The following is a 144,179-nucleotide window of genomic DNA, read 5'->3' on the forward strand; positions in this document are numbered from 1 at the left end:
TGGGGAGGCCCATGGTACAGTGAGTGGTCCAAGAGGGTTCCAGCCAAGGGGGTGTGTGGACTGGGATGGGTGTGAAGAGGCATGGCCAGAAAGTCTCGAAGTCACACTGAGGGGCCCTGAATGCCCCGCTGAGGCACTGACACTCAAGGGAAGTCAGGGGAAGGTGCTTTCCTGGTGGGGAGGAGGCAGTTTGGTTCTGGAGAGATCAACAGGCCGTTCAGGTTGCACGTCAGATTATCGGAAAATAGTGCCTGAGTCCTCTCCTGAGAGCACAGAGACAGCAGAAGGTTCTGGTCATCATCTCTGAGGTTAGGGAATTAGGAAGAACGAGAGGAAAAGGCTGGCCAAAGAGAACACAGCCATAAGGAAAAGACACAGACAACAGCCACCTGAGGAAGAGGTTTCAGTAAATTATAGCTATGGTTGAGAAACCCAGTCTTGGAGTAGGGAGTGCGTGAGTTTGGATCCCAGTGGTCTGACTGGTCGTGATTAGCAAAGGGACTGCAGAGTTTTTGAGTCCGTTTCCTCATCTGTGATGTGGAGTGATTTCTAATTCAAACGGTTGAGAGCATTCGCTGAGATAAAGTCCTAAGCATGGGGTTTGCACACACTAGGAGCCAAGCAGTGAGAAGCGGCCAGCTAGAGAAGGAACTGGAAAGATTACGGGTATTCCCTACGAGTGTCCCGAAATGGAGGCAGGGACCCTCAGGGGAGCCCAAAGCCTTTGCTTTAGCCGTTTGCACACTGCCCAGTGAGGCGAATGAGCGAGCGGGTCACGGCAAGCTCAGCCTAGTCTCCGCCCCAAGGTACTGCCCTTTCGCCCAAGCCTCCTCCCCGCGGTGCCTTCCAACCTCCTCCAACTCCAGCTGCCCGCCCCGCTCCCGCTCCGGCCGCGCCGCTGAGCCAGACGCGCATGCGCCCTGCTACGCCCCTACCCGGCTTTCCACGTTTCGCTTCCCTCGCTTTCCCCTCCGCAGCTCCCTCTCCGCCGCCACGATTGGCCAGCCGACCTCCTCTCCTCAGCCAATAAACGCCGGCCTCAAGCCCCCGTGTTACTGGGTAGAACAAAACAAAAACAAACAGAGCGAGAGGGGCCAGAGACGCTCGGCGCCAGCGGTAGAGGCGGAGGAGGGGGCTCAGACCGGCGGACCAGGGATCTGGGCAGGTGGCGGCGGCGGCAGTGGCCGGAGGGGTCAGTACCTGCGGCGCGGCTCGCACGCTCGGGAGAACCGCGCCGTCTCCCCCAGCCCAGGTCTCCTCGGAGGCAGCCGCACGTTGGGAGGGGGAGGGGGCGTGGAGGCCGCGGCCGAGCCCGGTCCGCGTGGGTGGGACAGGGGTCTGGCCGCCTCGTCCGAGCCCCGCAGGCCTGGCCGCGCCCGCCCCAACGCCCGGGCTGCGGAGAGCCGGCCCCGCTTCTCCCCTTCTGGGCCCGGAGCGCGGCGGCGCCGGCCCACACCCCCGTTCCCCTTCCCCTCCCAGCCGGGCGCGCGGCGCGAGCTTCGGCGAGGGGCCCCTGCTCGTCCCCGCGGAGGCCGAGGTTTCATTTTAATTTGGGCGAGGAGGCGTTGGGAGGCGCGTTTCTGGCCTAACCGAGGTTTGCACCCTCCCCGCCCCCCCGGCCTCCTTGGAGGCCCTCTGAACAGGCGACCCCCGGCCCGGCCCACCCAGACTCGGGCCCTGGCCCTTGGCGCCCCGGAGCCCCGGCCCGGCCCAGCACCCCCGGGGGCCGGCGGGGCCTGCGCCCGCCGCAGGGAAGCGGGCCCCGCTGCTGAGGAAGGGGCCGCGCGCGCCGGGGTTGGGGGTGGGGGCGGCGCTGGGAAGTGCACGCGCGCCCGCCGCCCAGCCCTGCGCCAACTTCGCCGCGCCGCTCCTCGGGCAGAGGCTTGGGGTTTTTCCCCCCAGTTTAAATGAAATCTTCCAGAGAAAACAAAGACAGGAAGTGAGCCCCCTTTCTGTGAAAAGCATGGTGGGTCTGTTGCATTTGTCAATTTGGTGCTGCAACGTACACGAGGAGGGTTGTTTTTTTTTTTTTTTTTTTTTTTGCGAGAGCTTCAGAACGGTCTGCAGACGTCAATATCGCCCTTCTCCTCGTGTCCTTGTGAGAACTGGCTACGTAGCCAGCAACGGTGTACTATCTACAGATGATCGAAACGATTAAAAATGCAGCTTCCCGAGGAAAAGAAAAGCCACCGCGTGTTTTGACGCGTGTTTTTACTGTTGAGTTTTAGAATTTTGGCCTCCTTGCTCATGTAACGCTTTTTAGGAAACCGCCACGTAACTTTTTAAAAAAGGAACCACTGCAGATGTGCTCTAAATTTAATTATCGATGTTTATGCTCTAGTCTTCCTTAATAATGTTTATTAAATTCCTTAATATCTCAGCAGGCACCTTTGAATTTTATTTTGATTAGTTTTTCTGTTGTAGTAAAAATAGTTGCTAGGAGTGCAAAAAAAATGACACGGATATTTTCTGTACTCAACTTTGCATCATTCTGGTTAAGTAATTTTAGCTGGTTTTAAGTTGCTGACTAGCTGTGATTGTAGTCCTGGAATGAATACAAATAATTTTCTAGTTAACATGGACTAAACTTGACTCCCAAAACTGTCGGAATGGTTAATCAGGTATAGTTTCAGGAAATAGATTTTTGGGGCAGTGGGATGGGTGGGTCAGTCTCTCTTTAGGGAATGTCTTGGCAATTGAATACTTAAGATTGTATGTTTTTTTGAAACACGTTGGAGAAATGAAAACGGTTTCATTTCAGCCTTAATTTTGTCTAACTTACATTCATAGTTTTGTATTCTTATTGGAAATTAGTTCTGTAACAGTATACAGGATGTGGGATTTAGATTTTTTGCTTTATATTTTCTTAAATTTGGGGCAAAAATCTTAAGGATTGGGCAAAAATTTTCAGGGTTGTTAAACTTTAAAAACCCTACTACTTTGAGGACTAAAGACATGGAACATATCTTTATCCTCTAAACTCTTAAAAAACGTGTTTGCTATCAAGTGTGACTGAGTTCTTGATTGCATTATCATTGCCTGAGGACACAGTTGGCATTTTTTTTTTTAATGATTACTTGATAAAAACAAACTTGGTAAATAATAGGTGATAGTCATTACCTGATCATTTTCTTTGCGCAACTGAATGTCTTCTGTATAATAGTTTAAAATAAATACTATTTTAATGTTTGAAAAGCAGTATTTCAAAATTTGATACAAAAACAGTAGTCTGTTTTAACCCTAAAAAGAATCTTCCTGTGGGATACTAAAATCTTGTATTGAACTTGTGCAAATTGGACTGGATTTAAAAGGTCTAGATTTTAATCCTGATTTTTCCACAGAGCAACTCTCTGTGGACAGATCACCTACCTTCTCAGATCTGTTTAATTGTGTGCAGAGTGGAGTACCTACCTCAAGACTGTTCTGAGAGGTATATGAAATAATGCATGTGAAATTCTTTTTGAAATATAAAGGACTTTGTAAACATCAGTTATAATCACTTTATTTCCTCTATTAGCTAGGTTCTGCAGAAAAATTTTCTCCATTATAACAAGTATGAAAGACTTTAATGTAACAAGTGTACAAAACTGCATACATGTAACATTTTCAGTTTACTATAACAGAAATGAAACATAAGCATTTTCAGCCATGGAGGACACTAAATGTTTAGGTTTGCAAACTATATTTATTCCTATATGTATCTTTACGTATACATTTTTAGGTTTTTTTTCCCCCTTAAATCCAGAGTTGGTGGGAATCACGATATTAAAAGGTATTTATAGCGAATCACATATCTTTATTCTAAGTAGAATTAGTGGTGTCACCATTTTGTTAATTTCTGAAGCAACATATTAACATTTTAGTAGCCTAAGGATTATGCCATATTAAGAAGTTTCTAATTTTAACATGAGGTGTGTTTAGTTTTACGAAATAATACCCTTTTCTGGAGAAAAGGGCTATAAACTTTTAAGATGTTAAAATAGTATATATTGAAGAATTTAAAAGTCAATTTTACTTTTGAGTCCCAGGAAGCATCATAGATCATTTTAAAATGACATTGAATAGTTATATGAGAAAGATATGTTTTTCTGTAGTTCATTAATTTGTATATTCATAAGAGCACACTGCTAGTGAAATGATTGTAAATAACTGTAATTTTTTATATCTAACCTTTATGACTTAAACAGATTAATACTGTAAACCACAGTTTGAAAAATATTTCCAGAGAGATTCTGAAATCATACTTGGTTATAGTTTCTGGAGAATAGTTCTCATGAAAATATATTTTGATAGCCTTTCTTTCAAATAACATTGGGTTAATATCACTGTTAAGTGTCTAAATAAAAGATAACCAATCTCATCAAAATCTTACATCCAGCATTAGTAAATTTTAAGCCATTTTGAAACTGAAGTCTAAAATACTGAGATGCTAATGTCATGGTACTTATTCCTTTCTAAAGTAGGTAAGATTTTTAAAAATCCATTTTTCAAGCTATAACAATAATACTCTTGTGTTGGAAAACACCAGTTAAAAACTTTCTCCCAATCTCAAAGTCTTAGAACAATAATTATAGATACCTACATGACGAAATGTCAGAAATATCTGTCATCAGATATGTTGTAGTTTGAAAAGTAACACAAACATGATATTTTCGATCAAACAAAAGTATGTTGTTTATATTTTGTAGTACTCATAATTCATTGGTAGCAAATTATTTAATATGTATATCAGATTAATTATGAAGCCTGTTATTGCTAAAAATTTCAAGTGTGCGTATACTGCTCTAACTTGAAGTAAACATGTATAGCAATATCTTTTAATTCTAAGTTAAAGGGGTGATTTGCACATCCAGAAATACAGGCTTTTTTTTGGACACAGATACACCTGTCAAGAAGATTGAAACTAAATGTTATTTAGGCTAAGATGTCTCCGAAAGTAAATTGAACTCTTTAAAAAAAAAAATGGAATTATGTGGTAATTTTTTTTACAGTGTAATTAAATTGAATTGACCTTATTTATATCAGCTTGGAATGTATGAAACTTTTTTTTCTTTTTAAAGAAAGATTCCAAAGGAAGATTTCCGTTTGGTAATTTAATTAGTGCAAGTGAGATTAAAGGAACAATGGATGTAGAAAATGAACAGATACTGAATGTAAACACCACAGGTAAGTATTACTATCTTGAACCTTCACTGTATTATGAGCTAGTTTCAGGCAATATGAAATTTTATGAAAACAGGATCTTAAGACTACCTTTACTTTAAAAACCATCTTGTTTATGCTATAAGAAAATAGGTCATGTTATTTTTAAACTTAAATTTGTGATTCTTATTTTTATAGAAATCCATCACATCCTTATTTTTCTGCCTGTCTTTTCACATTTCATAATTCTGTTGTCCACTATTTGTAATAAACTATTACGCAGAATGTATAATAGTGAACCTGCTCATTAATATTTTCACATGAGCTAGTCAGTGATTTCTGCAACATCAGCTATTATTGCTATCTTTTGATATCTTTACTAATAATTTATATTTTAGAAATTACCTATGAGTATTTTCCCTTGTTATGATATTTCAATAGCAGTTATAAAGATTTTTTTTTTAAATAGATGTCTAAATGCTGAGTAACTCAGACAACTTTAAAGGTATTTTTAGCTTTCAGAATCTTTGTAGAGGGTTAATTATGATTTTGAAATATTCTGAATAGTGAGCACTTTTCATCTTAGTATATTTTAGAAAATTCTTTGTTTTATAATTTTATTAATATTGAAAAAATCTCTCATTTCACTTTTTAATACAGCTTCATATTTCAGTTACTAATTCACCGCACTGTTGTGTACAAGTTGTATAGCTTGCTTTGATCTGTAAAAAAGTTTAGCACTAATGTTTTTGCTTTTTTTAATCTTTGAAGTTGAAACTTTTTTACCATTTTGTGTTGACAAATCTGTTTAAAGTACTAGAAAACTATAGTTGAAAAAAATTGCTACAATAATTATTTTGAAGCTGCTATGTACAATAGCTACATGAGTATTGTACCTTTTTTTTAGGATTATAAATGGGTATCATGCTCATTCTTCATTGAGGTGAGGAAGGTAATAATACAGTTTAAGAATATATTTCACATGTAGGTGGTAATTTTTAAAAAATAATTTATATTTTTAAAAAATGTATTGGAGTAACATTGGTTAATAACAGATTTCAGGTATATGAGATTATAGTTGAACATCTGTGTACTTTATTGCATGCTTCTCACCCAAAGTTTATAGTTTCCTTCCTTTACCATATGTTTGACACCCATACCCATTTCTCCTTCCCTAACCCTCTTTTCCCTCTGGAGCCACCATTTTATTGTCTGTATCTATGAGTTTGTATTTGTTAGTTTACTTTTTTTTTTATATTCCACATCTGAGTGAAGTTGTTGAGTTTTTTACCTTTTCTGTCTTTCTTACTTCACATAGCATAATACACATAAGTTTATCTGTGTCGTCATAAATGGCAATATTTCATTTTTTATGGATGAATAATATTCCATTGTACACACACACGCAGACACACATTATATCTGGTAATTGCTGCTTTTCTACACATAGCCATTAGCTATGTGTGCTTATCAAGCACTTGAAATGTGAATTATCTGAATTGAGATGTACTGCAGGTACAAAATACCAAATTTCAAGAGACTAAGTATGGAAGAAAGAAGGTAAAATACTTTAGTAACTTTTTGTATTGACTAACCACATGTTGAAATGATCTAACAGATCTATTAGATTAAATTAAGTATGTTAAAATTAATTTTACCTGTTTTTTTTAATATGGCTACTAGGAAATTTAAAATTACATATTTGGCCTGCATTTTATTTCTGTTAGGTAGCACAGTTCTAAGTTTTATACTTTTTTTGTTTTCTGACTAAAGCAAGTTCTAGTTGTTTGTTCTTGATGCCTCAATAAGTAATACCATAAAATAAAAGACTCACAGTTCTTCAATACTTGCAGTAAATTCTTCCTGTAGCAAATAGTTAAGTTAGACAGACTAGTGTACTAATTTCAACTTCTACTTTTACCAACCTTGTTAATTTGGGGAAGTAGATTATTTGCTATGACCTTCAGTGTCCTCATGTGTAAAACTGAGGTATAAATACCCTCTCCCAAGGTTTGTTATTAAGATATAGTGTCATTCCCATAACACATATTATGTTTGTAACAAAGGAAAATGTGCTAATATTGTTAATTCTTATTATGCCACTCAGTGACCAGTAATTGAAAATGTGATTGGCGCAGTGGTAATACGGGTAGAATTGGTGACCATTGAGATGTCAGAGAATTCAGAAAAATGAGTTAGTACACAGAAAATTTTGAATTCACTGCATTCCATACTCAAGTTTTTAAAAATCTTTAATTTTGGTTTTCTCAAAGAGCATAGTGGTTCTGGAACCCTAAAGCTTAGGTGAGTAGCGAAATATAAAAGAGCAATTGCTATAAACATGGATTAAAAAATGTAAAGTCTAATAGATAAAATATACCTAGATCTGTCTACTGCTTCAGACTCACATACATATTTGAAAAGATACTAAAGTTTTTGAAAAAAAGAAACTCAAGTATGGGAAATGTTTAAATTGAATACTTTAGTACTCCAAAGGACAGTTTAAGTATTTTAGTATCCCTGGCCCAGGGATAACTAAATTAGTAGCTTTGATTTACAGAGTTTAAGAGCAAAGCCTAATTTAATGTCTGTCAATTGATTTCCACAAATATGATTTGATAGTATGGAGGATATTCTCCTAGGTGCTAAGCAGACAAGTACAGCTCCTCTTTTGAGCTTATTTGGAAAAGCAGGACTGCCATATAAAAAGAAAAGTGATTTCTGTGATGTGGTGAATGAGCAGTGTGTGAGCATATTATTGTGGCTAGAATTGCTAGGAAAGTTTTAATGGAGGAGGTAAGACTTGAGCTATATTCTAAAGGATTTTGGTAACTGAAAGGAGCTGTGAGGATGACATTCTCAACGGGAGACCATTGGGAACTTCAGATACGTTGCTGTCTTTCAGGGAGTAATGCACAAATCTTAGTTAGGCTGGAAGATTTTCAGAGGATGATTAATATGAGTCAAGTTTGGAGAGATGAATTAGGACTTTGAGATGATGACTTTGAAAGCAATGAACATTTCAACAGTAGTCATGTGATCACTTTATTTGCCAAATCCCTTTCATGTTCTTCAGATTAGTAATGTTTACTAAATATCTAATTAATCATAAGATGTTTAAGAAGTTATCTAAACATTTTTAGCCAGTTTCCTTATCTGTATAAATGATGTAATAAATAGCTCTCACACTTGTGGATAAATGACAAAGTGCCAACACAACACCTGATAAATAATAGGCATTCTGTAAATATTTGTTTATCTTCCTCTCTTTCAAGTTTTCTTACTATCTCCAATTGCTTAACTCTCAGCTCACAAAAGCCTAAAGGTTTTATATTTAGTGTTTATATTAATATATATTTTATATTTTATGATCTAAGTACGTGAGATAACATGCTGTCATTAAACTTTGTTCATTAAGAGTCAATGCCTTAGTTTACGTTCCACGATAATGTGAAAAGTAATCCTATTTACTTGTCATTTATTAGATTGAACCATATAAAATTGCCAATTTGTGACCATCATTGACCTACAAAAATAGTAATTTCATGTGATTCAACCTGATATAACTAGTATAACATTAAATAGTTAAAATACTTACTTAGGATTTTCTTTCTTCATTTTCCTCTTTAAGATCCTGATAACTTAAGTGACTCTCTCTTTTCTGGTGATGAAGAAAATGCTGGGACTGAAGACATAAAGAATGAGATAAATGGAAATTGGATTTCGGCATCCTCCATTAGTGAAGCTAGAATTAACGCCAAGGCAAAAAGGCGACTACGGAAAAACTCATCCCGGGACTCTGGCAGAGGCGATTCAGTCAGTGATAACGGAAGCGAAGCCCTTAGAAGTGGAGTAACTGTACCAACCAGTCCGAAGGGAAGGTTACTAGATAGGCGATCCAGGTCTGGGAAAGGAAGAGGACTACCAAAGAAAGGTTGGTATATACCATACCTAAAGAACAAATGGGAAAAAAGATTGTCTGGTTTCTTGTAATACAGTTTTCTTCTTCTAGGAATGAGAGAAATTTAAACAATAATGAGATTTATGGTTTGTATTTATTTTTACATGGTAATCTGAGGATCATCCCACTTTTTCTTTACGTTGAGCCTTTCTTTGTGTTTCAAAAGATTTAATTTTCTTGAGCAGAATTTTTTTATTTCCAGCAAAGTACACAGTGATGTTTTTCAGTTATGAATTGTGCATGTACTCTCTAACTTTGCTAGAAAGAAATAGGGTTAGGAATTCATTATATCAGTTGTCTAATGAATCTAATTATGTCCATTGCAAAGTATACATGATAAATTTGATTGGTAATATCTGTATAAGAATTGTAATGATTATATAGTTCTCATACCGAATTTCCTTTAGCTCTATTTATTTTGCGTACTGGAGTTGAATGCTTTGTTTCACTGCCTGATCTCCAGTGCCTGGAGTGGTAACTGGCAAATTAGGTACTTAAATTTTTTGCTGAATGAGGCATTTCTCAGCTTTTGTCTGTAATAGATTTTGATAAAAATTTAGAGATTTCACCAGCTTTTGAATGATAGGAGTTTCAATTTGTAACCTAGAATTCTCGCAAAATGTTTTTTCTGCTGTGTCCAAAATTGTTATTCTTGTCGAATGGCTCTACAATCACTGGCTGGATCAAAATGGAACCTGGTTCTCAGATTCTGTTTTGCTCTGGTGGGACAGACTATACTCTAGGTATAAAATAAATACCTCCAAAAAATATTGGCGATACTGCAAATTTCTTTTAACATAATTCAATATATTGAGACAGAAAAATATTTCAGTAAGTTTATCTAGAAAAGCAGCTTTGAAAGTTGAAATTGTTAAACTTCTGGTCGGCTTGCATGTAGGAGTAGAGAGAAATAATGATTAGTGCTGTTAATACTTAAATAGCAATTAGATATTTTTAACATAGCTAGTTGCAAAGTATAGTTTGAAATGTACTTTTATATTTAAAAAGTATTTGACTTTAAAACATCATGGTCATGGTTCTTCTTCATTAATTTCTTGTTGAGTTTTCTATGCCATCTCTTACTGGCTCAACATACTTTTTTGGTCTCAAGAAATGTCAAAATTTAGAGCTAAACTGTAATATCATCTCTCTTGAGTTCCCTGGTACAGCTGTTTTTCTGATCTTTGTTTTGTTTTTGCTTTTATTTTAAAGTAGCTGCCTTTTTAGTTTGAACTTTATAAGCTATAACTTGATGTTTATGAAATATACAGTATCTAACCATTACTGAAAAAACAGTGATCTGAATAAATAAGGGATTTAAAGTATAACTCTCAACTGGAAAAAAAACTAACAGAAATTAGTTTTTTAGCTGTTATTTTAGTTGACATCTGAACATCTAGAATTATTTCAGATTGCTCTTAAATTTAATTTATGAACTTTGAACTTTCTGCTCTCTCAATTCTAAACTTTTTCAGGCGGTGCAGGAGGCAAAGGTGTTTGGGGTACACCTGGACAGGTATATGATGTGGAAGAGGTGGATGTGAAAGATCCTAACTATGATGATGACCAGGTATTAGTGTTTTTATTTTTTAAACATATATTTAAATTCTTAAAAGTTTTTTGATTTCGTGTTTATAATTTGTTCATACGTTTGTCAAATCAGATACTCTATAACTGTCAAGTCATATATATGACTATAGGTAGTGTGTGTAATGTATATGTACATAGATCAGTATGTGTATGTCACATATATACTTAGTACCATTGGGCTTTTAGGCCAATTTTAGATTAGGAAACCAAGTTAACAGTAGTAACATATGTATAATTTTCATTTGGTTTCTGAAGCGAGTCAAAAGTAGATCTTTATAGTTTACCTAGATTATCAAGTTGAGTATTTTTCAGTAAATTCTTTTGGGTTAATGTAGTTTCTGTAGTAATGAGACTTGAATATATATTTTTTTGAACATCATAAAAGACTTGTAGTTATTAAACTTTTAAATATTACTGTTTAGGATGGTAACTAATTTGAAATGTGAATCTTTTTTCTAGAGCATGCTGAGAATGTAAATTTTTAATAGACTATACATTTTTTAGTTGGAAAATTTCTAACTTATACAGTGGTAGAATGGCATAATGAATCTATTTGTACTCATCTTCCAGCTTCACCAACTTTAATAATTAATGTAACTTGTTTTGTCCTGTACCTGCATTTACTCTTCCTCCTCCCCATTCCCCACAATTCTGCATAAAGTATTATCTGTACAAGATGCGGAGATGAAAATTTTAGACAAATTATCAGGGTATATATTAGATTGTTTTTGTGTATTGTTTGTATGTATGTACTTATCTGTATTAGCTAAGTTGGACTTGGAAATATTTCTAAGAGAGCATGAAAAATATATTTTAAAACTGGTAGGATTTAAATACTATAGAATCTTGGCTAAATATTCTAATTTTAGTATATAGTCTTCAAGTATATCTGTTTAGACTGAAGCCAGCCACTAGTTGCATATGAACATTTCAGTGATTTCACAGAGGAGAAGAGATAGAAGATTAATGGACATTAATCTTTCTTCTTTTTGAAGTTTCAGTTTAATAGTGCTTTTCCTTAGAGCATTTTTAGTCACTGTAACATAGATTTTTGTTATAGGGATTTTTATTATGGTAATAATCATCATGAAGGCTTTGGTTCCTAATTCGTATTTTTAAAACATGAAGTTTTGATGAAAGTACTAGGTAAGATAGGAAGCCGTCTTAAAGCTTTTTGGTCACTCAAAGATTGATTTATGAGAGATAAAGAATTAGGATATGAGGGATGAGGAGCAAGTCATATTATATATATTTGTTGTGGTTAGTGGTTTTAATCTATCTATTGATTTATTGTGTTCACATTTTGTAAAAGAACAGAGACAGGTTCCATTTTTATATAAGTGATCAAAGCATGTAGTATGTCCTCTATCCCTGAATTGGGATTACTAACTAGTTAGAATATAAAATTATAAAACAATTTCAGTTTATCTGAAGGTTTTTTCTTTATTCCCTTCCAGGAGAACTGTGTTTATGAAACTGTAGTCTTGCCTTTGGATGAAACGGCATTTGAGAAGACTTTAACACCAATCATACAGGAATATTTTGAGCATGGAGATACTAATGAAGTTGCAGTAGGTTTAAAGTTGCATATAAATTTATTTCATACAGGAGAGAAAGCACTATTAATAGCAAAACATATCTGAATGATCTTGGATCATTGAATAAGTTTAAGCATTTTCTTTTACATAAATGAATTTCTAACTAAGAAATGGAGTAAAATTTCATGAATTTATACCAGTTCTTAACCTATGTAGGATCTGATGAGGGCTATGTACCATTGTTTCACTGAATAATAACACAACACAATATTTTAATCACTTTTATAATTAATAGTTTATAAAATATAATTTTAACAACTTCAAGGCATTTATGGACTTTCCGAAGTCTCTTGAGGGATCTCTGTTCAAAATGCTTAACTTAGTTCCATTTTTTTGACACTTAGTTTAATGCTTAGGAGTAGGATAAAATTTTTACTCTGTCCAAAAAAGAATACAGATAAAGGTTTGAAAAGGAATGTGTACGGAAACTAAGACTGCAAATGTGATCATTTGTTATGGGAACATTTACTGTGTTATAAATTGTTCATAAAGTAAATCTAAAAGGGTAAAATAAAATTACTGGTTTGGTTATTAGGATTACTAACATAAAATTGCAACTCTCTAGAAGATTTTTATAATTTAGATCCTTTTAATTCAGACTGGGCTTTCTTGGTTTGTCTGATACCATGAGGTACGATATCTTTCGATTTGTAGGATTTGAATATAAAACATTTGTTCAGTGCATACCACGTGGAGAAATTTGTAATAGGTGGCTCTTGCCCTTTTGAAGCTCAGTGAAGTGAGGAAAATTATATATAAACATTATTAAAATGTAACATATTCTATTGTAGAGGAAGAATTTAAGTCTTATGAGAGCAAGACTGTTGGAATCATCTTATCTACCTAGCATGGAACCAATAGTATGCTGTGTTTTTATTAACTGAGTAGTATAGTACTGTGAGCAGAGTGTTCTGGAACATAAAATGGAGAGTAATAGAAGAGATGATTCTGAGCCATCTAAGTATGGTTAGGCGTTTGCCAGGGTAAGACGGCTGGAGAGGGTTTTCCAGGAAGGAGGATTATCGTGTTTAAAGGCAGTGAATTAGCTGTTCAGGCGCAGTCCAGGAGATGAAATGGAGTGGGAAGAGACTACTAATAAGGACACTAGTTAGGTGCCTGTGAAAATAGTTCTGGCACTTCTTTAGTAGTATACCATGATTTAAGTATTCTGAGAAAACTAAATAAAAAGGAAGGCACTTTAAGTAACTGAGTTAGAAATTAATCTCTAGGGTCAAACTGCCTCTGTTCCACTTCCAGCTTGGCTGCTCCGGCTGTGTGCCTTCAGCAAACACTTAAGTTTTTTCGTGTTTTGTTTATGTTGAGTTTGGTGATAATAACTCCTTCAAAGAGTTGTTTTGAGTAAATAAGGTAAAGTAGCTGTTACAATACCTGCCTGATACATTATCAGTGGTTAATAAATATTAGCCACTGCTGTTATATTTTTAATAGGAAATTTTAACTTTATCTCAGCATTTAAAACAATACCACTTAATAATAATGATTTAAGATCTTGTATTAAGCTCTATGTGAAACTATGAAGTAACTTTTGTGTGAAGAGAAAGCTTTAATGAAAAGTAGAATATAAACAGCTTATGATAATGTAAAATGAATCTCTCTATAAATGCTCATAAAACAATATTCCTAGAAATAATATCAACAATTTATAAGGCAGAGGGTTAACTCCTAACACCAAACTTAGTAATAAAACTAGGTGTAATTCACGTTCTTGAGTTTACTTATGTTCAGACAGTTAAAGCTTGGCAAAGTGGGTTAATATTTAATTATATGCGCAGAGTAAGATGTATTTATCCTATTTCTCAAAATGTAACTGCTTCTCTAATTATTTCCAAAGAGGAATAGGTAAGGAGATATAGATCCAATTTTGACTTTTCAAAAATAGAATTATATTGACTAGAGGCAGTGACATAACCTTTTTTTTTTTTTTTTGACTAGGAAATGCTAAGAGATTTAAATCTTGGTGAAATGAAAAGTGGAGTACCAGTGTTGGCAGTGTCTTTAGCATTGGAGGGAAAGGCTAGTCACAGAGAAATGACATCTAAGCTTCTTTCTGACCTTTGTGGGACAGTAATGAGCACAAATGATGTAGAAAAATCATTTGATAAATTATTGAAAGATCTGCCTGAATTAGCATTGGATACTCCTAGAGCACCACAGGTTTGTATAATTCTTTTTGTTCGTTCTCTTCCCCCACTACCCTGCCACTTACAGAAATTATACATACTCCTAGGAAATTTTAGTAGATGAAATAGGAAAATATGGCTCGTATTTCCTACCATACAAAAATAGCCCTAGAACATTGTAGTGTATTTTTTACCAGCTGTTTTTTTTTCCCCAAACATTTTCATCATACTATAATTTTAAATCTAACTCCCCTCCCCCCCCCCGCCTCCATGCTTTGTATAGTTTTTAGGTCACTTTTTGCTGTCTGTATATTCTCTATTCTATATAGTTAATCTCTTTTATGAAATAGGATTTTTAAAATGTAGATTGTTAACTAATGTTTATTATAAAGATAATCATAAAACTATTCCCTTTTGTAGCTTTGTGAGGAAATAATTAGAAAATTCACAATTTATGCTTCTGTTTAAATTCTGTCCTCAAAGCTTTATACTTTTATTAGATTTAATATGTGCTGCCACCATAAATATGACTTTCTGGTTTGAAATTGAAAATGTGTGAAATTGTCGCTGTTTTATTTGACCAAAATTTTAAATCAAGGTAGGAGCACTTAAGCATTAATTTAGGAATAGAGTATAGGTTGGGTAATTCCTAAATGCTGTTTGTATTACTTTCTTATGAAAGACGGTAGTCTCTGTCAGGTATTGAGCTATGATTTAAACCTGGATTTTTTTTTTCCTTTTATGCTAATACTACCTTTAATAAAATGATTACATAAGTTCATATTCATTATAGAATTTTGGACAGATAAAAGCCAAAACAGGCCAGCAAAAATAATCACTATTAACATTTTGGTGTTAAATCTCCCATTCTACTTTCTGTGGGTATATATCAATGTATGGTTTTTATAAATTAGTACACTTTTTGTTCTAATAAAAAATGGAATCATACTGAAAGTGCAGTTTTGTAAACTTGATTTTTCTTACACCAAAAAATATGGTAAATATGTGGTAAATACATTTCCCTGTGGCCATATAGTATACCATGTAACTACCTTTATTTGGACGCTGAAGTTGTTTCTGATTTTTATAAAAAATGCTTTAAACATACTTTAAGATAAATATTTCTACACAATTTTTTATCAATAAGATAAACTTTAATCGAATAGTTTTTTGAGAAAACCTAGTCCATTTTTTTTTTTTTTCAGAAGAGAGGTTTCCCTTGACACTGTCTTTGACTTAACAGGTATTTTTGATCAAGTACTCTGTTTTAGGCAGTGTGCAAGGTGTTGAGGATTCATTCAGTAGTGAACAAAGCAGATGTGGACCTCTCTCCGATGGCACGTAATTTCAAGGTTAAGATACGGGAGTGTATGCCAAGTATAACTAGTAGGTGCTAAGTAGATATTTTTTGAGTATTCCAACATGTCTTAGGTATCGACTGTGTAGCTTAACCAGTTTTAATCATTTATGTATTTAGATATTGTGCCCTATAAAGATTTATGTTAGATTTTTATATATAGCTTTTTTTTTCTTATTATAGTTGGTGGGCCAGTTTATTGCTAGAGCTGTTGGAGATGGAATTTTATGTAATACCTATATTGATAGTTACAAAGGAACTGTAGATTGCGTACAGGCTAGGTAAGTAAATTGCCTACTTCGAATTTCAAAACAATGTAAACTTCTACAGGATTCTGTTGAAATGACACTTGAATTAATCAGACATAATGGACATCTATTTGTCATCTGTGTGTATTCTCCATTGTTAAAACAAAATTAAGAGGTTATTGGCATGACATAATAGGAAGAAGACAGTACTGTGATGCAGAAGTTCTGGGGTTTTCTATTTTCATGTCAAGCCACTCTTCTCTGGGCCTCAGTTTCCTTATTTATAAAATGAAAGGATTGGACTTCAGAGTGTTCTTTAAGGTCCCTTCAGGTTTTAGCATTTTGTAATTATTTAATATTCTAATAAGATGGACAGTTATTAACAAAGGAGCCAGCCCCATTTTCAATTTTGTATTTATCTGCTGTAGAAATCTTAAGAAATAATGTTTTTCATGCTTGTTCTTTGGCATAATTATAAACCAAATGTGATATCTGGGAGTTATGCTATATGATTTTTTATAACTCCTAGAAACTTAGAATTGGACTTAGCCATGTCTAAGGTTTTCTGAGGTGTTGTTAATTTAATTTTCTAGGACCACTTCAGGTCATAGTGGAATGGTCACCTTGGTAGGAAAGCATGGATCTAAGTAAAGTTTTATGTGAAATGTTTTTTCTCAGTATAGACCACTTAATTTCCGATGCCATTAGATTTTTATTGACTGAGGAATGGAAATAATGGAGTATGAGAATATTTAATATGAGAAGCAACTTTTTTTGCCAACTTTTTATTTTGAAATAGTTTATTAAGAATTGTGAATTTTAGATTGCTTTTATGTTATGTGAAAGCTTTTTGTGGATATGTTGTTCTCAATTTTATTCATAATTTGGTCAACCTGAAGCATGTCCAAGTGTCAAAATTACATTTATCTATTAATTTATTTGTAGAGCTGCTCTGGACAAGGCTACTGTGCTCCTGAGTATGTCTAAAGGTGGAAAACGCAAAGACAGTGTGTGGGGTTCTGGAGGTGGGCAGCAGTCGGTTAATCGCCTTGTTAAAGAGGTAGCTATTGGGTATTATTTTTAAGTTAATTTACATGTATTTGTCTAGCTGGTATTTTTGTGGATAGAAATTAGGTTCAGTTTTACAGCTATAAATGGAAAATTGAATAATGTTTGTATGTGTGGCTTTACATTATATATTTTCTGCTATGAATTAAGTAATAATTATATAATTGTTACGAAATTTGTATGGTTTTTCTGACTTAAAAATGAGACTGTTAAAAGGACTTTCTTGAATAATTAGAAGCTGTGTATGAACCTCAAAGGAATGCATGTAGTCTTTTTTCTTATGTTGCTATTTAAAACTTTTCAAATACTATTAAAATAAGACTTTCTATTTTGTAGTTATACAGTAAACATCTCTTTTTATATGAGCAATTCGAAACCAGGTCATCTCAGGTTATAAACTAATGAATTACAAACACTATAGTAGGTCAGGGTGGTAGACTTTTATAAGGAGGTTCACTACAGGTGTGCATACTTTAAAAGAAAAAGTAATTGATTTATTCATTAAAATGCCATTTTTCTCTGGGGTTTTCTTTTCTTTTTTTTTTTTTTGGCAGTAAAATGATATTCTGTAGAAAGAAACCAGAAAAACGAATCTTATTTGCAGATTTTTAGGAAAATTAGATTTATAGTTTATGTGCTTCTGATTTTAGAGTATAATCTTTACTTAATATATTAATAATATGTATACTTAGAGTGTTAAGAACTTAAAATATAGTTAATGCATTGATTATTTTTGCTTTTATGTGTGTTTAGGTAAGTTGGCATTTGTAATATTATGATTTTAATAACTTTTTAAAAAATTAAAAAATTATTAGAAAAATTGAGGTATAAAAACAGTCAAGATACCAGGGCACTTTGGCAGAAAAATGAAATAAAAGTCACCAAGATTGGAAAGGAAGTAAACTATCTTTATTCCCAGCTGACATGATCTGTATACGGAAAGCCAGATGAATCTACACAAAAAAAGCAAAAAACCAAACGATTAACTAATAAATGAATTCATCAAGATAGCAGAATAAAAAATCAACATGTAGAATTCAAGTTCTATATGTTAGCAGTGAATGATTTGACATAAAATTAAGAAAACAATTACATTTACAATAGCATAAAAATTAAGATGCTTAGGAATAAGTATAACAAAAGAAATGAGAATCTTGTACGCTTAAAACCACACATTGAGAAAAATTAAAGACCTAAATGAATAGATATTCTATGTTTATGGATGAGAATACAGTATTAAGATGGTAATACAAATGACCCCAATTTTATGATGGTTTAACTTAATGATTTTTGAATTTATGATGGCACAAAAGCTATATGCATTCAGTAGAAACGGTACTTTGAATTTTGAATTTTTATCTTGAGCTAGTGATATATGTGGTATGATATAATTTCTCGTGATGCTGGGCAGTGGCAGTCAGATGATTTTGCCTAACTAAGCTAATGTAAGTTCTGAGCACATTTAAGGTAGGCTTAGCTAAACTATGATGCCTATAGGTTAGGTGTATTAAACGCATTTTTGACTGAGGACATTTTTAATTGATGATGGATTTATTGGAACGTAACCCTATAATAAGTCAAGGAGCATCTGTACTCCTCCAAATTAATATTTTGAGAAACTGCCAAACTATTTTCTGTTATGTAAATTATCTCAACAAAAAATGGTCCAGATGGGGACTTAGCAAGATGGCGTAGAAGGTAGTAGCTTTGTACATCGCCTCTTGTGACCACACCAGAGTTCAGGTGAAAACCACAGAGCAAGCAGAGTCGCCTGAGGTCTGAATGAAAAGAGGCACTACAACTAGGGAGAGAAATAAGAAATCACCCTGTAACAGTGAGAGGGCGCAGAGATGCAAGGCTTCCCCGTTTCACAGCACTGAGACAGAAGCTGTGACAGGTGCAGCCAGCAGGTGCAGACATTCCTCTTAAAAGGGCCCAGACTGTGAGCAAATTTTTGCAGTGATGGATTTGCACACTGAGCTTCAGTGCTGGGTCGGCTGCTCCGGCGTGGGGGTGGGGGGGGGTGCTAGGGACACATGGGGGAACTTGAGTTGTCAGACTTTGAGGCAAGGGCTAGAGGTGAGGCTTTCTCCCAGGCAGAATGCTGGCAGCATCCATTGTTCCTCTGTTAAGCCCTCCCTGCTCTCAGTATGCAGTCACAGGTGCCCACCATAGCTGAGATGTCATCAAACTGGATAACAGATGGCCCTACCCAGAGGATTTCCTGAAACTCTGCCCTTTCTAACATGCGGCCCTACCCAAGCCACATCCAGTGGTGTCCTCAGTGTGCCCTGTGCCCCTTGCTCTAAGTGTCATATTACTGGCACCCAGCCTTAGTTTCTGGTGTGACTTCTTGAGTCAACTGTAAGCACAGCACGGGTATCAGCCATTTGGAGATTGCTTGCCGAATATGATTAGGTAGCCCTGGAGGGGCACAGGCTGGAATTAAACTTGTACTCCAGCTGGACCCCTCTTCAGGGCTGTACCACTGGATACCTGTCATGGAACATCATGGTAATAAGACCAGGAGACTTAGGAGCTTTGCTTAGTACATAGAAACAGACACAGAAAGGCAGCCAGAATGAGGAGACAAAGAAGCATGTCCTACATGAAGGAACAGAACAGAGCTCCAGGAATAATGGAGTCAAGCAGTCTAACAGATGCAGAATTCAAAACACTGGTTGTAAGATGCTCAATGAATTTAGAAGAATAGATGAACTCATAGCTTTATCAAAGAATTTAACCCATAAAAATGGGGATGGAAATTATAAAAGTGAACCAGAAATGCAGAATATGGTGTCTGAGATGAAGAGTACATTAGAGGGCATCAGTAGAGTGGATGAAGCAGAGGTTCGAATCACTGATACAGAGGATGGGGTAGTGGAGGACAGCCAATCAGAACAGCAACAATAAGAAATCCAAAAAAAATGAAGTTAATTTAAGGAGATTATGTGACACCGTCAGGCTAACAACATTCACATCATAGGGGTACCAGAAGGAGAAGAGAGCAAGAAGTTGAAAACCTATTTGAAGAAATAGATGAAGGAACTAGACATACAACTCCAGGAAGCTCAGAGAGTCCCAAAAAAGATGAATTCAAAGAGGCCCACAGCGAGACAACATGATAATTAAAATACCAAAGGTTAAGTACAAAGAGGATCTTAAAAGTAGCAAGAGAAAAGCAGTTAGTTACCTACAAGGGAGCTCCCATAAGACTGGCAGCTGATTTCTCAAAGAAATTTTGCAGGACAGAAGGGCTTGGCACAAACTATACAAAGTGATAAAAACCCAGGATCTATAACCAAGACTCTCCAGTGAAGCTATCATTTAAGAGTCAAAGAAACAAATAAGGAGTTTCTCAGGTAAGAAAAAGCTCTAGAGTTCATCACCACCAAGTCAGCATTACAGGTAATGTTGGAGAGAGTTCTTTAAGAGGAAAAAATATGTAGCAAAGACATGACTAAAGAATGGCAGCAACAACATATTTATCAACAAGTACTTAAGATGGAAAAGAATTAAGTGCTCCAAGCAATAGATAGGGTGGCCAAATGGATAAGAAAACAAGATTTTACATATACTGCCTACAAGAGACTCACTTCAAATTAAAAGACACAGACTAAAAGGGGTTGGAAAAGGATTGTATGATAGACCTAGATGGTATTGTGCTGAGTGGAGTAAGTCAGATAGACATACCACATGAGTTCATATACATGTGTAATCTAAACAAAAATAGAAACAAATTCATAGATACAGAGAATGTTTTGAGAGTTACTAGATGGGTGGGGAGTCGGGGAGTCGGTGAGAAAGGGCAAAGAGATTGAGGAATACAAATAGATAGTTAGAAAATAGTCATAGAGACATAAAGTATAGCAGAAGGAATATAGTCAATATAATAATATGTTAGAGGCAGAGGGGTACTAGATTTATCAGGGTGATCAATGGGAATTATGTACATGTCTAATCCCTGTGCTGTATAACTGAAACTAATATTGTATACCAACTGTAATGGAAAAAACTTACTGAATTGAACAATGTAAATATGAGCAACTAATTGTCTATTATATTTCAATAAAGCTGTAAAAAAAATGGTCAGGATAAAAATTGAAACAAAACTACCAGTATTTGAGTTTGAGATTGATACTATTTGGATATTCATTTACTTTTATATGGAAGGACTAGTTGGACAAAGAGGACTTTTAGAGATGTATACACGTATTTATAAATCTTGGGGAAGATTCAAATACTTGTTACATAACAAAGTTTGAAAACTGATAGAATTTAATGTATAATTTTAAAGTGAAAATTTTATTCAGATGACATGCTTTAAATATTTATTTTCTGAATCATAATAGGATGTATTCTGTCGGTCAAATTTTACTTTACATTTTATGAAATACATTGTAGAAGTATGAAATATGAAGTAGAAGATAAATGAGATTATTTTTTTTAGTCAACATAGAGCATCCACTAGGTGAAAAGGTGGTTTTAACAGGCACTGTATAGAGAAGAACATTCCTAGTTGAAGTTCTTTTGCTGAAAGTCTTTTCCCTCCTTTCTCTGGAGCCATAGAGATGATACTGTACAAATTTCAACAAGAAAGACAAGACTTGCCTCTTGAGCTGTAACTGGAAGTTGAATTACTGACATATGTTTTATATAATGGGTTTCAAGTCTTCAGTTGTAGAGGAAAGAGAAACTTTATGGAAATCTTCACCCTGTTTAGTAAAGCCTTGATATATCATTTTGGGGGGGGATCCCAGTGCACTTTAAAGTCATCCTGATGGAAGTGTGAGAGTTTGTGCCACTCTAAAAGTTCATTTTGAGACTTTCAGTTAGTGCCCTCTAGTGGTTCCTTGTTTTACAGGGAACATTGAATTATGGTCCCAACTCAGGCTGTGTACACCTTAAGTCTACACGTAGATTTCAGTGATTAAGGCATGTGAACAGTGTATTGTCTTTATAATTATGAACCATTTAAAAATTGGGGATTTACTTTTTAATTATGGAAAAATTGTTATGATAGTATCATGTCAAGTTTGTTCTTAGATAGCTGTTTATATATAAACTATTTTATCATGTAATGAGATGAGGGTAAGTATATCCTTTAGGAAAAGCACATGTTTTTTAAAAAATCAGGAATTCTAACACATCTCCATTTTTAAATGTAATAGATTGATATGCTGCTGAAAGAGTATTTACTCTCTGGAGACATATCTGAAGCTGAACATTGCCTTAAGGAACTGGAAGTACCTCATTTTCACCATGAGCTTGTATATGAAGTAAGATTACTTTGACACTCCCAAGAGAATTATTAAATGTTCCTTTTTGTACCATAGTACTTAATGCTTCTTTAATAATGTATATGTTTTTATTTTTAAAAATTAACATTAAGGGAGAAAGTTTTTAAATTTTTATGACTATAGTTACATATTAGAGAAAAGGAATCTGATAACTCTTTTAGGAGTGGTCTCATAAATTAATGACCAAAATTAATTCATTCAATTTTTAGGCCATTGTAATGGTTTTGGAGGCAACTGGAGAGAGTACATTTAAGATGATTTTGGATTTATTTAAATCCCTTTGGAAATCATCTACCATTACTCTAGACCAAATGAAAAGAGTAAGTATAACATTATTTTGAACAATTTTTAGGCTTATACCTTAAGTATATAATGAATTGTTAATGAAATTATTTTTTATATGTGTTCAGTAGTATCATGCCTATAGTTTTGCTTTAATGGCAGTGTTTATGTTTGAACTTTTTGCAGCCATTTCTTGGAAAGTAATACTTCGATGCTTTTTTTAACCTATATTTTTAGAAGTGTGATATGTTTTCTTACTCAAGAGTTCTATTTCTAAGATATAATGTCTATTTTATATCTAGAAACATGAATTTTTAACAAATTACACTTTAAAGTACTTAATTTACTCCTGTTTAACATTTTATGCATTGTTATTAAAATGTTGGTGAAGTTCTTAGTTGCCTTTTATTTTTTAAAAATGTAGTAAATGTATATAGAGAATTAGATGGGAAAGCCTGATGTGTGCCTGAAGGTATTTTGAGAGAACAGTTTTAAATAAAACATTCTGTAACATATGTACCTATTAGCTGTACTTTTCAAGGTTCAGGTGTGTCTTCAGTCTTACATAAACATTTGGCCTTAATAAAGCTTGATGACAGTGATGAATTGTATGGCATTAGGTATTGTATATGAACTAACAATCCTGTATATAATTTCATTGTTTCAGGGTTATGAGAGAATTTATAATGAAATTCCTGACATTAATCTGGATGTCCCACATTCATACTCTGTGCTTGAGCGGTTTGTAGAAGAATGTTTTCAGGCTGGAATAATTTCCAGACAACTCAGAGATCTTTGTCCTTCAAGGTACTTAGTTATTACTTTCTCAACATAAAATACTGCCTGGGATGCTTGGGAAGGCTAAGCTTATTTTTTATTATTCCAGCTGAGTCAGAAAAATAATGGTATCTTCCTTGAAGGCACTCAAGAGTAAAAATCATCTTTTTTGAGTTTATGGAGAAACAAGGGCAGAGTTTTTTCCTACCCTCTTGTAAGTCTATACTGGACTACCTTGTGAAGCCACTCTAAGGAAACTAGTTCAAAATAGTTTAAATATTATTTCAGTGTAGATGGTATATATTATCACCAATAAGATGAGAAAATTGAGCCATAAGGAGCTGTAATGTACCTTTTCTAAGGTCACACATGCTTGAGGCCCAGAATGAATCCAGACCTTTTCTCGCTTCAGAGATCTAGGCTCATTCATCCCTGTACTCTCTGTTGCTTCCTTTTGCTCCTTCATAGAATGGAGAATTGGGGCTAATTGTATCTTATCTCACTAGAAAGTGTGTGTGTGTGTGTGTGTGTGTGAGATTTTTTGGTGGTATTATATTTGTGCTACTAGGATCTCTCACTTTTTGGCCTTTTGGCTAAGATCAAGTGTAGGACCTAACTCTTTAGTAGTACGATGAATTTTTTTGTTGTGGTTAAAGCTTATAGTGAAGCTTATAATGTAACCAGTATAAAAGTTTCATAATAGCTAAACTTTTTTATGTACATTTTAAGTTTTGTAATTTTTATCAAAAAATTTCTTAAGCTTTGCATATTTCTATTTAAGTGCATTTTGTTAAATCTCAGAAGAATACTTCCTGGTAGTCACCTTTGCTCCAGAAAGTAGGGGCCATTAAGAAAAGAAAAAGAATGGTGGAAGATACAGTTTAATGGCATTGATAAAAATGTTTGAAAATGTAGGTCTGTAATTGCTGATGGCACCCTGTACTGATGTCCCAAGTATACTTATCAGTAAAAACTGCCAATTTTGGCAGGACTTCTTGCCAGTTACTGCTTTGTTCCCCAGTTTGATCTCCTAATACCATAGTCTGTATCTTTATGTTCACGAAAATATAGCTGGTTCTCAGTGTGAAAAGTGGTCAACACCTCAGCACTGGCTTTTTAAAAGTTTTTCAGCCTCTGTTTAGAGGTCTAACTGGTTGTCTAGATTGCTTTACTCTCAAGTATCATTTGAGGAGTTTCCTAAACTTTCTATGTATACCATAGAACTTTAACTTTCTACTCTCTCTCCTTTTGCTTATTTGGGTGCAGTGCACATTTGTGTGTGGTCTTAAATGTTTGTGTGTGTTGGCCTAGGGTCAGAGAGCAAGGGCCAATTCTGCCCAAGCTGTTTTCCACCTACTGCTTTAGGTTGCTGGTCACCTGTTCCTCCTGGGCTGTTGTTACTACATATAGCTAGTGTGGTTACAGTACAGAGCAAGGCTGCTTGAGTTTGAAATAGCTGGAATCTCAAAACGAAGCATAGACTGGAATTAATTGGATTCTGATTTATTTTTTTCATATTCAGATTATGGCTTTTCTACATCTGAAAAATAATTTTTAAAATAACTTAAACATGGATATTTTGATAGGTTCCATAGCTCTCGTTTGCATAATTCCAAATCATGCTGTTTCTACTTGACTCCCTGTTTAGCTTTCAAATATTAATAGCATAGTAAAAATAAATCTTAAATTTCAAAATAGCAAATGATGATTGCCCTATTTATATTTTAATTTTTTTACATGACTCCATTTGGACAGTGAACTTATTTCAGTAAGCTTTTGTTCAACTAAAAAACTGCTCAAATTAGCAGTTCAGTTGATATGCTGACTATATCCTAGGATTATGCAGCAGGGAAAGTCTTTTTCAAAAGATTTATAGGCATAGATTTCTTTTTAAACAAAATCCTTGAAAACAATGAGTAAGCTAGGAAATACTACATTTTTAATTTTTTAAATTGACAATAGTCAGAATTTATGTCTGTTTCATGTTTATGTTCTTTGCATTACAGGGGCAGAAAACGTTTTGTAAGTGAAGGAGATGGAGGTCGTCTTAAACCAGAGAGCTACTGAATATAAGAACTCTTGCAGTCTTAGATGTTATAAAAATATGTATACCAGTTGTAAGAGTTGTTAGCACAGATTTTTTTCTTTTCTTTTTTTTAAGCACTTGTTTTGGGTACAAGGCATTTCTGAAATTTTATAGACTTACATTTAAGGGGAATTGTTAAAGGAAGTTTTTTGTTTGTTTTTTTTGTTTTGGTTTTTTTTTTTTTTTTTGGTATAAAGTAGGGACAGAAAACGTAACCACTTCTTAAGTGGAATATTCTCATAAGCTACCTTTTATAAGTGCCATGTTTATGACCTAATCATTCCAAGTTTTGCATTGATGTCTGACTGCCACTCCTTTCTTTCAAGGACAGTGTTTTTGTAGTAAAATCACTGGTTTATACAAAGCTTTATTTAGGGGGTAAAGTTAAGCTGCTAAAACCCCACGTTGGCTGCTGCTGTTGAAATACTGTGCTTTGGGAGTAAAAAAAAAAAAAAATATTTCTTTGTCTTAAAGAATTTTAAGAAAATGAGTTAGTCATGAGACTTATTCACCTTTCCAGGGAACATATTGATTGGTCTTAAAGACTAGACAGTTAAGTAAATGGTGGCTGGAACATCTATTTTTCTACAAAACTGGAAAAATGAACCCGGTTTTAGAAGAATGTATGACAAAATAAAACATGTGAAGCAGTGTTGATTCTTTATTGGGAGTACATTTATTTTAGGGTTTTTAAAAAACATTTCACACAGCAAAATTTAAATCATGTAAGGGAGCATATTTAAACCTAGTAAATTTAAAACTTTGTTCCTTACAAACTTTTAAATCAAAAGTACAATAATAATTTCTTTTAATATTATACTTGGGAAATGCATGCATGCTTATTTGCTTTTTGATTTTTTATAGTTTTAATGAAATTTCTAAATACATATTACCTTTCATCATTCTTAAATTTATTATGGAATAATGTTTGTGTTATAAAAAATTATTCTTCAAAGACTCAAAATTTTACACTTAGAAAATGGGAGCTACCAAGAACAATTATCTAATGAATGATCACATTTTTAACCTCTTTTGCAAAGATCCTTAATTACTCAGCAAGGCCTTAAGGTCTTTACTAATTTGTCTATTATTGACTGCAGCAAACCAACCAAGAATTATATTCAAAATTTACAAAGGTATTCTTAGGAATATACTTACTACAGGTTTAGGTAGTCTTTCAGAATTAGAACCACAAATTGAATGTTCATATTTACCTCCTGGGCGCTTTCAAGCCCATATAACTTTCCATTTTTAGGATTTTAATTGTGTTTGATAACCTGGATGATAAAGGTAACCAGTAATTCATTAAGTCCTTAAAATCAGCATAATTAAAAGCTCAGGTGAGCGTTTCTTAAAAAATAATTTTAATAGTTTGTCATTACCGGTAGGATTAGTTGGTCGTGCAAGATAAACATGACAGAAAATTCGTTTAAGAAGTTTTAACAATTCCACAATGCAAGATTAGAATGTACCTTAAGGTTCAGTTTTTAATTAATGTGTAAATAGTCTCTGAATATCAAAGTTACATTTAGTCATTTGTGCATAAGAATATTACCGATAAAACTAATAGGAATGATGAACAGTAATTTGCAGTTCAAACAAATTGGGTAAAACCCATAAAATTTGGGTTCAGAGCTTTAAAATTATCTTCAAACCAGAATGTTTAAATTCACAAGTTTCATTAGTCTTGGGTAGTTTTATATTGTTTACATAAATACTATCAGTTTTATTAACATATACTACTTTCAGCATACAGATAATTTTCTTGCTATTGTTAAAAGGTAGAGAGTGTTCTGTAGAAGTGCTAAGTTATCACTCAGTTATTTGCTGCTGTTCCTTTTCTGCCATTTCTTGTTGGCGAATTGTATCCTGTGCTGCTTGCTGCATTTTCTCCAGTTTTTCCAGAGTCAGAGATTTTAAGGGTAAAAGTTTGGGTTTACACAGCACCAGTGTGGTTATATCTTCCACAGACAACTGCCCTAAGTTTAAAAAGAAATAATTAGTTTGAGATAACCCAGTTTGGTGGTTTGGATCTGCAGGTAGAATGAAGGTCTAAAAACTTAATCTACTGTTAATGAAAACCTATTGTTCTCATAGCCCCTGTAACATTACTTCAATATAAAAGCAGCAGTTAGTACTAGGTAGTTATGAGAAAGACAGGTTTTGAACTTTCTACCTATTATTCTAAACTACCACAAGACATAACTTTTTGTGTCAGATGTTTAATTCGAAAAAAGATTTGGGAGAAACACATAGTCCCTAAATATATAGTAAAATATAGTATTAATTTAACATGAATATTCAGATTACTGAATGTTTAACAAACTTTCAGCTTTTCTTACTGTTGCTTGATTTGAGTTTCTTTTTCTCTACTTTCAGATCTTAAGGTGAATTACAATGCTCTCCTTTTATTTCAAAATTTCATATAATCTGCAATCTTGAATATAACAGGATTTCTAGGTTTAAAAAAAAATGCTTTTGTCATCCTTTTACTGGGTAAAAAAGCTATGGATCACTCCTTTACAACCTACTTGTAAAAGAAGCATAGTAGAAATGGAGAGTAAATGTGAGATACAGAAGAGAAAATAGTTTCTGATTTTTAGCTATTGAGCCTACTATGTGACACTGCTTGCCTGTTTATTTTTAGGTATCTAAAATTTTCTATAAGTATTTGAGATTTAAATACCTTGTTTTGGAAGAACTTCGTGGAACATGGACTTCATTTCTGCCATATCTGAATTGTTGAATATAGTTTTTTCCTTCAAATAAAAAAATCAGTTATTAGTATTCTTCACAGATAAATTTCCAAAGCGCATTGCTTGAGATATTTCCATTAATTTAAGAAGTAAAATCACAATTCCTATAAAAAAAGGACTACCTATCCTTGTGTAATTTTCCCCTTAATTTCATGTAGGTTTTTACATTGAAACAAGGTCGAGAGAGTTCATAGGTCTTACATACTTTAATCAGTGGTGGTATTAATTGGAAGGCTGCATTTTGTAAAATTTCCCCTATCCTATCAAAAAATTGGTAGGCTTGTTTTTTAGACAAAGATAATTAGTAGATAACAGCTGAAGAAAACAAAGGCATTTATTGGCAGCCACCTTGGTTCACACTGATAGCATCTCCCTTGAATGGTGGGTGACGTAAATAACATGACCATTTGGGAGGTGGTGGTGTAAGGCAGGTAGTTAGGGAAAGATGAGGTAGTAGGTAAATATTTCCTAACATTCTCACTTCTTTCAATAGCTAACAGCTGGTTTCTACTTTTAACTCTTTTGCTATAACAACAAAAGCGCCCTAAGGATCAGTTACTGGCTGCAGAGCTGCAAGTTATAATGAAGTAACACAAACAGGTGAAACTGGCTCTTGAACAGAAGTGAGGTATGCTTTCAGTTTACTATTTTCCTTAACAGATGCTATATATTAAAAGTGCCAGCGAATACCCTCACAAGTGTTCTGTTACTATCCCAGCATATGTGCCATCTCTGGCTGATGACATTTTTGTTCCCAGTGTTAAATCTCACATCAGTGCTGTGCCATAATATTCAAGGTGGTCTGGACTGTAATTTGTAGCGTGATCCGTTTCCAAACAGATGTTCTCCAAACAGTCCTACCCATTAGTGATATTTCGCCATACTGACGTAACCTTACCGTGTGTCTTTCACAACATCCCCACCACAGAAGATTTATTATTTATAAAGTGGTGATGCTGGCTTGGTGCCTACCTTTACCACCCACTGCAAATGAGTTGTAATCAAGTGAAGCTGCTTCTAGTCTTAGTTATTCCCACTCCACTACTACTTTGACATTCCTAAAAGCTTCCTACTCTTCACCAAGCCCCTTCCTCTTATTCAAATTCCTTTCAGAACATGTAAAGGTCTTGAACCTCTATTAGCTTACAGAACTTTGTCATCAGAATTTACCCCTAAGCTGCTGTGTCTATCACTAACTGGAATCTGAGATAAATGCAATATAAGCAATTTCCTTAGAATATACAGCACCACCTGCCACATTCTCTCGTTACTTAGGCCTGCCAGTGGTACCTAGTGATCATTTCTTCATTCTTCCCTTCCCCTATTTTATGTTGAAAGCTAATAACATTGCAGATTCCTGATTAGCTTGAGTATAATAACACAAAGTCTCTCCATTAAAGATACCATAATGAAAATATTCATTAGACCTTTATTTGGGCCTAATCTGACATATGCTATTGAAAAAGAGGATATGCATTATAGATGTTGATAAATGTGAAGGAAACACAATAACTAAGCATTTTTATGTTACATTTTTTATCACCAAAGTGCTAAAATTGTGGGTGAACATACACTTAACTCAGATGTTTTACAGACTAGCTATGCCAGCTACCCAGAATTCAATCACTATCCTTTTGCTTCTCTGGTCTATACATCTTTCACATCCAGCATCTGGACTGAGGAAAACAATGAAACTTGGTGCAGTACCAAACCTTAGTTTTCTGTTTGACTAAGCTGCCATTGTTACTGGAAAGGGCGTGGGGGGCCAAAGGCCTGGTAAGGAGTGGGTTGGGCCTGGCGTAGGGAAGATTAGGGCCATCACATGCCTGGGTGGAGTGTCTGCTTTAGTAGGGTTGGTTCTTGTTCCTATCCCCCCACCCAGGAACTGTCTGGAGAGAAACAGGAAGGGAAAGGCTAAAATAAGCACGGTGGTGGTTGGATGGTTGCACTGACAAGGGTATATTGTCTTGATAATTAACTGCCCAGGTATTCCAGAGTAGAAAGGGGCATTTATTTCCTTCCCCAGGTGGCCTGCTAGTAGCCAGACATGGATGTTTTGTCTGGTGTAACATGGTCTAGCAGGAGTCCCCAATCCCAGGCCGCAGACGAGTACTGGTCTGTGGCGTGTTGTAGGTACCAGGCCGTACAGCATGAGGTGAGAGGCAGGAGAGCGAGTGAAACTTAGGTTCTTATAGCACCGGTCCCTGGTGCCAGAAAGGTTAAGGAACCACTGCTCTAAAGAGTTGTGGCTCCTTCTAAGGATACTTTCTTATTGGTAAGGTGTGTAACACTGGGGACAGGTGGGCCAAAGAAGCAACATACCAGTTATGGCCAAAATTCATTTATCATACAACTGCTGTATCATTCAGTTCAATAAATATGTGTCTACCATGTGCCAGGCACTCACTGTTCATTTGTGAACAAAGCAGACAAAAAACAAATTTTGCCTTTTTGAAGCATACACTCTAAGTGGAAAAAATAATAAAATGCTAGAAGGTAGTAAGTGCTGCAGAAAATAAAATAAGGGGATTTAGGAGTGCTGGAGATGGTGGTGGGTATTGCAATATAAATAGGAAAATCATGGTCTCATTACGAAGGTAAAAATCATTGTAATCTCATTTTGGTGTGTGTTATGTCTTAAAATTACAAAACAAAAGTCAAAAGCCTGATGATATCTATGGTTATGGAAGGTACAGGAAAATGGATACTCTTGTTGGTGGATGGGTTTGTTGGTACAGCTCTTTTAGATGGACATTTTATAATAGCTATTAATATTTTATAGTATTTACTAAAACTGCGTATTTTTTCTGATGCAAACATTCTACTTTTAGTAATGAGCCCTAAAGACAGAAAGCATGAATGTCTAAAGATAATAAGAATATTCACTAAAGCATTTCATTGAACAGCAAAATGTTCATAAATGGGCAAATCTAAATGTTCAACAATATGTCAAAAATTAAATTATTGAACAGCCATACAGTGGAATACTGTGCCAGATTTTAAAATGATACAGATTGTCAAGGCATTTTAAGAGAAACACGTTAAACTGCAGAAATAAAATTACACTAATAGAACTCAAACTTTTATTGCTTAGAGAATGAGTGTTCATTAATCATTTTTTGAAACTCTTGGTCTAGGTAATTGGAAAATAATCTATTGCTTCCTTTACTCCCATAGTTTTAGTTTGTAATTTCTCCTAGAGATAATGGTTTTAGATAGATGGTGCATTTCAAAGTCATGACTAAGTAAGCAAATCTGTCATAGCCACTTGAGCTAGATGTCCAATATTAATCCAGAAGAACTTGGAAGGAAACCAAATTTTTTGTCATGAAATATTTTACTAAGCTTTCGGAGTGAGACTTAAAAGAGGTATAAGTCTAGGAAGGATTACTATAAACCAGTCATACATACTCTGATAACATAAGTTAATCTTATAACTTGGACACGTTAAAAATCTCTAGAAGGATTTAGTTCAGTAATAAAACTAAATTTTGGGTGTAGGACTGGACAAGAGCACAAAGCATGCTTCTGAACCTTGAGAATATCAGAGGTCCTCAAATTTTATGCTTGCACAACCCCCCAGAGATTTTGAAAACCTAGGTAGAAAAACTAGGTACCCCTTTACACATTTTTAAAGTGACATGTAAACTGGTTATGTTTCAAGTTATAAAGGATATAATTTCCAGCATGTTTAAAAATAACATATCAGTCTGTCTAAAAGTATATCCAATATAATCTAAATACCATAGCAATTTGATAGCTAACATCCGTTAATTTAAAAAATGTATTTTTTAGTCAGACAATTTACATTTTTTTTCTCCCTAGTCTTCTATTTCCATTCTACTTAATTTTACTTTAAGGTAATATATTTTCATGCTTGAACATATTTTAGTGATCATTCTACTACTCTGCGGCAAAAAGTTACAAATTTAAGTGAAATAATTTTAAATATTCTGGATTGAGTTATTACAATTAGTGAAAAATTGGTCAAAACAAATTATACATTAATATTGAACATAAAGTTAATGGCTATATATCTATTAATAAGGATAGCATTTTGGATGTAAACGCTGGACAGTAAAGGCTGGAGTAGAAAAAAGATGCATTTTTAGTGACAAAGGAATTTTTCAGAGTGGACAGTAAATGTAATATAAGAAGAGGAATTTGGGATTATATGTACCTATGTAACCATAATTTTTCTTTCAACAAACAAAGAGTCCAACCTGCCAGCCACAGCTAAATGAGGGAGATACAGTGGATAAGAACCACTTTCTCTTCTTGAAGAATTTGGGGGAGGTGAGGTGGGGATAGAGACATAAATAAATAGTTACAATTTAATACAACTTTAAGAAAAGTATAACTGTTGTGCCTTAAGAAACCAAAACCATGAATGACTTGGTTCAGGATAGGTGACTGGCTGGTCTCTGAAGAATTATTAAAATTAGAACCAGTCCCAGAAGGAAGAATGGGGGTTTACTACCAAGATATATTAAGGGAAGGGTGCTATAGACAAAGGGGAAAATACACTCAAAGAAAGAAGCATTGAAAAATAAAAAAGCCTGAGGGAATGGCCATGAATACAGTGTATATACTGTGGTGGAACTACCTAGGTGGAGGCCAGTTCCTGCTCTCAGCCTTGAATGCCATGCCTTAGAGTTTGAATTTTATCTCCTAGAGACAGGAGGGAGCTAATTGGATGGCTCTGAGTGGTTGTGTGACATAAGATTCAGTTTTTAGAAACATTTTAGACCAAAAAAAAAAAAAAAGGTAAGGAGATTAGTAAGAAAGCTGTAATTGTTTAGGTAAGATGATCAGAGTATGAACAAAAGGAGTGATAATGGGTATTAAGAGAAGATATGAGAGGTACTGAAGGATATACGAAGTTGAATTCAAACCACCACCACCATTCCCCCCAGTCTCTCCTATGCCAGGCACCCTCTGGTTGACAAGGAAATGATCAAGGATGACTGAGATTTCAAGCTGACGTGTTCGAGTGGATGGTGCAAGTATTCAAGTTGGGAACACAGAAGGAACAGGTTAGAAGGGAAGGGTGAAGACCATGATTTATGTTCAGACCTACTGAGTGTGGGAGTCCAATAGGAAAGTAAAAAATACGGAAGACCTTGAAAGTCAATGGTACAGTAGTATAAACTATAGAAATGTATATAATCTCAACTGAGAAGTATGTGGAAAGATGGTACATGGTAGGGTTAGTGGTAAAATGAGATAACAGTATAGTGTAGTGGTTGAGAAGGTTCTGGAGTCAGATTACTTAATTTTCTAAGCCTCGGTTTCATCTATAAGGCTTATAATGACACTGAATTTAGATGGTATATTAAATAACAATTCATGTAAAGCCATTAGACCAGTATCTATCTAGCACATGGTAAGAGCTCAGGGAATTTCCGTGATTCTTACTGTGTTGTACCATTACAATGTCATAAAATTAGATTCTTAGGAAAAATAAGTATTGACATGTTATAGTTACAGGCAAGCAGGTACACTTCAGAATTATCTACTCATCCCCTTTACACTCATATTTTTAAAAAAGTTATCTTAAAGGAAGAATAGTTTCAATGTCCACAAATCTTTAGCTTCTTTCCTGTCTAGCAAAGTGGCTCTTAAACTTTAGTTTGCTTGAATAACAGTACAGTTTTAGTACAAAATCATATTTTAACTGTAGAGATAGTCTGAGGAATTTGTACAGTAATTTTGAAAATAACTTTTGCCCTAAGTGAATTACCCATTTACCAACCTCCCATTGCATCACCTAATATATATATATGTGTGTATATATGTATATATGTGTATATATATGTACATATATATAAAATTAAATTGTACAGACTAAAACCAGGTCTAGGAAAAGGTATCTTGTCCAACATCACATAGGTGGTACGTGGAAAAACAAGATTTGAACTCATGTCTGCCTGACTCCAAAGCCTGGTCTCTGGTTTTCTCTATGCTGCATCTGTAGGGATGGTCTGAAGACCCCAAATGGATTTAGTCTGGTGCCCCATTGTGGAAACATATTCAAGAAGATGTTAGGTAAGAGGAGAGTAGTACGGTGTGTAGAAACTAATGAAGATTAAAGTAACATATGATCTTCAGTTTCTTTTGAAAGGGGCAGTTTCGAAGCCCCTTTGCAAAGGAGGATGAACATAAAATATGAGTCAAACAGTAAATCCTACAAAAGTAAATGCAGCATACTGACTAAAGCACTATTTTTTTTTCTCTTTAGTTTGAGAATTGTGTCACAATCAGACTAATGTATGGCTCTAACCAACGTGTGTTTTTTCTTTCTTACACTTACCTTAATTTGAGGATTCACCATTCCAGTTGTCATGTTTGATACCACCCTGAAAGAAATCCCTTTGCAGGAAAAAATGCTTCTTTTTGTTCATGGATTTCCTTTACAGCATTAATATTATTTTTAAAAGAAGATGCCCTGGAACTTTCAAATCTCAAGCTTAATTAGAAATACATAATTGTTTAAAAGCTTATAAGTTTTGTATTTTTTCTCTCAGATTAGCTTATATGAGAACATGATGAGACCAAGATAATAGGTTAAATAGCTGAACAGGACTATTAGCTTTTCATCTAGCCATTTGGAAAATGTAGGCTATAGTCATATAGGGGGAAGACAGAGAAAGGGAATAGATTACTAAAATCTAAATTTAATTCCTTTTAATTCAGGGCATATACATATGGATCAGCAATATCAAAATGAAAACATACTGTGCATGCTAAAGCCAACTCTTGGTTTCTAAAAATGCTCAGGACAGGATTTGGATATTTTTAAAGCTATCCCAGGTCATACTAAAGTCTCCTCAGTCCATTTTGCTAGGTGCCCCAAGAAGCCATTCTGTGGATCAAAATAGTTATCCTCCATGTGTGCCTACCACTCATTAGCTCTTCATAATTCTTTTTTATCCCTTCATTAATTTATCTACAGCTTATCCTAATTGTATAAAACCTCATTTTTAAAGTCTGAAATTAAATGCTTTAGGGGTCCAAGTATTTTAAATAAGCGGCGACAGTAAAATCCAATGCATGATTTAAAACAAGCTTGTACTGGAGTTTATTTTCCTCTTTTTCTAATCAATCTGCTTCATGGTTATACTTTAAATGGAGTATAGGGCTGTATCCTGCCTCTCCTGCTGTGTGACTTTGAATGCGTTTCTTAACTAATTGGAGGTTTGATTTTCTGATAAAAGATGTTTAGTATCTATCCTGGGTTGCAAAATTTAAGTGAAAGGTGGATGTGAAAGTGCTTAGAAATGTAGTGTGACACTTATTATTCCAGGTTTAATTTTCATATTGCTAAAATAAAGAACTTGTTCTAAATTTCCCGTTAAGTACCTCCTAACTCTAAAAAAACCTTTGAATCCTCATCAATACCAAGGTACCTATAAGATAGTATGACATATTTAAAGGTGTTTTATTTTAAAAACCTGTTTTATTTATTTTTCAAGAGCATCTGCTGCCAAATGGTATTCTTAAATATATTTTTAAAAATATAATAAAGCAAACCTATGTCATAATATAATTCAAGATTGAAAAAATATGGATAAGTTTTTAAGTTGGTGGCAAAGAGTGAAAACCTTTAAAATTGTAACTAAGGGAATAGAAGCTTGATGTACCTAAGAATCTTGTATTTCTGATGGAGGTGACAAGTGACATGTTGCCTAACTACACCAGTAAATGAACCTGAAATATGGCAAAAAGAAAACATTGCTAAAGCATTTTGAGATTCTCAGCCAAAGTACAAATCATGTTTTCATGTGAGAGAGACAGACATAAATTGGTAGCCCTTGGCTCTCTATCCAGTTAAATGTTTTGCTGGCTTGCTAAATGTTTATAAAGTATTTGAACCAATGTTCAAAAGCCAGGAGATTTCATATAAAGTCCAAATTTCAGCTTCTCTTGACAAATGTGGCAGTGTCAAGCTTTTAATCCCACATGGCAAAATTTGGCTGGGAAGTGAGGCCCCTTTTAGATGAGCACAGGGAGTACTCCAGGTTTCATTACTGCTGTTGTTTCCCTTTACCTGCCCAGCTACCAACAGGCACCTGACTTTGCAACTTCAGTAAAATACAGAGCCAATGCAACATATTACATGTCAGACAGTTCTATTTTATCATTGATAGGCATTAAGAAGCAAAATTACAATCTCCCGGAACGAAGGGAGACACTAGAAGCAATCTCATTTATGTACAGGACAGGATATTTTTCTTTTGTGAATATTTAATAAGTTAGTTCCTTTTAAATAAATTCAATCTGCCTACTGCAGATTGTGGGGGTACAGCAAAGATTGTAGGAAAAATATTTTTAAAAATTTATTTTTTATCCAAGACTTGTGGTTGACTAATAGATGAATTTTAAAATGCGTATTAGATTTTTGAATGTAAACTAACATGAGAAAAAGGTAAAAGAGTTTTTCGGCTACAGTTTTACAATGTAATAATACTCCCTCTCATTTAAGTAGCTCCCCACATGCTAAGCAGAGTGCCTAATTTGGGTTGATAATGTTCATGCGGAGATGCTAAATAACGTCATGTGTCATGTATTTGGAAACCATAGTAGATTCTATTCTGTTTGCTATCTAGCATCTGCTAGTAGAAAAATGTTACAACATGTTCAATTTGGCTAATTAATCCAGACTCATGTGAATAAAATGTGTGGTGTCTAGCTTCTGGAATGTGCCTAGGCCTAAGAACAGGAACTGTTCTTGGGTGAACCTGGATGATGCCATTGGTTTTGGTATACTTAAGTAGCAGAAACTACTATTAAGTTTTAAATGACACATCCTACTCATGCAGAATGCCTCTTTCTAATAATTTTTGCTATTTTAAAATTCAATACTAGAAAGTGGTCCTAAAAATGTTAGCCATTAACCTTTAAAAAGTATTTGAAGACCTTTTTACATTCTCAGCATGAGATATATAGCTATCTTAACAGTATGCAAGGAAAGGGAAAGAAATGTTACTTTCCACAGTGTTTCTTAAAGCCTGATCCTCAGATCACCTGCACCAAAATCCTCTGGACAGTTATTTAAAATATAAATTTTTCTGGAAGTTTCCCCAGACCTCTGAATCAGAATCTTTAATTTTTAATTACGTTCTTCATATTAAACTTGAAGAATCGTTGTCTTAGATTCATTTACTTACTCAACAAATATTTAATGCCTACTGTGTGCTCAAATTGGACTGTTTTAGAAGTTATTAATAACTACTATACACTGACTACATACCATGTGCAATACACCAAGCTAAAGCACTTTATACATATTTGATTCAGTCTCTTCAACAATCAAATGGTTTTATGGCTCCATTTAATAGATGATAAATAGAATGAGTAAACTGTCCAAAGTCACCAGCTAGTAAATGGCCCTGTTTTTAAAATTCAGCTCTGATTCTAAAATCTGGTCTTAAGTGGTATATTATTTTGCCTTACTTGAATCTGAAGTCAACATAAAATTGTTTCAGTCTCACATGAGCACATTTCCTTCTACACAAAAGAAGTGACTGATGGAATGCTTTACTTAACTTTCAGTAATGATGGCTAAAAACAATCTATACCAATCTAAGTTTCTGCCCTCCCAGAGCATTTTCTTCCTTTCACTTATCTTTCAAATATAAGTTTAGGATAGGAAGAGTACATGAGCTTGGCAGTTTTAGGGTTTTTCCTTTGTGATTATAAAGTAAATTCTGTTCATAATGTATTAAGTGTTAAGTATAATCTTGATTTTGCAATTTTTAATAGGCTCTGATGAATGTTACCTAACAGCTATCATAAGAACACCAGGACCAATTAGGACTTGCAAGAGAATTTCAGGGAGAAAAATAACATTGCCTAAATTGGAGTGTGGCCAGATGGCCAGCAGTTTTCTTGGTATCTTCTTTGATAACATCAAGATTCATCTGTATATGAATTGCAGGGCCCACACATCTTTCATTAACAGTCCTTAGGGCACCATGAGTTGAAACTCATGAAACTATGCTGACATCAGTACACTTTGCTGCAGATTACATTGCATCAGCTCCAAGTGTAGGAAAAGCAGCAGTAACATTTTATTAAAAGGTAGGCAGTCTATGTCGCCAGTCCAGGGTAATAACACATACTCTACACAGACAGGCGGATTATATGCTAAACTCTTATTTGTAGGACACCACAGAAAGATACATGTGCTGAGAAGTGAGACGGATTCAACTAACTACTCATAGCATGGATAGATGTAGTTGGCATCTGAGAAGGCTTAATCATGATTGGAAAAGTATGAATACTTTGAATTATTCTTGCAAAAAAATGTTAAACAAGCCTCTAGACCAACTTCTGAATTCAGAAAATAAAAAAGGTGGCAAAGACCTGGCCTGAATACTTCAAAATGCCAATGTCAAAGTGAAAAAAAAAAAAAAAAAAAAAAAAGGATTGGGGTGGGGGCACTGTTCCAGATTAAGGCTAAAGAGTTACAATACCCACATAGAATATATAAAACTTTACTGGATCCTGATGATTTTTGCAAGGGGAGTGGGGGAGGAGAAGCTATAAAAGATATTCTTGGGTCAAATGGAAAAATGCACATACTAGATTTTAAATATTACAGAATTATTAATTTCCTTAGTTGTGATGATATTGTGTTTTCCAGGAGAACTTTATAATTCTTAGGAGATACATGTTCGAAATTTTAGGGGTGTCTGCCTATAACAATAGGTGTCTGCAACCTATTTTCAGGTGGTTCAATGACAATGAAAAAGTGTGTGAGAAGGACGAAATACGGCAAAATGTTAACAACTTAGATTTAGGTGAAGGGCATGCGAATGTTTATTGTATTATTTTAACTTTTTAATGTATGAATATTTTTTAAATAAAAAAATTGGAGGAAATACCATATTGGAAAGTCTTCAAAGGGGAAGCCAAAGAAAAGACTGAGTAGTAGGGACTACGCTGAGTTTCTGATAAACCTTAAGTTTCATAAGACTGCTGGCAATGTCTTGGGCATCCAGGAGACAACTCAAAATTCAGTCTTTCAGTAAGTAACAAAATAATACCATGTGCAGGGTAAATGATAGGCAGATTAATCTGATACAAACCATTTCTATTTAGGCATAAACATGGTGAAGCTAAGAACATAAGCAGCTGTTATAATAGTGGCTGTCATATAAGGTACAAAAAGTGCTAGGTAAGCAGAGGGGAAATTACTTCCTGCTGGGGAGAATCTGGATCCACATCTCCAAGAACAAGGAAGACATGGATACAGAATCACGAAAGGTTGGTGCTTCAGTGATTAACTTTGGAAGAAAAAAGAGTAGTTCATTTTGGTTGGAGTATGACTGCTAAGGAAGTAGAAATTAAAAAGGTTGGCTTGCACCCTTGTTGTTGTTTGGCTGTGTGTAAACAATTTTCAATTTACCTTAAAGTTCTCCTGGTCTCTCTCTGCCTCCCCCCCACCCCCGCCCGTCTCCCACAGCTTTAGGCATCCCACTGACAGGTTTTGAGTGAAGCCTACAGAAGGAACTACATGAGTTAATGTGTGACAGGTCTTGTAAAGAGCCATATGTAATACTATATTTTAAGGAATATTCACAAGCATTAAATTGTTTAATAAATCGTAGACTTTCAGGATTCGGACAGTCTACCTTTATCTAGAACTGCAAGTATGCTTACAAACCCCCCAGAAGAGGAGAGAGAATGAAAAGGGAGAAAATTCACAATGTGAAAACATGAGGCAGGGAATTAAGAGGTGTTGCTGCGGTGATGGGGGACCATCCTTTTCCTTTATAGCTGGGAATGGAAAATGATTTCCTTAAGCTCTGGAATTCTCTCTCCTCCGAAGGTCAGGGGGTGAAAGTACTTAATCGGAACTTGCGGAGGCGTGGTCAGGAGCTCCTTGCCCGAGTTAGGGCCCCCGCCCGGCGGACCGCACCCAAGCCCCTCCTGAACCGTCTGGCTGCAGCTGGGAAAGGAGGAGCCAATCGAGCGTCCTCGCCCCAACAGGCAGCCTCAGAGGGGCGGAAGGAGGGCGGGCCGCCGGCGGGCCACTGCCTGGCCGGCCCGGAAAGAAAACCTTCTTCCAGCGGAAGCAGCTCTGAGCCCCGCTCGCCTCCTCAGCGCTGTCTCTCAGGGGCCGTCCGACCCAGGCCTGCACCACGGGTCAAGGCCAAGAGACACTTACCTTACTTCGCGACTCCAGTGGGAATGTGCACTCCCTGGGGAGCGGGGGGCTCAGGCTATTCCTACCCTTCCGCCGTGACCCCATTCAGAAGTGCCAAATGCAACTTCCGGGCAGGACAGGGATTTTCGGAGCCCTAAACTCTTGTCCACCTAGGTAAGTGACCAGACGTCCCAGCACACTAAGGGCCAGGAAATCTGCTTCCTCCTCTCCCCTAACCCAGGCAGGTAGTCCCGACTATTAAATAACTTGTTAAACATGGGATGTCTGGTCACCCCTGGCCCCTTTTTGGGCCTACTTACCGATGCTTCTCTTCCCTGCGGCTCAACTGTTGCCCAGGGCAACGGAGCGATTTGGGTGTAGTGCAATCTACGTCACACTGTAGACGGGAAGCCAGAAGACTCCGTTGCCATTATCAGTTATGGCTGCCTTAGCTTCAGCGACAATTTCCGATTGAGTTGTCACTCTACCCTCCTGGAGGCTTACTCGATGGCCCGCCTAGCCAGCGGCACCCAGTGGGCGGTGGAGAAGGCGTGGAGCAGCGGAGCAAAGAAAAAGGGTTGCTCACTCTGATTGGGTAGCGTCACTGGCGCCAGTGCCTCGCTCTGATTGGGCAGCGTCGGTGTCCACGGCTCCGCCTGTTTTTCTTCCCCAGCTAGTGACCGGCCTGCGCCGGAGGGGTGGGGCGGGGCCGGAGGAGCCGGAGTGTGTGGAGGGGCGGGCGGGGCTGGGCGGGGCGAGTGGGGGAGGGGCGGGCGGGGGGCGGCGGTTGGGCAGCGTCGCCTCTCCGGAGGAGGAGGAAGGAGGGCGAGAGAGGAGGATGGCGGAGTCGGGGCTCCTGACGGTAACCAGGGACCGCTGAGGCGGGAGGGTGCCTGTGGGCCGGTTCTTCCTGCCTTCCTTCCTGCCCGTCGAGCGGTCCGGCTGGCTGTCGGTAGGGGGAGGCCCCGCGCGCCCTGACAGGCGCGAGCCGGCGGGGCCGGGGCGAGGCCCGAGGGGCCGGGGCCCTGGGAGGCGCCGCCGCCGCCGCCGCTTTCCTGGGTGCTGTCGCCAGGAGGGCTGGGCCCTGGGCGCCCGTTTTCGTGTGGGGCCCGGAGTCGAGCTCCAGGAGCAAGCCGGCCGGCTCTGACAGCGACCCGGGCCAGGCCTGCGGTGGCGGGCGGGCGGCCGGGACAGCGCCTGGGCGAGGGCGAGCCGGCGCGAGGGCGAGGGCCGGGGGCGTCTGGGGGGGACGGTCTTGTTGCACTTTGCTCCCTGAGCCCTCTGGCCCAGGCTGCTGGGCGACCCGTGGGCGTCCGGGAGCGCGTGTAAATCGTTAGCGGGGTCCCTGGCGCAGTGGTCGTGGTACGGGGTGGGGTCTTTCCTCGCCCCAAAGCCCACCATGCTCTCCTCGTCTCCTCTCCCTTCGGTGAAGAGTGGTGAGTAGGTTTTGGGTGTGTTGCCTGGTGAAGCGAGTTGTAGACATCCAAGACTGCCCTGTTGGACATGCCTGATGGCATCCTATTTCGCGGTAGCTTTTAGGGATAGAGGAAAAGTACTCTAACCTCCCGCCCCCCCCCCCCCAACCCCAGCTCTACGCTAGAGGCTTCAGGACAAAACGATTTTACTCTAGCCCCTCAGTATCCATTGTTTTGTACCATCCTCCTCCCCCGCCCCTTGCCTAGGTAAAAGAATAATGACTCCAGACCACTAATTGCCCTTCTCGCTGGAAATCAGAGGGTTTGTGTTACTGTGTTAGTATGGATTTACAAACAGGTGAAATGAATACCGATTTGGGAGCTGGAAAGAAGATGCTTTTGTGTGTTTTTAAGCTTTCAGCCCTTACAGTTGCTGATTCGATTTTCTTGTCTGTTGCTTTGTAGCATAATGGGGGTGATGAGAATAAAAGAGGAAGCGACGTTTTGCAACCTACCCAAAGAAATGTTTTCTAAGTCTCTGGGGATGCTGAAGCAAAATTGGGTTGCAGATGTGGACTGTATACTATTTGCCTCCATCATAACTATCAACAGTCTATATCTAAGCTTACACACCTGTGCAGTTTTGTACACTTCTTAAATGTCTGCAGCTTCTAGTATCAACTTAGATTACTGTATCAAAAACTTAATACGTGTTATGTTTTTCAGAATCCTAGAGTACATTCGTGTAACCAGATATTTTTGTATCTAAATGTAGCATCAACACTGAAAAAATTGTCTTAATTTTAAAGGCCTCATTTTATTAGTGTCCTAATCTCTGCCCTCACCCTTCCATGTCATAGCCTTTAAAATGGTTCGTTACTTTGTATTTGAAGAGATTTAGCTATTGGGTACAATTAGTAACATTCGGTAAGCTTATATTTATAGTTTGACTATATCACGTGTTGACGTTTTTCTGTGTGACACTGACAAGAAATTTTAGGAATGAAGAATGTAAATGACCATTTCCTACATGCAGAACTTAGACTGAATCTGATAAATTTTTTATATACTTGTTTGGACATAAGGTACACTGTAAAACTTTAATTATGAACATATATTTGAAATATAGACCACAGACATGAATAAAAGCTTTGTGTAAGGTTTGTAACTTTTAGATGGCTTAAATGTAATATAAAGCTAACATGTACAACAATTTCTTTTTTTTTTCCAGTTATTGAGAATTAATGGACATACATCACTATATAAGTTTAAAGTGCACAGTATGGTAGTTTAATTTACAGATATTGTTAAATAATTACCGCAATAGGTTCAGTTAATCTATCTTCTCATATAGATACAATAAAAAAAAAAAGGGAAAAAAATTCTCTTTGTGATGAGAACTCTTAGGATTTACTCTAACAACTTTCCTATATATCATATAGCAGTGTTAGCTATAGTCATCATGTTGTACATTACATCCCCTACTACTTATTGTGTGACTGGAAGTTTGTATCTTTTTATCACCTTCCTCTAATTCCTGCCCCCAACCTCCCAACCTCCACCTCTGGTAACCACAAGTCTGATCTCTTTTTCTATGAGGTTTTGTTTGTTTAGATTCCACATCTAAGTGAGATCTTACAGTATTTGTCTTTCTCCGTCTGACTTATTTCACTTAGCATAGTGCCTTCAAGGCCCATCTGTGTTGTCGCAAATAGTAGGATTTCCTCTAAAACTATATTCTTGAAATGCCAGTTTCGAGACATGGACCTGGCCTGTCTCTAAGGTTACTACTTTTTCCCAAGGTGTATTTTCAGTTTTTGAAGAAACTACATTTACGTCAGGTTGGCATTGTTTTCTGATTTCTCATCATTAATATAATTTTAAAGTGCTTAAATTTTTCTCTTATATTTATAAATTGTTATGAATTAAAGAGTAATATTAAGAGATACCTTAATAGCTTGCAGCAGGATTGTTTTTTAGTTTTTGAACTACCATATTCAGAAAGTCTATCAGGGCTGTGTTTTGATAATTGTAGCAAGAGCCACACACAACTTGTGAACTACAAACCAGTCAAAAATTTGAAACGTTGCTCTTTTTGAAAAGAACAACAAAATGATAAATTCTTTTGTTAGACTTGCTATAATTATGCTTTTAAAATATTGCCGTTTCTTCAGTGTCTTGGGACAGGGCTTGTTCCATGTTCAGAGAGACATAAACTGGAATTCTCTGTAGAATACTCCCAAAGATGGTTTCTGAATAACTGTTAGTATATTTTTTGCCTTGACTTACCCATGTGGATTGTGGGGGAAGAGTGAATAAATTTGGAATTCTTTATTTTCCAGGCAGTTAAATTGCAGTTATATTTGTTTTGAAGATATGTTGGATTATCAATGTCTGTTGTGTAATTTAATATTTCTGTAGGACTTGTGTTCTTTAAACAATTTAATTTTCAGATTTTTTTAGTAAGATGATATTTAAATATAAAAATAACCTGTTGCGTTTTTTAACTAAAAAATATGCTCTTACCTGTATCTGCAGATACAAAGATTAATATTTTTTGGAGGTTGAAGGTTAAATTTAAATGAAAGAATATATCTTTAGAATTCAGTTTACTATATTATTCATGTATCATTCATATATGAAAAAGCATAAAATCTATGCTTATAACAAAAAGGAATCCCAAAAGAAAACTAGACCCCTCCACCCCCCAAAAAAACAATGAAAGACCGAACAAATTGACCCACAAGTTCTTCATGAGTTCTGAGGTTTATAATTTGGTCTTACCAGAAGTGTTCTTGAACTAGTTTATAAAATATCAATTAGGAGAGGAAACTTAGATATAAAATGAACACTTTGACATTTCTCAATAAGACTAGTAGGAAACTGATAAATATTTTGTTATTGATTAGTTAGAAATTGACTGCAATTATCAGCAGACTGATACATGAAGTACTTTTATGTGGTACTTGAGAAATGAGTACTGCAAATATTAAATTGGTTGCTAGTTTAGTTTATTGTTACATTATATACATTATATATTATCCATTAGGCATATTATAATTTAAGGCTAAATCTTTCATATACATATTTGTATATATGAAATTTGTTATCTTGTTATACCTGTCTTCTGAATTTTGTCTACTTATACTGCATCAAAGATCTTTCTGGAAATATTTTCTCTGTTCATATAGTAGTTAAAATTTTTTATTTTCCTACCTTTCTGTCCACACGTTTAAAATCTGAAAAATGTATACATTACAAGGTGACCTGTGGTGTGCTTGAACTTGATATAGTGTTCGGAAATATCATTGTTAATCAGTGTAGGTTGAGAGGAACACACATAAGTCTAAGAGACTGATTTGTGCTCTAAAATATGTAGTCACATTATTGTAAGGTAAACTGTGTTTTCTCTCTTTGTTGGGTATTTTCCCCAGTTCAAAACCTTTTAGCAAATCGAAGTTCTAACACTTGAAAAAAATATTCTAATAACAAAAGGGCTCTTCAGCTATTGAGATCTTGGTACATGTGTGCTTTTTGAGAAAGTATGAAGTTCCCATTACGAAGATTTGAAAGAACTAATTAGATTTCACACCATATATCTCACTGCAGCTTCTCTAAAGATCAGAACTGGTTGCAAAAAGTAGTGCATACAAAAGGGAAGGGATCTTTTATCAGGAAGGATGAACCTATTGCTTTAAGCTAAAACATGATGAAACCTTTAAAGGGTATAGTTGGTCCCTATGTGAAATGAACCTGAAGGACATTATTTGGCATGTCTGTCTTCTCATGTCTACAGCAGTGTAAACACTCACAATTTAAACTCTTAATTTGCCCTCAAATACCGTTTATAAATTCTGCAATTTTAATTAAGTTTACAATTAACAAAGATAACTTTTTCCTTTTAGTTTTTCTAATGCCTTGGAGATAAAGTGGAAATGACTGGTTTGACACTGATAATGTCTAGAATTTGGAATGAATTTCCTCAGTTAAATTTGGGCTTTCTCAGTATTCAGTTTTGTGTTGTACAACACTCCTTTCTGTTTTCAAGATTTTCAGTTTTGCAAAACTGTCTTTATGTTAATGTTTAAATTTTGTTCTGTAACTATTTTTTTACTAAGTACAGTCTCATATCCATTATCACAGACCTTCTACTGATTGCCATGTATGTCCCAGACCCCGGGTATGCCGAGATAAATATGCTATGTTTCCTGCTCTCAGTAAGTTCATTTTGTTGCATGAGCTGGACAAATCAGTAGTTAATTGTTTTAGTGTGACAAGTGCTTCGATAGCAGTATACACTGGAGAACTCAGATGAATTAAGACTCAAAACTACATGTATAATGAGCATTACTTACTGGAAGATTGAGTCTGAACTAACTCTTGAAGAATAAGTAGGCTAGGTAGAGGTTAGAAAAAGCATGGACGTTAGAGATGTTAAAGTCCATTTGGAGACTTGCAGGTGAACGACAGCTTAGATTCCATGCATGACCTAATATTTTAGGTGATATCATAGGCTTTTATTAAAGCTCATATTTTTAGAAATTGTTATTTCAAAAAATTGTTATTTCTTGTGTGCCTAATTTAATTTGGACCTTGAACCCATAGATCTGCATTAATGTTGGGGAGCTGTTCCAAATTATTCTTTAAAACTTAACAAAGTATATATTTCATTAATATTTTAGTTAAATTCAAGAATATATCAGCCCGATGTGAATTAATTCCCAGGCTTAGATAATGATAATGTGTTTCAAAATTGTATTTAGAATTTATGTTTATTTTTCTCAGCATTTATGCATCATTCTAAGAGTAACATTTATGATTTTCTTAGAACTCATGATAGGTTTTCTATCATACAGTCATTTAAAATTCACTCTTCTGCGAATATTCAAAACAACCTCTTTCTAAACTTATTTTAAAATGCCATTCTTTTTTTAGGTAAGTCAGACTATATTATCAACAGTTTTATCCTGTAGAAGTCTTTGCATGTTATATAATTTAAAAGTTTTCTGAACTTGAATATAAAGTGATTTTTTATACAATATAATTTAATACTTTTTCAAGGGCACAGTGAGGCCTTCTTTGCCATCCCAAACTCCATTCTCCACAAAGTGTACAGTAGTGCCATAGTTTCCCATGTTAAAACATTCTCAATATTGCTTTCCTTTTTTTGAGGGGGTGGGGGGAGGAGGGGTTTTGATCCTTCTAGTTATTTTCATTATTTCATTATAGAAAGTAAAGAAATTTCTTTAAAAAAATTTTCACATTTTATCAATTAGCTTATAAATGTTCTAATATCTAATTTATTTCATGGTTATTTATTAGGAAACTAAAACTTTCTGTTATGATCGCCTTAGATACAACCCCATGTAATCTTCACCTAGCTAACCTCCTGATCCCCCTTCAGCTTTCATTATCTCTTCTCTGGGAGACTTTCCTTGATCACTTTCTTTGATCACTCAGATTCTCCTGTTTAAAGGTCCGTTAGCACCTTTACTCCTTTTTATACTAATCGTTTTTGTAATGACGTGTTTAATGTTTGTTTGTTTTTGCTAGACTGTAAGCTTCATGACAAGCATTGAGTACGTCTGTCTTTACTGTTTCTCCAATATACAATGTCTAGACCCCTAATAGAAAATTATTATTAATAGTCTAGGACTCCAAAACAAGAGGCCACTAAAAAAGACAGACAGATGTCATAGTGCTTTTGCTCTTAAACACATTTTATCCTTTAGAACCCCTTGGACCTTAATTCAGTGGTTTTTTACTCTCTCATAATGTACAATTTTAAAAAAAGTTTGGTAACCATATGTAAAAAGGACTGGGATACTCCTAGAGGCCATAAGAGAGTCGAAAATAAGAGCAGAGGGAAAACAAAAAGCAGCCACAAGACTTTTTAAAAATACCAGTTTACGGCAACTTAATGTTGTGGTACACCTATTTAGAATCGGGACACGATTTGTTTTATATATATAGAACAGTATAGCAATAATGAAGATGTTGAAGAAGAGAGTAGTTACTGTTAGTAAATTTTGTTAAAGATGACACAAAACCATGTATTGTATTTCAGAAAGGTTTGCATCTAAAATGATACGATTAAAAAATTTTAATGTGTTATGCTCTTGTTATTGGAAAGATTTGTTTAATGAAGTATAGTAGGCAACATAAGTATTTATTAAGTAAAATTAAGTAGAAGCAAATAATCTGCTGTACAGAATCAGTGCAGTATACTATTATGACCTTACAATTTGGAGAAGTAGATTTTATACCTGTCATGTGTTTCTTTGTTTACTTTCTGTGAAATATGTAAAATTGAGTAACAACTTGTTTTTCTTCATCCTTGTTGAATGAAAACATAATTGTTGCAATGCTATGACAAAATGGCATATTTCTGCAACTCTTACTTTTTCTGTTAAAGAGAGTAAGCTTTATTCTCTTGGCATTTCCTGGTAACCTGGACTGGTAAAATTAGATTGGAGGTCATAATTACTTCTTTGCTAGACGTATGTACTAACAGATTGAGTGACCTGAAATAGATTATATTTAAATCAATTTCGTATTATATATCTTCTGAAATAAATTTTTGCTTTAGTTCTGGTTCAAATAAATTGCATTTTATCTTAATATTGTAATCTATTGAATTCTATGAATATATAAGGATAGGTAGAAGAGTTAATTATTTTGTTGCTAAAACAAATATTATTTTTTCTGCCATGTATTAATTACAGTTATAAACTCAGAAATGAGGTGCTTACATACTAGGCAGCTTAAAATAGTAAGGTTTTATGATTTAATCTCAAAGACAGTTATTTCTGTACTTTGGAAGTAGTGATTTGAAATTCTTAATACTAGAAATATGGCCTAGTTTCAGAACACCCACTGAACAACTGTGGGAACTCAGCATGCTAAATGGCTTGTAGTGCTGCAGTATTTTTTAATTTTCCCCACCTCCTGTTATGTAATAGCTTATAGTAGTACACTTAGAACATGAGTATCTGGGACAGGAGCAAAGTTTAGTGACGCCCCAAAATATATGAGACTGTGTCAGGCTACGCATTGGGCTTTAAGGACCTAAAGATGATCAAATATAATTATGGTCAGTGAGTGAATGACATAAATCAGGTGGTAATGTTTTAGGATATAAGTAAGGCATGAAAAGCAAGAATTATTTTAGGGCTTGAGAAAAACGACTTTAAAAATGGAGTCACTTTTTTGGAAACACAAAATTTTAATTTTTCTTAAAATTTAGTAAATTTTTATTTAACAACTGTTATATAAACATTTCCATGATGCTTGTATATATGGCTTAAAAACTTTAGTGGAAATAATTTTAAACATTTCCCCCAGGATATTGTGCAACCCAAACTTTGCAGCATTATGTCTATCAACCCAAACTTTGCAGCATTATGTCTATGAGAACCAGATACCAAAAGTGATTAGAAACTAACTGTAAAGATTGAAATCTACTAGTTTATATACATTGTTCAGGAAAGTTCGGTTGTAAAGGTGTTTGATAAAACATACTTTTGCCAGCTTATTTTGTTAATTAAAAAAAGGACTGAGTTGATCTGCACTAATTGTAATATCTGTAAATGGATATTAAAGTTAAATGTTTCAGTTTAAAGATTTTTATGGTACAAAAAAGGAAGGACTTAAAAAAAAGTCAGCTATATAATTCTTGTGGAGTTAGCTCTGAGAGTAATGCCTTAATGCATGTCTAATTATTCATGCACAAAAATGTAAAAAATTTCTCTGGCCTTTTCTCAACTGGAACTGTTAGCCCTGACCTTTTCATATATATAGTAATAATCAATATAATAATAAGAGTCCTGTGTCAAGATCTTGGAAGATTTTTGTTTCATCAAAGAAAATTGAAATTTAATATAATTGGAGTTTTGCTATATTTTATTCATATTCTTTGGAAATCGATAATCCACAAATGGTAGATTCATGTGCTAAAAGTAAAAACAATTTATTAATTTGTCCATCTCTTTCTAGACTTTACCATTATCCAGTTTTTATAACTAATAATTTGATAATATTTGAGTTGCTTCCGAGAGTAATTAAAATTAAATATTGCCAAATCATGTTTTTTTCCCATTCTGGCACAATTTAAATAATACATCACTTGCTACTACCTACAAATTACTAACTGATTTACATCTGTGGTATAGGAAATTTGACATCACAGCTTTTGTAAACTTTGTGGGAATCATATTTTGTGATAATAGTCATAAGGTAGTAGATAGTACATACAGTTGGGAACTGTTGGGGTTTAAAGTGATAAATTACAAAAATAAAAAAATATCTTTTTATGTATATTCAAAAATACAAGCAAGAGCTGCCTTTCTTTGAATAGCTTCTGATGGGAGAAATTCTTTATTGACAGTAAGTTAAATTGGGCCTGGCTGCTCTGTTTCTTTTGATCTTTTATGGGAAAGACTTTTTGCTCTGGGATATTTAAATTTAATACAGAAATAAGTGAGATTACATTTTTCAAGCCCCAAGTGCATTATGTAAATCCTATTTTAACAACTGTCAGGATAAGTAGATAAATAAAATAATTAGTTGAGCATATGGTCTTCATCTAAATAGTCTCAAAATGCACTATATAAATGTGAGAAAGGTTATTTGTTTTATCATCATGGCAACTTTCTAAATACTGATTCTTAAATGTATAAGATACCTACCTTGAGACCACACACTCCTCTAATCTTGTTACGTATATAGTACATTTATTTTTGTTTATATTTTTTCTGACAGTTACTGATAAATAGTTTATAGAGTGAGTAATGGAAAAGATATATAATCAGATAACACCTAGTGAAGGAATGTGTGAATTTATACACAAAAACACAGCACTTAAATGTAATTAACTTTAATTTTTAGATTAAAAGTACTGAAAATCATTTGTCTTTTAAGTTGAAAATATTTTATTGAACACTATAGTCATCTTAGTGCGATTAACCTAAGATGGAAATTACATTTTCTGTCTTTTGCTTTATACTCATAATTAAATAACCAACTATTTGATTTATTGCCAATTTGCCTATGGTAAATGAAGAGTAAAGTGTATTTTGGAAATACTTATGTCGTGTGTGAAATGTTTCGAGTTCCTTGGCAAGAAAGGCAGTTTGAGCAATATTTAGAGGTAAATCTTTTTTAGAGAGTGTTTGTGGCATAAGAACATTTCAGATACAGTTTGGTCAGTTTATTTGATGTTTACTATTATATCATAAGTTATATTGAGGCATTTAAGTCTCCCCTACCCCACTCCTGCCTTTTAATTTGAGAATTTGCTGGAGAGTCTTGTAATTTATAAAAATGGTGAGTTGAAGTGTTGTACAAGAGAGCTGTAATCTCAATTATAGCTTATATTGTGGGTTGGGTAAACAGGAATTTTCAGTTCTTTGCTCAAAATTTTTGTTTGCCCAGAATCAAAATTACAAAGTAAGTCTTATGCTTTCTTATAAGAAGGAACACAGAATTCCTGAAAAGCTCTCATATATTTGCTAATATTTGCAACTGCATAAATTCAATTAGCCCTTTCTTTATCCATGTCAGGCCAAACTATTTCATCTTGCCTCCTCATCAAAGAGAAAAAAAGTTGAGCAAATGAATTTGAAGGTATTGTGAGTTATATAGACTCATGTCATAGTTCCAATAAATGTGAATTAGTATAGAGGCTCCCCCCCCAACCCTCACCCCCCTTCCCCCCCCCCACACACACAGCTATTTCTTTAGCCTCCATGAAAACTACTCTTACCTCAGGTTACTCATGCTGCTAAGGATGTGTTTTTTATTTCTCTGAGAACATGACTTGTCCTTGAGCATGTTGAGTTGGGGTGCTTTCTTGATCTTGGGTCTTCCAATATTGAGGATTCCTTTTTTCTTTTTTTAACTCCTAAACTGCAAAAATATATAGCTTTATGTGCTTTGGAGGGGAGAGCAGTTTATTTTTGTAATTTAAGTTACTTAAAAGAATGAGTATTTGTTCAGAAACAAAGGAAAATATAAATGAAATCTTGCCTTTAGGTATTCATATCAAAATTAGAATGAGAGTTATTTTTAAGTGAAATATAGGAAAACTATGCATGAGATAAGGTTTATTGTTCAACTGTCTTCAACCAATGTTTATTGAGTACTTACTGTGCGCTTAATTAAAAGTTCATAGTATTTTTAAGTTGTAGAGCAGTTTATATAGAGTAAAAATTGCTTCTTTGTAAGGAGCCTGCTATCTAATAAGGTAGGTAAAACCAAGTTAAATATTTATAATTCTTTCAATAAATATAACTACCGTATGTGCTAGGCATTATTTCTGAGTACTAAGATGCAATAGGATACAACTGAAAAAGAAGGGTCCCTATTTTCTCATTACTTTAAATGAGGGAATCAGACAACTAATCTGACAAGTGTAATACAGTGTGATACATATTCTGATAGGGGAAGTTTTAAGTGGGAGCATGGAGGAGTGGGTATTCAGAAAGGCTTTTGAGTAATCAGGAAAGGATTCTCAGACTTCTGAGCTGAGGACTGAAGAGTACATGGGAGTTAACTCAGTTAAGAACTGTAAACTTGTGTTTCTGGCAGAAGTAAATAGCTTCTCCAAAGTCCTAGGGGCAAGAAATAGCACAACCTGCTGTGGGATCTCACCAGAGGGTGCTAGTTGGTTAATATCAGTTGTAGCAGAAGCAAGCAGGGGCCAAATCTTGAAAGGCTTGGTAATTACTGCTAAGAATTTTGGGTTTTATCCTGAGGGCTATTTTTGTGGGAGTCACCCACTCTCTCCACCAAGTGTTTTAAGTTGGACAGTAACCCGATTAAATTTGAGTATTTGAAAGATCACTCTAATTAGTGTAGTGATTAAGTTAGGAATAAGACAGGGGAGTGGATGTTATAAGTCCAGTTACAAAGCTATTAGAGGAGGGAATTCAGTGTATCCTGGGGCAGGGGAGTGCCAGTGAGAATGAAGAGAAGTTGAAGAGTCAGGAGAGATTTGGGGAGAAGAATGAATGGGATTTGGTGAAATCTGTGTTCTTTCTTAGGTACTGAGTTGAAAGAGAGAGGAGTCAGGATGACTTCAGGATTCCTGACCCCCTCCTACCCTCTAAGTTGGTTTCTGCTTAGCTGTTATCTCTTTTAAGAAGCCTTTACTGATTCTCCCAACCTCCAAGGCTGCTTTAAGTGCCGCCTTTTTGTGCTTCAACAGCTCTTACCACACTATATTCTTGCCTTTTCCACTTGTTTGTAAGCTGACAGGCAAGGACTGTGCCTTGTTATCATTGCATACTTAGCATCTTGAACAGTGCATGGCACTTAGTATGTATTAAAGTTGACCGAATGAAAATACAGTTTTTATGTTTATAAAAGTTTAAATATTTTAATTGGGGAAAAAACTGGTTTTCTGAACTGCCAATATCCAAAATCTTGGTTTATAACTTCAGTGAATCTCATCATTCCATGCACTTTTGAATATCTCTTGTGATAACAATGTATATTATAATTCACATCTGAAGTGCTGGATATATTTAGTTCTTTGTGGACTATCATGGACTGATTTTTTTTTTTTTTTTTTTTTGCAGTCCACACAGTTTATTCATCACTATGACAAGAGAGAACTTCCATCACAGTAGACATAATATCATGGACGGATTTAAATGGGTTTTGATATTATGTTGACCTCGTATTATACATTCAGGTTTTCTTTATAAATAAATTTTTAATTAACTTTATCCTTTCTCAGTTTAAAAATCATCATAACCAAGCTATCACTGTTAGAATTTTTTTCTGTTTCAAAATGGAAATGGCTTCCCCCCCCTCCCTGATTATGAAGGAAGTGAATACTTATTGTATACATTTTAAAAGTAATACAGAGGTAAAAGTCAACTATCCTGAAACCCAAAGATAAACATTGCTATCATTTAATGGCTAGTCTTCTAGACTTTTAATATTTTATATGTATAATTATGAATGATATGATTAAGTTACAAGAAAAACCATCAACAGGAAATATTTGTGACATATATTAATATCCTCACAGTACACAGAAGGTATTAATATCTTTAATATGAAGAATCTGTATAACTAGTATATAACCAAATTTGAGAAATCTCATATATTCACAAAGTACTCTATTATATTAAAAGCACTGATAATTTCTGCTATAAAGATGCAATATAATTTTGTTTGAAACATACCTTATCCTAAATCTGTTTGACCATGGAACTAGATGTTGTAGAAATAGATTTTGGGAAATGCTGAGAATTTTTTACTGAACATTTTCAGTACCCCAAAACATGTGTTTCCATGACAGTCATGATTATGTGTAACCATGGGGACCCAATAAGCTTTTTAATATACATAAATGGTAACTGCTGTCCTAGTATGTAGATATACTCAGAATATAATTAGTTATGGTAGTATCTTGTCTATAATCTGAAGGGTTTGTGTTTTGACCTGGATAGTTTATTAGAATTGATCTTCCATTGTGAAAGTAATTTTTGAGTACCTACTATGTATTGGAACACCCAAATTGGTCTTTGGAACTACTTTCTGTTAAGATTTAGCAAGAGTTTTAGAGCTTGAAGGTACCTATGAGACCATCTAGCCCCCAAACTTGTTTTTTAGATTAAAAGAGACAGGTTTAGAAATAGCATTTGCTCAAGGTTATATTAGAATTTATCAAGGGATTTGGAACCCAGATCTACAGCTCCAGGTCTTTTAGTCTTTTTTTTTTTTTTTTTTTTACTGTATTTTCTTTTCTATATATTACTCTTAATCACTTCCTTTTGAGATAGCAATAACTAGGTAATAGCGCTATATGACATGAGAATTGAATTTAGAGATTGAATTAGATTTAAGATGGGTCAAATTTGAAATAGATGAAACTCCCCAAATAATTCTCTGGACATCCAGTACCCCCCATACCCACTAATCTGAATTATTCTCCTAGGCAAGAGAAAAATAGTTTTAAAATATGCATGTATTCTTAATATTACTACTAAGGAATAATCATTGCTAGTTTTTAAAAACGTGTGTGGACCAAGGATGCATGAGTCAGGTTCTTTTCTAAATTGAGTTACATCATCACTTCCCTAGTGGTCAGTTATGGAAACATTTATGTATATATTCCACTCTTAATGGAAGAGTGGACCTAAATGACTACAGAGTTAAACTCTATGGTGCTGCGTTTAAACCAATTTATGAAATATATTCTTTTTATCATAGTTTCGGAGAGATACCACTCAGTAAAAATAATTGAACTCAAGGTTATATGGATTAGGCATTGAGACATATAATAATATATTATTGGAAGAAATTTCTCTTTTAAATGCCAGAATGATCAGTAAACAACTAGTATGGCCTATTGGATTAGGTCTTAGATGGGGAGGGGGATAATTTTTTTAAGATATTTAAGATTTTCTTTAGTATTTTATTGGCTCTTTTTAGCTAGTGTTTCCTCAGGCTGTAGAAAGCAATCTTACCTTTCCAAATCCTGTTCTGTCAAAACATTTCCTTGCTTTATGGATCTAATCCTGATTACTTATATGATTTTTTTAATATCTAATATATTCTGAAATAGTATAGTGGTTAAGACATGGATTTGGAGTTAGAACTGTGTTAGTCCTGTGATTTTGCCAGTTCTAGTCGTGTGTTCTTTGACAAATCATTTGATTCCTTTTGAGCCTCAGTTTCATTATCTGTAAATGGGGATTACCCTGCCTCAGAATTATTGCAAGGACTTAATGAGATAACAGCTAAAAGCACTTAGCACGGTGCCTGTCGTGTACTAAGTACTCAAATATCTGCTGTTACTAGTTGGTGGTGGTGTGAGATTCATGCCAGGTTATTGGGCAAATAATTTGACTTCCATAAATCTTGGCTAACTCGTCTGTTAATGGGAATAACACTACTTGAGGATCTAATTTGTAGATATGGGTATTTTCAAATTAATTTGTTATTTGCCAAATTGCTTTCCAAAGTATTTTTAATACTTGATACTTTTACCAGCAGAGTGAGAGTTTTTTCAGCTCCATATTCTCTAACAGCAGTTGGTTTTATCAGAGTTTATACTTACCAACCTGATGGCAGTACTGTCTCTTCATATTTCCCTAATTACTAGTGGTATTGAATAGCTTTGAAACAATACTTATTGGGCATTTAAGTATTTCCTTCTGTGAATTGTCTGCCCACTTTTTAGCACAGTATTTGTCTTCATGGATGCCCTCTTTACCTTACTCGTATTCTTAATTCTCCCTGCCGTGCCACTTAACCATCCAGCCCTTTCTCACTGACCCCTCTTACATTCCAGTATCTCCCACTGGTCCGTCACTATCTGTGGATGTTCTCAGCCCATTCAGGCAGGGTCTCATTCTCCATTCTGAACCATCCCCTGTGAGAACACCATCCCCACCTCACTTGGCCTCTGATACCTCTTGTAAATTGCCAACATATGTCGATGGCCACTTTGTCCTGCTTGGGCTCTCATATCCCCCAAATGAGCTGCCCCTTTATGGGATTATCTTTCTCATCTCACCTAGGCTCAGAAATTTCTGATGGGGTAGGTTTTCTGTACTTCTAACTTCTTTAGTCTGCCTGGGCTCTGACTTTCTTCTGTGGGGCGTTTCTACTTTTCACCTTGTGCTCTCGCTGGGGTGGATGCCCACCTTGTTCTGTAATACTCAGTTGCTTTAGAACTGATGTGTTCAGGATGGGGAATGGGCGTGTTTAACTTTTTGACACTCAAAAATGTTATTACATTTTTATTTAATAAAAATATAGATCCTAACAGAAAAATAATAGTATATATGAAAAATATACTCATTATTTATATCAAAATATATTGCTTTTGTGAAAGTTAATAAAAATTTGAGGTGTGTAAATTTTACCCACATCTACCTGCGTTAGAATCACCTGGAGAGTTTATTTAAGTGTACATTCTTAATACCCCTTTTCCTGCACTAATTGTTGTTCTCCACACACATATGTTTTTCACTTTGCTCATTTTGTTCTTTCAACAGACTGCTCTCCATTCTGTCATCATCACCTTTGAAATCCTTTCTGTTACTTAAAGCTGTCTGGTAATTAGTCGCAGATAGAGCAGTTTCAGTTGTAGTGGTCAGGAACATAAGCAGTGGAATCTACCTCCATTGGAATCTCAGCTCTGTCACTTTTTCAGGATCACAAAACTAGTTACTTAAAAATATTTTTGTACTTCAATGTCCCTATTTATACAATGAAAATAACAGTTTATCTCATAGAGCTGTAAAAATGTATTAAATGAGTTAATATCTGTAAATTCCTTATAATAGTGCTTGCTTGTAAATAGAGAATACTCAATAATCAGCTGCAGTTGTGACTTCTCCCCCTTTTCAGCTGTTACAAAGTTTTTTACTACAGCAACTTGAATTTTTATCGTCTTTCTGTTAGGTTGTAAATACTTTGAAGATAGGGCCCACCTTATTTAGTTTTTCAATGAATTTTGCATAATAGGTGTTTGATAAATACTATATCAGATCATAGGAAAATGGCAAATTTATCAGTATGATTGTTTTTCAGAGTCTATTTGCTTAATATAAATTAGAGTCTAAAGTATTAATACTCTCTCTCTATTATATTTCAGGAATTCTGATGAATCAGTGATTGACTGGCACCATTTTACCAATTGGAATGAGTTATCAGAAATGGGCATAGTGCTTTTAGATCCACCATGTAACAGGTGGCTGTTACTCCATGGCGATTACTTCTTCAAGCCAACACCTCTTTTGATTCTGTAGTGTCTCAGTCTCTTCATCTTTGAATTTCAGGTTTTGTTGGCAAATAAAATAAAAGGATTTCATGTAGTTTTTGCCTAAGCTTGAGTCACCATGAGTAGTAGTTTAGGAAAAGAAAAAGACTCTAAAGAGAAAGATCCCAAAGTACCATCAGCCAAGGAAAGAGAAAAGGAGGCAAAAGCCTCTGGAGGTTTTGGGAAAGAGAGCAAAGAAAAAGAACCTAAAACCAAAGGGAAAGATGCCAAAGATGGAAAGAAGGACTCCAGTGCTGCCCAGCCAGGGGTGGCTTTTTCTGTTGATAATACTATCAAACGGCCAAATCCAGCACCTGGGACTAGAAAAAAATCTAGCAATGCAGAGGTGATTAAAGAGCTCAACAAATGTCGGGAAGAGAATTCAATGCGTTTGGACTTATCCAAGAGGTCTATACACATATTGCCATCATCAATCAAAGAGTTGACTCAATTAACAGAACTTTATTTGTATAGCAACAAATTGCAGTCCCTCCCAGCAGAAGTGGGCTGTCTAGTAAATCTCATGACACTGGCTCTTAGTGAAAATTCACTTACCAGTTTGCCTGACTCCCTTGATAACTTGAAGAAGCTGCGGATGCTTGATTTACGGCATAATAAACTGAGAGAAATTCCTTCAGTGGTATATAGGCTAGATTCTCTTACCACTCTTTACCTTCGCTTTAATCGTATAACTACTGTGGAAAAGGACATCAAAAACCTGTCAAAACTCAGCATGCTTAGCATTCGAGAGAACAAAATCAAACAACTACCTGCTGAAATTGGTAAGAGGCCTTGGTTTACTATTATTTGTAGTATTTATTATGCTAAATAATTTAGTTGAGTGCTTTTCCTTGTTAGAAAATACCTGATAATTGCCTAAATTTCATCTTCTTTATGGTTTAATTTATTCAGTTTTAGCAATTTTAATAGTACAGGATTTGAGATGTTTTATAGACTTAAGAAAGTGAGTTAGAATATAGATGTGATTATACTTTTTTCATACAGACCTAATCTTTTTTTTCCATTGAAGAAAAAGTGAATTTGAAGAAGAAAAAAGATGTTTGCCAGTTTTTAAATTGTTGCCGCCTATTTTTACACACATAATTTTATTAGATGCATTAAAGCTACATTTTCCCATTCTCTGACTTTCTTTTCTTTACCCGAAAAATGTTTGTTTTGATTCACATCACTGTTCTACCTAAGTTACTACAAAAAATTGCCATATCAGAGTCTTTTGAAAAAGCAGTGTCGTGAAAATTGAATAACGTTTTTTTTCATTTTGGAAGTACTCACATGTTCTTCAAAAACAATCCAAGAATACAGAAAAGTATAATACAGTAAATGTTGTTAGCATCTTGGTAGATTTCACTCCAGTTTTTGTTATAAAGCTAAATTGTAATGAAACAATGAAATATTTTTAAAAGAATGGTAGTAGGATAAAAAAATAGGAAATATACATGTGTAAACAAGTCAGTAAAAAAATTATTGTTTTAATATTTTTAATTATGGAAAATTTTAGAAACATTTAGAATATAGTAAGTCACCGACTTATCAATTTTGGGAAATTGACAAAGGTATTGTCTGTGGGTCCTTTTTGTAAGATTTTTAAAAATTGACACATATTGATTATGCAACATTTTAAGGAAAGTTTTTCTTGTTTTATGAAAGACAGATTTATTCTGAATAAAACAGGTGAATTAAAATTTATTGTTGCTTTGAGCATTGGTCTTATACAGGGTGATAAAGGAAACTTTCTGTTTTTAGGCTCTACAACATGGTAGAGAGAGAATCTGTGGGTATTTTTTAAATTTTATCCAACTTTGAAAAAGATGCAGTTTAAATTTTACATTATGGTGTTCTACTACATTTAACTCTAACTAGACACTTAAAATCTTAGTTTAATTTTGGTTTAATTAAATGTACTTAGAAAATCCATGATAGATTTTCTCAAGCAGTGCACTGAACTCACAGAATATGACTCATTCATGAGATATTAAAATATTCCCAGGAATTTGAGTGGACATGCTCCTTTCCATGTCTTCACATAGGGATGTGGTTGTTGAAAGACTTTAGATTTCATACCAGATTCAGTCAAAATTTGACCTGTATGTATGGTTCATTGTGGAATAGAATTAGAGGCTGTTAGAGAAAGAAGAAGCGCTGACTTTTTATATGGAAATAAAAAATGTTATTTCCTGTCTTGTTGTTTTGTGTATGTATTGTACTAGGCTTTAGGTCATAAGAAGTCTCTCTTTAAGGATTCTTCCCCCCCCCCCCCCCGTAGAGATGTTATCAGATTACCTGGGAATTAACACATATTTCTTAAGCAAGAAATTATTTCATAGGATTTTAAATTTACTTTGGTTGTTCTTGACCATATAAGATATTTAAGCATTTTTACTATAAAGCGAATATATTTTTTAAAATTGGCAAATTTTATTTAAATTGTTGATATTCATGGCTGCCTATTTTTGACCTTTATTCCTAAATTTGTAATTTTAAAAGCTAACCATAGAATTTGTTTTTAATGAGCATCCTCCCGCCATTAGTGACATTGTTAAAGTTTGGTAATTTCTGTATTTCTGTAAAATACTAACTTAAATGTTAGTTATTTTATTCCAAGCAGGGCATCAGGTAGAAAGTAAACTACTTTTAAATATAAAACTTAATATTTTTTAAGGAGTTAAGATTTGTAAGGTTTAACTTAGATGCGTGGATTTGGGGCAAACACTGCAAAAGTATATTACTTACAGGGAACAATAAAATAAAGGTCCATAAAAATAACATAATCGTAATAATAAGAATAGCTGTTGTTTGAACACACTGTGTCACGTACCATACACTGTTCTTACATGTATACTTTACGTATATTATCTCATTAAATTCTTAAAGTAACCCAATGAAATGGGTTCTTTTTTTTTTTTTGAAGGGGGAGGATGTTAACAACTTAAGACATAACTCATATGCCATATAATTCATGCATTTAAATTCAGTGGTTTTTAGCATGTTCAGAGTTGTGCCACCATCACAAACAATTTTAGAACATTTTTATCACTCTAAAAAGAAACTCTGTACCCTTTAACAGTCACCCAACTCCTATTTTCTCCCAATCCCTTAGTGCTGGTCAAACACGAATCTACTTTCTGTTTCTGTAGATTTTCCTATTCTGGACATTACACATAAATGAAATCATACAAAATGTGGTCTCGGTGATTGGCTTCTTTCATTTAGCATGTTTTCAGAATTCTTCCAGGTCATAGCATGTATCAGTACTTCATTTCTTTTTATTGCTGAATATATTCCATTGTGTGAATATACCACATTTTGTTTATCTGTTCATAGGTTTTGTTTAACATCTGGGTTATTTTCACTTTCTGGCTATTATCAGTAAAATTACTATGAATATTTTTGTACAAGTTTTTGTGTGGACATTTGTTTTCATTTCTCATGAGTATGTATCTAGAAGTGGAATTACTGCGTCATGTGGCAACTTTATGTTTAACATTTTGAGGAACTACTAGATTGTTTTTCTAAGCGGCGGAACCATTTAACATTTCTACCAGCAGTGTATGAGAGTTCCATTTTCTCTGCATCCTCAACATCCTTGTTATCTTTTTATTATAGCCATTCCATGAGTGTGAAGTGGTATTTTATTGTGGTTTTGATTTGCAGTTCTCCGATGACTATAGATTTGTTCTTAAATCTTGAGAGCTGTCTTTTATTATAAAGGAAAGACAGAAATAGTTATTTTCTGTGGTGCAGATCTTTATTGCTTTTAAAATAAAATCCCTAAAACCCTTAGCTCCTTTGAGAATGTTTACAAAATAAGAGCCAGGCACAAAGATCAAGTAAACTGGAAATTTGATATTTTTAAAGTGTTAACCAAACCACCTGTAGTATAATTTGACTTACTGCTGAAACCCGTAAGAGAATTTACAGTCCAAAATGTATACAAATTATCATTTTGTTAAACTTCCACGTGTACATATTAGATCCACATTATTGTAGATGTATATTAGATTTATATTATTCATGTTAAATGCTTATTCTATTTTATGAGTACCATTTTCAATTATGCCTTTCAATTTGTGCTCAGTGTATTTGAAGAATGTAAGAAATTAGAAGGTTTTGATATATAGTGTAGTTTAATATATTTGGAATTTAACTATTACGCAAGGATGTGCTATGCTTCTGCCATTATAGGGAAGTTATAATCAACATCTATCTGTTTAAGCATTAATGGCATCTCTATTAATGCCATGTGATTCGATACCAGTGATATATTCATGTGGGTGAAAACAGTAAAAAGGTACTGAACAGACAATAAATGTAAGTATATGAAGAACCAGAGGCAATATATCAGAGAGTAGCCCCGAAAACTCTACATTTGGTAATGTTCATTTACTTTTCTTCTTTTGTATAAGGCATGTCTTTTTGTGTTAAGTAGATGATGAAAACCTTAGTTATTGCTTTCTTTTATAGATCAGTGTTCATTCATTCTGCCCATACCACTTTTAAGATTTGTAATCTTTAAAGAGACTTCACTGTATACCAAAAGAGTCAAGAAATCGTGTTTTCAGAGGGAAAACAGGAAATAACCACTCCCTCCCCATCAAACTGGTCCTTTTGAGTTTCATATTAGAGACATGCTTTTGTAAATATTTTTTTAGCCTGGGTGGATTAGAGTAAAGGCCATTAGGTAGTCAGTTTGAATAATTAATTTAGTTTGGGAAACTCTGGACAATGAAATTTAAAAAATTTTTATTCTTCTAGGAAGGAAACGATTACTCTTTGAAACCAGAAATCAACTCCATCTTTGTCTCTTACTAATATTCCTACAATTTATTTTCCTTCATTGAATTATGGCCTGGTTTAGGATTTTTCTTTAAGACTTTCCCCTTATTTATTCTTTACAAGACAGCTAAGTTAGAGGGATTTTTTAAAAAATCTATTCTTTCTACATTGTATAAACAACGAAATGCTACATTTGAATAGTATACAATTTCATGTGAATTTGCCATAATAACCCTTTTTGCTTAGGAGAATGATCTGATATGTTAAAGTATGTTTTTTGAGACTCCAGATCATTTTTACTAATTTAAAGAATAACTCACTGTATTTAGATATATGAGAAAGTAGAATTAACAAATTTTTTAACCCATTTGACTCAGTAACATTTATTGAAATAAAAAATCGATTTTCTATGATTCTGCAGTATAGCAGTTATTACATTTTATAAGTCAAGTTATATAGAATCAGTATATAATAAAATATATAATCAATAGTTATATAAATACAAAGAACAGAATGAGTGGGTTTTTTTTTTTATTTTGAAGAGTCTTAGAGATTTTAACTCCCAATTATGTAATTTTCTGTGAACTATTAAGACAATAAATGGTAGGTTTTCAATAAATGGGGCTTGAAGTGATTTTAATGAAGCCCAATACTATATTACCCATTTTTCAATATTATCTCAAATTGTAACCCTTAGTCCCTGAAATCCTCCCAGGATTTCCAGGGGTGATACAATGCTTTCATGGTCCAGGTAACATTTAATGATCTCATTTGGGTATTTTGTACAAGTGTTAATGAGTAACTTAGTTTGGTAGGAAAAGAAATCAGGAAAGGGAATTCAGAGTTGTTAATCTATAACTCCTTTTGACTGGGATTCAGTAGGAAACCTACAGACCTAGAAATGAGTTGTTAAATTAGCTTATTGTCAAATTGTCTAGTCTTTCATTAAAAACAAAAAACTGGAAAAGTTATGATTGTTAAAGGAGGCAGTAGGAGAACAGAGAAAATAGCACTTTGTCTCCTGAGAAGGATTTGATTACCATACTCTTGACTTTCCATACTGCTGAGGTGTGGAGAAGAGGGAGGGCAGTTACCGTACTGCACACCACTCATTCAAAAGAATATAGACACTGTTGTCCATGTAGTTTAGGTGCAGACGCAGTTGCTTAGAAGAGCTACTGAAGTCTTTGCAATGGAAGAGAGAATTAAGCCTACAGGACAAATTTAAATAATGTATAAATTCTGACATAAGTCCCTGAATCTATTCAAGCTTATGATAGGTATTTCGAGCCCTTTTTAATTATGTAGTTTTATAAATAAATGTATTTTAGTAAAATTTGATGTGATTTTTATAGAGCTAAGCTTTGAGTGTTTGAAAAATATCCCCGTAAGTTTAGGAACAAGAGTTATTTTAAAAATGTAAGCATCCTTCATGCAAGTCAATGTTAGTATAGGGAAGGCCACAACTTACAAAACAAACAAATGGGATTAGGGTTTTATTTGTAGGAAGGGTTTTAATTACTAATTTAAAGCATTTGTCTGTTTTATATAATTTGTTGAATTTTTTGGAATTTTGTTCATGATAGTCTTTCATTATTCTTTTAATGTCTGTAATATATGTGATCATATCCCTCTTTCATTCCTGATATTGGTAATTTGGGTCATCTCTCTTTCCTTGATTAGGCTGGCTAGAGGTGTGTCGATCTTATTGGTCTTTTCAAAAAAACTGATTTGAGTGTTTTTTTCCCCTTAATATCTTTTTTGTTGTTTTGTTTTCCGCTCTTCAGTATTTAGTTTCTTATTTCTTTAAATTTAATATGATCTTCTTTGTCTATTTTCTTATTGTTAGATTGATTTCAGACCTTTCTTTTCATTATACAGTTGACCCTTGAACAACATGGATTTGAACTGCTTGGGTCCATTTACATGTGGATTTTTTCAATATGTAAACAGTTGGCCCCTCTTATCCCTGGGTTTTGAATTCAGGGATTCAACAACTACTGAGGGCGAACAGTATTTTCTATCTGTTTGGAATTCCATGAATGTGGAAGGTAAACTATGCATTGTTTTGACCATTTTATATAAGGGACAGAGCATCCGTGGGGGGCCCTGATAATGAGGGACAAAAGTAGTTTGAGGGAGTCGAAAGTTTTACATGGATTTTGGACTTCAAGGGGGTTTGCACCCCTTAACCAATGTTGTTCAAGAGTCAGTTAATGTATAAATTTGTAGCTGTAAATCTCCCTCTAAGCACTAGTTTCACAGCAGTATGCAATTTTGATAATGTTCTGTTTTCATTATTGTTCAATTCAAAATATTTTCTAAATATCCCTTGTTATTTCTTCTCTCAATCATGGGTTATTTGGGAGTGATTGTTCAATTTCCAAGTATTTGAGATATATTTTCAGATATTTTTTGTTATTGATTTATAAAATATGGTCTATCTTGGTAAATGGTCTATATGCAGTACAAAATAATGTGTATTATACTGTTGTTTTTTGGTGCAAGGTCAAGTTAGTGGATGTTATTCATTTCTTCTATATCCCTATCGATTTTATCAGTTAGTGAGAAATGAGTGTTGGAATATACAAATGTAATATATTTGTCTTTCTCCCATTAGTGCTATTATTTTTTGCTTCTTATATTTTGGAAGTTTGTTATTAGTCATATATATACTTAGGATTTAAATTTTTTTTTGATGAGGCTACATTATTATTAAATGTTTGACTTTATCTCTGGTAACATTCCTGGTAATATTTTTTTTTCTAAATTCTGTTTTCTCTGATATAAATATTTTCACTCCAGCGTTCTTGTTGATTGGTGCTTGCATTGTGTATCTTTTTTCCCACCCTTTTGTTTTTACTTTTTTGTATCTTTATATTTAAATAATGGTTTCTTATAGACGACATGTAGTTAGGTGTGGTGCATTTTTTTTTTTCTGTCTGGACTGTTTTTGCCTTACTTGAAAGGTTTATACCATATATATTTAATATAGTTACTATGTTAATATGATTTGGTTCAAATCTACCTTCTGGGTATATACTTCTGCCATTTGTTCCCTTACTTTATGCCTTCTTTGGATTTTTTTTTTTTTTTGAATTCCATTGATCTCAACTGTTGGCATATTAGTTATACATCTTTGTTAATTTTTTTTGTGCCTGCTCTAGTGTTTACATAAGTCCGCATTCAAATATTACACAAGTTCACATATATCCTTAAAATAAAACACTTATATTTCTGCTATTCTTTGTGCAGTTGTCATATATTTTTACTTCTCCATGCATTATAAATTTCATAATAATGCTATAGTTTTTGTTTTAAACTTTATCTTTTTTAAGCTTTCATTTTGAACAAATTTTAGACTTATAGGACAGTTGCAAAACCAGTACAGAGGGACCCCTATCCCTAATATTAACATCCTACGTAATCATTGTTCAGTGATCAAAACCAAGAAATTAATATTGGTACACTACTGTTAACTATAAATTTTATTCTGATTTCACCAAATTTTCCACTGCTATTTTTTTCTGTTTCAGAATCTCACGTTACATTTAATAGTCATGTGTCTGTAGTCTCCTCCAACCTGTGACAGATGGTAATTCTTTCTTTTTCTTTCATGACATTGATATTTTTGAAGAAGACTGCTCAGATATTATGTAACATATCACTCATTTTGTTTGTGTGTTTTCTCATGACTAGGTTGAGATTATGAATTTTCATATAACAGAGGTGATGCAGTACCTTTCTAGTGAATCATATCAAGAGATACATAATGTTGATGTGTCTCATTGCTGGTGATTTTGACTTCCATCTCTTGATTATGGTAGTTTCTACTATGCTATTCTACCTTAATACATTTTTTCTTTTTAATTAATAATTATTTTTTGAAGTTCGGGATTTAGGCTTTGCCAATATCTTATTTTTCTTTAATCATTTGCTCACTAATTTTACCATTCATTGGTGGATCTTTTTTTCATTGGTGGATCAATTTTCACTGTATTCAAATAGTGGTCTTTTTTATCTCCTTTATTCCTTTTGCATTTATTAATTGAAATTCTTATATAAGGAATTTCCCTTCTGCCATATTTATTTACTTAATTAGTTTCTTAAATAAGTCTGAACTCAATTACTCTATTCTGTGGGTTCCAGTCCAGTATTCATTTTTTATCATTTTGTTCAAATTGTTCCAGCTTTGGTTATTGTGTACTCTTTTAGGTTGGTTCTTGTGCCTTTTGACCTGCCATCATCTTTTTCAGTACCTTTTAAAGAGATAAAAAATGTGAAAAAAACTTTAATAATTACCCGTGTATTTACCACTTCTAGTACTTTTCATTCTTTGTATAGATCTGAATTTCTATCTGATATTTTTATTTTGCCCAAAGAATTTCCTTTAGTGTATATCGTAGTGCAGATCTTCTCATAATAAATTCTCTAGGCTTTTGTTTCTTTAAAAGCCTTTATTTTGCTTTCATTTCTGAAAGCTAGTTTCCTGGTATTGAATTCTAGTTTGACACCTTTTCTTTTCAATATTTTAAAGATATATCTCATTATTTTTTCAATTATTTTTTGTACTTTTTTTTTTTTGGCTTGCCTAGTTTCTGACAAGAATTTTGCTGTTGTTATTTCTGTGTTTCCAAAGTCTTTTATCCTCTGTATATTTTAAATATTTTTGTCTTTGTGCCTTGTTTTCAGCATATTGTTCACAAAGAGTCTCTATTTGGTTCTCTTCATGTATCTTCTGTTTGGAGTTTATGAGCTTCTTGGATCTGTGGGTTTATGGTTTTCATCAAAGGTGAAAAGATTTGGACATTATTTCTTGGAAATTTTTCCTGTTTTTAGCCCCTTCATTGCTTTTCTAGTCTCTGGACCTCTATATAGAGTCATACGTGTACATTGTATGTCATACATAATAGTGTCTTTTAGATCATTGATGTTCTGTTTTTTGGTGTGTGTTTATTTTAGATTGTTTCTACTGAAGTTTATTTTTATTGCTATGTATCATTTATTCATCAGTGTCTAAATCTGTTGTTAATCCTATACAACGGAATTTTAACTTTAGATATTATATTTTTAACCTTTATATATTCCATTTGGGTGTCATTTTTGGTCAAAGTTTTTTTTTGTTGTTTCGTTTGGCCTTCACGAACATATAGAGCTCATTTTTAATAGATTTTTCAATGTCTTTTTTTCTTTTAATTCCATCATCTCTTCTATTTTTGTCTAGCGTATGGAACGATTTTTCTCCTGGTTGTGAGTGATACTTTTTTGTTTCTTTGCATGCATGAAAATTTTTGTTTGGCCATCCATTGTGATTTTTACATCGTTGGGTTTTAGATTTTGTTGTATTCTTTCAAATAGTGCTGAACTTTGTCCTTGCATACTTTGGTGGCTGGCTTTTAAGCTTTGTTATGGTGGTTTCAGAGCAGTCTTTAGTCTAGACCTAACTTAGCCACACTACTAAATTGATATTTTTCTGAGGACTCTCCTTGATGGCACTCCATATTGAGCTCTTTGCTTTCTGCCTGGTAGGGACTCAAAATATACTCAGCCTGTGTGACTGCTGTGAATTGTATGGGCTACTGCTTGCTCTTTGCTGGTTCTTTGCTCGGCCTTTGGTAATTTTTTTCACATATATGCAAATTAGTACTTAGGCAAAGACTAAAAGGGACTTATGCAGATTGCACAGATGTATTTGCTTCTCTTTTATCTCTAAAATTCTGTCTAAAATATGCTAGCCACTTGGCCCTTCCTAAATTCAGATCTTTTACAACAACTCAAGAAGACTGCTTTTTTGTGGCCTTGATCATGCCAGGCAATAACCTGGGGGCAGTCATAATGCTCATATAGTTTCTTTCTTTTATATCCAGGCTCACTGTCATGTTTGGCTATTGTCTACTGTCTACAACCATTTTCTCATATACAGCAGTCCTCCTTATCCGTGGTTTCACTTTTCTGGTTTCTGTTACTCATGGCCAGAAAATATTAAATGGAAAATTCTAGAAATAAACAATTCATAAGTTTTAAGTTGTGCACCTTTTGAGTAGTGTGATGAAATCTCATACCTTCCCATTTTGTCCCACCTAGAATGTGAATCATTCCTTTGTCCAGCACATCAGTGCTGTGTAGGCTGCCAGTCAATTAGTCACTTAGTAGCCATTTTGGTTATCAGATGGACAGTTGTGGTATTTCAGGCTTGTGTTTAAGTAACCCTTATTTTACTTAATAATGGACCCAAAGTGCGAGAGTAGTGATGTTGGCAATTCGGATATGCCAAAGAGAAGCTGTAAAGTGTTTCCTTATAAGTAAAAGGTATAATGAAGTATAGTATAATGAAATATTTTGAGGGAAAGAGAGGAAGACCACATTCACATATCTGTTATTACAGTATGTTATAATTGTTCTGTTTTACTATTCGTTGTTGTTACTCTCTTACCGTGCCTAATTTATAAATTAAACTTAATCATAGATATGCATGCATGGGAAGAAAACATAATATACATAGGGTTCTGTACAATTTGTGGTTTCAGGAAGCCATAGGGGTCTTGGAGCACATCCTCTAGGGATAGGAGGGAATATTTATTTTGTCTATTTTCTAGTTGCATCGTGGCTAGAAATGGAAGTTAATCTAGAAACTTTTGCTTGTATAGTATAAGTGTATAATATTGTAATGACTGTGGATTCTGTTATTGTCCTCTGAAAAGTGTTAAATCAGTCTTGGATTTAGTTTTTTAGGGTAGTTTTATTTTGTTATGTCCTTAACCTCAGGGCAAATTTCTTAGTTTTGAGATGTGGTTTTTACTCCTATGCCATGGCCCCTCTGGGATTTTGTTTCCTGGCCCCTCTAACTTGCCGGGACTGAAATTCCAAAATCTTACCCATAACACATGGCAGCTGTCAAAATTTCTGCTTGGCTCTTTTAGCCTTCTAGCTGTTGTTTTTCCCCTGACTCCTTTCAGTTTTCTCTCTCATAGGTGTATTCTTAGAGACAATCAAGAATTTGAGGGTTGTATATATGCAGATTTTAGAACTCCATTCTTTGTTGTTTCCTCCTTTCCAAGGGTATCCAACTTTGAATTCTAGCCACAATCATAACTCTGGACTTTGTTGTCCTCTGGCTTCTCAGGCCCACAGGACTCTGGTGTTTTACTTGAGATTTATTTTCCACAGGCACATTTGTGAGTAACTTTATGATAAAAGCCTTAAAATTTGAATCTCGCCCTGTGTGATTCCTATGTTATCTACTATTGTATAACATATTACTCTAAAAAATAGATCTTAAAACGGCACTCATTTTGTTCAGAATCAAACACAACTTAACTGGATTTTCTCATTCAGGGTTTCAATAAGATCTCTCAATCAAGGTGATAGCCAGAGCTGGAATGTCATCTGAAGGCTGTCTGGGAAAGGATTTACATCCAAGCTCAAATAGTTGTCAGAATTCAGTTTCTAGCAGGTTGTTTCACTAAGAGCTTCAATTTCTTGCTGGCTATTGGCTGGAAACTGCCCTCAGTTATTTGCCACATGATCCTCTGCAACATAGCAGCTTGCTTTATCAAAGGGTACAAGCCGAGAAGGCAATAGAGAGATGGAAGTCACAGTAGTAACCTAATCACAGATGTGACATCTCATCACCTTTGCCATATTCTGTTCATTAGAAGCAAGTCACTAAGTTCAGCCCACACTCAAGGGGAGGGGTAATTATACAGTAAGTATGCAGTTATATATGAGGCGAGGTCATTGGGGCCATCTTAGAAGTCTGCCTATCACACAGTTCTCTTTTTGTAAGTGTTGTATTCGTTCCAGTTTCTACCTAGTTTTGGTCTCTGCATGCTTTTATAGGTTTTTTTTTTTAATAATTTATTCAGAGTTTAAATAATTTATCCAAGACTCCACCATTACCATTATTCAGGAGCCTAATTTTTGACTCTTGGCAGATATTAACCCCAGCTTCCTCTTTAGAACAGAAGTGTTCTATCATGATAACATTTTCTTCCGACCTGTATGTTTTATTTTTTCTTAATTAACCATTAGATATTTTACCTAGATGTCTCACTGGTATTTCAAATTTAGCATGATCAAAATATAACTTGTCACCTAAAAATTTTCTTCCTTTCAGATTCCATTTCTCTCTCTCAGCTGCATCATTATCTTCTCTGTCAGCTGAGGTTCAAGATCTTAGAATCAGAGGATTTTTTCTTCTGTTTTAGTTATAGTCAAGGTGTGTACCACCAGTTGTTTGTTACCTGTTTGCCACAGGTTACACAGAAATTGAAAGTAAGCATTTTGAGTCTTGTATAGCAATTTGACATTGCTGGGACATTCAAGCCTGCAATTTTGTATTTTACAAATTATTGGGGAAATCTGGACCTTCACCATATATAATTTGAGAATCACTATTCTTATCACTTTCCTGTTGCTTTTTCCATCTATGTTAGTAGATCTCGTAGTGGACCTGTTCACCCCACTGCTATTCATTCAGTGTGGCTCCTCATAGTATTTCAAGTGGGCTAATTGCAGTTGCTTGCTAATGGATTATGCTTCTTAATTCTGCCTTCTCCAGTCCATCCATTCGCATCTCTGAGAAAATAGTCTTTTTAGAACAGTATTCTGATTATCATACTTTGTTCAAAAACTCTAAATTGTACTTTATCATCTGATCAAAATGTCTTGTGTCCTTAGGTTGATATTTAAGCCTCCGTGTCCTTCCTTCCCCTGCCGTGCCCTGTGTGTCAGTTCAAATGTGAACATGATTTCCCCCGTCGACACTCTTATTTACAACTTTCTTTCTCTGTTTTATTTTTGTTTACAGCAGTTATTATTTCCTGTCTCTGTATTTCCTAATTTTCTGATTCCTCACTCCAAGTACATTAGAATATAAGCTCCATGAGAATAAAGACTTTGTTTTATCCACAGCTGAATCTCCAGCAAGTGCACAATGAGTTTTTCTTGATTGAACGAAATGGTCACCTTAAAGAGTTTTGACCATGAATGGCCTTGAAGATTCAATAGAATGGCTCTTTAATGGTGAAATTTCATAAACAGAGCCTTTTTCAGCCTCCCTTTGTATCTTTGGTGCCTACCTAGTATTGTGCCTGGTAAAGAGAACATGCACATAAGAATTTTTTGTCTGAATGACTGAATTCTCTTAGGCAATAATTTATCTTCTGTTATGTTTTAGGGACATAGTATATTCAAATATTTGTATAATAATACTTTGTTACTGCAAACCCCAGAGGTTTCGATTTGTCATTTAATCAGATATTCATTAAGCTTCTGTTCTAAACAAAGCCATATATAAAATATTTTTACATAGTGAAAGTCAAACATAATTCTAAAATAAGCTATGAAGACATGAGAAACTTGGAAAAGTGCCAAGTAATCCTCAGGAATTTGGTATTTTAAACATTTTAATTACTTCTAGTCTCCAGAAGGGGAAGAAAACTTTTCTCCCCCTAAAATTGCCCTTCTGTTTGTTTCATGAATGTTTTATATCCCGACTAGCTAATGTCTGGATGGCAAGAGCCTTGTGTCTTACTGCTTTTGCATGTGGGATACTGCTTTTGTGTATTAAAAAATGAAAATGAGTTTAATAATATGTTGGTGTAACCAGGAAGACTATATTGCTTATAGAAATGGCAGGAAGACTTCCAACATGAGTCTAGTCAATGCTGTCACTTTTGAGAAGGAATATGTCCAGCATGCTTCATTGTCTGGATGTTGGGTAACGCTGTGCTTAAAAATGTCTTGGATACAGTCTGCAGTCTGCCTCCCCTAAAGACACGACAAAAGGAAAGTGAAATTTTAAAAATGGAATGAGTTTAGGCTTCAGAGAACTTCCACAGAGGAAAAAACACAGTATTTTACTAAAATATATTAAGGACTATGCATCTAATACAAACTTAAAAATTCATTTTTCTGTTTTTATGCCATGGATTGAATTAAGCCAGGTCCAAAAGCTGGAGCTTAGGCCACAGACTGTTTTGTTTATTTGGTTTTTGTTTTATTTTTTTATTGATGTATCAGATACACAACTCACAATTGTTTGCAAATTGTGTTAAAAAACAGAACATCAAGACCATTCAGGATACCCCTCTTTCAGTTACTATTCCCATCAAGGGTAACCTAGTATCCTGACTGCTACCAACATACATTAATTTTCCTTGTTTTAGTATAAATGGAATCATACTATATATATGTTTCCTGTTTAACTTCTTTCACTTGGCATATTATTCATTATATTGGCATATGTATTTAGAGATTGTTAATTCTCCTTACTATGTTTGGTTCCAAACTTGGGGCTAACACATATAGTGCTATGTTATCGTAATATGAGCTTTATAGTAAAATCTGGACTCATTTTTGTTGAATATATACCTAGCAAAAGAATTGCCGAGTTAATGACTTTTTTTGCCTCCTGATTTCCTTTTCTGGGAGTATCTGTGTAGTTCGTCACCATCTTTTAAAGGTCAGCTTTCCCTAGTCCATCCAGTCAGAGTTTCACTTCTCCGTTTACCCATCACTTGGCATATGTGTATATACATACTTTATGTTTACAGCATTCTACTTTTTATTATATTTTAATGTAGATCTTGTTTTTTCAAGAATAGATTCTAAATTTTTTTAGGGCAAACACTGTCATATTAATTTTCTTTTTCATACACTTATTCTTATATCCTGTAAAACTATACCTTCAAAATACAACCACCACTACTACATGTTAGAATGGCTAAAATCCAAAACAGTGACAACACCAAATGCAGGTGCAAACTTTCATTTGTTGCTGGTGGGAATGCAAAATGACATTTCCACTTTAGAATGCAGTTGGCAGTTTCTTATAAAACTAAGCATTGTCCTATCATACAATCCCTCAGTCATGCTCATATTTACTCAAATGAGTTGAAAGCTTATGTCTATACAAAAAATGGCACACAAAATGTTTTTAGCTATTTTATTCATAATTGCTAAGAAATGGAAGCAACCAAGATGTACTTCGGTAAATGAATGGATAAACAACTGTGTTGCCCATACAATGGAGCATTGTTAAGTGTTAAAAGGAATTAACTATCAAGCCACAAAAAAGACATGGAAGAACCTTAAATGCATATTGCTAAATGAAGGAAGCCAATTTGAAAAAACAACATACTATATTATTCCAACTAGAGAACATTCTGGAAAAGACAAAAGTAAAAAGATGATAGTTACCAGGGACTTTCGGATAGGAAGAAAGGGATAAATAAATAGGTGAAGCACAGAAGATTTTTAGAGTAGTGAAACTATTCTGTATAATGATGGATACATGATATATGCATTTATCAAAGCTCATAGAACTGAACAACACAGAATGAATACTAATGTAAAATATGGGCTTTTAGTTAGTAATGTATCAATGGTTGTTCATCAACCGTGACAAATGTACCACTGAGGAAGATGTTAAAAATAGGGGAAACTGTGTCTGGAAGAGGGTATATGGCTACTTTATCTCCTACCACTTTCTTCTTTATTCATTATTCCAGCCACATTGGCCTTCTGTCATGTTTTGAACTATCTATCTTGCCTCAGAGTCTTTGCACTTGCTCTTCACTCAGCCTGGAACATCCTCTCCCCAGACAGTCCCATTGTTTCTCTTACCCATTCTTCAGGTCTGTCCTCAACTGCTACTTCCATCAGTTACTTTTCCTGTCTTGTCTATTATCAGCGCCTCTAATTTCTCCTTCCCCATTACACTCTTATTCTTAGCCTGCATTTTTTTTATAGCTCTTAATACTTCCTCACCTTGATCATATTTTAATTTGTATACTTTTTTTCTTATTAAAATATAAGTTTTATGAAGGCAGAAGTTTTGTCCTTTTTTCCTTGGTGTATTCCTTGGCCCCTAGAATAGTGTCTAGCACATGAAAGATTCTTAAATGATTGTAAAATTGATGAATGAATGAAGTCAGTATTCTCTCTGTAGGCAAATCTATGTGGGAAGTCAAATTTCAAATCAAAAGATTGCTTGGTAAGTATGAAATATGAGTCATAAGATAAATATTAATGGCTGATGTCATCAATATAGCATGATCTATTCATTTTCACTAAAAGATACATCTGTTGCAGATAGAAAACTTCTATTTATCGTTCAGAAAATGCTTTTCCATGAAGGGTGTAGAAGAGACTACTAGTGTTACCTCTCCAATCTTTTTCTCTTTGAATTAAAAAAATGTACAAAAACAATTAAGTCACAAAATACAAATGTGTACAATAGAAAATAAAAACCACACTTAACCAGAGACAAGTCACTGTTAATACCTCATTGTCCTTTAGAACCATCAGAGAGGGACTTATATTTCGTTTTTTCATAATATTTGGATCATATGTGGTGAAACAAAGGTTTAAAAGTACTATATAACTGGACAGAGTATAGAAATAGTAAATAGTGTGAAAGCATTTCTTGAACTGCTTAAATATTTAATACCTTATCCCTTGCAAATTATAACAGACTCTTAGCATGGTATTGTTTAGTGCAGAATCTATGGTATAGTAATAATTTTCAAATGTTTCTGGTATTTAAATATGAACAAGAGGAGGTTGGGCACTTATGAGTATTACTCTAAAGAGAGGGAGATCTTAAATTTCTTTTTTACCCAACACTAAAAATGTTTTGTTAATTGCATTAAATAGGAAATTTTGGATTAGTTTTAAAAATATTTTAGGTTTTCATGGAAATTATGTTTTTATACATGATAAACTTCCCTGAAGTTTGTTAGATCTTTTTTATTGGACTGAAGGAAATTCAAAGTTCTTAAGAGAAAATGTTCTTGAGTCTCTTAAATTTTGTACGTGGGTTTTTAGGAAAATCTAAAATAATTTTCAAATATAACTAACAGTAGCATATATATGTATGAATATATAATTTAGTTGTGAGTTTACTGTATTTCATGTACTAACAGACCAAATTTTAAACTCATGTTATTTTTGTATGCCAATGCTGTTAAAAAATTAAATCTCATTCAAAACCTTTAGGAATTACTAGATTGTGAGAAAAGTATTAGTGTTATTAGATGACACTCTCCATAATGCGTCAGTATTAACGTGAGTTTCTGACCTTGCACAGTCATATTACTGGAGGATAATTTTCTGGAGAGAATATATGCTTACATAATTCACTTATTGCGATTTACACAAATAAAAGGAAGTTCACTTAATTTGAGTCTAGGTGATTATATTCTGCTTTGTAAAAACACTTAACTTTTTTTAGTTTTAATATTAAACAGTTCTATTTAAGTTCCTGTTCTAAGATGTTGGTAATTAATCCATTTCTATGTTCAGAGGTGTCAAACTAGCATCCTGAATACTGAAAAAAGCCTACAGATATGTTTGGTAACACTGTTTTGTTCTGTTTTAACCTAAGAATTAGTTGTTAGTCTTTATGCATTAGAAGATTTTATATGAAAATCTATATTTCCAGCTTCTCTTGAAAAGTGAGGATTGGACAGTATTGAACTTTCTCATTCCAACATAGCAGTGATTCTCAACTAGGGACAATTTTGGCATCTTACACCAGAGGACATTTGTTAATCTAATATAATGTCTGGAGACAGTTTTGACTGTCATGACTTGGTGGGGAGGTGCTATGGCATCTAATGGGTAAAGGCCAGGGATGCTGCTTATGCACAGGACATCCTCCCACAGCAGAGAATTATCTGGTCTAACATGTCATGGTATTGAGATTGAGAAGTTCTGCAATATAGCAATAGTTGAGTTAAATCACAGCTGCTCCATGTGGGTTAAAGTGAGCCATAGTCTCCTTCCAACTTGGATTCTGTATACTTTTGGATTTGTGCATATTTTTTTAGAGTAGTGGAAATTACTTTAGTGGGCACTAAAACCACTTCAAGTATTTATTGGAAAAGATGATAAATACAAAAAGTTTTATTCTGGCATGGTATTAGAATCCAAATTTTATTTCCTCCAGTTATCTTCATGGTGCTGTGTGCTAAGTAAGCACCATACTAGATACAGAGGAGATAAGCAGGATTGTTACTTCGTGGTGAATTCTTCCATTTATCATGATGTAATACATTCTGTATTTCTGATAATTTTCCTTGCTGTGAAGTTGACTTTGTCGAAATTAATGTTAGCTATTCCAGCTTTCTTTTGATTAATATTTGCATTGTATGTCTTTCTCTACCCCTTTACTTTTAATCTACCTGTGTCGATTTAAAATGGGTTATTTGAAGCCAACGTAGACTTGGATCTTGTTTTTTTTTTGTCTACTCTACAGTCTTTCTTTTATTTGGTGACTTTCGATTATTCACATTTAAAGTGTTTAATGAGTTAGTTGGATTAATATCAGCTATATATTGTAACTTTTTTATTAGGTGAACTTTTTCTTTTTTATCTTTCACCATTTTTCTGCCTTATCTGGTTTTAATTGAGCATTTTATATTATTCTGTTTTCTCTCTCCTTAGCATATCATTTATACTTTTAATTTTTTAGTTTGCTTGGATATATTCGTGCATGCCCTGGAGTTTGGTGGTATGTGTTTTTACAGCCCATGAGTCTACTTTTAATAACACTATACCACTTTATGGGTTTTGTAGGGTGCCTTATAACAGAATATTCCCGATTCCTCTCACCTGTCCCTTGATTGCCGACATTTATTTCATTTATCCTTATCCTTACTTAATCTATAATCACTTAATATATTGTTGCTATTAATACATTGAACTGTTTTCTCTTAGGTCCATTAAGAGTAAGAAAATACAATATTTTCTTTATATCTTCTTTAATGCTCCTCCTTTTTTTATGTACATCCAAGTTTCCAACCTATATCATTTTCCTTCTTTCTGAAAACTTTAATATTTCTTGCAAGAAAGGTCTACTGTGACAAATTCCTTCAATTTTTGTTTGAGAAAATTTTTATTTCTCCTTTACTTTTAAAGGACAGTTTCATTGGATATAGACTTTTTAGTCTTTTTTCTTTCATTCAACACTCTAAATATATCATTTTATTTTCTTATTGAAGACAAGTCCAATGTAATTCTTATCCTTGTTTTTCTGTAGGCAAGGTCTTAATTTCCTCTAGCTGCTTTCAAAATTTTCTCTTCGTCTTTGATTTTCTACAGTTTGACTATGATATACCTAGGTGAAAAGGAAGGGATCTTTCTCTTATTTTACCCTGAGAATCTGGGGTAGGATTCCTGGAGGTAAAGCACAAATGTTCCAGTTTTTCCACATCTTTGCCAACATTTGTTATTTTCTGGTTTTTAATTATAGCCATCTTAATGGGTGCGAAGTGGTATCTTATTGTGGTTTCAATTTACATTTCCCTAATGAGCAGTGATGCTGGGCATCTTTACGTGTGTTTATTGAAAATTTGTATATCTTTGGAGAAATGTCTATGCAAATTCTTTGCTCACTTTTAAATTGGGTTGGTTTTTTTGTTGTCATTGAAATGTAGGAATTGTTTATAAAGTCTGCATATTAATGCCTTAGCAGGTACATGATTTGCATATCTTTTCTCTCTTTCTGTGGGTTGCTCTTCATTCTCTTGATAGTCCTTTTGATGTACATAAGTTTTTAATTTTGATGAAATTAAATTTCTCTATTTTCTCTTTTTTTTACCTATGTTTATTTTTCAGAGTTTTATGCACTTTATTTGCTCATCATACTTTTTTTTTAGTATCTCCAGCCTTTGCCTTAAAAAAAAAAAATGGAAAATCATGAGTAAACCAATATATCTGTTGTAAATAATACAATTATTGAAGACAAGATAACATTAAGAATAATCAAATACAGCCCTTTCAACCAGAATGAGGAGAAATCTACCTTATTTTTGTCCTATTAGAGTACTACTAAACTGAAAAGTAGTTTTTGATATATAGATCTCAGTTTACATATTTATATAACATCAGAACATATGCCTATTTCAAAGCATATATATTTTGAGGTAGAAGATGAAGTAGAGTTCATATTGAACTCAAGATGTAGTTGATATTATTGTGTTGAATTTGATTAAAAAAATTAGTGAGCTCTTTTAAATTATGGAATATACAAATGTAAATGCGGTTGAATTGGTTACTTAAAAAAAATATATATATATATAGGTCGGTAATCATTTGCAATCAACATTTTAACAGTATATTTTAGGTCTACAATGTAATGATTCAGTATTAGTAAGACGTTATTTTCAAATAACAGTTTCAGATTTTGTGTTTGACTTTAACTTTTTCAGAAAGAAAGCATAATTTCAATATAGAAAATGAAGTTTTTTCTTTCAATATTATTTAATATATTCTTTAATAACTCTTATTTAATTTTTGTGTTGGTCAATTTACAGGTGAATTATGTAACCTCATCACGCTGGATGTAGCTCACAATCAACTTGAACATCTTCCAAAGGAGATTGGAAACTGCACACAGATAACCAACCTTGACTTGCAGCACAATGAACTGCTAGACCTCCCAGATACTATAGGTATGGTATGAGAGGTGAAAGAAGATATTGATAATCATTTATAGCTAATTGGCATTAAAAGACTATAAAAATTAAAAGATTAAAGTTCAGTATTGTCAAAGCAGTAAAACTTCTAAACGGTAGTATTTTAAAAACACTATTTCCATTTTCTGGCAAAGAAAATTAGATTTTAGGAAATGAGCTCAACTGGATTATAAAGAAGGTAGATATTAACTCATACATATGTAGTCTACTGTAGCTCTGTCTGTGCTTAAATTGCAAAATGGGCACGTTTTCAATTTTTGCTTATTTCAGAATGTTACATGCTATTGTAAAGGGTGTAGTCCTTTGCTTAAAAGTATATCACATTGAAAAATAGACTGTTGCTGTTTAGTTTTTAAAACATGGCCAGTACAGTTTAAAAGTGTGTTCATCTGTAATATTGAGGGACTAAGAGATGTTTTGAAGTGCAAAATGTGTTTCAGAATTTAGCTAAACTGCAAAGAGTTGAATTCCTCTTACTGTAATATGTTCTGTATTTATATAGTCTTGTGTATTTTTCTAACTGCCTATCAATTTATACAAACAGTAAAGGGAATTTTAAATGTTGGGAACCTTTTTAGTTATTGGTATGATAAAAGGTCACTATGTTTATTTAGAAAAATTAGATCTGTACTTAATTTGTATAATTTCAGTAATGAATATTTATGAAGTTGTATTATTAAATCATATGAGGCCTGTGGTATCTGTCTCCAGAAGGATTTCGTTTCCTTCTCTTAGTACCTAGAGGACCACTTTAATTCATTTATGTTCTAAGGCTTGAGATTTTTCTGATCTCCCAGATGATTCGAAGGCTGCTGCAGACTAATTGTATGGCTATTTTACTTCCAGTTTAGCATTTGTACTACAAGGCAGCCCTGTAGGATTCCAGTTGATATCGATTACGGTACTCTGCACCCTTGGCAGGCTCTTGACAGAAACGTGTGTTAGCCTTTCAGCTGTATCTTCTAGTTAGGGAAATGCTCTTAGGATAAAATCTTATCCATCGTTTTTGCTTGTTTCTGGATTCCCAGGCGGTTTCTGGTAGTTAGTCAGTATTTTGTTAGCTCTCTGATTTTTGTTTTAGAAGTGTTTTTAGGTTTTTTCAATGGGAGGGTTTGTTCGAATTACCTACCTAGTCTACCATCACTTGAAACAGAAGCAATTGTTAAGGAATTTTTAAATAAGTAAATAAGTTATAATAGACTATCTTAGGTTACATGACAACTATTTTTTTACATAAAAGCAATCTGAGACTTCTTCAGGATATAATAGCTAGTCATTAAAACCTATGGATTCCTGATTCATGGCCCAGAGCTTTTAAAATTATATTACTGTTTGTAGTGGTAATAGACTAAGTAGTCTCGTTAACTAGTTATAGTTCAATTAGATTTATCTTTGAAAGGAGGGTGGTCTATAATACATAATGAATTGTTCTATTAATATTCGTAGTAAATATTCTACCAAATTTCCTATATAAATAAAATAATCAGATTTCTGATTTAGTAGGAACTGAACACAATTATTTCTTGCTTTTCTGTCTTTAAAGTCTATTGACATGGCCAAGATGAACAAAGAGAAGTGACCCTAAAGGAAAAGAGCATAGAAAAGATAGATACTGCATCTATAAAATACGATCAGGCCACTAGAAGAAAGAAACAAAGAGTATACTTTTTAGAATACTGCCGAATAAAATTTAATGGAAAATATTATATAATATGAATATATCTAAAGATCAAATTAGTAATGTGTGGAAGTAATAAGTGGAAGAAGTTCCCTAGAATCTAGAACAAAAAGACAGAGAAATACAAAATAAATGGGAAAAAAAAGTCATGGGAAACAGGACTAGAAGTTGTAGAAAAAAGAGGTAATACAATGAAGGAACTAATAAAATATAATTTTATAATTATTTCCCTGAACTTGACAAAAACCCAGATAGTAAGATTGAAATTGCTTAACCAAGAAGAAATAATGAAAAAAAGATGTGTCCTGGTACAAGTTTTAAAAATTAAATTTACTTAATTAGTTTGAATAATGCTATAAAACCTCTTTATATAGTTTCAATGTCAGGGTAGTGCTGACTACATATAATAACTTAAGAAATGTTCTCTTCAGTTTTTGAAACAGTTTGTATAAAATTGGCATTATTTCTTCCTTAAGATTTGGTAAAATTAATTGGTGAAGCAACCCGGGCCAAGATTTTTCTTTGTAGTAATGTATTTAAAAACAGTTTTAATTTTTTGAATAGATATAGGTCTATTTATCACTTTTTTTCATTAGCAAACTTAATCATTTGTGCCTTTTATGTATAATAATAGTATTATGTAAATAATGTAAAAATAATTTGTCCATTTCATTTAACTTATCACATTTAATAGGCACAAGTTGTTCATAATAGTCCCCTATCATTTGAATATCTGTAGAATCTATAGTAATGCCACTTACTTCTTCCCGATATCAGTAATTTAGATCTTTTCTCTTTTTTTCTAATCATTGGTTAGAAGTATATCAATTTATCAGCTTATTGATTGCCTCAAAGTTTTATTGATTTTTCTCTATTGTTTCTCTGATTTTTATTTCACCGATTTCCACTTTAACCTTTATTAACTTTTTTCATTGGCTTACTTTGAATTTTATTTGTTCTTTTTCTAGTTTCTTGTGGTAGAAGCTTGAGGTCATTGATTTAAGATCTTTCATCTCATAGAGGCATTTTAGTGCTATGAATTTACCCTGATGTACTTCTTTAGTAGCATCTCACAAATTCTGACATTGTGTTTTTCTTTTTGTTTTGTTCAAAATACTTTCTGATTTACCTTTCTGTATCCTTTGTGATCTGTGGTTTATTTGAAAGTGTGTTATTTAGTTTTCAGTATCTCACAGTTTTCCAAGGGGCTTTCTGTTATTGATTTCAAATTTAATTTCATTGTGGTTGAGAACATTATGTGACTTGAATCATTTAAACTTATTGAGACTTATTTATGGCTCAGTATATGGTCTATCTTGATTAGTATTCCCTGTGCAACTGAATATGTATTCTGCTTATGTTGAGTGGAGTGATATAGATGAGGCAATCAATGAATTTATTCTTCTGTATTTTCTTTTTTGTCTCTTTTCCTCCTAATTTTTCTTAGTTACACTGTTAGGATGTGTAACATTTATGGTATGTCTTGTTATCCTAATGAATCTCTTTTTCATTAGTCTTAATGTTCATCAACAATCCTGTTGCTATAGTTGCCCCAGTCATCCCTTGGTATGCTGAAGTCAGTCTTGTAGTAATTTTCTTAGAAATGGTTCATGAAAAGAAGTTCCCTCATTTTTCTATGTTTGTATCCTTTATACTTGAGGAGCGTTTTGGAAGGATATGAAAATCATTAGGTCCAGCTTCTTTGTCTTGAGCATCTTAGAACTAAGTAGTAGTTCTGTTTTTTGGAGTTGAATGTGTAAAACATGAAGCCAGTCCAATTTTTTCCCATTATAAATGACTTAATATTTTTACCTGGCCACGCAAAGGATTATTTATTACTGAAGTTCAAGAACTCAGTTTCTCAGAGTTACTTTTTCATGGTCCATTTTCCTGAGATATTTCAACAAATAGGTTTAATTTTTATTTCAGTATAATTTTCTTGAATTACATACTGATATTTAGTTTGTGTTGTATGTTCTTACATTGGACTATATGTCTGTAAATATTCTTATTTTGAACAAAATTAGAACAGTAAAGGAGAAAGGAAAGAAGAATATGTAATCTTGATCACTTTTCAGAGGAATGTCACATAAAAGCATGTTATAAAAGCATCTTTTTATAAAATTAAAGTCTTGCTCAGTCTTAGAAAGAAAAATAAAGGTTTTTTACTCTACTGAAAATCAGACAGGAGAACTGAATTAAAGATTCTTGAAATATTATAAAGGTTTTTTCTTATCACTCTCATTGATGCTTAGTCACCATGTATTTCTTAGGCTATGGTAGGCACCGGATACTTTATTATTCTGTGGCTGTATTAGGTGAGTTCTAGTTTCAAAGCCTTTGTACTTTTTAGTTCCTCTGCTTAGAACTCTTTTCTCCTACATATCCATATAATTTCCTCTACTCTTTCAGTAGATCACATGGATATATAGGGCAGGGTCATCAATCAGCCCTTGTCTTACCCTCAAGTAATCTAACAATATTTTGTTATTTAATATTTTATGAATATGTTTGTATCCCTATCTTGTTAAATAACAGTCAAAGAGGGATACAATTAAAGTATTAAAATGAATAGTCCTGCAGACAGAGAAGACAGGTGGTGTTGGTTGGTGATAAAATCTTCCAGTTAGTAGTAGTAGGGTCCTTTGGATTCACTTCCTCTGAGAAAGAATAACTTCTCCATGTATTCTTTTCTCTTCTGGCTTTCTTAATTTTACATTTCTCTGTTTCATCAGAAGTAATTCTCTATTTTAAGAGTATTAATTTATTTCATTTTTAATCTCATAATTAAGATGTTACATCAGAATAATACAGGTGCCTCAGTTCTAGCACATTCTACATGGTCAGATTACAAGTATGTATTGGAAATCAATGAGAATGGAAATATTAACAATAAAAAATTTAATATTTTCATATGCTTTGACAGTTGTTAGCAAGTAGAGTACAGCGGTTATTTCAAGTATAATGACAAAATGAATAAGTAATGTTTATTGAAATATTGTATATTTATAGTTATTTATCATGTACCATGTTTATTAAAATAATTCTTTTGCCTTTCTCCATCCCTCTTATCCTCAGTATTTTGATTATGTAGCAGAAGGTTGAGATTTTGTGAGAAATTAGAATATTTAGGTTTTGGTATGTGACAGATCTCAACAGTCTTAATTGACCTTCGAGATTCTCTTATTTATTAGAGAAGGGTAATTCACCTCAAACAGACAGTGGTAAGCTTGATAAGAATATAGCTTTCCTGATACTTTTCCTCTTTTACCTAATTTACTTCTTGAAAAGTATAGCTTAAACTGAAAAACAAAAAACCAACACCTGTCCTGGAGAGTTGACGCTAGCTTGGCAGCAGCTGCCAGACTAAAGCGTTTTCCCAAAACTTAAAATTGAAAGTTAAATCTTCTAACTACCACCTTACACTTTCCCCAAAATCACTTTATTTCCTTGTCTTTTCTTTTTAAATACGTAGACCTAGATGTTTCCCCCCTTTCTTTATTTAATGTGAACACTTAGCGTAGTTATCACTCCTTGGCAGTGACCACTGACTGCCATTTGCTTCCAGGCTGAGCAGTGAGTGCCAGGATCATTGACAGCTCATAGGACGTGAAGAGGCAGAAGGAAATGGGGAGGGGTCTCTTGGTTGCAGTTAAGTGAAAGAGTGCTTGAAACATATTTCTGGTCTCTCTGATTTAACCATTAGTTTGGCCTTTTGAAGAATAAAAAGTGTATTCTCTTTCATGTATTTTCTAATTCAAGAATCACTTACGAACTAAAGAAAACATTAAGCTTCATTACAACAGTCATTTTGTTTCAAACTATGAGCCTTAAAGTCTTTTGAGATTTCTGGTTGTGTTATGGAATTGGGGGGTAGGAGTTGTCTGAAGTATGAAAAAATATTTTACATTTTATTTCTTCTCAAAATGAGATAAAAAGAGAAATATGCAACAAGACCTTGCCTTCAAGGCTGGAGCACAGAACAATTCACAGAAGTCTTTTTGTTGCACTGGGCTCTGAAGAAATGTTACAGTAATTATGGTTTTATCAACAAGAAGAGTTTTGGTAGTTAAGTTTTAGGTAATTGCAGTGCAGCTTACATATAACAACTTTACCAGTTTTCTTTTTAATGGCATTCTTTTGGGGTTTCCGACATTTAAGAATTTTTGTATTGCTTTTCAGTATGCTTTCAGTTTTTCAGTTTAATGTTGGAAAAAATTGTACCTTTGATATTATTTCATCATTAGAACTGTGTCTTTTCTACTGATTTTTTGCTGCTTTGTTAAAATAAGGTTAAGGCTTTTGGAGTTGGAGTCTTAACTCAAAAGTTACACTGAATTAACCTGAAGATGCTGATTATATTTGCTGAAATTGAAAGCATCTAATTTTAATTCATAGCCATTTGATGTTGCCATATTTTAAAAATCTGACAGCATAAGAAAGCAAGCTGTCAAAGTGGAGCTCAGAACAACTTACAATCACAGTTAAGCACTTAAAAGCTAAATGCCAGTGATTGGCAGTGATCAGCCTACATTTAATACACAGAATCTCAGCAACATTGATTTTATTTCTTAGTAGCAATGGCTCAACATTAAAGCAAGCCATGGCTTGATTTCTAGGTTGCAGTTTAGTTTGTGGTTAAAACCGCTCATTGAAAGAGGTTAGAGGTTGAAACCACTGCAGGGGGGTGAATCACAGTAAATGCCAGGCTTCTGAAGTCAGGGGTTTTTGTTTGTTTGTTTTTTTGTTTGTTTGTTTGTTTTGGCATAAGAGTTTTGATACGTCATCCTTAATTTTTTTCACCTCCTTTTTTCTGAGAGTAATGGATTTTGACAAAATGTAGATGACTGAACATACCATGCTCTGAAGAAAGTGATAAAGTATTTGCAAATATGAGTTTCTTCATCAGAATAGCATATTCTCATACATTGAAATTTTTAAAGTTCAGTCTTTTCTTTCTCTCTCTCTCTCTCATACACACACAGAAAAAAGAAAACATTTAAGAAAGTTAGAGGTACTATTTTTGTTTAAATAACCACTGATTTTGGTACTAGATAATGTTATGGAACAATTTTACCATCATTTTCATTTTGTAATTTTTAAATTGTAGAAACCTGTTCTGATTTTTAAAGTTAGAATTTTAAAGTTATTTTGCCTTTGAGAGAGAAGTTTCAGGAATCTGGTTTTATTTACTGGGTTTTGAGTTGATAAGGATTTAGAAGTTGGTTACCATCCTAATCTTTGTTACCAGAGAAAGCTTTTAGGTTTCAGTGAGAATAAATTATGGTTAAAATATTGTATTTGTCCCCTATTCTACTGTAAACAGTGATCGAACAAGACATGTCAGTTGATGGAGCAAAATTATGGGGATTTTCCACTATTAACAAGCCCTTTCCTCTTCTGACAGATTTCAAAGACCCCATGGTGAATGCTTTAGCCATTTTATTGCAGTGGAACAGATTTCTTCCATAGGGAAAACAGTGGTATGGAGGAGAGAAAGGGTTGGTCTTATTTACTTCCAGTTTTTTTAAAGGTTAACTGCCTCTTGCATCTTCAGCTTCATACAGCAAATTAAAATTTGTTCAGAAGATTTTGAAGTTCTTTATAGTCAGACATTATAACTGCTTATAGAATTTCCACCTTTACCAGCTTTGCTATAGCTAAAGTGGCCATGGGCAAGGAATAGGCAAGGAATAAAATATTGATATCTTTCCTCCCTCCCCATTTTGAAAGGATGTGACTAAACGGGTACTGTCTTTCACTTTTGGCAGGGATGAAATTGATATACCCTTGTGGTACTGTCTATCAAAATTTAAAATATATGTTCTGATACATCAGAAATATTTTCATGTGTGTACAGAGATCTGTGTATAAGGTTGTTCTTTACAGAATTCTTTTTTAAGAATTAATAATAAGTACTGTCAAATTGGAAAATGATTAAGAGATAATGCTACAAACATATAGAATACAGAGATTGAATAAATTGTGGTTTATTGATATTTACTATTAGCTGTTATATGGGGGGGGAAGTATATAGAATGATCCCATTTATATAAAAACAAACACATAAAAAAATCCCTGTATTTGTATGTGTATAAGTAAATGTTTAGAGAAAGGTCTCAGATGTACTTGTTGGACTACAAACACAATTATCTTGGGAAGAGAGTAGATGCATTCGTATATTTTGTAACTTAAAAATTATTTGTGGGATGGAGGAATGCAGAGAGTTGGAATTGTTCTTTGTTTCTAGCTAATATCTAAAAATGGGCTACTTAGAAGTTGGGTATCTCGGAAAAAAATCATTGAAAATATTTGTAGAAGAATTAATTTGTTTTCAGATAGACCAAGTAAATCTGATACATATTTAAAAACCATATTTAATAAAGTATGGTTCGTAGATATGCCATTTTATAAAATGAAAGTGGGTCAAAGAAAAGGGATTTTTATGCCAATTTTTGATGAAAACAGTACGCTGCCATGAGTCTAGTTTACAGGGAGGTCAATAAGATCTTGATAGAATGGCCTGGGAAAGTTTCATGAACAAATATATTGGACTTAGTGTGGAATCAAAAGCATTCCATGAGCACAACATGGACAGTTAAACAGCATGGAGGTAAGAATAAATATATTTTACTTCTGTGTCAAAAGAAAACAAACTAACTGGAACAAAGTCAGTGAAGACCTTGAAGAACGATTACTTGATAAGGAGCCAGCTGAGTTTAATTTTGGCTCTAACACTAACTGATTGGTGACTTTGACAGAACACTTCACATATCTTATGCTGAAGTTCATGCTAATTACTCTCAGATGGCTCTTACTGCGGCTTCTTGGGTATCTTTCTCATCTCTTATCTTTTTTATCAGGATGGGTATCTAAAACTTCAAACCATCAGCTTTGTTTTCCCACAATTTAGCTCATATTTCTCATTGTATGGGTGTTAAGTACACAGCTTTCTGGTGATGCTCAGGAGGCTGCTCCTGGAGCCCTGGAGCCTCTTGTCACAGACTTGTCTAAACTCTTTGAGGCCTGGAGCAGCAGGAGCCCTGGTCCCACCAGGTGGCCATGGCAGGCCACTGTTATGTGCACTGGGAATGGACTGCCATGTACCATTCCACTCCTGGCTCCAGCAGGCCTGCCGTCTCAATGTCCCAGAAAAACCTGACCTCGCAATTTAGGAAAGATACAACATTTGAGCCCCTAAAACTTATTTCATACACTGGGAAAAAACGTTGGGAAAGACCTTTTCTAGCAGGGGTGAGGAAGGGATAGAGGATCTATTTGATCTATTTTTAATAAGTAACATCCTAAAAAGACAAACAAACAAACAAAACCTCATAATGTAAAGTGTCCAAATATCTTATTTCTACATTAGTAAAAAACATAATGTAAAATATTCATTCAAAAAAAAAAGAATGGTAGAAAGGTATCACAATTTTTAAAATTAAAATGCCTTTAGAATTAGATTTTTTCTCTATCTAAAATTATAAAGCTATAGAAAATTAGAGAAAATATGGACAAGTTCAAAGAAAAATATTTTGATCTTTTGTAATTCTACCGTCCACAGATAACTATTTCGATGTGTTTAATTTCCACTCTTTTCGTATGCATGTGTTTTTTACATTGTCAAGATCATACAAAATGTGCAATTTCATCTTGCCTTTTGCACTTAACATTATAACTTCAAAGTCTTTCACATCTTAAAAATTTTTGTAACATAATTTTAATAGGTACGGAATATAGCAGAATATAGACACGTCATAAAATAAAATCATGTTTCAACCATTTGTTATGTATCAGTCATTGTGCCAAGCATTTTACACACATTGTATTTAATCCTTAGAGCAGCCTTGTCAGGTATTGGACTTTATCCCCACTTTCTGGGTAAGGAAATAGACTCAGTTAAATAACTTGCCTGGAGTCACATAGGTTATATAAAATTCTTTGTTTTTTTCTATTACACCTGTGATGCCTCCAGTTTAAACAATTATTTATCTATGCTTGAACATATAGGTTGTCCCTATTAGTAGCCATTTAGAAATGACTATAATTAATATAGTCATAAAGCAGACTATTTTCTGCCAACCAAACATTTGTATCATAGTCAATGCCATAGTGCAGTAGTAGCAATAGTAAATGTTATTCTTGCCTTTATTTCTAATCTGTAAATTCTCTGGGGCTTTGGAAAGTCACCCAATTCTCTGCTTTTTGAAATTTTTCCCTCCAAAATGGACACATCTCACCAGAGTGTCATCAGAAAGGCACTAGCGAAGCATCCTTAGTTAATTTAGAAAGCACTTTAAAGACAATTAAATTGTCTTTGCTAAATGGTAGTTTTTGTTGCTTTTGCATTCAGTTTTCTGCTTATTGGAATCTTAATCAGAACTAGCAAACTCTTGGCCCAGTTTCTAAACACTATTAGAATAAAGTAATGTAAATGAGCATAGCATACCTCTGGAGTAGTTTTAATTGCAGGAATTGAAATGGTTGCTAAGTTTTTCTGCATTATAGTTGGCTAGACTTATGATATAGAATTATCAGAGTGTTTTTATTATAAAAGACTAATGCTTACCTTGAAAATATAAAGGAATAAAAAATAACTCCGTTTAGTCACTTCTTATAACTTCAGTCACTGATTTTAGCAACAGGAGAAGAGGTAGATGAGTGATAGCTAGTTAAGAGTAATGAGGCACACAGTGACTGTCCTCCTAGGATTTCAAGGCTTTAACTTATGCCACAGGCTAATAAATGTTTTCTGTTAAGTATTGCAATAAGGTTGCCTTTAAGAAAGAAAATTATTCATTCAACAACTTTTTGAAAAAGGGACAAAGCAAAAAGAAAAATAAACATTGAAAGGTTGCTGAAAGTTGAAAGGCATCCAAAATATTTGTCTCCAAAAAGTTATGTGTGACACAGACATCCACTTCTATAGTATCTAACAGTGGTAATACTGTTTAATTTAAAACCAGAGGCTACACTTGATATTTCAACTTGGCCCATCTAAAAATGTTATAGCATTGTAATTTGAAGTCAAAAAAGAAATTCATCATTTATGATAAACAAATACTAAATTCTCGTCATTATTACCTTTTTCTTTTCTTTCTTTATTTTTTTGGTTTGTTAAAATGTACTTATTTTCTAGTGTTATATTGTTTGGCAAATTAAATTTGAACTTTTTATGATAGATATCATATTCATCCATGTAACATACCTGTAGCTTGCCATATATGTAGTCTTGGCCGTAAACCTAGAAAATGCTTATTTTTCTGTGCTGCTTTTTAATGTATTCAATAGTAGCTAATTTGTGCTTAAGCTGATATATGTTAGATGTTAAGAGAGACTATAACTTTCATTTTTGTTTGTAATTTTTAAAAATAATTTTGAGAATTTTTACTATCAGATTAACCTTTCAGAAAAATTTTAGAATGTTTATATTTAAACTCATGGAAAATATTAGACCATTCTGACCTCACAAAATAATTGTGCATAGTATATTTTAACTAATACTATTTTAGAAATTTGGAAATTTCTTCAAGATTACATGTAAATTTTTATATGTAACCACTTGTTTTATGTTGGATCATCACACAGATACAAATGGGATAACTATTATAAATTTAAAATATACACTACTTGATGTTATTCATTTAGGCCTTATCTGAAAGTTAATTCGTTATTAAGGTATGCCAGTACTTTCTAATAATTCATTTTTAAAATTGACTTACAGCTGTGTATTTCATTATTTCTCTAAAACAAGTGGACACAAAAGTGCTTTCAGTTTCATCCTAGTTGATAGAGTGTAGTGTGCTGTTTCTTGGTACTAGAAGTTAAGAATTTTGCTGAAATAGTGTTTCACAGTAATTCATAAATATTTGGTTGATAGCCTAGGACAGTGAGAGAGGCTCATCATATTTTCAAAAAAAAAAAATTTTTTTTATGTGTTCACAGGAAACCTATCCAGTTTAAGTCGTCTTGGTCTGAGATATAACAGACTGTCAGCAATACCCAGATCACTGGCAAAATGCAGTGCACTTGAAGAATTAAATTTAGAGAACAATAACATTTCTACTTTACCAGAGGTAAGAAATGGATTAGGATAAACTCTTGAAAGAAGCCTGTAAGATAATGAAGGGGAAAACTAGTAAGTCTTTATAGCTGGGTAAATAATTTGTCAAAAAATGAGTGTGCTATGGATATATAGCCACCGCTAAAATAAAAATTCAAAAGAAGAAAGAATAGGTATGATTCTAGGAACATATTATTTTTGAATGTGCAGAAGGGAGAAACCAAGGTTGAAATTTGTTGTGCTATATTCACCTTTAGCATCACATAAATCTTTTTCATGTCATTTTGAAAACTGGTAATAAAAACTGTTAAGGAAAAGTTGTATGGCTGGTTTTAAAACTCAGTTACTCCACCCAGTTCAGATATAAAGAAAGGTACTGTAGAAATATGATAAATGAAAAAAAAAGAACTATGTAGAACATACTATTTATTATCAAGGTTAATATTAGCTGCAACACTCCTGTGACCCAGGTTATTACCCTGTTTATACAATAATTTTAAAGCCTATTTAGCATCTGTCACCAAATTTGGGTTTTGTTGGTTCTATTAGGATATTTTTACTTATGTTGCTTATAAATTGGGTAAGATGTAGTATTTTTTTTTCTTTTCAACTTTGTTGATTGTTTTTTCACCCTTTCCTCTCATTCTTTTGCTACCTGCTGTTTTCGCATACCCCAAAACTTGTGTATTAAGTGGCCCTATTATGTTGAGACTATTGTTAATTTTCCCATGGGTGTGTGTGTGTGTGTGTGTGTGTGTGTGTGTGTGTGTGTGTGTGTTTGAATTAAGAATAAAGATGCTTTGGATGAATGTTGTTCAGATTTATGCTTTGATTTATAAAGAACAATTTGAGTAGATGAAGCTATTGGTTTGTAGCAATTAGTTTATAAAATATATTAATTCAGTTGATTTGTTTCTTAGGGATACAGAAATAAAGTGGCACCTATAAACTTGGCTCCTATTAATCTGGATTTTTGTGGAAACAGGTTGGTCAGAGTACAAAAATGAGTTTCCAAAGATTGTAGTTTCTAGGCTGGACCAGTTTACTGAAACTACTATGACAATATCTCACCTGTGGCAAAAGATTACTGCTGTTACTAGCAGTTTAAGTGGGGTAAGGAATAGCATCCACAGATTGTAGATAGAGTCCTGACAACTAGATTGTCTGGACTTTTGTCTTTCTGTGATAGTAATTTAGAATGATCAAAATAGGTGAGGTGTACTGTTTAATGTTATCATCCCTTTTTCTAAAAGTGATTCATGTTCATAAGAAGGCCAACAATTAGCACATTAATTAGACCTGTTGTGATGCTTTTAGGGCATGATTTGTGAGCGTAAGTAAGATTGACCACTTTCACCGTGTCACTGTGCCTAAATATAAAGACTGGGTTTTAAATTTCACAAAGTGAGAAATTTGAAATTTACTTATATATCTAGTCTTATTGTCAGTGAAAGGAAACTAGTAAATATTGGATACCTCCTAGGATATACACATTGTGATAAGTACTTTTATATATAATTTGTGAGTTAAATAGGTCGGGATTTATTTTTGATAGAATTATAAAGAGGACAGCTCTCTTCAGTCTGGCTGTTGAAGGTGTGTGAGTGAGAAGGAGGGAGTTTGTGTGTGTGTGTGCGCGTGTGCGTGTGCGTGCGTGTGTGTGTGTTTGTGTGTTTTTATACTGGCCTGTTTTCAGATAAAGAAGCTATGGGGGAAATCCTTGATTGGCTTTGTCCAAATATGGGAAAGCATTAATCCTTATTTAAAAGTAGTATATATGCTTTGGAAGAACATATTCCCAATGTAGATGTCTGGTTATCTGCATTTATAATAAGCACAATAAGGAAAACAATAAAATCCATTAAACAGCACTTACTCTAGACATGCAAGCTGGGTTAGGCAAGAAAAATCAGGAAAGTGCTTTTTAGTTGGGGCTCTTCATACTGCTGAAATCAGAGCTGACAGAATGGCTATATACTTTTCCATTTGAAGACTATCTGAAAGTGGACTAGTTTTAATGCAGACATGTACATACACATAAAGAAAAGGAACATAATAAAGTTCTATATATATATATATATATATATAGATATATATACACACACACACACACACACACATACACATACATACATACTCAAGGATGAGGCTAGGAGTTCTATACATATTACCCCATTTAAATCTTCACTATAATTTTGCTAATTATTGGAGTATTCTCATTAAATAGGTAGGGAAATAAGATTTAAGCTAAGTTATGTTTTTGGCCAAATTTGTTACCTTATGTATTTTTCTGGGTATATGGTGAGATATATATTTATTATCTAATTAATTCACCGAAGGTCACAAAACTGTAAGTAGAAGATCTAAGATGAGAACCCAGATGTGTCTGACTCTAAAGCAATGATAAACAACCTAAGAATGTCCTAAGAATGAAAGATCGGAGAGCTGCCTTTTTGTTGCCCCTTTTCCAATATCCTCAAGTATTAACATTTTTTAAATAGAAAAACGTCAATTCAGTAAAGTAAGTCAGTTGTAAGAGTAATAAGAATTTTTTTTTTTTGCTGTGAGAGTCAATAAGACTCCTTTATTTTCAGTAAAGTAGGATATAGACATTTTTCCTGAATTGATTGCCGTGCAAAGCTTTATCACCACTCTTATCTGTGCTTTTCCTTTTATCTGTGTAAACCAGTAGACACATGTTAAGTAGCTTCTTAAAGTTCAGTATGAAGAACAAGCTTCAATTCATTATGTAATTATACCTCTAATTATGTAGTTATTTCATTCCTTCAGCTGGCATTACAAATTGACTGACACCTCAGGTACTAAGACTTCGGTTTCCTCATGGTAGACAGCTGAAATTTAAACATTATTTAACACACACACACACACACACACACACACACACACACACACACATTCCACACTGCCTGTTTTCTCTCTGCTTGGGCTTTTGTTTCAATCTAAAGTGTTTTCTTCTGAATGTTTAATTTCTTTTTCATCCTTCAGGATCTAGCTCACTGTCAGTCTCCTTCCTGCGTTTCTAGTTATTCCAGTATTTCCTCTTTTCTTTGAAGGGACTTAACATTTAAGTACTTATTATATGCTAGATATTATAAAACTACGTATGTGTTTTATTTCTTTAAAGAAGTCTTCACTACAAGCCATAAAATTAAGACATCATCATTTGAATAAACTAAAGTTCAGAGAAGTAACTTACCAAAGTCACAAGCTACTAAAAGATAGAGCCAGGATTCAAAACTATTTATAGCCTATACCAGTGTTCGTCAAACATTAATCAGCATCCAGATCACCTGGGAATCTTAAGATTCATATCTTGATTCTTTAAGAATGGGTCCTAAGACTCTGAATTTCTAACAAGCTCCCAGGAGATGCTGATTTGCTCTTCTTTGAAACAGACTTTGAATAGCAAGAACCTATTCTATATAATTTATTATTGATTTTGTAAAGATGTGTATTATTTCTTTTTCCTGTGTGCTTTATTTCTTTAAATAAGTGTTAGTTTTCTTAATGGCAGAGATTCTTTTATAATACCTAAACACCTAGCACTCTGGTTAAAGTATGAGAGGCTGAAGTAAAGGGATATGGTGTTACGTGCTAAATAAATCCTTATTTGATAGATGAATATTTCCTCTGAAATTTTACCATATGGTAAAACAAAGTATTAAAACAATATCAGGAAAGAATATCTGTGTCCATCATTTTGTTAATAATAATTTAGAGATAGGTACTTAACTAAGACATGAATGGAATTGGTCACACAGCCAAAGGCTAGAGCCAGGACTGTCTGAGATACCAGAGTTTCTGCTCTGTAGAGGTCTCAAACTGGCCACTCATGAGGTACATCTTACCCACAGACATATTTTCTTAATGAAGTGTATGAATAAATTGAGGCAAAGAATGAAAATCAGAAGATTTCATGTAAGTAAATGAATTCCCTGTTTCTTATAAAATCTGAAAACCTAACTACATTGGCTCTACATTCCTGCAAGGCAACAGTCAGCTAGAGCTGAGTAGCGACTGTCTCTCTAGATGAGATATCACAGGCCGGCCCAACCAGTCTTGGTCATTCCTTACCTGCAGGGCCCTTGGAGGGCATTTGTGTTTGGGACTGCTGCTCTGTATTCAGTAGAATTAGTCTTATTACATTACTAATTCTTATGTTTATTTCATTTTTTTACAGAGTCTTTTATCAAGTCTTGTGAAACTGAATAGTTTGACCTTAGCTAGAAATTGCTTCCAGTTATATCCAGTAGGTGGTCCATCTCAGTTTTCCACTATCTATTCCCTCAACATGGAACACAATCGAATCAATAAAATCCCATTTGGAATTTTCTCCAGAGCGAAAGTATTAAGTAAGCTGAATATGAAGGTAAGCTTCTGTTCGTATTAGGGGCAAAAAAGCTACTATTACTAGCACTTCTAATATTTATGTTTTCTCTATCACTGTGGAGAACGGGTACTTGTTTCATGCTGATAAGGCCTAAACTGATAATAAGGATGTTTCAGGGCACGTTGTACTAGATAACATCTTAGAACCATGCATGCCCTTAGCAATTTGTCCTAAAGAAATAACCGCGAATGGACATAGAAGCGTAGTTGCAGGAATATTTATTGCAGAGCTTTCTATTTAATTGATACCAACTTATTAATAGAGGTTTCATTTTTTAAAAGTACTACATACATACCTCATTTTATTGCTCTTTGCTTCATTGTACTTTGCAGATACTGGGGTTTTTACAAATTGGAAGTTTGTGGCAAATCTGTGTTGAGCAAGTCCATTGGCACTGTTTTTTCCAACAGCATTTGCTCACCTCATGTCTGTGTGTCACATTTTGGTAATTCTTGCAATATCTCAAATTTTTATTATATTTGTCATGGTGATTTGCGGTCAATGGTCTTTGATGTTGTTATCGTAATTGTTTCGGAGCACCACAAATCACACTCTCATAAGACGGCGTATTCTGACTTCTCTGCCGACCTGCCATTGCCCTTCTCTTTTCCTCTCCTCAGGCCTCCCTATTCCCTGATACACAACAGTGTTGAAATTAGGCCAGTTAACAAGTAATTCTACATGGCCTCTTAAGTGTGCAGGTGAAAGGAGGAGTTCCATATCTCTCATTTTAAATCAAAAGCTTGATTAAGTTTAGTGAGGAAGGCATACCGAAAGCCAAGACATAGGCTGAAAGCTGTGCCTCTTGTGGAAACAGCCAAGTTGTGAATACAAAGGAAAAGTTATTGAAGGAAATGAAAGTGTTACTCCAGTGAACACATGAGTGGTAAAACAAAATAGCCGTATTGCTGATACAGAGAAAGTTTTAGAGGTCTGGATAGAAGTTCAGAACAGCCACAATATTCCCTTAAGCAAAAGCCAAATCTAGAGCAAGGCCCAAACTCTTCAATTCTGTGAAGGCTGAAAGAGGTGAGGAAGCTGCAGAAGAAAAGTCTGAAAGTAGCAGAGCTTGATTCATGAGGTTTGGGGAAGGAAGCCATCTCTGTAATATAAAAGTGCAAGGTGAAGCTGCTGATATGGGAGCTGCAGCAAGTTTTCCAGAAGATCAAGCTAAGATAATTAACGAAGGTGGCTACACTACACACAACACATTTTTCAATGTAGATGAAGCAGCTTATATTGGAACAAGATGCCACCTAGGAATTTCACAGCAAGAGAGGATAAGTCAATGACTGGCTTCGAAGTTTCAAAGGACAGGCAGATTCTCTTGTTAGGAGATAATGTAGCTGATGACTTTAAGTTGAAGCCAATTCCATTTACCATTCCAAAAGTCCTAGGGCTCATTAAGAATTATGCTGAATCTACTCTGCCTGTGTTCTATAACTGAAACAACAAAGCCTGATGACAGCGCATTTGTTTATAACAACCGTATACCGAATATTTTAAGCTGACTTTTGAGACCTGCTACTCAGAAAAAAAGATTATTTTCAAAATTTTACTGCTCATTGACAAGCACTCTAATGGAGGTGTACAGTGAGATTAATATTGTTTTCATGCCTGCTAACAACACCTGTTCTGCAGCCATGGATTAAGGAGTAATTTCAACTTTCAAGCCTTATTTAAGAAACACATTTCATAAGGCTATAGCAGCCATAGATCATGATTACTCTGATGGATCTAAGCAAAGTAAATTGAAAACCTTTTGGAAAGGATTCACCATTCTAGATGTCATTAAGAACATTTGTGATTCATAGGAAGAGTTAAAAAAATATCATCAACATTAATAGGAATTTGGAAGAAGTTGATTTCCTGTGGGATCAGCCCTCATGAATGACTTTGAGAGGTTCAAGACTTCAGTGGAGAAAGTAACTGCAGCTGTGAGAGAAACAGCACGAGACCTAGAATTAGAAGTGGGGCCTGAAGATGTGACTGAATTTCTGTGATCTCATTAAACATTAATGGTGAGGAGTTGGATGAGCAAAGAAAGTAGTTTCTTGAGATGGAATCTGCTCCTGGTAAGGTATGGTGAAGGTTGTTGAAATGACAACAAAAGATTTAGTATATTACATAAACTTGATAAAGCAGTAGCAGGGATTGATTCTAATTTGGAAAGAAGTTTTGTTGTAGGTAAAATGCTATCAAACAGCTCCAGAGAAATCGTTTGTGAAAGGAAGAGTCAGTTGTTGTGGCAAACTTCATTGTTGTCTTATTTTAAGAAATTGCCACAGCCACCCCAACCTTCAGCCACCACCACCCTGATCAGTCGGCAGCCATTGGCATCTAGGCAAGACTCTCCACCAGCAAAAAAGATTATGACTCGCTGAAGGCTCAGATTATGACTTGCTGAAGGCTCAGATGATGGTTAGCTTTTTTTAGCTATAAATTATTTTTAAATTAAGGTATGTACTTTGGTTTTTTAGACATAATGCTACTACACACTTATTAGACTACAGTATAGTGTAAACATGTAAGCTCTATATGCACCGGGAAACAAAAAAATTAGTGTGATTCACTTTATTGAGATATTTGCTTTTGTGGTGATCAGGAACCAAACCCACAGTATCTCTGAGGTGTGCCTGTATATCTTCAATGAACCCATTAAAAATAGTACTCTAGATTAGAAAAATATTTAATACTGGTTGAAATATTCTCAATTAAGTAGAAAAAAGTTAAAGCATGTAAGAATTTCTTTCCACGGTTCTTAAAGCTGCTTTTAATGTGCATAATTATATTAAATTTCTATAGATTTATATTCATATATAGTCAGTGTTTACCAAAATATAATGTTTATCTTTGAATATCAGATTTATTTATGAGTATCTTTAGTTTCTTTTTGCTTATCTATATTCTCTACAGTGAATGAATTTTACATTCATAATAAGAAAAAAGTTTATTGCAAAAGGAGAAAAGAAATGAAAAATGATTTGTTCAATGACTTGATTTTTAGTAAACAAACTTTAGGTTCAGAGGTGATAATTAAATTGGCCATATAGCTAATTCATGGCTGAGATAGGAATTCAGGAAACCTGTACTTTCTCCGTCCAGGTATAGTGTTCTTTCTATTGTATTCTAATACATCCTTTTGTATTCGATGAACCATTTTGACATAATTGTTGTTCTTTAAACTATAGTCTAAATGTACAATTGCTTAATACTGTCTGTCATTTTCATACATATATGTATCATTTATGATAATTCTTTGGAAGTATATAATAGATGAACTAGTGGAAATTCAAAATAATCTTAAACACGTATACATTCATTGCTAATCAGTCTGGTTATATGAGATTTAGCAGTGGTAATGGCATTAATCTAATGTTTAGTTTGTAATAGAGGCTTAAAACACAGCAGCAGTTCAGGTGCTCATTAAATCTGCATTTGGTTATACATTTTATAGATATAATGTTGTAATACATTAGCTTGGAAAGGTTTGCTTTTTTCAGTGAAATAATAAAACTTCGTATGGAGCTTTGTCTTAAATTTTCTTCAAAATCATAACAAATGTATAACAAAACTTTTCCTGAAAGAAATCAAATGAAGCCTGACACTTTCCTCCTCTTATAAGCACCAGTAGTAAATGTTTTAAATGAAAATGTTTGATCAGACTATTAACTATCAATAGTTTAGGCATTGGGTAGATAATAAGTTTAAATGTTATAATAAATAGAAAATAAGTTAAAATATAATAATAAAAGAAAAACTTGGTTTTCAAGTGGAGGCTTGCTACTTGGGATTTCTCTTATGGATGATTTTATGTAGAATGAGATAATCCATGTACATTACAGAAAATTTTTAAAATAAAGTTACCAAAAAATATATAACATAATTCCACTAATGAGAGGTAGCATCACTGTTAACATATTGGCGTATATCATTGATAGCCAGCTAGTACAGGGGTACTGATAGTCTGCTCTCAATACCAATACCCACAACACAAAAGTGTGTTAAGAGTTGTTATTGATGAAAATGTGATTTATAAATGAATATGAGGATTCAAGAAAAGGAAGTAATGAATCACTGGCATATATTCACTTTTTTGCTGTGTATAGCTATATTTAATTTGTAAACAAAATTAGAATTACACTATTTCATCATCTGTTTTTATTATTCAATGATAAATATGTTTTTACCATCTTCTCTTATGGACTTTTAAAATAAAATCGTGGATACTTAGTCTTTTAATGATTTAATTTGCTATTGTATTAAGACCTTTTTCTCCTTATACTTGATTGCTCAGCATCTCTAGAATTGCTGAGCTTATCTGTTTTGGGTTTTTTTTTTGTAGGCTATAATTAGGTGTTTATTCTTCCATTGTGCTCATGAGCATTCACATTTTATTCAATGATTTCTGTGCATTATTACAAAATGGGGAAAACAACATATTTATCACTGCGACCTTTGAAATCCCAAGTGTTGGTCATGCAGATATCCAATGCAGATAATCATATAGGGAACAAACTTCCAATTTAACCTCAGAATAAAATGTAATTACTGTATGAAAAGCTTTAGAAGCTCAGAATTTGTGTTGCCTTTTCTGTCTTTCTATATTTAATATCAAAAAAGGAAATAAGGTTTTCTGTTTGTGTAAGAATTATCTTTCTGTCAAGGGGTATATATAGAGCTTTGCTTTTGTGGTTATACTTTAGATGCTTCTTTTTATCTTTGCCAGGACAATCAGTTGACTTCACTTCCCTTGGATTTTGGAACTTGGACCAGTATGGTAGAATTGAATTTGGCCACTAATCAGCTCACAAAGATCCCTGAGGATGTGTCTGGTCTTGTTTCCCTTGAGGTGAGTATAAAGGAGCATTTAGAACTCAGATCCTTCCACAGTTATCCAATTAAAATAAGCAGTTTCTATTTAGATGAAGATCATAATTAGAAATGTTAGAGCTCTCTGCAACAAACATAACAGCCCTGTTAGGATGATGAGGTGTTGACGTAATCTGGGCTCAGTGCTTCTGAATTACTCTTGCCTACTACAAGTGGGTAGGTTTGTGTGTTATAGAGTATCTTTGAAATAAAAGATCCGAAAAACTTAGCATCTTTTAGAATGTATTTTTTCCCCTAATTGTTTAAGAACTGCACCACTGTCTATCAAAAATAATTATGGATTCCTCAGATTGGCATTCAGAACCCTTCATATGATTCTGGCCTACTTTTTCATTCTAATTGCCCACATACTCTTACATTCTAGTTAAAGAGATGATTTTCTTATTTGGAAATGTGCATATTTCTAGCTTCACCCATTTCGTTTTATTGTTCTCAATATCTTGAATGCCCTCTTCCCATTCTCTTAATTTTTTCTTTTAAAAATATTTTCCATAATTAAAGACCAATCTTATTATCAACTCCTTAGTCAAATATGATTTCTCCTGCCTCTGAGTCCCTAAAATTTTCATTCTTTTGATGAAAAATCTTACTAATAATAAATAGATGTTTTAAAAAATTTCTTCTGTATCCATGTTTTTTAAAAATCTAATGTCTTTGTTAATCATTTAGTAAGGAGAAATAGTGTGGTGTAATGGTTAAAAGCATGAGCTTTAAAGCCAAACAGATTTGGGTACAGTTCCACTTTTATCTTCTTTATTTATGGATTTATCTTGCCCAAGCTTCAGCTTCCTCAGCTGTGAAATGGAGATAATGCATAGTATTTGCCTCATCAGGTTGTAGTTAGGGTTAAATGCAATAATGCATATAATGCATTCAGTATAGTGCCTTGCAAATAATAAACTCTATAAATGATAACTACTATTATTATTATTTTGGTCTTATTGTATATATATTTTTGTGTGTGTGGGTAGTATACTTTGGAGGACATAAGTTGACATAAAAAATTAGCCAGAACCTCATGAAGAACTTTCCATTTAGTACTCTTTTCACTGTCCCCATGCCCGGGATTGCTTCTACCCCCTGCACTCGTCCGCTGCCTCTTGTAACTTCTCTGAGAACAAGGATTATCTTCTTCAACCCCTATTTCCCTCTTCAATGTATTGCAGGATGCCTTGCAATGTAGTAAATATACCACAAATAATAACTGTAGTGGATCGATATAGGCAATTTAGAAGTCAATTGTTACCTTTCTTAAATGATCGTTTGTAAGGGGTTTGAATAAGTAACTGGTTTCCTATTAGACATTTGTAACTATTCAGTATGAAAATACCATTAACTATATTAATCTTAAGTGCAAGTAGTTAATAATTTTTCATGTTTTTTGTAATTTCAATTCCTTTTGCTTACATAAGTTTTTTTTTTTTTCCTCTCGCATTAGTTTTGACTTAATCAAATACAATCTATTTTCTATAACTGGTGATTTTTTTAATAGAGGTGTTTTATGTTTTATAATTGAATATTACCCTTGATATTTAATGTTTAAAAAATTAGCATTGCTAAATAAATTTTAGGTCATACAATGGTAGTATATAATACCATTTCATGAGTTACCAAACACTATCAATAATTTCTCTTTAGGTTCTAATATTATCAAACAATCTTCTAAAGAAACTTCCCCATGGTCTTGGAAACCTTAGAAAGTTAAGAGAGTTGGATCTAGAGGAGAACAAATTGGAATCCTTGCCAAATGAAATTGCTTATCTTAAGGATTTACAGGTAAAACATCCTGATGATTTTGTAGTTATATAATTAAAGTTTGGGGGATGCATTTCAAGTTGCACATTTTTCATAAGAATTTGATCTAATTCTTAGACTGTATGATTTTCTTATTATAGCATTAATATTTTTTGAAAGAAAAACTTGGGGTTGTTCTTGTCCTATCCAGTATAATTTCCTTGTTAATTTATCTTATTGGTTTAGTAGATATGTTATTTTAAATTTATGTCAATTGTAGGAAATATATATGTAATCATCTTTTATTTTGTTGATCTTTTAGAAATTAGTCTTGACAAACAACCAGTTGAGCACTCTTCCCAGAGGCATCGGTCACCTTACCAATCTCACACATCTAGGCCTTGGAGAGAACCTACTTACTCATCTTCCTGAGGAAATTGGTATGGACCCTTTGAATGCTTGACTCTGTACTAATATTTGCTCTTGCATGTTCAAGCAGTATTTCAGATAATTATGACAGATCTATTGTTTTTGTCAACTGAGGTTACAGCAGGCTCAAGGATTTTTTTATAGAGCACCAGCAGTTGGTTGGTTGTAAGTTTGGGTTAGACTTCTTCATAGGGTTAATATTGCAATTGAAAATGTTTTAGCATACTTCTTTTTTCAGTAGGTTTAACCTTAATTTCAGAGAGTTATTTTATATTTCTTCCAAATTTAAAAATTACACACGCTTGTTTTAAATTAGTAATGTCTAATGCCTAAAGAACATTTCCTTATGAGGTTTTAGGATTAATAATAATATATGGTTAATATTAATATTTGAGAATACTTTGGAATTTTCTAAGTGTTCTCATATCCATTATTTCATATAATCAACATGCCCACCTTGAATTTGAGGTAGTGCATTGTAATCCCATTTTATAAAGAGAATTAATTGGTTGAGGTCACATAGGAGTTCTTAAATTAGTAATTTCTTTTGAATTTTTATAAGACTTTGAGCCAATCTGATGACATATGTTGAGAAGCAAGATCTCAAATGCTCCCGTATTAGTAATTTCATGTATTATGTTCTCTTGTCTATACCATGCTGTCCAGAGTCACTATAGATGAGTGGTTAAGAATGGTTTTGAAGTAAAATAATTCAAAATCTGTCTCTGCGACTTTGGATAAGGTAGGGAAACTCCCTAAATTTCAGGTTTCCTGCCTGTAAAATACGGATGATAATAGCAACTTTTCATAGGGTTGCTCTGAATATTAAATAGAATATTAAATGTAAACAAATCTATTACTCAGTAGCCATTATTTTTATTAGTCTTCTACATACCACTATCAAATACTACAAATTTTGAATTGTAAAAATTGACAACACTTGAGGCAACTTTACACTTTTATTTCTGGTATATTTATTCAGCTGGCCTCATTCAATTGCTTGAGACATTTGCCTAGAAAGTATGAGTATCCTAAAACAGCCTAAGAAAAAGTTTTAAAAGATTATATAAATTGATGTTTGGCTTACTGCCAAATATGTGGTAACTGTCTTAGTGAAAGATTTATGCCAGGTAACACAAAACTTTTCCACATGAAGAATTTATTAATGAGAGATTATCACATCATCTACAATAGGAAAGTGATCATAGGCACTGACTGTACAATAAATTTACCTCTGGAGTTTTGAAAAAATACGTGTACCAAGCTGTCCCAAACAGAATCTCTGGATGTATGTCATGTGTATTTTTTTTTTTTTTTTTTAAATCTCTCCAATCTTGAAAACTAACCATAAAGGAAGAGATTCTGATTAAATTGGTATGGAGTGTGACCTGGATAGGATGGTTTTCAAAATCTTCCCAGTTGATTTACATGCAGCAAAGTTTGAGACCTGTGGTTGTAAGGAGTTTTAAAATTAGGAGGAGAAAGTAAGAGGAAATGTGTATTTATTATGTATAATACCCAGGATAGCATCCTGCCATTGAATTTTTTTAGTAGTAAGTAATTTTAAAAAAAATAATAACTGATTTTATTTTTTAAAACAGGTACACTGGAGAACTTAGAAGAACTGTATTTGAATGACAACCCTAACCTGCATAGCCTTCCCTTCGAGCTGGCTCTTTGCAGCAAGCTTTCAATCATGAGTATTGAGAACTGTCCGCTCAGTCACCTTCCACCTCAGATTGTTGCTGGGGGTCCTTCTTTCATCATTCAGTTCCTAAAGATGCAGGGTCCATATCGTGCCATGGTCTGATACAAATCTGCTGGTCCCACACACTGTTCAAAAATAGACTGCCATTAATGTTTCATATCTATATCTGTATCTATTTATGTAGATATTGATATATTTGGCAGATTTATAAAGACTGCATTATGTGTTTCTGCTAATAGAGGAATCATAGCCATTTAGATTTTTTTTCAATTCTGTACAAAAGGCTTTTTATAAGTTTTCTTTGCTGAACTTGATGGATGTTTTTTGTTGTGTAATATGATATGCCAGTTTGCTTATAACATTTGCAAACAAATTATGAATTTATTAAATTTAAGGGGCAGAGGTAGTATAGATATACTTTCTCTTAGCAAAAATAATGGGCAATAAATTTTGTTGCAACTTTTCATACACATTTTCCCCTTACCAATTGTAAGATCTTATAATATTATAGGCCCTGAGGGTAGAATTTTTCTTTAACTTATTTTGAAATTTGAGATTTAAATTTTATATATTGTTTACAGTCAGAGTAAATCACTGGATTTTTCTGTTGTTGTTTTGATTTGCTCTGTTTTAATCAGTCAAATCTAGAATTTATATCCTCTGCTAAAGAATTTGTATCAGCTGGTTTAAAAATTGAAAGATATTTGCTTGTTGAAACAACTGGCAAAGGAAAAGATACAGTAAAAAATTCTAGAATTTCATTGTGATTCTCTGATCAATTGTGAAGCAGAATATCTGAAGTGAGTCTTTGGGTTCGGGGGGTGGTTGAGACCTTTTCTAGTATAATTATCTTTTCTTAAGTTTGGGGAAACAGAAACTTGTAGTGCGTAGGAGTTTTCGTTTATAAAAGTTGCAGATTCATAAAAGAATAATTTGGCAAAAAAAGATACACATAAACATACACATTCTATATATGTATATACAATGCTATATAGATATGTATTTATTATATCATAAACTACAATAGGTAACTTTAAGGATTTCTCCCTAGCCTTGTACAATGAAAATGAATGTTTTTCTTTGAACACTGCAATATATGTATGTTTCAAGGTTATTTAACAGTGTACTATGGTTTTATATCTTGATTTGCCTTGTACATCTTTCAGATCTGGAATATCTGTGTCTAAGCACAATATCTTCACACTGTGCTGTATTGCTGCTGAACTAAATGCACTTTTCCCCACATGTGGGGCACTGGCTTCAAACAATTCAGTTCAGTACCATTGATCTTAATCTCATCTTTCTTTTCTTTGTAGTTATTAATACAGTTATGGAAAAGAGGCACATTGCATTGAAACCATTGATAGTTCAGTGGAAGTTCTGTAAGAGGTGCATGTGCTATTTGATATATTTTATTTTGCTTTACTGCTTTTTAAGGCTAGCAGTACTGTAAATTTGTGCCCATTATACAGTATTCTTACTTTTGATAGTGTCAGTCTAAGTCAATTATTGAAGAGACTCACAGAGCAAGTGCATTCTAGATAAAACCTTCCCATATAATGAGTAACTTCCATATAATTACATATTGCTGCTTGAGGTTCTTTTTTTTCCATTTAGGTGGGCATTGCATTTTGAGTAAAACCATTTTTGAATTAAGGCCATGATATTAAGATAGAGGTTTGGAATGTTGTTTTGCTTTTCCTGGCACTCAAAATCAGGACTAAGTTTGAGGTTGAACCTATATTCATAATTGGCACGTTTTTGAGGAACAGCTAAGAATTGGAGGGCAGGTGAAGATATAAAACCTAGAATGCTTAAATGTGCTGTAAAACTATTGTAGATGTCACTGGATCTTACTAAGTAATATCCTTGCTTCTTTTTTTCCCCATCTACTGTGGCTTTTCAGTTAAAATTTTGTTTATAAAAGGAATTTGTTTATTACAGCTCTACCTAGAGCTTGTGTGTATGTGTGGTTTTTAAAAATCTCATATCCAGGTATGCTTATATATTAAGATGATGGAACTTGAACTTTAAAGGGAGTAACCTAATGTCTTTTTTAAAAAAATGGTTATTGTTTTTTAAAAATGAAAATAGATATGGTTTTTAAAACATTTTGGTTCCCCTACCTTCATTTATATTAACCTGTAATAGAAATTCAAAATGATCACAGTTTTACATGTAGAAGTGATGTTATAGGCAAACCACATATAGCTGAGAAGTTATAAAACTTTTTAACAAGCATAAAACATATACCCGTGTATGGCTGCCACCTTGTAAGAGCCCATGAATTTCAGTACTTCTAACAAGAAGCTAAAGGGGACCCTAATTGGGATATCCTTGTGAAATCAAGGTATTTAATATTTAAATAGTTTGAGTGTAAGGGAATGACTACACGTGAGCTAATACTTTACTGGAAACTGCAGTAGGACCAATTGGCATGTCTAAAATTCTTATTTCTTTTAAAGAAATTAGGTTTAGTCTCCATTAAGGCTCAGTAAATAAAAAAAAAAATGAGTGTGATAGAATGTGACATTGTAAAATTGCTGTTCTAAACTGAGCTTTTGTTACTATATAGTAGTAAAAGGGCAATAACAATGTCAAACAGTCCTTTTGTGGTAGTTTAATACTTTTTAAATCCCAAATGATTATTTCATACAAACGAAAGGGGAGGATGGTAAATAATTTTTGGACTCGATAAATACAAATGAAAGCAGTAGAAATAGAAACTCTTGGAGGAGAAAAACACTTAAAACATTTATTTATATTTATATCAAAAGGTACATAATGCGATTGTAATGAACTCTAAAACTGTAATTGCATATTTTTCATTTGTCATAAAGCCTGAATCATTTAAAATGGGTAAACTGTTATACATCACAATTTATCTAGTCTTACTCTGATGCCTTTGTTATGACTCTTGCTTTTCATCTTAGTTATTGCTAAGCCACATGTCCAAATTTCAGCTTGCAGAATTTGTAATTGTTCATTTATAAAAATGGGTCATGGTAAAAATGTATGAAATGGGACACTTTGAAATAGAAAGGGGAGACTAGCAATTGTTACGTTGGGCCAACAACCATACATCAGGACTGTCTCTGGAAAACCAGGACATACAGCTACTCATGCATGATTAAAATCAGAGGAACGAAATGGCGCAATCCAAAATAAGCAGAAGAATAAATTCCTGAAATTTTCAAATTTAAAATGAACAACTTGTGAAGAAAGGCTTCCTTCTGCTTACAGCAGAGGATAAGATAGTATATCAAATATCTTAGCTAAAACTTTGCTCTTGCTTTAATCTTTTGGTTTATTTAGGCTTTAAGAGCCAATTCGGACAATTGGAAAACGTGACAATATTTGGTTGATTATCAAATCTCAGAATTTGAATATGCAGAGTTGTGACATTGATTTGGTATCTAAGGAAGTATCTTGAATGTTGCTGAGAAAATATTATGAGACCATTTTATAAAATAGATATCAATACTTTGTTTTTTAACATAATGCCTTCTAAACCTGATAGCACTAACTCTATGGAATCATTTGTGAGTTTATTTTAAACTTTGAAATATAAGTTGAATATAAATTTTTGGGGAGGGCGAGGGGGAGATTTTTAACTTTTAAACTGAAGTTGATCGTTTGTTCCCTTATAAGAACTTTTTCTTTACAGGTTGATTATCTTGTTGACATTATACATTCTAAATTTAAACTTTTTAATGTAAATACCTGTTAGTGTCATGACTTCAGCTGGATGGGAGTTTATAGTGTTCCAGTTTGGTAAAAGGAATAGTGTCTGTTATTGAGAGTAGTACAGACTAGGCTGTTCAGAGGTTTTGCAAATTGTGCTGTGTACAACACTATCCATTAGGGGGATTTATTCATATCATAGATTTGTATGCTTATTATGAAAGTTATTCAGCAGATGGCAATAAGTGACTTGTTCTAAAATGAGTATATTTTGTCAAAGTTCTGAGAGAGAGAAGTAAAGAGTCCTGAGAAAGGAGCATTTTTTTCCTCCTTCGTTGCACAGTGGTACTAGTGGGCTAATACGGAGAGTCAATCTTCATGCAGCTTATTAGAGCTCCAGCCTAACAATCCTAATAAGAATTGACATTATAAGCATTTTATATGTTACAGGTACTACTAAAAATGACTTTGGAAAACTTAAAGTCTATAGGTGTTTTATCAGTAACCATTATTTGTATTTCATATGTTCTCTAATTTACTTTTATCGTTACTGGTATTTATGTGGAGAATTTAACTGTCCACTGATCTGATTAAGCTTAATATACAAATATCATTTGCATTAATTGTCTATACCATTTTCTTTTCATAATTTTGTAGAAATTATTCAATAAATCTATCCATCTAGCTAGCACTTAAAACCTGATGTCCACTACTAATGGGAATGTTATGTGTGGCTCAAATCATTTATTTTAACATTTGTCTTTAATAGAATAGTGTACTAATGTATAATTTTTCCTCATTTAGTAATTTTTTTCTCACCTCAAAACTCATTTAATCAGAGTTCAGAATATTGCCTTGTAATTGCTGAATAAGAATGTAACAAAGCATTTTGTGTGATTAATAGTGTCCTTTGATTATTCTAATTTGCACATCAGAACTTGTTCTTAATAAGCTAGCTACATGATAATTTGCATAGTATGCAGTTTACAAAGCCCAGAACTCTGCAAAAATGATAATATCTGAAAACAATAAACAGTTTTGACTTTTCTCCTAGTAAAGATCAGGCTGTCGTTTAACAGGTCTTGTGCTGTGGTACATACTTAGCTATTCTGAATTATGATTCAAGGCTAAAAGGTGTCAGCAGCCTTCAGAAAATGTACTTTTACCTGAACTGTTGATTATTTTGGCTATATAAAAATTATCTTAGTCATTCTTTAGTAAGGTATTCAATATAAATAATGTAAATGTTTTGCCATTGAGTCTTTAGAAAAAATTTCAATGCTATATGTAATGCTAACCGAAGTTGGACATGAAATCAATCTTTGCAATGTCATTAAATCACAAAAATGTGGACTGAGAAATGATTCTTCACTACCATTTAACCTGGAAAACTTTAAGACAGCAAATGGCATTTCATAAGGTATACAAAAATAGGTGCACAAAAGATGCAACAAAATTTTTGTAGGATCAGTAGTGATCTTCGAAATAGTTATTTATATTGTTTGTATTTACTTTTTATAAAATCCAAGCTATAGTTTTTGGCTTTTTAAAAATACAGTATATAATGAACATATTCTATAATGAAGACTGTCCTGTAATGGAGACACTGAGTTATTAGGAGCGATTGTCCAATTTTCTTAGTCTTCATGAAGGAAATGCTTCTTTTTTTTGTTTTTGCAACCTTTCATAAGAAAGTCTGTTTTGCTGTTTAAGGTATCATGTTAACTAAAAGTGGAAACCTTACCCAGTGGGAACTGTTTAATTTACTGAAGAGAACTTACCAGGGAAGGTAACAAATATTAGTCCTATGTACAATTTGATTAATTTTCTTCTTTCCCCTTAGCATTCTTTGATACATATTTTTTAAAAATCGCCGTGGTTACCTTAAGAAAGGTTTGAAAAGAAACAAAACTAAAGGCCAAGCAGCCAGATGGGAGGCTGTTGGAGCAATCCAGGTGAGAGGTGGCAATGGCTTTGATTAAGATTGTAGCCGTGGTGATGGAAAGAAATACACATTTAAGGGAGCCTTAGGAAGACGTGTTAGTAAAACTGATTGAAAGAGGAGAGTTAGCGAATCAAAGGTTACTCCTATGATTATGGCTCAGTCACCTGGATGCATTTACTAAACTGTGGAACTTTGCAGCAGGACCTGGTTCTTTTGTTTGGATGTAAGGAGAGGATCAAGGAAATGGTGAGTAAGCAACTGAATACTTAAACCCAGTGCTTAGAAGGTTAGGTCTGGAAACAGATGCTCCAGCATGTAGTTTATAATTGAAGCAAGAATTTCTTGGGGAGAGCAGGTAGAATGGGAAAAGGATGGAATCCGGATCAGCTCCAACATTGAACTTTCATGTAGAGAGGATCCCGCAGAGATTGAGAAGTAGCTGTAACGGAAGTGGGAACAAGGAATATTTATGTAATAGAATAGCTAATTTCATTGAGCTCAATTCTTCCAACCTCTCAGTATTTTCTGCTTCAATATCATTTTACTTCTTATGCCTGTTTTTCTAGGACTCTGCAGTATATAAAATGGTTGCCACTAACTAGCCACCTGTGGCCATATCAATTTAGATTAAAATTAAATAAAAATTTGTCATTCCTCAGTCACTATTTTTATCAAGTTCTCAGTAAGTGTATGTGGCTGGTGACTACTATGTTGTTTGCAGATACAGAACGTATCTGTCATCACAGAGAGTAATCCTAGTTTATAGCCATTCTCCATAATTAGTTTTCAGCTCTAAAGCTGAGAGAGAAATTACATTAAATGCTTGTTCTTCAGGTTGGGCCCTTGTGTGATTTTACTGCCCTAAAGAAATGGGTGAAGGGTGCCAGGTGAGGGACCTTACAGGCAGCTCTCCGTGGATCTTTCTAATCTTTTCTTTTTTATTTAAATTTGATTCTCTTAAATCTTATCTCTAGAGATGTCACCTAAAGATTTCATCTATTTTTCTTCATTAAAAAAATTTATTGCTTGTTCTTTTCCATATGCTAGTTATTTAATCAACTTATTTGTGGTGGCCTTTTCTCCCTTTTTTCTATTTAACTCTTTCTTTGTAGTTAAATCTTCTGGAATAAATTAGATTTGAGATAACTGGCCACATTTATACATTTATTTTTAACTCATCTTTGAACAAGACTGGCTTAACTGGTCTAGCTAGGTTTTTATGGTCTTAGCCTGGCTAACAAAAATCTGGCCTAAAAAGAGAATGTCTATATTTGGAAGGGGCACAATTCTGAAGTATACACAAAAGAATTTTGACTTGAATATCATTACGTTTAGATTAAATTTACGTGATTACATTATTGGCTATTTAATGACTTCCATAAAGTGATTAGACAACTCAAGTTTTTTTACTGAGATTACAAAAAAACCTGGTTAATTTAAATTACAAGTGCAATAATATCTAATGAAAGTATATATTATAAATGTTAACTTCACAATTAGGCAATGTGAATGTCCAAAATTTTTTAAAGATTTCACCTTGATCGAATAAATGTTTACTTTAAATTTCCCTGTTGAGATTAGAGATAAGAATATGAATGCTTGGATTTTTTTTTTTTAAATAAGTTGGAAAAGTAATTAGAAAAAAATACTAATTTTAATGTAATTTATATTTTAGAGTGGGAGTTTTAATACTCAGCATTTAAGCATCTAAATGTCCAAATTTGTTATGTCAGAAGTAGCACTCAATGCTCGGAATTAGCCTTATAGTCTCTGAAGTGTGAAGATATACCATATGTGTGTGTGAGTACACACACATGAATATGTGAGTATGGGAGAGTAAAGGCACAATGGTGTAAACAGGTGTAGTAAACTTTATGATTCAACTTAGGCAGGTGGCTGATTTGTAAAGAAGTTCCCTGGTGTTTTCTGATTTCGGAAGGTCATGTTTTGATAAGTTTTATTTGTAATAGATGATATGCTTTTTAACTGGTACTACTTGCTGCAAAACAATGTTTATCATACATCTTTTCATGTCAAATACACCCTCCAGACAAATTTTTGCCATTGAGGAGGTCACAGTCTAATGAATTTTACACTTATTTGAGTAATATACTTTTAAAAAATTAAGAGTAGCTAATTTCTTTCAGAGCTGTTTTTCTAACCTCCAGAGCACCTCCTGTTACTGCTTAATAAAGGCTGTCCTGAGGTAATTGAGCACTTTGGTTGCCTTTTTAAAAGTACTGCTAGACTTTGGTTTATAGAAAATAAAATAACAGGAAGAGTTATGGATGAACCTGGGTTTGGAATGATTAACATTTTCCTTTAAAAATGGTGACTTCTTTTTTACGTCTGTGAGCATCAGCTTAGATGTAAATAATCTTCATCTTTTGGCCTTTGATGTCAACTTTGAAACTGTACAATCAATTCTTCTAAGTAACCCTTCATCTGGATTGCAGATGAAAACTAAAAGCAACAATTATCTAGTTTTCTGCTTTTGCACAGTAGTAACTTACCCTGTTACCTTTCCCAGGGTGTAGTCTTACCACATTCTTTAGGTGTTACTGTAGATGAGATATCTGAGTAGTAGAGTTTGCTTTTTTCATTTTATATACACATACAGTACATATATACTTATATACACACACTCTTCATGAAGATTACATTTCTCTAGCTTTTCTGGCGTATTTGAATACCATGTAGTAAATACCAGCTTTTTAAAATACACAATTCTAAAACATACAAACAAGTCCAAGTTCCTTGGCAGTTATATAACTTTTACCTACTATGTACTGTTACTTGTCCAAGAGCAAATTCAAAAACAATTAGGATTACTAGAAATCCTCAGTTTTTATTGAGGATAATTAAGGATTTAGGTGACTTCTGACAACCTTTAAAATCTTAACTTTGGTAATCATTTGTTCCCACTTCTCTGGTTTTGGTTATATTTAGTTGTTTTTAAAAGATCAGTTGTTTATTATTTTACGTAAGCTAATTTCATCTCCGCCTTGCTGTTCCTTTGGTTTTTATGCAAATCTGACTTCATTATCTTTATTTTCAAGATGAGGGAATATCTAGGGTAATGGAATGAGTTACACACTGATGCACTCTAATGTCAACCTTGAATTAGAGCCTAGGTCTCTGACTCCTTATTCAGTATTCTTTCTAGTCCACCGTATTGCCTCCCCATCTCAACCATGGTTTGCACTGCCCTGGTTGAAACAGGCCAACCGAGTGAAAGCTGGTAAAGTAGAGCCTTGATTAAAACAGGTTAACCAAGTAAAAGCCAAATTAAAATTTTTCCTTATTAAGAATCTATAAATTTGAAAAACTGCATTGTAACCACAAATTTGAACAATTTGGATTGAGTTCTACACTCCTTTCCTTCTCATCCTTTTAAACCAAATGCAAGATGCAAGCCACAAACTAAGTGCTAGACTTGTCTATAATTTATCATTTATATACTTAACTGCTGCTATTTTTGTATGAATCATCTTTCATGTTGATGACAGGTGAATATTTAATAAAATTTTAGTTTTGGACAAGGTCGAGGATTAAATTCAGAGTTGGGGGTTCAAAGAAATCACATGGATCATTTATCAGAGAATTGAGGTTCCAGGACAAACTGCTGCCCCTAAAATCGTAGAGATGGGCAGATATCAAGAATCCCAATGACCAGAGCAGAAACCCATGAGCATTAACACCCACGGCGAGCAGTGCAGGTAGGAAAGGCTAAACCGTCACTGTCGGCTCACTGTGAACAAGTCTGATAGTTAGAAACTCCTGGTGGCGCGGTGTGATGGCCCCACATGGGTGTGAGTTGCAGGTTCTCACAGTGAAGATCCCAGAGCACTCTCTTCCTCCTTCCAACATGGGTAAGGGAAAAGCAGCCATTTTGAAATGCACTGAGAGCATTTCTATCCTGAACAAGCCGGGCCCTCGAGAGAAACTCTTGTACCAGAGCGTGACCTGCAGGGGTTTTATTCAGGCCCAACTGACCTGGGGGAAGAGAGAGAACCAACTATAGTCCCCACTAGCTTTCCGTGTGGGAGAATGGAAATATCCGGTTCTAGTCTTCCTATTTTGCTAAAGAAGGAAAACTTTATGAAGTGTTTCTTTTTTTGGTCACAGCCCAGGAACACTTCACTAAAAGGCAAACCTACTCACAGGACTATACATGCCACCCCCCCCCACACACACACACACACGCACACTCCCCGCACATGCACATACACATTTTACCTCGACATTACAGAAGGCCTATTCACATCAGTTCCTTTTACCCAATCCATCATGACTAGCTTTCCACAAAAAGTTACAGGACCTACTAAAAGGAAGACTTTTTTAAAACCTCAGCTTGAAGAGATGGCACCATCAGAACTAGACTCAGATATCACAGGGATGCTAGAATTATCAGACCAGGAAGTTAAAACAATATGCTAAAGGCTCTCCTTTTAAAGGAAAAAGAAAATATGCAAGAATATATAGGGGTGATGTAAGCAGAGCTGGAAATTTTAAGGATCAAAAAAATGCTAGAAATAAACACTGACAAGAATGAAGAATGCCTTCGATAGGCTCTTTAGTGGATGATACAGTTGAGAAAAGAATCAGTGAGCTTGAAGATATGTCAGTAGAAACTTTCCAAATGGAAAACAGAAAAAGACAAGGAAAAAAACCCAGAATACTCAAGAATAACTATGAAAGATGTAAGGTATGTGTAATGGGAATACTAGAAGGAGAAAAGAGTTCTTTCAATATTTGAAAACAATATTTGAGCAATAATAACTAAGAATTTCCCAAATTTTAGTATTCGAAAACAATGAGCAATCATGACAAAGAATTTCCCAAATTTAATGTCAGACGCCTAAATCTAGGGATCTCAGAGAACATCAGGCAGGATTAAATACTCTTAAATCTATACCTAGACATATTCAAACGGCAGAAAAATCAAAGATTTTTAAATCAAAACCAGTCTTGAAGGAAGCAAGAGGGAAAACATGGAGGAGCAAGGAGAATAATTTTATCAGACTTGTTTTTGAAACCATGCAAGAAGAGAGTGGAGTGAAATATTTTAAGTGTTGAGAGGGGAAAAAAAAACCCACTAACCTAGAGTGCCATACTCCCATGGAATTATCCTTCAAAAGGAGAGATACTTTTCACACAAACTGAAATTTAGGGAATTTGTCACCAGTGGACCTGACTTGCTTTGCAAAAATTGCTAAAAGGAATTCTTAAGAGAGAAGGAATATGATATAGGTCAGAAACTTAATCTATATTTAAAAAAAAAGAACATTAAGGAATAAATGAAGGTAAAGTAAGATCATTTTTCTTTTACTAAAATATAACTTATTTAAAATAATAACAACAATGTATTTGGCGATTATAGATTATGGATAGGTAAAACGAATGATAGCAATGTTATAAGGCACAGGAGAGAGGCATTGGAAATACTCTGTTATAACATGTTTGCCCTACCCATGAAGTGATATAATGGTTGTTTGAAAGTGGGTTTGGATTAGTTGTAAATGTATATTGCAAATCCTAGGGCAACCACTAACAAAAATTAGACTAAAGAGTATACTTGATATGCTAAGAGAGAAAATGGAATCGTATAAAATGCTCAATTCTAAGCACAGGAGGCAAAGTGTGGAAGATAAAAGAAACAAGGGCAATTAATAGAAGCTAAATTGATCACTTTAAGTATTAACAGTCTAAATACACAACTAAAAGAGATTGTTATATGTTGTATACAAAAAAACTATAAAGACACAGATTAAAAACGAAAGGATGGAGAAAGATATGTCATACTAACACTAATGAAGTTGGAGTAGCTATATTAATTTAAGATAAAGCAAACTTCAGAGCAAGGAAAATTATCAGAGATAAAGGGGAATTACGAAATGATAAAGGGGTCAATTCTCCAAGAAGACAACGATCTTTAATGTGTAGGTTCCTAACTACAGAGCATCAAAATAAGTGAGGCAAAACCTGATGGAACTGGCTAGGGAGATGAACCCACTGTTATAGCTGGAAACTTCAACACCCTCTCTCTCTAAGGGGCACATCCAGCAGTCAGGAAATCGGTAAGAACATAGTTGAACCCAATAGCACCATCAACCAACAGGCTCTAACTGACATCTACAGACTACATCTAACAGCAGAATACACATTCTTCTAAGTGTACATGCAACAATCACCAAAATTGACCATATTCTGTGTCATAAAACACACCTAAACACCTTTAAAAGAGTAGAAATCGTACAAATATGTTCTTAGACCATAATAGAGTTAAACCAGAAATCTGCTACTGTTTGCTTTTCTTCCCCCCCTTATTTATTCCCCCCACCACTTCCACCCCTGACCTATGGATGTTGCTTTCTTCCCCCCACCCCCCGCCCCGCCCTTTTTTTTTTTTTTTTTTTTAAAGAACTGGATCTCTTAAGGCAGGGCATCTCCTTCCACAAGCTCAGGGCGCCTGACGCATCCGGGGTATGATCCGTGACTCCACCTGGGGTGAGAACCCAGGACCTTCTCCATACAAACACTACACTATGGGGCCGGCCGCTCCCTACTGTTTGCTTTTTAAGTAGTTACTTCTTGTATTTTGTCCAGATGTTTTAGTCGTAATCACTACGTGAGGCTGGGGGGTGGGGCGGGGAGCAAGGAGGTGTGGAGGCTCTAACAGGCTTACTCTTTGTCTGATGCTGGGAGTGAGTATGTCTTTTTAAATTTCTCCATTTTATTTTTCATTTCTACATGATCGGACAAAGAAATGCTTTATTGCCTGAACTTGGAGTGCCTTCATCACTGAAAATTTTTTGTGCGTTTTAAAAACTCAGTTATTTTATTTAAAACTTTTGAATACATGTAAGGGCAACAGAAAAAATTCCTCTCAGAGACTGCCCAGTGAACTTGGCGGTTGTGTCCTGTAGGTGATTATCAGCATCAGCATCTAGCACAAGGTCTGGTTCACTGAAGATGATCGAGAAACATATTTTAAAGCTCTAGCATTCATTCCAGTCAAGTACCTTGCTTGCACAAAATAGAAACCTGCTCAAATAGGCTGCCATGAAAAGAGAAGTAGTTCTGTAGGCTCTGGGAACTCATGGAATCCCCAAACAAAAACAAGAGGTGGATCTCAGCCTCATGGCGATGAAGTCTGGAACCTGGAGAGCTGGCGAAAGCCAAGACGGCTTCTTCCTCATGTGCGTTTTGGAAGACTGCATGGCTCCTTATATTTCTTTCTGTGCATCTGCTAATCTTTCTTTACTGAAAGAGAAACAGAGACAGAAAGAAATTAGGTTCTTAGTGGGAACTGGTGAGACTTACCCAGTCAGCTTCGCCCCTGGCTTGGACTGAATTTCATTTACATAAATTAATCCACTTTCTGTTTTGTTCTAACCAGTTTTAGTTGGGCTTTCTATTGCAAAAGAAAGCACCCCCAAACAGTATCATGCTATTTACTCTATTTATCTAAAATTCCATCAGCTTTAAGATTCTGTGACATTCCTTTCTTTCTCTTGGCTCTTTTATACCTCCAGTCCAGCCTGGTCCACATCTGACTCAAAAGCAACAGATGGGCATGAAAGCTCTCGAAAGAAGGCAATTTCCAGTGTTTGTGTCTCACACATTTTAGTCCTTAATGACCCTGTTGGGAGGCTTCCCTTCTTAAACCCAATGTTCTTCATTCTCTGAACTTCACGTGTCTGTGCCTCTTCTTTGTATACCCTTCCATCTCACGAAGTTCAAAACCATTGACTTCCACCCCTCCTTGGCTGTTCACACGAAAATGTAATACTGTTCAAATCCATTAAAGTCATATTTTCCCACTCCCATTTTATTTCAAATTCTTATTTCTCATGCTAACTTATTAATTAGCTATCAGCCTTTAAGATGGGCAGATCTTAGGATTTATTTGCATCTGTTTGAGGAAAATTCAGATTGATAAAGGAGAAAGTGTTGCCAAATAGACAAATGTTCCTAATGCATAATGAGCACCTATTACACACCAAGCACTGTTACATATTTTCCATACATTTGCTCATTTAATCTTCATTTAAGAGTGTGCATGAGGTGTGTGTATTTCCCCCTTTTCTACATCATGAACCAGGTCTAGAAAGATCAGTAAGTTAACACTCTTACTAAGTGACAGAGTAAGGTGAACCCAGGTTCACCTTACTCCAAAGCCCAAACTCCTAAGGACTTCACTCTAATGACTCCCAGACCCTGAAAGACGGGGATCCCTTTCGGAAGGAAGAGCTTGCACTTGTGTCGTTAAGGAATGAAAAAAAAAAAAAGGAATCATTTCTAGGGAGCAGTGATAGCCAGAACACCTCTTAAATTGTGTATGTGTGTGATGTTTCAGGCATCATGTCTCCTTGGTGTCTTTGAGTGAATGTGAAGGATGATTCACCTTACCTAATTAGATTAATGGAATGTTAGTTTAAGAGTTATTAATGTTGGTGACAAATATCTCCTTTACGCGCAAGGGCCAGTGGCTCCGGCACACCTGTTATGCCTGAGAACAAAAAGCGCTCACCGTAACTGTTTCAAGTTTTGCTTTTCTTTATGCTTCTGGACAAAGCAGACACAAGATAATTCACCCGGATACAGGAGGGAAAGATCACTTATTTGCGATGACCCACCTGGAGGACTGCAGGAGGTGATGGTAAGGTTTGTGTGTGTGCATAGCCCTCAACAGTCACGCTTTAGTAGAAACGCAAACATGCAGGGTTGGGCAGCAGCAAGGAGCCTAGTGGGAGCCCAACCCTTCTTTGCATCCTGAAGGTAGGGATGATCCTGGCACAGACTACCATTTTCTTGGTCTTGGCTAGAGGACCTTGCAGAGGCAGAAAACACCTGGCTTACTCTTTCAGCCTGGGGCAGGGTGGGCTAGCACTTAGAGCTGAAGGCTGTGGCAGGACTTCTCGCTTGTTTTTGTGAGTGTAGCAAGACCGATCTGGCAATTGGTGATGAGAAAGAGAGAGGGAAGGTGGTAAATAAGGCCGTTCCTGGTGACAGTACTCTCTGGAGTTGACGCTTTTCTCTCGGCTTACATCCGCCTTCAGTAACAATGTGATCCCAAAGGGCTCCAGCACAGGTACAAGAAAGTGAAGGAATTAAACAATAGCTCAGAGGAAGCAAGAGATTTTTTTGTAGCGACTGCCCCCTGCCTCTGTGTCAGCAGTACCGTGACTTGACATGTTTGTAGTTTACGGCGGTGTTTGGTTCTGGCTGTGCTCATGGCACGGACAGCAGTGGAGACATTGGGTTTCTCACCTGCTCATCACGTTGACCCACCGTGAGACAGTGTGTTTACGTACTGTCTGTGTGCGTGGCTGTGGCCTCTGTGTGTGAGTGTCCGAACTATTCTTTGTGATGGTCGTATCACAGCTCAGGAGTCCAAGCTAATGGTTTTTTCTTGGGACACATAGTTTTTTCTCAGGACACAGTTTTTTCCTCAGTCAAGTCTTAAAAACAAACAAACAAAAGCACTGTTAACCACCTCTAACCAGTTCCTTGCTCCCTTTAGATGAAGTCAAGTTGTATTTTGGTATTGCCTGGCACTTTAATTGCAGATGTAATTCCAGGACAAACAGATTATTTCACGTAAGCAGCTTTCATTTATGGGTAAATTGTCTAGCCAATGGTTATAAATAGAATATCTCCCATGACTTTCATGATCCTTTTAGGGAAAAAATGTTGATAGGTAGATAGATATCGAGAGCTATAATGAGAGAATTCCTATACATGCATCCCTGAGCTCATTAAGATTCCTCAACTAAATCCTAATTTTGGAATGAAGTGCTGGACATTTGAGCCACTTTCTTCTAGCTCTCTTATCTCGCAGTAACTTGTCTGTAAACTACCCATGCAATCACCAATTCTTTCACTTGTTCATCACACAAACGTTTGTCAAGTATCTTGCCAGTGCATCTTACATTTTGATATTTATGAATTACTCAGATAGTTGTTAAAAATACAAGTAAGTGCCTAAGTCCTATCCTAGTCCTGCTGAATCGCCAAGGAGTAGGTTCCAGAAATTTGATTTTTAAAAGCCTGTTTTAGGTATGCTCTGGGAATACAAAGGTGGACAGGACAGTCCTTTCCCTTTACTAGACCACAGTGCAAAAGAACAGGTAAGCTAGGGCAATCAGCTCTCACCGGAGCTATGGAAGCAGTATATACAGGCACCCATGAGAGGGAGGAGCTGCTTCTACCACGGGAAAGCCAGTAAGTCCGGAGCTGCACAACCAGTTAGTGCGCTGCTTGCTCTCCAGCAGGCTGGCCATTGGGAAATGTTCAGCCTGTGTACAGTGTGCCTGATGCCTCCTCCAACGCCATAAGCATCGGCTGTAGAATGAAAAATACGTCTTGTTCTACGCTGTCCTGCTCTAGCGGCCATGAATGGCCGAGGAGAATGGGGATACAGGGAGGATCTGCTGGCTCATCAACGCTCTCATTTCTGATGAACCTCTTGCCGGTTCCTCTTTGTCGGTGTGGCAGGGGGCAGAGACTCATAGAAAGAGAGTTAGAAATTTTGTTGGGCTTATAATTGGGAAACATGGGGTCCACATCTGACCCTGCTACTTATTAACTGGGCAGTCCACTTAGCCTGAGGCTTGTTTTCTCCATCTGTAAAGGCAGATAATAATATCTACACATTAGAGTTGTTTGGGGAATAATATAAAATATATGGTACATGAACTACTCAGCATTGTGCCTAATGGGGGGGGGGAGTCAGTGCTAAGAAACAGAATTTATTCTTATTAATAGTAGAAATAATAATGGGCCCTTATTGTGTGGCCAGAGGTAACTATTCCTCGGGCCATGAACGTCAACCTCCATGTTTACAGTGGCTCACAACTGTTCCGCCTGCATCCCTGGTGGGCTATGACACCCTTCTAGTTGTCCCACCAGGGCCGAGGAGATGCTAATACACAAGCCGCATCCTAGCACCGACTTGATGAATCATAATTACCCTGGTGGAGCATCGATATGAGTATTTTACCTTTCCAGGCAATGCCGATATACAGGTCTGGTTAAGAATTATTGTCTTTGCGGATGTCTCTGCTCAACACTGCCTCACTTGGCTAGTACAGTACTAAATCTTCTAGCAAAAAATAGTGGTACCCAGCAACTTTTCAAAGCTCTGAAATATACTGACCCTGTGTGTCAAAATAAGGAGGCAGAGTTTTTGGTGATGGTGTACATTTGGCAAGAGGAAGAAGTCTGCATATAATATAAAAAAGCTCTGTATATAACCCTGGACATGATGTATATTCACTAGTTAACAGAGGCACCGATTATTAGTATCAATAGTTGTGAATTGGTCTCACAGATCCTAGCTCCTTGAAAGGTTTGGTTCCATTTTAGGAGTAAAGACTCCGAACCCAGGAGTTAAGAAACCCACTGGTTGTTTGGGAAGCATTTATAAAATGTGACAAGAGGTGTCATGCACAGGCTAACAGCAGAAGTTTGAACTGAAACAGAAACAAAAGCAAAAACAAACAAAAAAAAATGGTGGCCTGTTTTCATTTTGCCCTTTGCTTCTGAAATGAGAAAGGAAGGAGATGGGCAGCGACCGCCTCCCAATACTCAGTCCCTAAGTTCTGTGAACAATATAGTGAACCCCAGATTGCCACGGGCTTTGTTTCTGTTTCTCTCAGCATTCATACTTGACGTACGGGGCTCCTTGGGGGCTGTGCGAAGATGAGCATAACCATATTTCAAACTGAGCCTCGTGCAATGTTTCTGCTCCTGCCGAGAGGCTCAGAGCTGAGATCTGAGTAGATGGGAAATGTTGGGCACAACGGAGGGAGGGAATTCTGCCGTCTCGGCTTTCTTCAGATTCTCCTCGGAATTAAGACTGGAAGGGGAGTTCACCCCACTGCGGCAAAGATTGGGAGATAAAGGTACTACAGTCAAATGAGATGTCCGTGATGTACTTTGAAAAGTACTTTAGACTTCGTAACTATCTATGTCAAGAGCAGCAGCATCAAAAACTATCTTCCTCTGGGGTTGAAGGTGATGCTCAAGGTCCTGAATTCGGTTCCCAGCCCTGGCCGGACCTGAGCCAGCATCCTGCTGGGCAGAGAGGCGATCTGCTCAATCCTTGGAACTTCCAGCTGGAGCTGACTACATAAGGTGTTTGGTATAGTGGGTCCTGAAATAAGACAACTTTTCTTTAGGTCCAATCTCCTTCCTGCTGACAGTTCCTATCCTCCTGAGTCTTATTCTTAAACTGCCTGCCGCTTATTTGAAAAGTGCAGATAGTCTAAGCCAACCTGGTACCCTGGTACTCTAGCAATTGTTAAAATCTGTTGTAAGACATCTTGCATGCAGAGAAAAACTAGCCATTCACCCCACTCTATGCTATTCCTATCAGAGAGAACAGAAGATATTCTCTTCCCTTGGCCAGCACTCTCCCCCTTACTAAAATATGGTGTGTGTATCTGAAATGGGGGTGGGGTGGGGGTGGAGTCTAGCTTTCCAGCTGCAACAAAGGCACGACGGTTCACAGCAGGCCAGAGCTGGGCAACCTTAGAGGTAGGGTCCAAGCCTCTTGGATCTGTGGAAGGGGAGGACTGTGCCAGTCCAGGGTGGGTGCCAGTCCTTGTCTCTGATGCATGCCGAGCCCTTCCCATGTGATTTTATCACATAAACCCCCACTCCTGCAACGGGTAGACACACAGGAGTGTATTCTGCAACATGACGGTGCAATTTAAAATCTGGGTTCTCCTTTCCGGGGCTTGGACCTAAACTTGTCCTCAGATAGGAGAAGGCGCTTTAGGCAAAGGACTGCAGGGACGGGAGAAGGCGCCTGGTGCTCCGGGTAGCTTCCCAGCCTTGATGACTAGCGGCCAGCAGATGTCAGTGCGCCCTCGCTCTGCAGCGGCGCTAGGCCTCCGCCTCCAGGACCCCTCCCCACAGTGGTCTAAGGGGGCACGGTCCAGACCTCCGGCTCCTGTCCCGCAGACAGCTCTGTGGTTGGAACCACACGTGGTCGCCCTCCCCCAAGCAGAGCTCTGAACTCTGGCCTCGGCCGCTGGGCGGGAGGCACTTCCCATTCCGCCCCAGGGGGTCGATCCAAACCTGCGCCTTCCTCTCTCGCCAAGACTCCACTCGCTCCCGCGGCCCGTAGCACTTGCGGAGGAGGGAGGCCCGGCCCAGGGCGGGGCTGTTCCGGTTGTGACCCGTCTCCGCGGCTGCTTTTCCAGATTCGAGTTGGGGGTCCCCAATCCCCTTTCCTCTCAACCCAGTTCGATGGGGCAGGGGGCACTCCCGGGTGCCCACTGCTTTCCGCTGGGCCGGCCCGGAGCGGCTCGGTCGATTCTCAGCAGGGGCCACTCCCCACTCCCCGGGCACGCTCTTTAAACCCCTCGCCCGAGGTACCTCCCTTTCCAAAGGGCACGTCCGGCCAGGAAGGCAGCGGTCCCCTGGGTCCCGCGCCGGGGCGCGGGCGCTGGACCCGCGGAGGGGAGGCGCAAGGGGCGGGGGAGGGTCGGCTTCCCACGTGGGGGCTGACGCTGGCTGCTCGGCAACGCCGGCTTGATCCCCGGGCTATAAAACCAGTCCACGGCGAGCGCAGCGGAGCAGCAGCGGCTCCCGCTTCGTGCAGACGCCCGGCAGCCGGCGTGCCGCCTCCCAGCCACCCTCAGCTCCTTCTCCCCTCAACCCCGCGCTCCTGCCCCAACTCACGCGGCCCTCGGATCCCCAGCCTGTCCGGCCGCGCTCAGTGCCCGCAAAGCGCCGGGCGGACGCCCAAGAGACCCTCCGCCTCGGCCGCGGCTCCTGGAGGGCCGATCGCCCACCCGCCCCGGCCCGCCTGAGGACTGGGGCGCCTTCATGCGGCCCCCACACCCCTCACCCCGCCGCTGCCGCCGCCTCCGAGCTCCGCGCGCTGTGCCCCAGCCCCAGCAGGGCACGCAAGTTTGGAAGTCCCGCGGCGCTCCGAGAAGCGGCAGAGTCCGCACCCCGGCCCCAGCTCGGGCCCCGCCGGCCCCGCCGCGTCTGCGGGAAGCAGGAGAGCCGGGAATTGCTTCGGGGATGTAAGGAGACAGACGTAGGACCCCGAGCCCGCATCAGCACCCCTCGTCTGCCTCCCGGGGTGGGGGCGGGCCCCGCACACGGTAAGACCTCTTGCTTTCGATCACGCTCAAGAGTCAGGAGATTTTTATATAGATAGATAGATAATTTCCTGTCATCTTTCCAAGTCATCAAGTCACCGAGGATTTTTGTCCTCATTGAAGAATAAACCACTTTCCCCATCGGCCCTACCTACTCTCTCCTGCCGCTTAGAAATAAAACTTGGCGGTGTTCAGGGGCTGAGAGCGAGACGGCGCCCACCCCGAGCGCCCGAAGCACGGGCCAGGCGCGGCTGGTGCGAGCCCGGCCCATGGGCCGATAGCGGCCCCGCGGCCCGGCCCGGCGTTCCTGCGGCCCCCTTCCCATGTGAAGCGCGGCAGGGCGAGCGCGGCGCGGGAGGAAGAGGAGGATCCACGGGCTTCGGGCCGGAAGGCAGCTGGCAGCCGGCCCAGGTAAGCGGGCACCCGCGTTCATGTTCCGCCAGGAGCAGCCGCTGGCCGAGGAGGGCAGCTTCGCGCCCATGGGCTCCCTGCAGCCGGACGCGGGCAATGCCAGCTGGAACGGGACCGAGGCGCCGGGGGGTGGCGCCCGGGCCACCCCCTACTCCCTGCAGGTGACGCTGACGCTCGTGTGCCTGGCGGGTCTGCTCATGCTGCTCACCGTGTTCGGCAACGTGCTGGTCATCATCGCCGTGTTCACCAGCCGGGCGCTCAAGGCGCCCCAGAACCTCTTCCTGGTGTCTCTGGCCTCGGCCGACATCCTGGTGGCCACGCTCGTCATCCCCTTCTCGCTGGCCAACGAGGTCATGGGCTACTGGTACTTCGGCAAGGCGTGGTGCGAGATCTACCTGGCCCTCGACGTGCTCTTCTGCACCTCGTCCATCGTGCACCTGTGCGCCATCAGCCTGGATCGCTACTGGTCCATCACGCAGGCCATCGAGTACAACCTGAAGCGCACGCCGCGCCGCATCAAGGCCATCATCGTCACCGTGTGGGTCATCTCGGCCGTCATCTCCTTCCCGCCGCTCATCTCCATCGAGAAGAAGGGCGGCGGCGGCGGGCAGCAGCAGGCCGAGCCGCGCTGCGAGATCAACGACCAGAAGTGGTACGTCATCTCGTCGTGCATCGGCTCCTTCTTCGCGCCCTGCCTCATCATGATCCTGGTGTACGTGCGCATCTACCAGATCGCCAAGAGCCGCACCCGCGTGCCGCCGAGCCGCCGGGGCCCGGACGCCGCGCCGCCGGGGGGCGCCGAGCGCAGGCCCAACGGCCTGGGCCCGGAGCGCGGCGCGGGCCCCGTGGGCGCAGAGGCCGACCCGCTGCCCACCCAGCTCAACGGCGCCCCCGGGGAGCCCGCGCCGGCCGGGCCGCGCGACGCCGACGCGCTGGACCTGGAGGAGAGCTCGTCGTCCGAGCACGCCGAGCGGCCCCCGGGGCCTCGCCGCTCGCAGCGCAGCCCCCGGGCCCAGGGCAAGGCGCGGGCGAGCCAGGTGAAGCCCGGGGACAGCCTGCCGCGCCGCGCGCCGGGGGCGACGGGGCCCGCGGCGGCGGCGGCCGGGTCGCGGGAGGAGCGCGGCGCGGGCGCCAAGGCGTCGCGCTGGCGCGGGCGGCAGAACCGCGAGAAGCGCTTCACGTTCGTGCTGGCCGTGGTCATCGGCGTGTTCGTGGTGTGCTGGTTCCCCTTCTTCTTCACGTACACGCTCACGGCCGTGGGCTGCCCCGTGCCGCGCACGCTCTTCAAGTTCTTCTTCTGGTTCGGCTACTGCAACAGCTCGCTGAACCCGGTCATATACACCATCTTCAACCACGACTTCCGCCGCGCCTTCAAGAAGATTCTCTGCCGCGGGGACAGGAAGCGGATCGTGTGAGCGCGCGGTCCCCGGCCCCCCGCCCGCCCCCCCCCCCCGCGCACGGACTCGCGGGGATCGCGGGGCGGCGCCTCGACGCAGTCCCTGGACTCCGAACCCCCCAGGGTCTGCCCACCCTGCGTGTCCCGGCCGGTGGCCGCCCTGCTGCTCTTTCCCACCAGGGAAAAGTACTGGCTGTGGGGGCCGCGCGCCCCCCAATTGTTGTTAGGGCCGCTCCTGACTCCCGGCGATCTTCCAGGGTTCTTGGGCCGCCCCCAATCAGTATTGTGTCCTACAGGTGTGTTCACCTCCCCCAAGTCCGGAGCAGTTCAGAGCCACCGCTGGAGCCCAGAGGGTGTGTGGCTCACGAAAGGTTAATGAGAGGGGGTTACCCAGCCCTGGCTGATTGCTTTCCCTCTCCCCCCAATTCTATTTTTAAACAAAGCTCAGGGCAGCCCAGCCGGCCCTCCTGACCCCCACTGTAAATATACACTATTTTTGATAGTACATGCGGGGTGGGGGAGGGGGTCCCTAATGTCGCTTGGCTTTTGACCTCGGAATCCTGGCTGTTGGAGATGCCCTCGAGGGAGACACGTTGTGTCTGGTTCAGGCCAAGTCCCTCTGCAATGCAAGCCCTTTGCAAGTGTCATTACCTCCCTCGATGTCCTTTTCACCATGGTGACTGTCCCTTTGGGCCTGGACCTGCTTTGAGATTTCCTGGGGGGCAGGGGGCGGGGTGGAGGGGGGAGATTTGTCCATTTTTTCCCCCTGTGCCTCACAGCATAATTGCCTTTTCCTATGTAAATATTGCAACGATGGACCAAGACAGAAGTAAATGAACCTTTCTGCCTGGCATCAGCCCCGTGTATAAAGCCATTATCCCCTGAGGCACCATCGCCCCAGTAACTCACTTTAAAACCCTCTCTTTCGCGTGTCCCCTTCCCTCTTTTTCTCCGGGGCACTGCTTGAAGAATATGTATGTTTCTATTTTGTATATGTGTGCCCTTGGGTCCCCCAAAGTGCTGACTGTGGGGAAATCTTTTAGCTGCTGTTTTTAGACACAGAGGAGTGGAAATTATGTGGAAGAGGCAAACCTGATGTGATTTGCCCAAGGTAAACAATTGAAAAGACAAATGAGCCTGCCAAACTGTGCAGTTCCTGCACCAAGAGCTCTTAGGTATCAAAGTGTTGTCCTTCCCCTCGCCCCCCACCCCTCTGTTTTTCTGGTTGAGATCATGTCATTGATGAATTCCCAAAGTCAACTGAGGAGGGTGGAGACCTCCTGTTTACATCGGAGTTTCTACATGTTTTAGACTCTTTTAAGGCCTGCGCTCTTACTTCACTAAAGAAAAATTAATATCAGCACATGTTGCTAATGACAGTGGATTTTTTTTTTAAATAAAAAGTTTACAGATCAAATGTGAAATAAACATGAATTAAATGGTCCTGCCTATTATCTGAGTTTCCAAAAGCTTTAAGACTCTGGGAACATGTACATTATAAAATACACTTTTAAAAGTGCAAGCCATAACAAAACTACCGTTTATCGAGTATTTCTCATGTGCTGAACCCCTTATCTCTATTTTATGGGTAAAAAAAAAAAAAACTGAGTCTCAGAGGGCAAGTGATTTGCTCAGGGTGGTGGAAATGCACTGTGTCCAGCTTTGACTGGTTCCAGGGACCGCACGTTTATTAACCCCAGAGCCTTGCAGTCACATGATTGCCACTTTGCAGAAGGCTGCCAGCAGTGAGGTCTCTACACAAAATGTGCTATGCACACAAAATGGGATCTGTCTGAGGTGTGTAGGTACACACAAAGTGTGTACATACCACAAAGTGTCTATATGTCCTAACATGTGTATATCTCAAAGTGTGTATATTCTCCTTGAAGTATGGTATATGCACGAAGTGTGGAATATACTCCAGAATGTGTGTCACACCTTCTAGTGTGATAATACCCAACATGTGGTGTGGAGCCCACAGTGTGGTACACGCAGGGTGCAGTATAAACATCTAAATAGAACCACGTGTTAGTTGGTGGCTTGAACTGTCTCTGGCGAAGGCGTGAGTTCTTCCTGTTGCATGTCTGTACTATCACGTCCCGCCCTTCTGTCTAGAGAAACTTAAGATCCTCGCCCAATACTTAAGGTTATGACACTTGGAAGCAGGAAGGGCCCTCTGAGATCCAGGAATCCGACTCCTGATCTTCCAAGAGGAGTGACATGCTCGGCGTCCCACATGCTGCCTCCATCAGTTGGGAAGCGGCTAAGCCGTGTGAAGCAGTTCTGATGAAGACCTATTGATTGAGGAGCTGGATCTGAGGGGCAGTCACAAGCCTCGGGTCATGGTTTGGGGAAGGATGGACTTTGTAGGGCCAGCCCCATATAACACAAATGCAGACCAGCTCTGGATGCCCGAGAAGCGGATCCTCGAGCCCCCTCTGGGCACCACTTGTTCTTAATTTCTTTGCTTGGGGTGAGGCTGTGTGTGCAGGGGTGGGAGGATAGAGAGCCCCGGAAATCATCTGGGCTCTGGGAGGCCTGGCAGGGGAAAGATGCTGGTTCTGAGGGGTTTTTGTAGAAGCGAGAACGAGTTCCTGGCATCACGCAGCCATCTGGGCAGGCCAGCTTTAGCTGCCCTTGCCCTGGGGCTTCATACACCCTGGCCTTTGCAGCTAAGTCTGGCTTCCTGGTCTGGTGCTGAGCCCTACTCCCCACCCTCACTCCAGCCTCTCTCTCCCTCCCACTCAAGGCACCCATTGCCCCAAAGGTAAACAGTGCCAGACAATAGGCCAGCCTGGCAGGGCCCCAGGAACCGGGCTGTGTATCCCAGACAAAGGGCAGATACAAACACTGCTTGCTGTTGACTCTTTTCTGCTCTGTCTGTTGGTCATGTTTGTCTTGCCTTCGCCCCCAGAGGCCCTACTTCTTGGGTATGGGAGAAGTTTTAGCAATGGTGCTTCTAGGGCGAGCCTCTGATGCCACTCCCCCTCACACCCCGGACTCATTCCAGCAACAGAGAAGCCTCAGAGATGGAGGGGGCTTGGGAAAAGGGGTAGAGGGAAGGTGGCGCTCACAGGGGTCCTCATCATTCTTGCAGCCGGCTCAAGCAACAGTCTCCAAAGGTCTGGGTTGTGGGGTGGGGGGAACTTTAGGAAGAGAATGGCCCGTATGAGGATCTTAGCTTAAAGATCGGGAGGTGAGACTGCCACCTGACAGCTTCTTTATCACATCCGATCCCAATTATTTAGGCCAAGAGGTTCTATCTTCATGGCAGAATCTCTTATTTTATGTGACTTTTGTCGAGGTATCAAAAGCCACTGGCTTTTGGATCTGAAGTGTGTCTTGCCAGATTTTCACTTCTGCAAGTTGTCTGGAGTTAGGGGAGGGGGCAATGCCCTCACTTAAGCCTGGGTACAAGACTTTGTTCAATTTCTTCTGTGCTGTAGGACTGAGGGAAAGCACGATGAAAAAGTGGCTTAGGCTTTCCTCTCTTAATGATTCTATAATTGAATCGGAGTGTTAGAGCCAGAAATTGCCAAATCCATTCCCACAGTGTGCTGTCGAGTCCTCGAAAAGCCAGCTGGTTATGTGGCCCTGGAGCCCGCTGCCCCCCTGATGTCATCGATATCCAACGGGAATTCTGTTTTGCCGTTGGAGCTGGTGAGTTGCTGATCAACCCCAGAGGAGCCCTCTGTGCCATGCCAGGCACTGTGAGGCAGCTCTCTTCCATTCATACATGCGCCCTGCAGAGCCCAGCACTTGTCCCTAAGCGACTAGGGCCTGCCCTGTGCTCCAGAAGCATTAAGGCTGCCTGGGGAGACGGGATGAGTCTGCGTGAAATATTAAGTAGCCGCATCACAGTGACTGTGTGGTGGGAGATAGTGCCAAGTGCCCACTGAGGATCATGGGCATCTGCCTGCGCCCTGAGAGAGCAGTGGGGGAGAGGTTGCTGTGGTCGGGAGCTCTCTGGGCGCAGGGCGTGGGAGCCGGGGTGCCGGACTGTAGCTGAGGGAGAAGGGGCAGGGCAGGCAGCTCTGGTTCTAGCGCTGCTAGGCCTAGGTCAGGCTTCAGCTTTCGTTTCTCTATCCTGATCCCTGGGGGTAGCATGGCTAGCTCCTGTCCCCGTTTGAGGACACCCATCGGAAGCCTACCTCCCTGACTCAAGTAGAATAGCAGGATCCAGGTATCCACACCTGGCCTCGCATTCAGGCCTCTGTCCTGGGCTGTGCCATTCCCCACAGAAGGCCTGAGAGTCTGGGATGCAGGAAGGGGTGCCTTTCTCAGTAGGGGGTGTGCCTGCGAGGGAAGCCACGCGAAGTCACTGAGCATAATTACAAACGCTAGGGTTTGTTTTGAAAACAGCATGGATCTCTTTGATTACCAGAAATTCTGGAGTTTAGAGTTAATTCCAAAAAAGAACAGGATCTGTTGGCAAGAGCCTGGTCCAGGCCGTTAGGAGAACTTGCCTTTTACCGGAGGTGCGACGTTGGGCTTAAAGCCCTTCCTGAGCCCCTGTTTCTTCATTTATAAATTGAAATTGGTCCATCTAGATCAGTGTTATTTAAAGGTGTGTTCCATCAAGGTTATTACAATATCGACATCTCTCTTTCTCACGTACAGACACACACACACACACACATTTATCATGTATCTGTCTGTGTGTCTTTCTACGTCATCTAGCTGATGAAATGCAGGGTTAAACGACCTATGACAGGTCCCTTTTATCCAGGGCTTCTCAGAGACTTGAATATGGCAGTGTGGGTTATGATTCCCTGAGAGGGGATGGACATGGCGAGCTATGTCTTCCACACTCCCTCGACTGCAGACTCGTTTTTTTTACGGAGCGTCTCAGTGAACTATGTTTGCTGGGACACTTGTTGGGTCATACTGGGCTAACGGATCTCGCGGGGGTTTTCTCTTGATCGGTTTCGAGATTCTGCGGACGCCAGCTCTGCTCTCTTCTTTTATCCTCCTTCAGGTAAGGCACGCTGAGCGGGGCAGAGCCAGGTGTTCTTCCTGGGCACAGCTGGCTCGGAGAGTCATTGGTCTCGCTGAAGCTTGGGGTTGTGCTGGGGTTGTTATGAGTATGGCCAGACTGCGCACGCACACGGACATACAGACACACCGTCACACAGACACAGACAGACTTGTGCAGACCATCCTCCTGGCTAGCTGCCGAGTCAGGTGAGAGAGAGCCCCAGGGGACCATCTGGCTGGCTCTTGGCCAGAGTCGTCTAGGCTATCCTTGTGTCTTTGGCTCAGGCCCAGCCAAGAAAGAGACACTGAGCTGCCCAGCAGTCGTGCCTAATGAGGCTGGGGCCTGAGTGAGGGGCAGTGGGGACTGGCTCAGGTCAATGAGCCTACTTGTCCCCTGGGTGCACTAAGAGTTTTATTGCTTCTTACTCAGCACCTATGGGCACCCCTTAGCCTTCCTTGTCCTCAGCAGATACACACCGTAAGGATTCTTTTTTATATCCTGTTCCAGAGAAGGCACTGAGAGTATTAACAAATGATAACTTCCTTCTCTTCTAATTTCCTTTTTTCCTTCCTTCCTTCCTTTCCTCCTTCCATAACTATTTTTTTGAGCTGTCTTCAAACTAATATCACAGATACTGTACTATTTGTGCTGGGGGTGGAGTGGTGAATAAGATAATTAGAATCTTTACCCCATGGAACCATTCTTTTGCGGGGAGACAGCTATTTAGTGGGCACCAGGGAATGGTAAGCGGGTTGATGAGGGTCATACAGTGGGTGACAGGAACTCACTGTGGGGGAGCCTGGCTAGGCTAAGGCACCAGAGGAGGGTCCTTGGAGAAGTGACAGATGGGCAGGAATAGCCTGGCAAAGGAATCAGGGTGGAAGGGGGAGTATTGTATGTTTAAGCAACTAAACGAAGTCTACTTCATTCAGGACATAGGGCCTGAGAGGCGGAAAGGAAAGAAGAGAGGCTGAGAGGGGCAGGGCCAGACCATGCCGCCCTCTGGAAAGATTTATCTTGAAGACACTGGAGGGTTTTTAGGCAGAGGATGAACATGATTTTTTTGTTGTTGGAAAAATCATTCTGGCTGCTGGGTGGAGACTGATGGGGTGAGGTGTGCTGGGAACAGTATCTCAGAAAGCGGCCTGACTGGAATGCTGACATGACACTCAGGGAAGCCCGGGGAACTTGCCTCTCCCAAAGTCACCCAAAGGCAGTGCCAGCCTCTGTACAGAACCAGATATTGGGACTTCAGAGGTGCCCTTGCTTGCAAAATATGGTAAACCACTGCCCCCACCCTCTGTGAATTTCCATCTTTAGAGGGAGGTCCTGGGCTCGGAGCTCATAGTTACTTGCAAACCACTCAGCAGGTCTTGGTGGTGTGTAGTACTGACTGGCCATGCCACCTGGACTGACTCGCTTCCTGTTTCTGAACCTCAGCCGCCTTATCTCCAGAACGGTTCAGGGAGGATGAGAGGAAACCACAGAGAACAAGCGGGCTGCGTGTGCCCTGAGCTGCCCGAAGACCAGCTGACAATGCAGGGGCAAATGAGGGCTTGTGGGAGCTCAGCAACCCATGGATCCCAGGGTCAGAAGATCAGATAAGGCCCAGATCTGGGACTTGCCTTGCTTACTCCTATACCAGGCTTGCCCAGACCTCTCGAGGAGAAAAGCCCTCTGTTTGCAAGGAGTTCAGGAAGCCTGTGGCTTGGCACACCTGTCCGCTCCGCCTGCCACAAGGAGCTCTGAGCAGCAGGCTCGCCGCTCCTGGTGGGGCCTCTGCCTACAATTCTCCACAGGTGTGCCCAATTGCTTGAAACTCAATCCCTACACTTTCAGCTCTTGCTGGTTTGCAAGGGAGCTGTTCCCTGAGAGCGCGCCTAGGTCTCGGAAGGAATGGCTGGTTCCTGAGAAGGGCACTTCAAAACTAAGCCTCGGGAGTCGGAAGACCTTATTATAATAGCTTTGATTTGAACCTTGAACAGCTGACCAAGCCTCAGTTTCCCCACCTGTAGCTGGGAGATTATGGTTCCCAGTGTTTTGGTGACTGGCCCAGGCCAGTGCTAGGGACTTGCCTTGCTTAGGGCAGAGACCCAGTGCTAATCACTTCCACTACAGTTTGGGAGCTGGAGACTTGTTTTTGCTTACAAAGCTGCTGTGGACGGAGCTGGGCTGGGCTGGCGAGTTTGGACGGGGCCAGCATCACGTCCTTAGTAACGATGTTTTGGGGTGATTTGTGACAGGAATTTGACTAATTAGACTCTAAGCTTTCTCTCTTTCCAGCCTGATAAAAGAAAGACCTATGTTCTTCAATAGAGCAAGAAGGTGGGACTGGATGAACCCCAAGTCCTGTTCGGCACCTACGATGACCGCGATGGTGTGTAGCGAAGCAGCCCCGAAGGCCTCTGAGGCCTCCAGATGCCCAGGTCGGTGCTCTTCATGGCCTCGTCACTCTGCAGGTTGGTCTTACTGTCTCCGATTAGAACACTCTTGTTTCTGCCTTTATAACTCTGCTCAAGCTGTTCTCTTACACGTGGAATGTCACATTACTTTAACCTGGCTGCCTTGCAAACTCACATCCAAACTTTAAGGCCAAGCTACACCACGTACCTTTTTATTTTAATAGCGGAAAGAACTCGGGGTTCAGCATCAGTTATTCCAGGGCTTAAACCTTGGTTCTGACTCTCTAGCAACTTCCCTCCCTTTCCCCAATCCCCAATGGGGGTGCACTGTGAGGGACGCCGTGCTGCTGCTGAGGGGGCTGCTCATGGGCTTGTCCCCTGCTCATCCTGTCCTCCCAGGCTCTCAGGGAGGGTCTTTTCATGACACTGTCTTCTTGCTTGAATGTTTTGCTTGGGGAAAGATTTCTTCCCTTTCAGCCACATTGAGCCCACGAGTTCTGCCAAGCTGCCCAGCACCGGGGTCAGGGAGCTTGGATTCTGTGGTCAGATAGGTGTGGGCTCGCACCGTGGCTCCGTCTCTGGCTGTCTGTGTCGCTTTGGTCTGTTCATTTCATCTTCCAGAGCTTCAACGTCCTTATCTGAAAAATATGTAAAATACTGCTTTTCCCCACAGTGTCAAGCCTGAATGGTTATTGCGTCATGTCCACGTGTTTATCGCGTTTATCCCCGAGAGTGTAAGTTTCACAAAGGGAGGGACTTTTTCTCCTGCCGACTCTCAGGCAACCCCCAGTAGGTACCCAATAAACATTTGCCAGATGAATAGAAGAATGAAGCTTAATGTGATGGAATACACAGGGTCAGTAGACGGGGTTGAATACCAGGTTGAAACACGGGGTGGCGAGTGCAAAAGTGAATACACCGTACCAAGTGTGGAACGGAGAGCCTAAAGCAGGCCCCACGCCGTGCAATGCTCCCCACATGCGCACGTGCACGCCCCCCCCCCCCCATAGGACAGAGGGTTATGGTCGTGAAGACCAGGGCGCGTGCTGCCTGTCGTGGGAGGCCCCCTCTCCTAAAGATATTTGAGCAGAGGGTAATGGGTAACAGGGCTGCTTCTCTGGGCCACGGTCGACGCGGCGGCGATCTGCGGGTCTTTTCACCTCTGAGAGCTGCGGTTCTGCTGTGCTCTGGGGCCTGACTGGACAGGACAATGAAGGCCGGTGTGCCGGGGTAAGCGGATGGACCTAGGGCTGTAGGTTCCAAGGGGCCTGAGGTGTCACCAGCCGAGGGGCATGGAGGATCCCGGAGAGAATACCTTTGTGCAGGGCCTGGAGGGTATTTGGGAGTGTGTGCGTGTGTGTGCGCCTGCGTGTGTGTGATATATGCATGTATGTGCAGCGTATATCATGTTTATAGTATATCGCACGTATGGCACATCTCATATATAGCACATAGCACGTCTATGGCATACCTGTATCTGTATCTCATACCTCATAAGGCAGTGAAATGAGTGCTTGGGGATATAAGAGTTTCAGCTCTTTAACCCAGAAAGACGGCATATGAGTCAGGGTTCTCCAGAGAAACAGAACCAACCAGATGTGTGTATCTGTATGTATGTATATATGTATCTATTTATCTATCTTTCCGTGTTTCTTGGTGTATTTTAGAGAGTTGGCTCACATGACTCTGGAGGCTGGCAATTTCAAAATCTGCAGGTTAGGCTGTCAGGCCAGAGGCCCAGAGAAGAGCTGCAGTTTGAGTTCGAGGGTAGTCTGCTGGCAGAATTCCCTCTTTCTATTAAGACCCTGTGTGATTGGACAAGGCCACCCACATGATGGAGGGCGATCTGCTTTACTCAAAGTCGGCCGAGTTAAATGGTCATCTCATCTAAAAAACACCTTCACAGAAGCAACTTGAATAATGTTTGACCAAATAATCTGGGTACTGTGGCCTAGCCAAGTTGACACATAAAATTAACCATCACAGATGGGTTTAAAACAGAACACTGACCTAGGAGTTTGTACTCAGGACTGTGGAGTAGGGGGGTGGGGCGGGGCAGGTGCCTCGGTCTCAGCTTTTAGACCCTGCACAAAAGGTGGTCTCAGCTCATTAAGACCGGCCCTGACTCAGTAGGGAAGGACCAGAAGGGGGTCAGAACTAATCAGCTTGTATAGTTCAGTGCTTCACAATAACATTCCAGGTGGCCTTTTGTGTGCGCAGCAATAGACACCAGCTTTATTTTGCTTTCTGGGTGACTAAACTCCTGCATGCCGCTCTCCATAGAGACCACGAGAGGAGAGCCTCAAAGTCGGGGTCACTGTGGGCCTGTGCTATTTCCCACTTCTTCTGGGTTCTGTTATGTGGCCTGGACTTGGCAGGGTCTGGGCCTCCTTATCATCACTCTCTCTCGTTTTTAAGTAGCTCCGGGGTGTACTCGCTGTTTATCGTGTTGGTCCTGACCGCTCACCATGACTCACTTGCCTCTGTCATGTCTTACCCTTGGCTGTCCAAGTGACCAATGTGATTACTTGTTTTCTCGTTTTTTAATTTGTTTTGGATTTGGCACATGCTGTTGTCTCCTGGCTCTTGGCTCCTCTTGATGGCGATGATACTTGCTCAGTAATAGAGGTGTCTGCTCTCTGTCTCAGTGACACGTGGAGAATGTTTTGGTCATGCTTTTCTGACTCAGTGCCCAGGACCCTACTATGAGGATGGCGGGAATGACTCACGCTCTGCTGATCTCAGCTTTGAAGATGAGGCCTGCATGGTTCCCACGAGGGGAGGGCTGTGGGAGCAAAACGGAGGGAGGCAGTAGATACAGGGTGCTCTTTGCTCGGCTCCACCTCCGAGCTCTTCATTGGGTTGGACACTTCGTTTGACCTTTTTCTTATCCCCAGCTTTCCCACAGCTCCCCAGAATTTTCCCTGCCCTGGAGCAGAGAGGTCAGAGGTGTTGGTTTCTCTCTGTAGTTCATCAAGGCAATGTGTATGATGGAGTCCATCAGTGAAAATGGATCGATTTGCTATGGGTCCTGTGGTGAACATTTGTGATTTGCCTCTGCAGCCTCGGTCCTGCTTCCGGCCATAACCACCCCCTAATCGATGTTTAGACATTCCCTCTCACCACGTTCAGCCCATGTGATTGAGATAGACTCCAAGGTGTCTATGAGCTAAGCCCAGGTCTGCAACATGCCAGTCTTAGCCCCTGACCACAGCAATTGGGTCATTGTCTTATCCCTTCAGGATGCTATGAAACAGACTATGATACTGCAGACAAGGTGGCTTATAAACAACAGAAATTTATTTTTCACAGTTCTGGAAGCTGGGAATTCAAAGATCAGGGTGCCAGCGTATCGGGCTAGGGCCTTCTTCTGGTTGCAGGCTTTTCATTGTGCATTAACACAACAGAAGGGGCAAGGGAACTCTTTGGTGTTTTTTTTGTAAGGGCACTAATCCCATTTACGAGGGCTTCACCCTCATAACCTAAGTACCTCCCGAAGGTCACCTCCTAATACCATACATCGGAGGATAGGATTTCAACATACAAATTTTTGGGGTACGGACATTCGGACCATAGCAGAGATGGTCCCATCTCTGAACCAGTCGGAGCCAGTGACGTATCCTGGAACTGCTGTGAGAGAGGCGTGAGTTATTTCCTACTGGCCCTGCTTTGTCCGTCTGTCATCTGGGGCCACCATCTTAGATAGCAGAGCTCCAAAGGATATGGAATCCTGATGACATCGTTTTAGCTCTTAATCCATATGTGTGCGAAGTAAGACCTATCTCTAAACTTAAAAAAAAAATTTCATGACCTGATAAATTCCCTTCCTTTGACTTAAGCCAATCTCTGTTGGGTTTTCTGTCATTTGCAACCAAGAATGCCCTAATGGATACAGGCCTCTGCCCTTTGAGTTGAAGTCATAGCACCATTATTCTCAAGGTCATGTGGTTTTGCAATGAGTTTAGTTGTTTTACTCCTTTGGTTGGGTGCCTCTTGGTCCTAGGTGATGATCAGCTCTCTAATTCCAACTGTGTTGACACGGCTGTTTAGTTTTCAACAGCCTTAAATAGTTCTTTGATCTTGTCTGGAGGCCATCACTCTAAAGTCAGAAACCCGTAACCCACTTGCCATCCTATGGGATCCACAAGATCAAATATATAGGGTTGCTTGGCGCAACTCCTTCAACAAGTTGGAAGGAACTTCCACTCATCCATCAATTCCTGGAATTATTTTACACTGTGGATGTGAAGTGGAAGGCTCCTGGCCATCTGGACTTCTAGTCCTTGGGTCCAGCTCACCCTTGATATATTTCTAAAGAGAACAGAACAGTTGTGTTCACGTTTCCTGGCTGAGCACATAGGATAATACAGTCATCATCACCAAAGGCAACTGAGCTCATGGCCTTAATCCTGACCACCCCTGAATAGGAGCTGTTGCCACCCAGTGGTTTATTTCACAGTTAAACCTTCCAGGAAATAGGTTTAGAGGTTGTCAAAATGTGTATGTATTTTTATGTGTCAAGGTTCTGGGATATTCTTCTTTGATCTAGTTGGCAAAATGAAGCCATGCGAGCTGCGCGCGTGGGCCGTTTGGGCTTCCAGCTTTCCACACTTGCGTTCTGCCCCTTTTCGCATTCCTGTAGATGTTCGGCCTCCAAAACTGTGCAACAGTGATTGGGGAAGAATCCTATAAGTGCCAACGATGCTCGGCAACCAACCGTGTGTGAGGGCGGGTCCAGGGGAAAAGGAAGGAGAATCGTGGTCAAGAGTAGGTGCCCCGGGGTCGGCATGCCTGTGCTCCCTTTAAGCTGTGCAATTTCAGGCAGAGAAGAACGTCTGGAGAACACATTTTTCTTGTCTTTCCAAGACCAGCTGGGGTGTTAGCAACTCTCCAGATTCCTCCATATTTTTTTTCCCCCACTTATGATCTTTCTAGGCTGCTTAATTCCACCATGTAGGCAGATTTTTGACTTGCCGTATTACTTGATTTTTTTGGTGGGCGGTGGGGGGAAGTCTATGTAAGCCTTTCTTCTCTAACTAACCCGAACCTGCTGGGTGGGCAAAGACTATGCCTTACCTCTCTGCACGCTAACCTCTCCTGCTCCCCACCTGGCGTCTAGCAAGGTGCCCTGCATAGAGAGGGTGTCTGGTATGGTCTTGTTGACCCTGGAGCTTTTGCTGTCATGAGGGGGTGGGGTAGCTAATGGGTGTGAGGGAAAAGTCTAAGGGCAGCCGTCAGGGGTGGGAGGGGAGGCGTGGGTGTGGTGTCGAGAAGAATGAGGAAGCGGCAATGAAAGGAAGTAGCTAACCCCTTGCTCCATCATCCAAGCTGCGTTCACATGTGCCACTGGCTACGCTGAGCCTCAGTGGAGATGACCCGGATTCATGGCTTGAAGTGGAGACATGGAACAGATGAGACCGCGGTGACTTGAACAAGGTGAATTGATCCGCTGGCCTGGTGCTCTTCCCCTGGGCCTGCCCTGTTGGGTGGTCTGTGTTCTAGCCCATGAGGTGTGACTGACATGAAAGGGCTAGTGGCCCAAGAGCTCTGGGCAAAGGGCTTGCCCTGCTCTTCCTGGGCAGAGAGCACAGAAGGCATCTGGAGTTGGTCCTTGATCCTCCACTGTCTGCAGCCTTGTCTTAAGGATCTCGTAGACACAGGGATTTCGAAGATCCCAGCCCTGCTCCCAAAGCAGCTGCATCGAAATGGTCCTTGATCCCTACTTACTACTTCCACCCCAGGACGACTGCTGCTCCCTCTTTGGGAGACACCCCTAAGCTATAGACCTATTGGCTCTGCACACTGGCACTGTGCTCAGTTGTGTGTGTGTGTGTGTGTGTGTGTGTGTGTGTGTGTGTGTGTGTGAGAGAGAGAGAGACAGAGAGAGAGAGAGAGAGAGGGAGAGAGAGAGAGAGACTCATTTAAGGCTGGACCGGAATAGGAGGCAGAGGGCAGAGACAAGTGGAAAGTCACAGAAAGCACTTCCTCTGTCCCCGCTGCCCTGGCCCCCAGCCCTGTGGATGGCTGTCCTGGGCACAGGAGGTTGGGGTGGGGGCCGAGGCACGTGCAGGCACTTGTAGCACTGAGCGATGTACTTTGGGAGGAGGAAACCCATGAGCGACGGCTCCCCCTGGGTTGCCAGGTGAGTGGACTTAAATGGGCAGCTGGGCCTGGCCTTTGAGCCAGCCTCCTGCGGCCAGGCAGGGGCCCTGATTCTCCTACTTCCCGTCTCTATGGCTTAGACGTAGCATCTCCCCTTTCACTGCTTCACCGTTCCCATCTGTAAAATGGGTACTCACCCCCTCCCCAACCCCCAGCAGGTAAGTCACACGAGACTGTGGTAAGGCAGCCCTTTGAGAACTGTAACGTTCCTGTCATAGCAATGGTGGCCGCTGCTGAGACAGAGCACAGGGACCCCTCACTGCAGTGCTTGGGGTCGGCAGAGGAGAATGGGGGACAGGAAAGGCTGCTCTGAGGAAGGCGGTTTGGTCCCCATGAAAGTCTTGGATCTTTGTCGTTTTGCACTGGGACACAAGAAACCCGGAGCTCAGCAGAGCTTTGGGCTGAAGTGGGTAGAAAAACAGGCCGAGGGACCGCGTCTCTCACTGCTCCTGATTTATCTGGTCACCTATCCCTCGTCTCAGACCAGGTTCCCTCCCAGGCTGTGGCAGGACTGGCGGGGGCCTTTGGATTTTCAGGCGTGGCATCTGTACGGAGGTGGCGTTCGGGCCCTCAGAAAACCGGGGCTCTGGCATCGTCTCGGTCCCGGCCGTCCCTAAAAATACGACGTGATGCGGCTAATGAGAAAGCACCACAGGCCTGGCTCGGCATGACCTAATATAGCCTGGCATTCGAGCCCGAACCGGGACGTCAACGGGGACTTGTAATTGAAAACACAAGATGTCTCTGATGGGATGGCAGGCAGCCTGCGGCACTCTCTGCGGGGGCAAGCCGTGGGGATCTGAGCAGAGGCCCCTGGCGGCCCTCCGGGATTTACTAGGTGGGTGGGGCTGGGGCCTGGCTGAGGATACCCCCGGAAGCCTCTTGCCCAGCCTCTGGCTGGTGGGTTGGCACTGAGTTGGCTACCAGCCGAATCGGCTCTTGTGGGAAAGACCGATGAGCTCAGTGCCACCAGGGTCATAAATTCTATCACCCCAATGTTTTGGTGACTAGCTTGCTCTGTCCCCCAGCCCCATGGATGCCCCAGCTAGCCTGGTTTTGGTCCCATACGGAATCTCTGAGAGACTCCGGCAGGGCCCTCCTACCTCAGACGGCGGATTGACGCCAGCCTCCTGTGTGCAGGCGTCAGGGCCGACGGCAGGTTCCTCCTCTTCCTTCCTCTTTCTGCATGGATGTTGTCTGGCAGGTCAGCCGAGAGGCTGAAGGGCGATGCTGCTCTGCGCTGGCTTGCGACTCCGTCTGGGCAGGAGGAGGAGGCAGAACAGCGAGGGGAGAAGCAAGGCTGAGAGCTACCCGCTCACGCCTTTTGCCCGAGGCCTTCCTGGTTTCTGCACTGAAGGTCGTAAACCCCAGGACGCCTCTCAGTCCTGCGATAACCAGGATGGTTGGTCCCCCCACTGCATCAAACCCCCCAAACCTGCTGGTTGTGGGGGCCCCATGTGCTCTCTGGACTGGTGTCCCAGGAGACTCGCCCAAGGTCACAAGGGAGAGGGCCTCCGACCACCAGTTCAGCCCCTCGCCTGCATTTCTCAGGTGGTCCCACGAAGCAGGACACCTGGCTCTCCAGTGGCCTTGGCCAAGGCCTTTTCCCGGGACAGAGTGTGGTGAAGCTGCAGAGGGCGGGAGCCGCGCGGGGGCCTGGCCACCCTGGGGGAGTGAAGGCTCAAGGCCACGGGGCCCCGAGAGGGGAAAGGCTCAATTTCTGCCCTTGAGAAGTGGACGCTCGGGTTAGAAACATGCAGCAGGCTCGCGTGTGGGTGCCCGGCTCAGTGCCACTCTCTGCCACCTGCACGTGCACCAGGGAGAATAGACAAAGGGTGTGTCTTATTGGGATTTCGTTACTCACCCCTAAAAGAATTAATTCTTCAACAAACATTTATTGCATATTTGTTCCTTAACGTATTGTTCTGTCTGGAACACACTCTTCCCCTCCCCCCCGCCTCCCCTCCTTTATCTCTGCCCCGACTCTGCCTCCTAATTCCATCCATTCCTCAGGTCTCAGCTTAATGTATAAAATTTATGGAGCCCTTAGTATGCACGCGTAACTTGCTTAATCCCCACGAAAACCCTAGGAAGCTAACATACCCATTTCCTGGATGAGGAGACGGAGCGGTTAACTGGCTTGCAAATCGCTTGTGGGACTTAACTGTCAGGCCGGAGTGGAGCCTGGCCTGGGCCTACCCCGAAACGAAGGCTTTCCCGATGGCCACGCCCCTGCTCCCAAAGCCTCCGCGCTCACGCCCCGCTGGAGCCATCTAAGGCCCAGTGTCCTCGTGTTTCCTCTGTGAGACAGTTCATGGAGGGCCGGGATCCTCCTAGCTTCATGCTTAGTCTAAGCATTTAAAAGGAGCTCAGTAAATACCTGTTGAATGAATAAATGACCGAACCGATGGGCGAATGGATGGTTTAGCCTAGTGCCTGAAGGAGCTCTGCGGTCCTCAGTGGTTTTGTCGCTGTGGGCAGCACACACCGGCAGTGATGAGCCGGGGGGCTCTCGATGCCTCAGGATAAACAGGACTGTCCTTTCTGGAGTGACAATATAACTGCGAGACTGGGAAATAAACTTTTATATAAACACTATAACACAAACTTGGATTCTTTGTTTTGGAGTAAAGTGAGATATTTTTATGAATTTGTCGGATAAAACTGAGATTTGGAGGAAATGTCATGCTTGCAGTAGCCTCCATAGGCCTGTCTCAGACCTCACTAACCACCCCCCGCCTCCGCTGCAGTGTCTCCTCTGCTACTGGGGTGCTTTGGTGAAAAGTTTGAGAAGCGCTGCTCAGAGAAATGGCTGGAACTCAGGGCGTGGGTGACCTGACTCAGCCTGGGGGAGAAGGAAAGGGTCTCCAGGAAGAGCACTGCACCCGCAATGCCACGGAGACGGGGACATGCTGCAGCTTTCTGGTCACTCCAGGGGACTGGGCGAGCAGCGGGTCGCGCGGAATGGCTTTAGGTTCGAGCCCGCCAATAGCTGTTGAAATAATCGCCTCATAGCCACATCCCGAAGTACCACTCTAGCCTCTTGGAAAACCTCACGCTATTTTTAGCCCCTTTATAGCTCAGGAAAATGCCATCTCTTTTCCTCTCCACGAGCCAATTCATTGTTGATCTTGCCTGGGTCTTAAAACCCCGTTCTCCTTTTTAGCTCAGTGAGAGCGATCAGCAGTGGGGTGGAGTTCCTCCGTCCATTTCTATTTTCATAACTCGTGTCACTTGTTCACATGGGAAAAATCCAGCCTTTCCCCCACGTTGGGGCCCTGTATAACCTGGCTTCGCGTTGTAGGCACATGACTGCTCTGAATCACGCAGAGGTAGATGTGAACAAAGGAACGTCAGAACTTAAGTTTCGAGGTGCCTGAAGTTGGCATGGCTGGTGCTGGACACTGAGCTTGTTTATTTCAGAAGTGTTTCCAAGAAAAAAAGGAGGAACCAGTGCCTTTCAGGCGTTGAGGAACCAAGAGGGGCAATGATCTCCACTGGAAGAATTCACTCTCATTCAATAGGAACTCCAGACGGTGCTTGGCGGTCACAGTCCTTTGCAGTTTACACAATGCTTCTCCTGAGCGGTCTGCTTCTGTGCCCATTACTATAATTGGGAAAGAAACAGAATGCTGGAGAAGACCGATTAGGGAGGGGCCTATTCTGTGACGCGTTAGCTGGGTCTTAAAGGATAAGAAGAGAGAGAGAGAGAGAGAGAGAGAGGTTCCAGGCAAAGGGAACAGCATGTGCAAATGCAAAGAGGTAGCAAAAGGGCACTGTGAATTCCGGACATGGGGAGAAAAATTTCAACATGCCTGCACTCTAAGGTGCATGCATAGGAGTATTACTGATGAGACCAGGGAGGAGAGTTGGGCGCAAATTTTGAAGGGCCACGTGTGTCGCTATAGGCAGCAGGGAGCTGTTGGTGTCTCTTTTGTAGGAAGTTCATGTTTTTGGAAGCTGAGTGGAGGCTAGACCATTTTGGGGTGTCGGGCACTGTGCTGGGTGCAGAACATTGGACCCTTCCCCGCCATAAAAGTGGACTGAGCTTTTATTTTAAAAGTCTGATGGCTCTAGACAGAACAGGCTGGTTTGGGGAAATATAACGTGATCCCCTAAATAGGGCATCACACAAGTGTCACCGCATCTATTTCCGTGTCCATGTCAGGCATTACTAATCAATCACAGCATCATTCTCATCCTACAATTGAGGAGGCAGAGGTAGAAAGGCGAGCCCAGGGCTCCACCAAGTTAGGAAGCGGCAGAGCCGGGACTGTACCCACAACCAGAGCAGGTGGTGACTCGGTGGTGGGGCAGGGGTTCAGACAAACGTGTGCATGTATCCAGGTCTTCCCACTTACTGGTTGAGTATCTGCAGTCATCCCTCTTCTCTGAGCCTCAGTTTCCTCAACCGTAATAAGGGTAGTGATATTCTTTCGCAAGTCGAGTGGAACAGGATAACGAATGTTAAGTGTGAGTTCAGGGCCAGGCATGTAGTACGTGCTCAGTAAATGATAACTATTAGTGATAATAATACTACTACTATTATTTCTCACTGCTAATATACCATTTCTCCATACACCAGGTTCAATCTCCCTCCGCCTTCACTCTGGGACCCAGTCTTCTCAATCTTTCAACATGCTGCTGAGGAAGCCGGGCGGGAACTACTAATTCTCTAAATAGTCATGGCACAGACCAGTTTGTGCCTGCTTCGGAAGTCTTTGTTTTGTCCTGGGTGGCCTGAGAGACATCCTTCGTCCTGTCAGTAGCGAAGGGCAATGAGGAGAGGCAGCTGCAATGCGCAAGGGTTTGATTTGCTGTCATCTGGGTAATCGCTGGCATTCGTAGACCTGTGGGTTTCTAGGAAGGGAATTATCTTGGGGCATTAGAAATATGAGCAGGTAGGCAGCTGGGCAGCTTCCTGGAGCCCCGTTTGTACGGTATGCCAAAAGCCCACTGAAAATGGAGTACGAGGAGGTAACATCTACCAGCGTGGCTATCGGGAAAAATCCTATGATATCGGAACATTTTCATTTTGGTTAAGCTGTTTGGGACAGCAAGTGGTCGCTCGCTGATGTGTGCCGAGAACATCAGATGGTCCCCAAGCAGGGAGGAGGTACCTCTCTGACGAGCTTTGGTTGGCCAGGCGTGTGGGGCCAGAGCCGGACGGTTCGGAGCAATGCAGAGAGGCCGCGGACCACCATCCTGGGTGCTTCCCGATC

General features: G+C 37.6%; 4 protein-coding genes and 1 long non-coding RNA gene across 15 annotated transcripts; 3 read left to right on the forward strand and 2 right to left on the reverse strand.

Annotated features, from left to right (window-relative positions):
* The first annotated feature begins 1,044 nt into the window (after nt 1-1,044).
* PDCD4 (programmed cell death 4) lies at nt 1,045-26,214 on the forward strand. Of its 6 annotated transcripts, none has more exons than XM_016145717.2 (12): nt 1,045-1,192; nt 5,065-5,166; nt 8,816-9,076; nt 10,579-10,673; nt 12,151-12,264; nt 14,245-14,466; nt 15,973-16,070; nt 16,983-17,097; nt 22,277-22,384; nt 22,615-22,725; nt 23,355-23,494; nt 25,471-26,214. In XM_016145717.2, the coding sequence occupies exons 2-12, from the start codon at nt 5,124-5,126 to the stop codon at nt 25,529-25,531; spliced, it is 1,368 nt and encodes a 455-aa protein (XP_016001203.1). In that variant the 5' UTR covers nt 1,045-1,192; nt 5,065-5,123; the 3' UTR covers nt 25,532-26,214. The 6 variants fall into 6 exon arrangements, with proteins under 6 accessions (XP_016001203.1, XP_016001202.1, XP_016001204.1 ...); XM_016145716.2 differs by having other exon boundaries at nt 1,050-1,192; nt 8,774-9,076; XM_016145718.2 differs by having other exon boundaries at nt 1,073-1,192; nt 5,061-5,166; nt 8,774-9,076.
* BBIP1 (BBSome interacting protein 1) lies at nt 26,199-40,996 on the reverse strand. 2 transcript variants are annotated; one of them, XM_016145727.2, is made up of 3 exons: nt 40,781-40,996; nt 28,237-28,309; nt 26,199-27,529 (listed from the first exon to the last, which is right to left on the reverse strand). In XM_016145727.2, exons 2-3 carry the CDS (start codon nt 28,280-28,282, stop codon nt 27,363-27,365), a joined length of 213 nt encoding a protein of 70 aa, XP_016001213.1. In that variant the 5' UTR covers nt 28,283-28,309; nt 40,781-40,996; the 3' UTR covers nt 26,199-27,362. The 2 variants fall into 2 exon arrangements, with proteins under 2 accessions (XP_016001213.1, XP_016001214.1); XM_016145728.2 differs by lacking the exon at nt 40,781-40,996 and adding an exon at nt 40,482-40,582.
* SHOC2 (SHOC2 leucine rich repeat scaffold protein) lies at nt 40,507-105,808 on the forward strand. Of its 4 annotated transcripts, XM_036223701.1 has the most exons (10): nt 41,734-41,896; nt 46,019-46,092; nt 57,495-58,441; nt 78,776-78,913; nt 90,561-90,691; nt 94,880-95,068; nt 99,819-99,941; nt 101,621-101,758; nt 102,039-102,156; nt 103,747-105,808. In XM_036223701.1, the coding sequence occupies exons 3-10, from the start codon at nt 57,739-57,741 to the stop codon at nt 103,953-103,955; spliced, it is 1,749 nt and encodes a 582-aa protein (XP_036079594.1). In that variant the 5' UTR covers nt 41,734-41,896; nt 46,019-46,092; nt 57,495-57,738; the 3' UTR covers nt 103,956-105,808. The 4 variants fall into 4 exon arrangements, with proteins under 4 accessions (XP_016001210.1, XP_016001209.1, XP_036079594.1 ...); XM_016145724.2 differs by lacking the exons at nt 41,734-41,896; nt 46,019-46,092 and adding an exon at nt 40,507-40,634; XM_016145723.2 differs by lacking the exons at nt 41,734-41,896; nt 46,019-46,092 and adding an exon at nt 41,236-41,322.
* Nucleotides 105,809-116,205: 10,397 nt separating this feature from the next.
* LOC118603951 lies at nt 116,206-121,158 on the reverse strand. Its single transcript, XR_004951496.1, has 2 exons — nt 118,759-121,158; nt 116,206-116,748 (listed from the first exon to the last, which is right to left on the reverse strand). It is a non-coding gene; the product is annotated as an uncharacterized LOC118603951 (long non-coding RNA).
* A 1,919-nt stretch (nt 121,159-123,077) lies between these two features.
* On the forward strand, nt 123,078-125,511 carry ADRA2A (adrenoceptor alpha 2A). Of its 2 annotated transcripts, XM_036223423.1 has the most exons (2): nt 123,510-123,611; nt 124,052-125,511. In XM_036223423.1, exon 2 carries the CDS (start codon nt 124,088-124,090, stop codon nt 125,432-125,434), a length of 1,347 nt encoding a protein of 448 aa, XP_036079316.1. In that variant the 5' UTR covers nt 123,510-123,611; nt 124,052-124,087; the 3' UTR covers nt 125,435-125,511. The 2 variants fall into 2 exon arrangements, with proteins under 2 accessions (XP_036079315.1, XP_036079316.1); XM_036223422.1 differs by having other exon boundaries at nt 123,078-125,511.
* Nucleotides 125,512-144,179: the final 18,668 nt, after the last annotated feature.

Source organism: Rousettus aegyptiacus, unplaced genomic scaffold, assembly GCF_014176215.1.
Source record: "Rousettus aegyptiacus isolate mRouAeg1 unplaced genomic scaffold, mRouAeg1.p scaffold_m13_p_6, whole genome shotgun sequence".
In the NCBI taxonomy this organism is placed as follows: Eukaryota; Metazoa; Chordata; class Mammalia; order Chiroptera; family Pteropodidae; genus Rousettus; species Rousettus aegyptiacus.

Coding starts and splice junctions, on each gene's coding strand:
- PDCD4 (XM_016145716.2), top strand. CDS start 5,124: ATGGATGTAGAAAATGAACAGATACTGAATGTAAACACCACAG. Junction 5,167..8,773: donor ACTGAATGTAAACACCACAG/GTAAGTATTACT, acceptor TTCCTCTTTAAG/ATCCTGATAACTTAAGTGAC. Junction 10,674..12,150: donor CTAACTATGATGATGACCAG/GTATTAGTGTTT, acceptor ATTCCCTTCCAG/GAGAACTGTGTTTATGAAAC.
- BBIP1 (XM_016145728.2), bottom strand. CDS start 40,565: ATGGGGTCACGGCGGAAGGGTAGGAATAGCCTGAGCCCCCCGCTCCCC. Junction 28,310..40,481: donor CACTGGAGTCGCGAAGTAAG/GTAAGTGTCTCT, acceptor TTTTATTTGAAG/GAAAAAACTATATTCAACAA. Junction 27,530..28,236: donor CGAAGTTCTTCCAAAACAAG/GTATTTAAATCT, acceptor TTTTAAACTTAG/GGCAGTTGTCTGTGGAAGAT.
- SHOC2 (XM_016145724.2), top strand. CDS start 57,739: ATGAGTAGTAGTTTAGGAAAAGAAAAAGACTCTAAAGAGAAAGATCCC. Junction 78,914..90,560: donor AGACCTCCCAGATACTATAG/GTATGGTATGAG, acceptor ATGTGTTCACAG/GAAACCTATCCAGTTTAAGT. Junction 102,157..103,746: donor TCATCTTCCTGAGGAAATTG/GTATGGACCCTT, acceptor TTTTTAAAACAG/GTACACTGGAGAACTTAGAA.
- ADRA2A (XM_036223422.1), top strand. CDS start 124,040: ATGTTCCGCCAGGAGCAGCCGCTGGCCGAGGAGGGCAGCTTCGCGCCC.